The sequence below is a fragment of the Ipomoea nil genome, unplaced genomic scaffold (assembly GCF_001879475.1).
Source record: "Ipomoea nil cultivar Tokyo-kokei standard unplaced genomic scaffold, Asagao_1.1 scaffold3267, whole genome shotgun sequence".
NCBI lineage: Eukaryota > Viridiplantae > Streptophyta > Magnoliopsida > Solanales > Convolvulaceae > Ipomoea > Ipomoea nil.
In genome coordinates, this window is record NW_017619695.1 from 182,425 (window position 1) to 306,532 (window position 124,108).

General features: G+C 36.3%; 17 protein-coding genes and 3 long non-coding RNA genes across 26 annotated transcripts; 9 read left to right on the forward strand and 11 right to left on the reverse strand.

The window, feature by feature from the left end:
* The first annotated feature begins 10,834 nt into the window (after positions 1–10,834).
* On the forward strand, positions 10,835–11,647 carry LOC109169263 (RING-H2 finger protein ATL80-like). The gene has a single exon (XM_019318128.1). It carries the CDS (start codon positions 10,936–10,938, stop codon positions 11,506–11,508), a length of 573 nt encoding a protein of 190 aa, XP_019173673.1. The 5' UTR covers positions 10,835–10,935; the 3' UTR covers positions 11,509–11,647.
* A 2,123-nt stretch (positions 11,648–13,770) lies between these two features.
* Positions 13,771–18,080, forward strand: LOC109169264. Its single transcript, XR_002052209.1, has 3 exons — positions 13,771–14,133; positions 14,234–14,321; positions 17,844–18,080. It is a non-coding gene; the product is annotated as an uncharacterized LOC109169264 (long non-coding RNA).
* LOC109169260 (protein PLASTID MOVEMENT IMPAIRED 1) lies at positions 14,548–17,635 on the reverse strand. Its single transcript, XM_019318123.1, has one exon. It carries the CDS (start codon positions 17,392–17,394, stop codon positions 14,779–14,781), a length of 2,616 nt encoding a protein of 871 aa, XP_019173668.1. The 5' UTR covers positions 17,395–17,635; the 3' UTR covers positions 14,548–14,778.
* A 2,666-nt stretch (positions 18,081–20,746) lies between the features above and the next one.
* LOC109169287 (cysteine protease XCP1-like) lies at positions 20,747–22,389 on the forward strand. Its single transcript, XM_019318161.1, has 4 exons — positions 20,747–21,374; positions 21,448–21,683; positions 21,771–21,911; positions 22,014–22,389. The coding sequence occupies exons 1-4, from the start codon at positions 20,924–20,926 to the stop codon at positions 22,227–22,229; spliced, it is 1,044 nt and encodes a 347-aa protein (XP_019173706.1). The 5' UTR covers positions 20,747–20,923; the 3' UTR covers positions 22,230–22,389.
* Positions 22,390–22,403: 14 nt separating this feature from the next.
* Positions 22,404–23,651, reverse strand: LOC109169288 (60S acidic ribosomal protein P2A-like). Its single transcript, XM_019318162.1, has 3 exons — positions 23,525–23,651; positions 23,348–23,444; positions 22,404–22,814 (listed from the first exon to the last, which is right to left on the reverse strand). Exons 2-3 carry the CDS (start codon positions 23,433–23,435, stop codon positions 22,561–22,563), a joined length of 342 nt encoding a protein of 113 aa, XP_019173707.1. The 5' UTR covers positions 23,436–23,444; positions 23,525–23,651; the 3' UTR covers positions 22,404–22,560.
* Positions 23,652–24,310: 659 nt separating this feature from the next.
* LOC109169278 (fatty acyl-CoA reductase 3-like) lies at positions 24,311–27,736 on the reverse strand. Its single transcript, XM_019318149.1, has 10 exons — positions 27,565–27,736; positions 27,374–27,477; positions 26,559–26,767; positions 26,320–26,420; positions 26,015–26,207; positions 25,730–25,891; positions 25,486–25,567; positions 25,094–25,372; positions 24,832–24,959; positions 24,311–24,634 (listed from the first exon to the last, which is right to left on the reverse strand). The coding sequence occupies exons 1-10, from the start codon at positions 27,623–27,625 to the stop codon at positions 24,487–24,489; spliced, it is 1,467 nt and encodes a 488-aa protein (XP_019173694.1). The 5' UTR covers positions 27,626–27,736; the 3' UTR covers positions 24,311–24,486.
* Positions 27,737–35,948: 8,212 nt separating this feature from the next.
* Positions 35,949–43,567, reverse strand: LOC109169277 (pentatricopeptide repeat-containing protein At2g15690-like). Of its 2 annotated transcripts, XM_019318148.1 has the most exons (3): positions 43,034–43,567; positions 41,499–43,003; positions 35,949–36,185 (listed from the first exon to the last, which is right to left on the reverse strand). In XM_019318148.1, the coding sequence occupies exons 1-2, from the start codon at positions 43,467–43,469 to the stop codon at positions 41,565–41,567; spliced, it is 1,875 nt and encodes a 624-aa protein (XP_019173693.1). In that variant the 5' UTR covers positions 43,470–43,567; the 3' UTR covers positions 35,949–36,185; positions 41,499–41,564. The 2 variants fall into 2 exon arrangements, with proteins under 2 accessions (XP_019173693.1, XP_019173691.1); XM_019318146.1 differs by having other exon boundaries at positions 41,499–43,567.
* A 353-nt stretch (positions 43,568–43,920) lies between these two features.
* On the forward strand, positions 43,921–46,639 carry LOC109169239 (pentatricopeptide repeat-containing protein At2g27610). The gene has a single exon (XM_019318094.1). The coding sequence runs from the start codon at positions 44,028–44,030 to the stop codon at positions 46,629–46,631; it is 2,604 nt and encodes an 867-aa protein (XP_019173639.1). The 5' UTR covers positions 43,921–44,027; the 3' UTR covers positions 46,632–46,639.
* A 275-nt stretch (positions 46,640–46,914) lies between these two features.
* On the reverse strand, positions 46,915–47,358 carry LOC109169242. The gene has a single exon (XM_019318096.1). It carries the CDS (start codon positions 47,356–47,358, stop codon positions 46,915–46,917), a length of 444 nt encoding a protein of 147 aa, XP_019173641.1.
* A 9,322-nt stretch (positions 47,359–56,680) lies between these two features.
* On the reverse strand, positions 56,681–57,837 carry LOC109169248 (CEN-like protein 2). Its single transcript, XM_019318103.1, has 5 exons — positions 57,582–57,837; positions 57,432–57,493; positions 57,301–57,341; positions 56,855–57,179; positions 56,681–56,818 (listed from the first exon to the last, which is right to left on the reverse strand). Exons 1-4 carry the CDS (start codon positions 57,780–57,782, stop codon positions 56,956–56,958), a joined length of 528 nt encoding a protein of 175 aa, XP_019173648.1. The 5' UTR covers positions 57,783–57,837; the 3' UTR covers positions 56,681–56,818; positions 56,855–56,955.
* A 3,651-nt stretch (positions 57,838–61,488) lies between these two features.
* Positions 61,489–69,523, reverse strand: LOC109169290. Its single transcript, XR_002052210.1, has 3 exons — positions 69,426–69,523; positions 65,398–65,399; positions 61,489–61,500 (listed from the first exon to the last, which is right to left on the reverse strand). It is a non-coding gene; the product is annotated as an uncharacterized LOC109169290 (long non-coding RNA).
* LOC109169289 (probable lysophospholipase BODYGUARD 1) lies at positions 67,518–70,002 on the forward strand. 2 transcript variants are annotated; one of them, XM_019318163.1, is made up of 5 exons: positions 67,518–67,824; positions 67,923–68,175; positions 68,822–69,033; positions 69,116–69,377; positions 69,572–70,002. In XM_019318163.1, the coding sequence occupies exons 2-5, from the start codon at positions 67,924–67,926 to the stop codon at positions 69,896–69,898; spliced, it is 1,053 nt and encodes a 350-aa protein (XP_019173708.1). In that variant the 5' UTR covers positions 67,518–67,824; position 67,923; the 3' UTR covers positions 69,899–70,002. The 2 variants fall into 2 exon arrangements, with proteins under 2 accessions (XP_019173708.1, XP_019173709.1); XM_019318164.1 differs by lacking the exon at positions 67,518–67,824 and having other exon boundaries at positions 67,831–68,175.
* Positions 70,003–70,816: 814 nt separating this feature from the next.
* LOC109169255 lies at positions 70,817–81,012 on the forward strand. 3 transcript variants are annotated; one of them, XM_019318118.1, is made up of 15 exons: positions 70,817–72,138; positions 73,468–73,721; positions 75,621–75,658; positions 75,781–76,184; positions 76,270–76,361; positions 77,343–77,405; positions 77,489–77,577; positions 77,679–77,744; positions 77,883–78,074; positions 78,198–78,416; positions 78,506–78,577; positions 79,063–79,133; positions 79,224–79,281; positions 79,650–79,917; positions 80,273–81,012. In XM_019318118.1, the coding sequence occupies exons 2-15, from the start codon at positions 73,661–73,663 to the stop codon at positions 80,755–80,757; spliced, it is 2,178 nt and encodes a 725-aa protein (XP_019173663.1). In that variant the 5' UTR covers positions 70,817–72,138; positions 73,468–73,660; the 3' UTR covers positions 80,758–81,012. The 3 variants fall into 3 exon arrangements, with proteins under 3 accessions (XP_019173663.1, XP_019173662.1, XP_019173664.1); XM_019318117.1 differs by lacking the exon at positions 70,817–72,138 and having other exon boundaries at positions 73,665–73,721; positions 75,621–76,184; XM_019318119.1 differs by lacking the exons at positions 70,817–72,138; positions 73,468–73,721 and having other exon boundaries at positions 75,651–76,184; positions 77,883–78,075; positions 78,223–78,416; positions 80,273–81,010.
* A 1,751-nt stretch (positions 81,013–82,763) lies between these two features.
* Positions 82,764–89,124, reverse strand: LOC109169256 (transcription factor TGA2.2-like). 2 transcript variants are annotated; one of them, XM_019318121.1, is made up of 13 exons: positions 88,935–89,124; positions 88,586–88,720; positions 88,353–88,450; positions 87,934–88,013; positions 87,600–87,830; positions 86,761–86,805; positions 86,586–86,645; positions 86,408–86,485; positions 86,265–86,316; positions 85,383–85,654; positions 85,066–85,287; positions 83,236–83,378; positions 82,764–83,143 (listed from the first exon to the last, which is right to left on the reverse strand). In XM_019318121.1, exons 2-13 carry the CDS (start codon positions 88,654–88,656, stop codon positions 83,047–83,049), a joined length of 1,449 nt encoding a protein of 482 aa, XP_019173666.1. In that variant the 5' UTR covers positions 88,657–88,720; positions 88,935–89,124; the 3' UTR covers positions 82,764–83,046. The 2 variants fall into 2 exon arrangements, with proteins under 2 accessions (XP_019173666.1, XP_019173665.1); XM_019318120.1 differs by having other exon boundaries at positions 88,586–88,760.
* Positions 89,125–93,927: 4,803 nt separating this feature from the next.
* LOC109169259 lies at positions 93,928–95,562 on the reverse strand. The gene is made up of 2 exons (XR_002052208.1): positions 94,417–95,562; positions 93,928–94,223 (listed from the first exon to the last, which is right to left on the reverse strand). It is a non-coding gene; the product is annotated as an uncharacterized LOC109169259 (long non-coding RNA).
* Positions 95,563–98,606: 3,044 nt separating this feature from the next.
* Positions 98,607–99,625, forward strand: LOC109169243. The gene is made up of 2 exons (XM_019318098.1): positions 98,607–99,482; positions 99,578–99,625. Exons 1-2 carry the CDS (start codon positions 98,607–98,609, stop codon positions 99,623–99,625), a joined length of 924 nt encoding a protein of 307 aa, XP_019173643.1.
* Positions 99,613–102,003, forward strand: LOC109169258. The gene is made up of 2 exons (XM_019318122.1): positions 99,613–100,416; positions 101,249–102,003. Exons 1-2 carry the CDS (start codon positions 99,642–99,644, stop codon positions 101,905–101,907), a joined length of 1,434 nt encoding a protein of 477 aa, XP_019173667.1. The 5' UTR covers positions 99,613–99,641; the 3' UTR covers positions 101,908–102,003.
* A 1,810-nt stretch (positions 102,004–103,813) lies between these two features.
* LOC109169283 (ferredoxin, root R-B1-like) lies at positions 103,814–105,597 on the forward strand. Its single transcript, XM_019318156.1, has 2 exons — positions 103,814–104,000; positions 105,014–105,597. The coding sequence occupies exon 2, from the start codon at positions 105,020–105,022 to the stop codon at positions 105,479–105,481; it is 462 nt and encodes a 153-aa protein (XP_019173701.1). The 5' UTR covers positions 103,814–104,000; positions 105,014–105,019; the 3' UTR covers positions 105,482–105,597.
* Positions 105,598–105,718: 121 nt separating this feature from the next.
* LOC109169244 lies at positions 105,719–107,863 on the reverse strand. The gene is made up of 2 exons (XM_019318099.1): positions 106,234–107,863; positions 105,719–106,101 (listed from the first exon to the last, which is right to left on the reverse strand). Exons 1-2 carry the CDS (start codon positions 107,861–107,863, stop codon positions 105,719–105,721), a joined length of 2,013 nt encoding a protein of 670 aa, XP_019173644.1.
* Positions 107,864–108,643: 780 nt separating this feature from the next.
* LOC109169281 lies at positions 108,644–113,560 on the reverse strand. 2 transcript variants are annotated; one of them, XM_019318155.1, is made up of 3 exons: positions 113,524–113,560; positions 109,684–111,487; positions 108,644–109,563 (listed from the first exon to the last, which is right to left on the reverse strand). In XM_019318155.1, exons 2-3 carry the CDS (start codon positions 111,473–111,475, stop codon positions 108,914–108,916), a joined length of 2,442 nt encoding a protein of 813 aa, XP_019173700.1. In that variant the 5' UTR covers positions 111,476–111,487; positions 113,524–113,560; the 3' UTR covers positions 108,644–108,913. The 2 variants fall into 2 exon arrangements, with proteins under 2 accessions (XP_019173700.1, XP_019173699.1); XM_019318154.1 differs by having other exon boundaries at positions 109,684–111,492; positions 113,524–113,557.
* Between the last annotated feature and the right edge of the window lie 10,548 nt (positions 113,561–124,108).

Sequence of the window (124,108 nt, forward strand, 5' to 3'; positions counted from 1 at the left end):
TTTGATCTTTTTGCGTCTAGGTCAAACTTAATGTGTTTAAGTTTTAAGGTTAATGTGCGTCTTTGTAATACTTAAGTTGCGTCATTTTTACACTTTGCTTCTTCCATCCTGGACACACATTTTTTAAAAAAAAATTTCATTGATTTGAGCCATTAATCTAGATTTGATCAACGGCTCAAATCTCATCGCATGGATTGGAGGGTTGGATTTCAACGATTCATGTTTGGAACAAATATCAATAATCTTTTTTTAAAAAAAAATTTATAAAAATTATGCCCTAAATACCACCAGATTTTTAAATTCTTTAGAATTTTATAAAAGTGTGAATTCAATACAACCCTAAATTTTCTACCTACCAAAAAATTAAATAACATTTATTAATAAGCTAGAATTTATTCAACATTAAGAGTATATCCAAAACAACCAATTCAAGACCACCTTGCTTTTTATACAACTCTAATTCAAACGAGGATCAATGAATATGGCGTATTTTTTAAAAGTTCAATTAAATACTATGTTAAGATAAAAGTAGTGTGTGCACATGCACGTAAGTTAATACAAATACTGTAATTAGAGTCAACTTTTACGCTCAAATTAATTCATATTAATATTAGTCTAACAAATTTTAAGAATTATGATTAATACAATATATTGATTCACCCAACAACACAAAATTTTATTACATTTATTTGGAAAGAAAAGGTATATTTTTCCCAACGGTCATATATATCAAGCTTGGACTGCAAGCTAAGCTACCTAATTTGCTAAATCAATTTTATATTTTTTGATGAAAAAAATTCACAATAATTATCTTAGGTGCATGTATTATATACTAAATAATAAATTTCGATATGCGTGATTGTTCGTTGAATAATTAAATTTGTTGTGTGCGATGGAATATAGTCATTATTACTCCACAGTCCACACACAGATTTCGGCATAGCTATTATTATTTGTTCCAATCCAAAGATAGATGGTTCAATTCAAGACAAGTTTAATAACGTTGTTGTCCATGCCAGGCCCCGGGCCAATAGTTATGATGTGCAATCGTGTGCACCATGCAGTTCACCATGCATGGTGCACACGATTGCAAAGCAATGTCGTTTGTACTAAAAATGTGCGTCTCATTTAAAAAAAATAATAATAAGGTTCAAATTGATCACTGAACATAACTTGAAAATACAATTAGGCCACTGAACGAAAAAAAAAAAAAGTGTAATTAGGCCACTAAACACTACAAAAAGTGCAATTCAGTTTCGATTACCCTCAACAGTATTATGTTGTTCATTCATTGTGGATATTTAGTTCATATATTCATTCTGGATTTTGTTTTATTCATTCACTGTGGATATATAGTTATGAATTTGTGGATATACACTTGTGAATTTGTGGATATATAATTCAAATTATGCACAAAAAAAAAATGCTATCGCCGGAAATCGAACCTGAATTTTTTTTTTTTAAGTGGGATGCGCGTTTTTAGTCAAAACAACGTCGTTTTTGCAACCGTGTGCACCCGATTGCACAGCATAATTTGCGCCCAAGGCCGGCGACGGCTAAGGGCTCCAATTTTTGCGATCCAATTTTTTTAAAAAAAGTATTTTATGTATAATTCAGGGCAATTTATATCGTGCACCACGGCGTACATAGAAATGTGCGCTCAAGCACAAAACGCACGCGTTTCATGCTGACGTCATACTGACAACACTTTGTCCATCTGAACAGACCAAACCTCATTATGTGTATTCAGTTAAAATTTTATGTGTATTGTGTTATGAGTTTATGTGTATTATGTTAACCAAACCTATTATGTGTATTTAGTTAAAAGTTTATGTGTATTGTGTTATGACACTGCTGGAAATTATGAAATTTCCGACCTCCTGAAAGTAATCTTATATCAAGTCGAAAGCCTTGTTTCGACCACTTTTGATAATCGGAAAAATCATTATTGTGAATAGTACAAAAATTGTGTGAATAGAAACACAAGCATTTCATGAGTAAGCCAAACTAACATAAGTATTGCATGCATGCACTAGAAGTAAAAGGAATATAATGCCATTCTATAGAAACAAATTTTGGGTGAGCCAAATTAAATTTCCTATTTTGTAAAATTTAGGGGGTTTTCTTTATTGGAAAATAGAGTAAAATTTAAAACCAAATTCGTAATATAAAAGAGTTTTAGTAAAAGTAATGTGTATGTTTGATAATACATAAAAAAATTGAAATATGGATACAATCCATGTCCATAATCACCAAAAGGTATTGAAATGTGATTTAATTTGAAATTGGAAGTATAAAAAAGTATAAACAAACAAATATTTAAATAACTTTTAACGTACTCTGATTTTCTTTAGTGACGAAAGAAACTCACAGCCACTATCTGAAGGTATGTATGAGGTAAACCCTACTTGTGATCCTAACTAGTAAATAACCGCAATATAATAAGATAAACCAACCTAGATTGTCATAGCTGACCCGCTCAAATCAACAAGACTAATAGACAACTCTAACTATATATACTTTCATCTTTATCTTTCATAGGTCTTCTAGAATATGTTTCCCACATTTATAAATAGAAACCAACCTGTGTCATTGTAGTGAATAGTTTAAATATTAATATTTAAAAAAAAAAAAATCTCCGCTTTCTCCCTATATTCTTGCAACTTCATTTTTTTTTTTTCTAGTTTTACTTATATTGAAGAAGGATGAGGATCCAAATGCCCTAATTCTTACAGGCAGCCCTTAATAACTCCGTAAACATCGAAAATCATTAAAACATGTGAAATTTGGAAACCAAGAGGCCAACTGGCCGAGACCCTTCCCCACCACCAAGCGCCATTTTCTTGATAATAAACAAATTAAACATTAGAGGGTGCAGTGGCAACAATATTATATATTTAAGTAAACAAAAATGCACCATAATAATATTTCTCGTTAACCTAACTTATTACATGTCGGCATGAATTTAACTCACTAATTCAGTAACTTGTATTTGAAAGAAGAGATCAATGTTTAAAACTCGACAGGGCCTTGTCTATTGAGCCACCAACGTAACAGTTAACTGATTGAAGCTATCTAATTGTTCATATACCATACACCTTGAATTTAAATAGTTATTAAATGCAAATTTGTGTTTATATCTACATTTCAATTTAGTGTAAACACATAACTACATAAGGTGACAGCCGATTTAATCTATGCTATTATTATTATTATTATTATTATTATTATTATTATTATTATTATTATTATTATTATTATTATTGTTATGTTTCATTGGATCATATTTTGTAGAACAATAAAGTTGTATGCAATTGGAAGGGGAAAGTCAGATGTCACTACAAAGTGCATTTCAATTCTTTTAGTCTAATCAATAGGCCGGGAAGGTTAGGTTAGTGAGGAAAGGAGTCATCAGATAGATGATGGAAATTATTATTAGTATAGAATTAATTAGAAAAGTGTGCGCAATATATATATATATATATATATATATATATATATATATATATATATATATATATATATATATATATATATATATATATATATATATATATATATATATATATATATATATATATATATATATATATAAAATTTGGGATGAGATCGATGTATACTTAGCCTATGTTAGTTGTTGTTGGTGGGAAAGACCCAAATTCCTGTTCATATGTATGAAGGTCAATGTTTTATTATTATTCTTTAGTTTCACTTTTCCCCTTTTTTTGTTTTGTTTTACACGCACATGAAAGACAAATGGGAAGAAGTCGGAGTGGTTATGTGTAAACACATGTAGTATTTACAACATTATATTCCAGTTTCAGAATACACTTTCTGATCGAAGTGGATATAATGCTTAGTACGTTCATCTTATCGTTCTAGTCCGGCCTGGCCTGCTCATCAAATATACAAACGCAATGGAAGAGTTGGTCTGGAAACAATATAATTTAGTCATTATGATTGCCAATTATTATCCTATGCACCAGAGTTCATATTGTATTGTGAACTCTGATACAAAAATTATGTACCTTCCGTTAACACATTATGTACCTACAGTTAATCGTTTCTGTACATGTAAACAAATAATTAACTTGATAATTGCTGACACATAATATAATATGATAGCTATAGGTACAGAAACTATCAATTGTAGGTACAAAATATGTCAACTATAAATACAGAATTTGAAGGTTATTTTTGGACCAGGGTCTACAATGCAAGGTAGACTGTTATAATAATATTATTATTATAATTATTAAACCAAGCAAGTAATTAATAATTAGTTAATTTGTTGGAAATAATGAAAGTAATGGGTGTGGGTCATGCATTGTATGTGAAGAGTGGCCTAAATTATAGCATTAGTACATGGAGCATTAGCTTCCTGATTAGTAGCTTTCATTCAATATAAATATGTGGTTTGTATTCATTTGTTAATCATCCCTTCAAATAACATTATTCATTCCTCTCTCTTCTCTCTCAATATATAAATATAATATATTGATATATTATATTTAATATATATTATAGATATATTATATTATATTTAATATACATTATATTAAATATATTATATTTAATATATCTAACATTTGGTATCAGAGCCAGTCAACCTTTCAACCCCGAGGTATTTTTCATAGTGAATTATGGCCACAAATTTCAATATTGTATGGTCGGGTCCCAAATTGGACGGGAACCTCGATTACAATTATTGGCAAATTATGATGTCCACACATTTGCAAGCTCAAAATCTTTGGAGCTTTGTTGATCCCGGTCTACCCGAAGGAGCTGATGCAGCCGCTATACGGCGAGATAAATTGGCCTTGGGTCAGATTCACCAAGGTGTTCATTATTCCATTTTTGGGCAATTAGCTCGTGCTCAAACAGCAAAACAAGCTTGGGACATCTTAAAGGTGTCACACAAAGGAGTCGATCGGGCGCAGAAGTCTAAGTTGCAGTCGTTGAGAAGGTTGTACGATAATTGTGAGATGACCTCTACAGAAACAGTAGATGCGTATTTCACTCGTCTTATTGATATGGTGAATAAGATGAGGCTATATGGAGATACGATTGAAGATGGTGCAGTGGTTGAAAAAGTTCTTCGAACTATGCCGATGAAGTATGACCATGTGGTGGCTTCAATAACAGAGTCACACAAAACCGAGCTCTTATCAATTGCAGAGCTGAAAGGTATGGTAGAAAGTCATATTGACAGGATTGCGTCAAAATCGGAACCACTAGCAGAAGAAGCTTTGAAGAGTCAAGTCACCCTTAATGTGACTGGCACTAATCAAAGAGGTGGAGGATCTGGTAGAGGTCGTGGAAGAGGAAGAGGAGGTTCTAGTGGAAGAGGTCGTGGTAACTTCAACCAAGGAGGAGGACGTGGTAACTCCAACCAAGGAAGAGGTGGAGGTAATACCAAACAAGGTAAATTTCCATTTCATTGCTACAATTGTGGCAAGTATGGGCACAAGATTGCAGATTGTTGGTATAATGAGGACAACAATCGTGGAAATCAAGCAAACATTGCTGAAAAGTCTGGTGAGAGTTCTGAAACTTTACTTTTGGCCAGCGATAGTTTTTCTGCAGATAAGAACATATGGTTCTTGGATACTGGGTGTAGTAACCATATGTGTGGGAAGAAAGAATTGTTTTCCGAACTAGATGAATCAGTCCGGTCTGAAGTAACGTTTGGCAATAAGTCAAAGGTGCCAATTTTGGGAAAAGGTAAAATCTCTATTCAGTTGAAGGATGGTACTCAAAATTTTATATCCGATGTGTTCTATGTTCCTGAACTAGACCAAAATTTGTTGAGTATGGGTCAGTTGTCAGAAAAAGGATATAAGATACATATTGCTCAGGGGTGTTGTACCATTGAAGATGCTAAAGGATTTTTGATTGCAAAGGTAAATATGTCCCAAAATCGACTATTTCCTTTGAAAATTAAGCATACTCTCCTTGATTGCTTTAATTCTGAAGTTTGTGATGATAATTGGTTATGGCATATGCGGTTTGGGCATTTTCATTTTTTTGGGTTAAACTATCTTGCGAGAAAGGAACTTGTTTCTGATTTACCTGTTGTGAATGTCCCTAATCGTATCTGTGAGATTTGTGTGATTGGGAAGAAGCATAGAGATCCCTTTCCCGTGGGCAAGTCAAGGAGAGCCACAAAACAGTTGGAGATTGTTCACTCAGACCTGTGTTCGTTGGAGGTTCCCTCATATGGAGGTTGTAAGTACTTTATTACTTTCATTGATGATTTCAGTAGGAAAACATGGGTTTACTTTCTGAAGCAAAAGTCTGAAGCATGTGATGTTTTCAAACAATTTAAGGCTTTTGTTGAAAAGCAAAGTGGTTATGAAGTTAAAATCTTGAGAACTGATAGAGGTACAGAATATATTGCTTGTGATAATTTTCTGAAAGAAAAGGGTATTCAGCACCAAATGACAGCTAGATACACTCCACAACAAAACGGAGTGGCTGAGAGGAAGAATAGGTCAATCATGGATATGGTGAGGTGCATGTTGAAATCTAAGGATCTGCCTAAGCCTTTTTGGGCAGAAGCTGTTGCTTGTGCTGTCTATGTGTTGAATAGGTGTCCAACTAAGAGTGTCCGTGATAAGACGCCCGAAGAAGCTTGGAGTGGGAGAAAACCCTCTATCAAATATCTCAAGGTTTTTGGATGTTTGGCATATGCCCACGTGCCGAATCCATTGAGAAAGAAGTTGGATGATAAAGGTGAGAAGTACATATTCATTGGTTATAGTGACGCTTCAAAGGCTTATAAACTATACAATCCTGAAACTAAAAAGGTTGTTATAAGTCGTGATGTCACTTTTGATGAATATGGTGCCTGGGATTGGTTAGCTAAAGATGAAAGTTCAGTTGTTATTCCTGCTGTTGAAAATATTGTTGAAGAGCAACCGATTCCAGATAATGTCCAGTCTCCTTCACAGCCAGAGTCGTCAGTTCGACGATCTCAGCGCGAGCGCCACTTACCAGCTCGCTTGCAAGATTATGTTTTGGGTCATGATAATGACCTGTCTGATGAAGAAATTGTTCAATTTGCTCTCTTTGCAGATTGTGATCCTTTAACTTTTGAGGAGGCTGCTACAGAAACTCATTGGCTTAAGGCGATGGATGAGGAGATCCGTGCCATTGAAAAGAATGGTACCTGGGAGTTAACAGATTTACCTCCTGGAAAGAAGCCAATTGGAGTGAAGTGGGTTTACAGAACGAAGTACAAGTCAAATGGAGAAATTAACCGTTTTAAGGCACGGTTAGTAGCAAAGGGTTACAAGCAGAAACCAGGTATTGATTATTTTGAGGTTTTTGCTCCTGTAAGTAGACTTGATACAGTTCGAATGGTTATTTCTCTTGCTGCTCAAAATGATTGGAAATTGCATCAAATGGATGTCAAGTCTGCTTTTTTGAATGGTTTTCTTGAAGAAGAAATATATGTTGAGCAACCTGCAGGATTTCTGAAGAAAGGGGAGGAAAATAAAGTGTACAGGTTGAGAAAAGCCTTGTATGGCTTAAAGCAAGCGCCTAGGGCGTGGTATGGTTGCATTGACTCATATTTTGTTGAAAGTGATTTTGTGAGATGTCCTCATGAACACACTTTGTATGTCAAATGCACGGATTCTGGTGACAACAAATCAGCAATATCGTTGTCCAAAAATCCAGTCTTCCAAAAATCCAGTCTTTCATGGTCGCAGCAAACACATTGATATCAAGTATCACAAAATCAGAGAGTTGGTTGCTGAAAAGCAAATCAACATTGAGTATTGTTCAAGTGAATGTCAAGTTGCAGATATCTTTACGAAGCCGCTGAAGACAGAGACATTTCTCAAATTGAAGAAGGAAATTGGAATGACCAATATATCCAACTTGGTTTAAAGGAGGCAATGTTATAATAATATTATTATTATAATTATTAAACCAAGCAAGTAATTAATAATTAGTTAATTTGTTGGAAATAATGAAAGTAATGGGTGTGGGTCATGCATTGTATGTGAAGAGTGGCCTAAATTATAGCATTAGTACATGGAGCATTAGCTTCCTGATTAGTAGCTTTCATTCAGTATAAATATGTGGTTTGTATTCATTTGTTAATCATCCCTTCAAATAACATTATTCATTCCTCTCTCTTCTCTCTCAATATATAAATATAATATATTGATATATTATATTATATTTAATATACATTATATTAAATATATTATATTTAATATATCTAACATAGACCCTGGTCCATGGTATAATTTGCCGATGACTGCCGGAAAATTCGATATATATATATATATATATATATATATATATATATATATATATATATTAATTAAGTTCCAGTCCGGGTAAGTGTCTCCCCTGCGGTTGTGCGGGTGATTAATGTGCGTGAGTTTTGTACTTAAGGTGCGTGAGTCTTGTACTTAATGTGCGTGAGTGTGTACCTGAGTTTTGTGCTTAATGTGCGCGAGTTTTTGTACTTAAGGTGTGTGAGTCTTGTGCTTAAAGTGCGTGGGTTTTGTGCTTAATGTGTGTGAGTGTGTACTTAATGTGAGTTGTGTGTTGAAACTTAAGGTGCATGAGTTTTGTGCTTAATGTGCGTGAGTTTTGTGCTTAAGGTGCGTGAGTCTTGTGCTTAAGGTGCGTGAGTTTTGTGCTTAATGTGCGTGAGTGTGTACTTAATGTGAGTTGTTGTCACTGTTGTAAAAATCGGCCTAGGCGGCGCCCCTAGGCCGTTCCGCTTTCACTATTAGGTGCCCAAAAATCGGCAGGGCGCCTAGGCAGAGAAATCGGCCGAAATCGGTCAAAATCTGCCTAGTCGGCCAACTCGGCCGAGTCGGTCAATTTTGACAGATTTCGTCCGGTCCAGCCGTCCGTAGACTATACTAGTTTGATACTTTGAATCTTTGGATGATTGAAGTATTTGAGTATTTCATATTTGAGTATTTTTATTTTTTAATATTATTTTGATGTTATGACTTATGAATTATCATTATTTCATTTATTTGGATGTGTTATTTGATTGAATGTTGAAAACATCATCATTAAAATTGTCAAACTGCTAGTCTCCTACTATTTTTTTGGCGCCTACCTAGCGCCGCCTAGATTTCACCTAGGCGCTAGGCGCTGCCTGGCGCCCGACTAGCGCTTACTGCAACCATATATATATATATATATATATATATATATATATATATATATATATATATATATATATATATATATATTAACCTGTGTATTTTGTGCATTGCTATCGGCCCTTGTTTTGTGCACCAATGGGTTAAGTAAGGTGTGCACCAGAAAAATAGCATATATATATATATATATATATATATATATATATATATATGTGTGTGTGTGTGTGTGTGTGTGTGTGTGTGTGTGTTCCTATCTTTTGAATGTGTGCTCTTGGTGATGACTCAGTCATATATTCATCATATCTATTCAGCTTAAATCAAGAAGATAAACAAAACAATTTCACGAAAAGTCAAATTTATATTAGAACATTGAAATTAATTAATGAGTTAATTACTCCACCAACTTACTAGGACTATGTGGTCCAATGGTATCCGGGTTGGACTTCCACTTGAAAGGTTGTGAGTTCGAGCCTCAGTGGAGGTGTTATTAGCTCTTTGTGTTTCAATAGGTTGAGAAAGTATATGAACAGATACTACAATGTAATAGAGCTAGTAGCATTCAAAAAAAAAAAAAAAACTCCACCAACTTGATTATGAAGTCAATCTTATAAAGTAATTATAATTATAAGCATATATATGCAATTAAATTTAAGCATCTTCAATTCGATCTATGCGTGACGTTGTTGGTTGTGATCGAACGTAACTAACTAAACGTGATGTAATTTAAAGGACCCGCTAGGCTAAAGAAAAATATGTATAATGAAAAGTGTAATATTAATTAGGGAAAATTGTCAAACAGGTCATCGAACTTTAGTTAAAAAGTTAATTAATCTTTTCAACTTTTTAAATGTGCAATTACACTTATGAATAATGCATTTTGATGCAATGAAGCCCAAATATAGATAAATAACCTGCTAACATAGGTCATTGAAGATCCGGTCACTTTCTGACGATATTTTTAAGCAAAAAAGTGATCGGCCACCGACGAACATGGTCGGATTTTGAGTTGTGCAAGCTGGGTTACATCACAGGGCCCCAAATTTTAGAGACCCAATATTTAATTTTTACCTAATTACTTTAGAAATAAAAACTAAAAGTTTCCAATTAAAATTAAAAGGCTCCATAAAGAAATGGTAAGAATTTATATTCATTATATTTTAATTTTAACTTAGAAGTTAATGGTTCAAAACTTGGGTGTTGCTCCGCTTTGAACATCTCTCTATTTTTTAATATCATCTCTCATTTATTTACTGTTAATTCAAAATTAAAGTATTTCAGAGTCCAAATAGAGAAATCTTTGAAAATTCAAAACTTTAGTCGTAATGGTTGAATTAATATATATATATATATATATATATATATATATATATATATATATATATATTTATTTATTTATTTATTTATTTATTTATTTATTTGATATAGTATTAATTACATGGAAAAGTATTTGTCCTTTAAAAATATGCATTAAGAAATGAATAAATTATATTGTAGTATTGGTGTGCTTGAGGAAAGGTTATATGATCGAACTTGAATAGTAAAGTATTGACTCTTTAGACTGTATTATTTTGAAAAAGTTAAATATTATTTTGTATAGAATCAATAATGTTAAAAAAACATTGCAGTGTTGGTTACGTTTAAACAGTTGGTAACTGATTTTATTATAAAAGCAAGTCCTAACTCCGAACTGGACTATTAATTCTAGTATTCTACTGCTGCTACTTCTCTAAATACACGCACAAACTCTTTTCCGCTCCGCTCCCACAGCACAACCGACGCCGTCCTCTTCCACATGACTGATCATTCCAGCATTCACGGCGGTGTAAAATCGTCGAATCAACCTTCCTCTACTCCACCGCCTAACGATTCATCTCGAATCGGAGGCTTCGATTCCGACTTCGTTGTCATCCTCGCCGCGCTTCTCTGCGCCCTAATTTGCGTCCTCGGCCTGGCCGCAGTCGCTCGCTGCGCCTGGATCCGCCGGATCTCTGCCGGAGCCGCCGCTGCTCCTCCGCCTCCGGCCAACAAAGGCCTGAAGAAGAAGATCCTGAAGTCGTTCCCCAAGCTCAGCTTCGCCCCCGAACTCGCCTCCAAATTCTCCGAATGCGCCATTTGCCTCACGGAGTTCGCCTCCGGAGACGAAATCCGAGTCCTGCCTCACTGCGGCCACGGCTTCCACGTTGGATGTATTGACACTTGGCTCGGATCTCACTCCTCCTGTCCGTCTTGCCGCCAGATCCTGGTGTCCTCCAGGTGCCAGAAGTGCGGCGAATTGCCGGCTCCTACCTCTTCATCCACCGCCGCACCTGTGGCCGACACCAGATTTCCTCCCAGTGCCTATCACGTAAATCCTTTTTTACCTTAGTTTAGCTAGCCTAGCTTTACTCCTTCCACTTTTCTGTATGTATGTATAATGTATGTATATATACAAGTGTACTGTGTAAAACCCCTATTATCACCATTAAATTACAAATTAATAACCGAACTATTTGTTACGGTGTCCACTATTTGATAAAGTGTACATACCGCCTCAGCTCCCCTTTCATCACGTCCAAACGCTCTGCTCCTATTCCTATACAATGAATTGTCATTTTCTGCTTACCATTTTTTGCGGCACTGACTAATCACATCACATGTGACGACTATTTCTCAACTTTTTTTCCTAAAACAATCCCTCAAAGTTAAAGCCAATGAGGAAATGACTTTTTAGCATGTGCTTGTAGCTATTGTGGTTTTAGCTTTAGGAGGATATATACCAATCGGCAATCGCTCCAAAAGTTGTTACCTCTCCATATCAGTTTTTGCAAGTCCAAAATACTATTAAATCTTAGCTTTCCGTAATCACAATTCAAATTTCTGAAAAAGAATTAAATTTTTTGAATTATTAGTTAAAGTTAGATTGTGTGAATCTTTGAAAAGTGAAATTATGCCAACTTTTTCGTCATCTCAATCACAAATTATACGAGGTTCCACTATCAACAAGTTTTAAACCTGACTTTTTAATACCAAGTATTTCATAGTTAGAGTCGGTACTATCTGCATCACAATTTGCGTAATATTAATAGCCGCCGAAGAAATTTTAGATATAAATTAAGGAATGAGATGAGTGATGACAGACTGACAGTTCATAGCATTATTAGATACTATAAAATAATGCAACGGATAATTTAAATTATTTGGCATCGTGAGTGCTAGAAGTCGGTAAACTGAACCTGGCCACCAGATATGAACCCCCGTCCTTAAAATAGTCAACCATTATATAATGGGAATATAATTATGCAATTGGAGATTCATGCCAATTTAGGGGAAACCTAAATTCCACACCGTATCACAATAAAATACAGCAAATATAATTGTGGCAATTAAATTAGTATATGCAGTATCACTTTACCTATTAAACTATGACATAATATATATTAATTGCCATACTATTATAATTAAATTAGTATATGGAGTATCACATGATATTATAATTAAATTACTTAATATATTAATATAATTGCAGCTCTTATATATGTAGTTGATTTGATACATACTATAAAAAGTGATACTATTGATTTTATTTCCCTTATAAAATTACTCAATAATATTTTCTTTGATCTTATAAATATTGTCATGTATTAAAGGTTTTTTATGAGAAAATTAATATTTTTTTAATCGATTGAATTAACCTAGCTCATAGTGGTTCAGTCAAACAGGTGGTGGAATTTTATTATTGATTTTATGGAGGACTCACTATTTCAATACCAATGAACTGATGTTAATCTGTAGGTGGAGCATATAATATAAAATCATAGGGCGTTCTATTAATTTTATGGGATGTTCACTTAAACAGGTAGTGTTAATTTTTTTATTATTTTTTTAAAAGTTGAGTGAGTAAGTAAAGTATTTTACAGGTGATTTAATAATAACATTGAAAATAACAGAAAGTAAATACCAGGACTATGTGGTCTAATGGTACTCGGGTTGGACTTCCATTTGGAAGATTATGAGTTCGAGCCTCAGTGGAGGCGTTATTGGTTCTTTGTGAGAAAGTATATGAACAGATACTACAATGTAATAGGACCAGTAACTTTAAAAAAAAAAAAAACAGAAAGTAAATAAATGACCAAATTAAATTACGGTTGTATAGTCAATGATTCTATTATATAAAATTAATAATCATGCATGGACTAAATGAATGAAATTCACATAATTGATTGACCAGATTAAAAATTAATTCAAAGTGGTACAATAATTTGAGTGTTAACTGGACCAGCGGACCACATGGTGCTGTAGCCTCACATTATTCATTCTTTTGTCCTAACAAGATAATAAATTATGATTAACATAAGTTATTAGTCCACATTAATGGCACTTAATACCACCCTTTTATTGGGAGCCATTGAAATTAGAGGTGGATCGGAGGACCTACCAACACAGCACCCACTACAGCCCCAATTTCTGGGAAATACACATCTTAGAGCAAAAAGGGAAAATGACATTTTTTTACACTTTAATTATATGCTTATAGTGTTTTTATATTCTAAATTATTAATGTATATACATTAATTCTCTTTATTATTTTTCTTTCTTTTTATTAAATAGATATTTTTATCTTTAAAAATAATGACAACCAACTGCCACTTTCCCTGATCTTCCTCCGTCCCTGCGTTTTCCGTTGTTCAACTGTCATGTCTTCTATTTCTTACTGTAGATCTAGAGTAGAACCTGCAAATACTATGTAAAGGGAAACAAAAATGACTTTATTCTTCAATCTTTGGATTTAAAAGAAAAAAAAAATGGCTAGAAAATCCAGCTCATTCTTTGGGATTTTCTCCTACATCGCTTCTTGAACACCCATTCGGTTAGAGAAACTTAATTGGTTTCAGTGAGCAGGCAGGCACGGTGTTTGTTGTAATGCATAAGAGAGTCTGTATCGTGGATCTCGATAATGGCAGTGTATTTTTACAATGAGACATGGGATACCGCTGCAGTAGTTTTTTAAGAGGTTTGAGCTAAGACTTTCTACTTTACTGTTTTCTTTCCCTCGTGTCAGACTTGAGACCAATCCTTGGATCTGAGTGAATGATGTTGGACATGAAATGCAGGTCTTTTTGGAGTTGTCTGGAAGGTTGTTAGTGAGGATAGATGTCAAATCCAAATTTGGTTAGCTGGCATCTTATTTCAAATTGCAAGGTATGCACTTTGATGCATAACATGATAGCAAATCAAATTCTTGTATGCAAAATGCGAAGGAACATTTCACCATGGTTTTATGACAGCCATTCACAATCACTGCAATTGAAAGTCTTGTGTTTAATGTTCTTGTCAAGACTTCCTTTTTATCCCACTTAGTACATATTGCATAGCTTCCTTCATAGTGGTTCTGAGCTTTACATGAGAACTGACAAACATTTGTATATTTGAGAAACCTGGTGCTATGTGATAACATTCAAGATATTGAAGCAAGCTACAAACAATTTACTAATATACAAGTTTTCATTAGCATTAGTAATGATAATAATGGACCATACGCTTTGTTTTCCACCCCTTTTTTGTCTGTGAAGAAATGTTTAAACTACCATACAACAACAAATCAACTTACTAGACTGAAAAAACGTAAAAGGAAAAGAAACAGTATGGATTGTGTGGTTTACTTGGTGAACTTGACATCTGGGTTCCTTATTGGTTTGAGCCACATGTCAGCCATTATACGCGAGGATATGCTCCATATCAATTCCTGGCCCTTTGTAGCTTGATGTTTCCCTTTTTTCCCCATCTTCCCCAGTCCATATGCTATCAGCCACTGCATTGCAGTCAACCTCTGCTTCTCAGTGTCCCACACATTTTTCTTTCCTCCACTCTTCACTCTTAAACCTCCAACGTGCAAGGTTGCTACTTTGAACCTCTTCTCCTCATCGTAGTTATCAGGTCCCATGTCAACATGGGCTGCTTGAATTAGTGCTATCATGGGACCTCCAACTGCCTCATACTGCCTCAATGGATCTCGGAGTTGGACAACAACAAATATGGCTATGTTTTCTGTGCTACCATTATCATCATTGGAAGTAGCTACACTGTTATCTCTTACCCAGTCTTCAAGTGGAACTGCATGTGCCAGTGGATGACTTTTTTCTTTCTCTTTGTCTTCACTTGTTTTCACATTAATTGCAGAAACATCAAAAGGTGCCTGTTCTTCAGCAATGCCTGCTTGAATTTTTAGAGCTTCAACTGTCATTTCTTCTATCTTCTGCATTGAGAATGCTAGAATCTCCTCTGCTGTCAAAGGATCTTCACTCACATTCCAAATTCCTGTTGAAATCCTTACTTTCCGGCCGCTGTTCATTGCATTTGCCATGGATTTGACTACAGCAACGGTGCGAGCAGCACTTGAGTTGGCTCCTTCCTTGTTCCTTCCTTGAATAATTGATGAAGCAATGCCTTCAAAAGCTATCTGCTCTGCTGTCTTTCCTATGAGTTCATCCATAGGCATCAAAGCCAAAATCTGAGAGCTCATCTCTTCAACTCCTGCAGCTGCCATTCTCTGGAATAACTCAATTCCGTTCACTGATGTGTGCGAAGGAAGAACTAATGGTTTTGACATCTGCATTGCAAGTTTTGGGGAGTCTGTTCTTGCCAATGCAACATTTAGAGGATTCATGGATGCCAGGTAACCTCCATTCCTTGTTTGAACAACGCAGCCCAATCCCTTTCCAAGATCTGGTAAGAAAACTTCTGATTCTTTCTTTCCAGAGTTTTCATCTCCTTCTAACTGCAATGCTTGTCGATTAACTTTGAATTGGTTTGTGTTTGGATCTTCAAGCATTTGAAGAAATTCTCTCGTGACCGTTTCTTCATCTGCATCTAATCCTTGCGATTGAGTTTCATCTTCTGTTTTAACTGAGCTTTCATCTCCCAACATGGATTCCAGGGCTTTTATCTGCTGAGCAATGGCATCAAGCTCTGTCATTCTTGTCAGATGAAACTGATCCTGCACAATTTCCTTGACAACCTCGCTGGAGACTGACCTTTTATCAGAGTTTGAGTTTTCTTCAGATAGCTCATCTTCCACCCTATCTTTTTCCTGGATCTCAACTCCCTTATCCACTACATCAAAATCTGGGATATCTAGATCTTCCGCCTTTTCATCTGGTTCCTTTACAGACTCTTGAGCTGCTGGCGTTGCCACAGCAGGTTCATCAAGGTTCAGCTCATCTATTCCTTGTAAATCTGTAGCTACGAGTTTCTGTGAAGGAGTTCTGCCTTCAGCTCGACTAGAGATTCTTGGACTTTGGACACTGAAGGAGGTTTTTGATTGTCTACGAGCAAACGAAGATGATGAGTAGTCTCTATTCTTGCTTGTCTTTTGCCCTTCTGCTTGACTATAAATTCCAATGCCTCCATCTTTGTCCATTATCTGAAACCCCAGCTTCAGAACAAGCTCCCCTCCCTTGGCTTTTCCTGACAAATTAAAGCTCGTGTCCCATTGTCTAATACGCGTACCTTCAAAGCTTTTGTCTATGGATTCCTGAATTAGTTGAGTTAAATCCACAGAGCTTCTTCCAAAGTCAAGTTCATCAGCATCAACAGCAAACGCATATATCAAGAATGGCCTTGGCTCAAATTTCATGTGTGTTCCATTGCCTGGGGTGAAATAAACATTGCACCTGATGAACAGAGTCTCTTCAAAATCAGCAGCTCCTTGTGAAACTCTGGAAGGCATTGTCTGCACTGCCCCATCTCTGGTCTCTTTCTTCCTGACACAAACTGAGAGGCGCAGCCCGTTCATTGAAGCAGGGAGGCCTTGAACCGCCACCACTTCAACAGAGAACAGACAGCTTAGCTTCTGCTTACCAATGTGGGAGAGAGCTCGAATCGGCTTCCAGCTCAGAAGTCCTCGTTTCTCTGAAGTATCAGCAGCTTTGTCATCTAGCTTCTTAATCTCCCTCTGAGTTGCAGCCTTTGTGAGCTCCTTCTTCTTCTGCTCACTCGGATCATCATCATCAAGCTTGGGCCTAGAGCGCCATGGGGACAATGACATGCGCCTGGAGCGAGGCTTCGGGTTGATGATCTTCTGCTCATTCTTAACAGCAACATCGTCATCATCAGCAGCAGTAATTAAGGTAGGAGGAAGTGATGTCCTAGGAAGCACTAAGGATGCAGTCCTTCGAGTAGTTGAAGTGTGGGTCTGATAGAGTGATTCACTCAGGGCTTCCAGCTCTTGCAAGAGCTGTGTATTGGAATTTCTTCGGGTGGAGTAATCTGCCATAGTCTAACAGCAATTCAGGGAGGAATTGAATTGAATTGAATTTGGTAATTAAAAATGGGAATCAAATTAAAGATAGATAAACATAGAGGAGGAGCATTGGTGAAGAAGGGCGGGTTAGGTTGATGTGTGCATTTGAGGCCAGGAGGAAGGTTACGTTGTATAAATGATCCATATTCCATATTGTGGGCATTACTTGGTGCTTTGTGAACCAAGAATTCTGGACGACCTTAATATGTGAAGGATAAGGTAACAACGTTGGCATTTTTGTCTCTCTTTATCTCATTTCATTTTATCCTGCCCCCTGTCTCTCTCAAAATTTATTAGTTTTTGGCAGGAAAATTAAAGCAGACCTGTTGTTAGGTGTTAAAAGATTGTTTGAAGTTTAGCTACAAATTAAATATACGAAGATTGGTTACTTTCTGAACTCAAATTTTCGTCTTTTTGCACAGAAACGGAGCTGCGACGATGCCATCTCATCTGGTGAATGGAAGTAGCGTAGCACCATCTTTGGGTTTTTGGATTTTTTTTTTTTTTTTTAAAATTGGTTTTTGTGAAAACTAGCTTAGCGAGGGCGTCATATACTCATATGTCCTTGATTGCGTACTAGAATGTACCATAATCACGAGAAACATATGATGTTGTGAATTTTCAGAATTATATTAAATAAATATATAGGTGGAATTGGAAAAGGATAGGGCAATGCATTTAGACCATATATGTTTTAATTATGCTAGGTTCTCTATCTAGGTTTTATAATAATACATTTTATCAAAATTCATACTCTAGTGAAATAAGTTATCAACCTTGTTTTGAATCAGTCAACTAATTAAGTTATAACTCAAAAATAATAAATTCAGTTTAACCATTACACAAAAAGTTAGCAATAATTCACCATTTACTTTTAATATTAAAAATATTATAACACAAATTAAATTTAAATTAAAAAAATGAAATTTATAATATAATTTTAAATTTTTAACATTATATTGTTGCACGTATCAAGTTCTGATTAATTTAAAAAGAAAAAAAAAAATAACAGTTGCTAAATTTTTGATTGTTAAATTAAGGAGTAATGTAGAATGGAATTGAATAGAGAGCAGTGCACGTTTTTAAGATGAGAAGTCAAGCTATAGAATAGATAAAGAATGACCATGAAAAAATGAAGAAAAGTGACCATTAGTTCCAACCAAGTCGTTTCTTCAATTCAATGGACTCCTCCTTATTCGCATGCATTCTTAACCGTACGTACTACCTTAAATATATATATATATATATATAAATCATTCTACGACACTCGATGGAGATGAGTTAATTAAATATACGACGTTTGTTACGTTTGTGAAGATCGAAAGAAATATATATAGATATAGATAGATAGATAAATAAAGATGGCGAGCGAACAGTTAATAAGGAGAGAGGAAAGTGCAGAAAGGTGCAGTAGCAAGCAAAAGCAAGGTGCAAATGAAGTGAGCATATCAATAATGCCTATGGAAAGTAGTCCCTACCTTAAATACTGTTATCTTGAGGACTACTATAATAATGGGCGTCCTTACGACACCGCCGCCCACCGTCGTCAATCCCAGTCACCGCGTTCCTCCACCCACCCACCCACCAACGCTTGACGCTTCCAACCATCTTCCGCTGCAACTGCGGGCCGCGCCTCGCCGCCATCTCCATTGTCCATAACTACCGTTTGCCGGAATCGACAAAAATTATAACTCCAATCCTCTCATCGATTCCGCTAGCTAGCTAGCTAGCTTATCAACAAACCAACATCTCATCTCTCGCTCAAGCATGCATGCATGCAATTTTATTTTTATTTTTATTTTTATTTTTATGTGCCAAAGATTATTCTTTTAAAACTTTTAGTGACGATGTGGAACTGTGGGTATTTCAATTCATACCAACCCACCTTAAACTATAGATGTAATTCATAGCTACGTTGTATCTTTTTCATGCATCAAATTTTATTTTAGTCATATATTATTGTTCTTTAATTTGTAGAATTTGAAGTGTTTGTATATATGTATGTCATTATGATATGAATATGATTGTGGCCAACACATGTTTTATTATACAAAAAGCAACAAAGGGCAGGGTAATTCTAGTCAAGTTGGTCAAACTATTGACTTCCAACAGAATTTAAATGACCTAGCTATTGGCTGGGTTTCTTTGTTTGATCAGAATAGCTAGCTTTCTTTGTTTGAGCAGTCAATTATGGATAACTAAACCAATTTACCTAGGCCAATTTACCTCTGTCTAGTCGGCCAATTTACCTCTGTCTAGTCTTTTACCGGCTAGCTAGGGGATTTGCTCCCTGCACACCCTAAGTAGTGCTGCAGGTTTCCTTGTAATAATAATAATAGTAATAATAATAATAATAATAAGGGAAAATGGCGAGTTTGGTCCCTGAGTTATAATGGTAGTGACGACTCAGTCCCTGAGTTATGACTGTATCCATTTTTAGTCCCTCAGTTAAGAGCGAAGTGGCGCATTTGGTCCCTGACCGTTAAAATTGACGGAAAAATTAAAAAATATTTAAAATTTTAGGGGTAAAGTAGGAAATTCACATTCTATTCACTTTCTTATATTGAAATCACTTTTGCAACATTATTTTCAACTTCCTAGCATCATTTTATTTCAAGGTTCTTCAACTCTAAAAGCAATTCAATAATCTTCGTATGACTTGTTAATAACCTGAGTCTCGTATAAGGAACTTGTGATTGATCAGTACAAACAAGATAACACTTGATCATTGTCTTCAAGCATGTAAAACACATCATCCGAAAAGTGTATGATATCTCTTACTAAACATAATGGTAATTAAACCATAACTTTTGAAATACAAGAAGATATCAAATTTCTCATGTTATTTTTATGACAAATTCACCAAGGGAGTAACTTGAGATTTTTAGTACGTAAAATTCTTTCGTAAGCTCTGCAGTAACTTTATTAAGAATTGTATATCTTGAGAATATATGGATTGAACAATCATGAAATAAGAGGCTAAAAAGTGAAAATAATGTTGTGAAAATGGCTATGATATAAGAAGGAGAATAAAATGTGAATTTCTTATTTTACCCCTCAAATTTTAAATATTTTTTTAATTTTTTCGTCAGTTTTAACGCTCGGGGACCAAATACGCCACTTCGTTCATAACTGAGGGACTAAAAATGGATACGGTCATAACTCAGGGACTGAGTCGGAACTTGGGTATAACTCAGGGACCAAAGATGCAATTTTCCCTAATAATAATAATAATAATAATAATAATAATAATAATAATAATAAGCAACAGAACTGGAGGGTTGGCCAGGACATACTACACTTTTAATATAATCAACTCAGAAAGCAATCTTGAAGCCTCAGTATTGTGTCTTCTTAGCTTGAAAGCAAACCTTAATCTGCAAAGAGCCACACACAAGATTACATTGCATCTTATATAAATTCTCCCTTTCATCTCCATCAACCTAACCACAATATTCCACCATTCTCTCTGATCTGATCTGCCTTTCAACCAACAAAAACCATGTCTTTCTCCAATCTCTTGTGCCTGCTTTCATTACTTTCCCTGTCTCTCTTAGCTTCAGCAGCGCCTGCTCGTGACTTCTCCATTGTTGGGTACTCCCCTGATGACTTGACGAGCATCGACAAGCTCATCAATCTCTTCGAATCCTGGATTGAAAAGCACGGGAAATTATACGACAGTGTGGAAGAGAAGCTGCATAGGTTTCAGATTTTCAAAGAGAACTTGGAGCACATCCACGAGAGGAACCAGGAGGTGACTAACTACTGGCTTGGTTTGAACGAATTTGCAGATTTGAGCCACGAAGAGTTCAAGCACAAATACTTGGGGCTCAAGGCCTTGCCTCAGAAGAGAGAATCAGACTTCACTTACAGAGATTTTGTAGACTTGCCTAAATCTGTTGACTGGAGAAAGAAAGGAGCTGTCACCCCTGTCAAGAACCAAGGTTCATGTGGTAAGTACTGTATCAATGAGTAATTCTTTCTTAGATTCAACAAAAACGTAATGGAATCAAATGCGTTACACAGGGAGCTGCTGGGCATTCTCAACCGTAGCAGCAGTAGAGGGAATAAACCAGATAGTGACTGGAAACTTAACTTCACTGTCGGAACAAGAGCTCATAGACTGTGACACAGCCTACAACAATGGCTGCAATGGAGGTCTCATGGACTACGCGTTTCAGTTCATCGTTTCAAATGGTGGACTTCACAAGGAGGACGACTATCCTTACCTCATGGAAGAAGGCACTTGTGATGAGAAAAGGGTAACTTGACTTGAATGAATATATTATATATTATATATGCCCCTATGACAGGAGTACACTTATCATTTTTTTCATGATATTCTATAGGATGAGTCGGAGGTGGTGACCATTGATGGCTACCGTGATGTGCCCACTAAAGACGAGCAATCTCTCTTGAAAGCACTGGCAAACCAGCCTCTCAGCGTAGGCATTGAGGCTTCCACTCGTGATTTCCAGTTTTACAGCGGGGTAAACATTATATTTAGGTTTCTTTTAAAACTAAAAAACAAAGCAACATAGACATGAAGGAACATAGCAGTTTAATGGGTTGGTTATTGTTAACTACTGCAGGGTGTATTTGACGGGCATTGTGGAAGCGAGATAGATCACGGCGTGGCAGCCGTGGGGTATGGATCTGCTAAGGGGATGGACTACATCATTGTCAAGAACTCTTGGGGGCCAAAATGGGGAGAGAAAGGATACATCAGAATGAAGAGAAACACTGGAAAGGCAGAAGGGATCTGTGGCATCAATACAATGGCTTCTTACCCTATCAAGCACAAGTGACCATAACCAATTGCTTCAGATTACACTTTTCCTATCAGTTACTGAATTGTTTTTCCTAACAATTTCCAATATGTCAGACAGATATTCAAACATTATATTGAAATATAAGGTTGCCCTGTTTGTTTAATGAAATGATAAAAGTGAATGTGATATTCTATGACAAAAGCAGAAAGGGAAATCAAATGCAATAACTGAAACTAGAATTACTGTTTGTATCATCTTCCAATTGTTTTCTAAGAGTTGATTCAACAAAAGTAACACAAAACTGCCTACAGTGGACATGGGCAATGGAAGAACCCTTACACAGAAAGGCCAATGGGGGGGGAGTCTTCTAATCAAAGAGACTGAATCCCATATCGTCATCCGACTCCTCTTTCTCTTCTACCTTCTTTTCCTCCTTTTTCTCCTCAGCAGCTGGAGCAGCCGAGGCAGCACCACCAGCAGGTGCCGCAACAGCCACAGCAGCACCACCACTCGGCACTGAAGCCAACTTTTCCCTCCCGGCTGCAATCAACTCTGTAATGTCTTTCCCTTCAACTTGAGACAAGAGGAGTTCAATTCTATCATCATCAGCCTCAGCTCCAACTGCATGCAAAGATATGAATTTAAATGTTAAATCAAGAACATAAGTACTAAAAGCTTAAATGATAAACTGAATCTTCAACCAAACTACAATCTTACTCCTCATATATTTTATTAGAATAATGTAATCACAATAATTCATCATATTATAGCATTCAACATGATATAAAGGGGCAGTTCTTTTTTCTCCCAAACATCAATTCTGTACACAATCAGGAAGCAAAAGAGCCTATTTTCCTGCCAGAACCTATGTACCACACCCAGATTCAATTAAAACAATTTTTTTTTAAAGTACATTTGGATTTAGTCAAGAATTCATTTTTGCTTTGACATAGGTTTTAAGTCCAGCAGCAAGATTGGAGCTTTCTCACTACAAATTCCATAAAAACTCTACAGAACAACGAATATCACAAACTTACAAGCTCAACGAAAGCTCAATCAAACAAATGCTAACAGGTCTTACAACCAATATGCAATTAACAACATTAACAAATCAGAAAAAGCCGAGTATCGAAGAGCGAACAAAAGGCAGGTACCAGAAGATAGGATCTTCTTGATATCACCGGCGGAAGGACAGGCGTTGCCACCCAACACGGCCAACAAGTAAGCGGCGACGACCTTCATTTTTTTTCCCTGAACAAATCCCAATTTCAACACCGATATACATACAAAACAAATCCCAATTTCTACACGAGAGTGCACATAGAGATTACCTTCAGAAAGTGAGACCGTGAGACTGTGAGAGGCTGCTCCCTGCTAGTGTTTAGTTGGTAGAGGAGACGAGTGAGTGTGTATGTATAATATATGCGTAGCGGGTAGGGTTTTCTTCTTAGACATCCCAATTTGGCCCATATCGTATTACTTATTCTTTTCTTTTTTCCAATTTTATTGTTAATGTTTTAATCCTATTTTGAGTTAATTATCAAGATAGTCCTCTGACTATAGCAAAATTATCGATTGGTTCTAGACTATTTTTGTTACCCAATTAAGTCCTCTAACTATGAAGGAACCATTTTGGTAATTTCGCTATAGTCAAGGGACTATTTTGATAATTAACTCTCCTGTTTTTGTTTATTGATGTAAACAATTCGTTAATGAATAATGTCATTCTACTCGCATTGGCAACTCAACTGGTCATAGAGGTGAAACTTTAGAAAAATGATCAGAGATCGAGTATTGGTAAAATGACAATTTTTATCCACATTTAATTCCTTACCCAACCAAAGAATTGATATCACAATCGGAGAACTTCCCATTTATTTTGCATTCCCACTCCACCATAGTTTGATCAACATGTGTCAACTAATATTAGTACGTACAAAAATTAAATATAATTTTTGTACCAACAAAGTCCAATACATTGATCTCAAAAATGTGATGATGATTTATAAGAAAATAAAATTATGTCTTTATTATTAGTTATAGTATTTTAGCGTAATGGTAAGATCTTAACAAGTACTATTAAAACTAGGTCATAAATTTGAGTCTGATCTGCAGTCTATCTTCTTGTAAAATTTTAATTGTCAATTCAAGTGTAAAGATAATGTCAACAAAATAAAAACAATTACATCATCAAGCTGATACATATAAATCCATACTTTGATTTTATCATATCTTATATTATTCATTATAACAGGAAATATAATGCCAAATAATAAAATAAATATAAAAGTCCTTAGAATGAATATTTTACAACTCCAGGAATGTGCGTCTTCATGAAGTAGTCTTCCCATTTGATGCAATTTGGGTCGAAGAAAAGCGTTTCACTCAGATTCATCTTTGTAGTAGCCCTTCTCAACCTTTCAGTATTGGTGTCATCAAAACTGCAATTTAATATAAATAAATTGATTATATATAATTTTGAACAGATACTACAATGTAATAGAGTCGGTAGCATTCAAAAAAAAATTGATTATATATAATCACTTAATCACTAATACAAATTATAATTATTACACTTTTAATTTATTAGTTGACATTTATCATTACTAATTTAATAATAATAAAAACAAATAAATACCTTCCATAGAAGAACAAGTATGGCTTATAAAGCTCAGCAAGACGAATGACCAAGTTGATATTTTTCTCTACGCTCATGCACTTCTCTTCAAAATAATTGAAGAGTACCATGTTCAATAGCTTTAATACCTAATATTCACACAGAAAAAAAAAAAATTGCTCAAATATAAGACAACCTAATTTGCCCCATATATGTATATATATTTGAACAGATACTACAGTGTAGTAGTACTCAAAAAAATAATAATAAGAAGAAATAAAACCTTTAATATTGGGAGATAATGAATTGCAATATATGTTCGCAAGCCTTTCATGGTGGTAAGAAACACAGGTTTTTGCACTTTGACGATCTGTCCAGTCTTTGTGGACCATGGATTGTCGGTGAAGTAACGAAAGAACAATTTTTGAATATCATTAGCTTTGAGAGGATTGGTGAAAGAAGAGCCAACATGGTAGATGAATTCTTGAGGAGGAGGATGAGTTATAGCAGCATGATGCACAAGTGCTGCAAGTATGGAGTTCACCACCATATCACCTGGAATCTGCAACTCCCATCCCATTATATTCCATATTATATATATATTCCATCATATCATATATACAGGCCAGGCCAGGCCGCCCACTCAAATCAAATTAAATATTTATTGTTACATACCGCGTCAAGTATTGTGTTTGGATCGCCCATGACAATGTTTACTTTTCCCTTGCCATACATCAATACAAAAATATCTATGGTTCTGTTCTTGCCCACAACATGCGTGCGTTAGAAATATATATATGACAAAACATTATATTATTGGTATGTACACTATCTAGTTGTCGCTTGCGTGCATGCATGAAATTATATATATCAATATATGCTACTATACCTATAAAAAACATACGGAGTATATATTTACCTTGCACCTTCAATCCATCCCGGGAAAGGTTCTTTATAAGTGCTAGTTATAATTGTGGGGCGTAAAATAATGAGGTGCAAACTCTCCTTGGAGGCCAATAGCAGCATTTCTCCCATTGCCTTTGTGAATGAGTATGTGTTTGGCCATCCATGCACCTTTGCCCTATTTCATTTAATTTATATCAATTTCAACTTAGTCTTGAATTATAGTGGCCGGATGACTAAATTGGGTATTAACTCTTTATTTAATCTAATTGAATTCACATGTAAGAAAATCACAAATCACCTTTGGATGCCCAACTCTTTCATGGCTAATCTCACTTCTTTTTCAGTTGCTTTCTGGGCTTCAAGCTCCTTTAATTGCTCCTCTATCACCTTTTTCTCTACTTCAATGTCTAAGTAGGAGTTGCCATTAAGTGTTTCACCCAGATATAATGGCCTTTCTGGTAAAATTCCTGACCCATGTCCACAAACATAAGCTGCAAATCATGCATACAATATTATTAATTATTATTATTATTCAAAAACTTAGCTTGCTAGTTGGTATTATTTATATATTTAAAAAAAAAAATAAAATTGAAACTAACGTACCAGTGGATACATGGACAAGCATCTTCACTTTCGAACATTTCTTTGCAAATTTGAGGACATTAAATGCACCGAATGTGTTAATACTCATCGCAACGTCATACCTACACTCAAAACAAATAACCATATATATATTTGTTACCGTACAAAATAAATTTCTAGAGTTTACTACAACGTCGTACGTAAAAACAATGAATCACGTACAAATTAAACTGTTGAAGCTCTATATACCATATATATACCTCTCATCGAACGTTGTAGTTGCAGCTGAGTTAATGATGATGTCTACTTCTCTCAAGACTTGATCCTTTAGGTGGGAGTTTACAATCCCCAATTCGTCGGAGGAAATGTCCCCGGGAACCGGAAACACCTTCTCCTCCGCAAGGGCGCTCAGCCTGAGGCTGCCACCAACTTTCTCCTTCAAAACTCTGAACAATTCAGTCTCCAAAACCTGAAAATTAATATCCATTTAGGGGCAATAAATTATTAATTACTATATCCATGTATAGTACCACAAAATTTTAAACAAAATCAAATGTAAATTTTTCATTTTTAATTTTTTACAGACTAAATATGCTTGCTTGGTAATAACGTATGCAATTAATAATAAAATATATGTACAACGTTTTACTTGAACTGATATCATATTCAACTAAACAAAGTAAATTATTAACCCGGCCTATTTATAATATATGTGTGCGTATAGTACCTTCTGGTGCAATCGATATATATTTTTTATGAAGCACATGCAACTGCTCAACTACTTCACATTTAAGTTGGTTAAATAGTAAGAATGGGAAAATTAAAGGAGACAAGATATTTATGTCATGATATATATATTTATTTATTTATGAAAGAGTAATGTTATTCCACCGTTTGATTGATAGATTACTTAATTTTTTGGGTTAGTCAATCCATATCACCCAATGAACGATAGAGGAAATTTAGGAAGAGTAAGAAATTTTATTCATTGTGAATGAAAATTAAAATTTTAGGTAAATGCTTTAATTTATTTTTTTAAAAAGGCAAATATATAATTAGAGTAAAAAGGCTGTACCTCGTTATTAAATCTTTGTCTAGCAGAATCAGAATCCTTAGCTCTTATTAACAGGAAGATCTTCTTGATATTGGGTTGCGTTCGGAGTATCTTCTCTACCAGCACTGCATTAATATAATTGGAAAAACATTAGCCGCCAATTACGTTGAAATGATAACAACAAATTAGAGAATGAATTGAAGCTAAGGAACCTTTAGCGAGAAAGCCAGTTGCGCCAGTGATGAGAATTGTTTTTCCGAGGAAGAAGTCCATGATTGAGCTGAGCTGAGGAATTTGATGTTATTGAGGTAAGCTGAAAGCTGGATGGGTATAGTAGCCTGAGAAAATGGGTGATGTTGTGGGGGTATGTATATAGGCCAGGGGGGAGATGTGAATGTATGTGAGATTGCTGGCATGGATTCCCAGTGGAAAAGCTCACGGTGGTGGGTCCATATAATTATATTATTGCTTCTAAGAGACCATGTATACCATAACTTTTTGTATATATATTTTTTTTTCAGCCAGGATCTGTGAAACGTGAAACATTATTGAGTAAAAAAAATAATATTAATAATATTAATAATAGCGCTGCAATTCTTGCATGGCCATCCAAGAAATGTGCACGTATCACTCAAGCTATATGTGATCATGGGTCCTACACGTCGTGGACACCTAAGTTTACTAGTTTCGCTAAAAAATAAGAGTTGGATGACACCTTATTTTAGTATTTTGTACCATATTGCCAGACATACTATTTGCTATGGTCTATGGAATAAGAAGAAAGAAAGTAGTCAAGAAACCCACAAAAAAAAAAAAAAAAAAAAAAAAAAAAAAAAAAAAAAAAAAAAAAAAAAACGAATCTCAATCATTATACCACATCATAAACTTAATAAACTACGAGCAAAGGACATACGCACTTCAAAAAATATATACAATCTCAATTATGATGTTCGATCATAAGATGTTATTCAATTTGTGTACTTATTAACTTCTTAGTGGACGGTGGATACATCTTGAGGAGTAAAACCTGTCTCTTAAGTAGAGGATTGAAGGACAAATATCAGCATATTGTTATCAAAACATGGTGTTATTTGTTATACATGTTCTTAGCTTGGGCTGCTTGGCTATACTTAAAGACATCTTGTGTTGCTTCATAACTCATTATCTTTTGTTGCTAGCGTCCCTCTTGTCAGAGTCGACGACCTCCGTGTCAGAATCTCTAAGACTGCCTAATCTATAGAGATTCCAAATATTATATTTATATTCCATAACATTACAAATATATCACATGAGCCATAGGACTTCACAGAGTCATAACCTTCGAGATCAACACCCATGTCTCGAACCACTTGATCAATCTTCAAACCACGTTGCGCCAAATCAGTCCACCGTTCAATCTGTTGCACTAATGCTCCTGCCTCTCGCACCACAAACCATCATTAGCATTGCCCAACACAGTGTTTTCCTGTTTTCCTGGTGCACACAATTGGTTCATCCCGAACCAATTCTTCTTCAACCATCGGCCTCCCATAACTGCCGTGGCATATGCCAGGTCCGCATCCCTCCTAGCATCCGTGCTGCCCATCACTGCAGCACCCTGACAATTGGTTCATCCCGAACCAATTCTTCTTCAACCATCAGCCTCCCATAACTGCCGTGGCATATGCTAGGTCCGCATCCCTCCTAGCATCCGTGCTGCCCATCACTGCAGCACCCTGGACTGATTGACATTGAACAAGCTACAACGACTCAACTCATACCAAAATATGAGACTAATCCTATGGACCCACAATAATTAACGAAACAACACAATCCACAAGATATAATAAACCAAAAGCTCTGATACCATGTTAAAATTCAGAATTTGAGAGACCTGGCGGGTGGAGAATATCCACCACCCGCCAGTAAGGCGGAAGCAAGATATGTAAGAACCAAAGAACAAGAGAATAGATTATATTAAAAGAATACAATAGATTGTCTCCCTCTCTCTCTCTGTCTATTCTATACTTCTATGGACCTCTATATATACTAAACTAGATACTAAATTAGTCTAGGAAACTACTAATAAGAATAGGAAAGTAAGACAACTTTCCTAATATTCAACACTTATGATTTCTTTCCTTAACATGTGATTTCTTTCTTTAACATACTACTGTCCACAATAAGTTTTTTTATCTTTAATTTCAATTTATAATACTAATTAAGAAAAAATTATAATTTTAGTTATTAAGTTATGGGATATAAGGGATTTAGTCCTTATGTTAATAAGCAATTATATTTCTGGAAAGTAATAGTAAATTTTAATAATGTAATCACTTTACATGTAAATTTAAATTTCAAACTTTATATTTAAAATACTCAAATTTCATTCATTTAATTAAAACAATGTTTCATGGTATATAGCTCTAACCTATCTTTGCTAGCACTCCTCTTCTTCACACATTTATGTTCCTTTGACACGATAAACTAAACGTTTAAATTAAATCCAATTATGTATCTTAAAGCTAGTGGATCGGAGTTGGTGTCCCTTTGACCCTAGCTTTGAGGGGCAAAAAATCATTCAAATTTAAATACTTAGAAGTAATATATAAACATGGTTTCGCAGGTATCTTTAAAGCAAGCTTAATACTATTGGAGAAGTTCCACGTTTGCTATACGATTCTGTTTCTTGACTAGGAAGGTACGTATGTATTATACCCAGTTCAAAATTGCAAATGTATAGTGACATGCATGCATCATAAAAAAAAATAAAAAAAATAAAAAAAATTAATAAATTAAATTAAAGATTGAAATTGTTGATGAACATTTAATTTGAAGTTCCCGGCCGGCGGCAGGAGAAGATTACAGTCTTTTCTTCAAGCATCTAAAAGGTAGATAGTATTATATAGTTACCACCCATTTCTGGAAAACTCTCAAAATGCTTCCCTCTTTGACCTGAAAGATTGGGTTGTTGGCAAAACCAAAATTTTCAATAATCAAGCATATAATACATCAAATATAAATATTTTATATAACAAGAATTATATGTGTTATATCGGAGGATGACAAATGAGAAGGAAGATGAACTTGAATTCCATCTTTGCCCACTCGTTTGTCATCCTTCGATATGTTACACTCTTATATAAGTCATTTATTATTAATCACTCTTTTTCGCGTCATAGTTTTATTAGTTTAGGTAGGGTGATTATCAATTTATTAGTAATCTATGACAATAAAATGTCTTCTTCTTTGAATTAAAAATCTAATAGCAAATACTAATTATATGGATGAAAAACATTATTTTACTACAATTAATTAATTTTTTTAATTGAGATACATAAAATCTGATATCAAAATTAAGTTTTTAATTAAAATAAAATACGTATTTTAATTCTTCTGTCTCATAGAAGCCAACTGTTATTGATGTACCTCATACGTTACTTAGAAGGATTCGATGTTTCACCTCATAGTACGGTCTGCCTCCATTTTCTTTCCTTTAAAAAAAAAAAAAAAAAAAAAAACTCTCAACTTAATTAATATATTATACAGAGTAAATGAGTAATAACCGGGGTAGTTTAGATGGTAAATGAGCTCTCTTTGTGGGAAACTTTTGGAGTAATCTGGGTATGATCTCCACAAGTGATGATTCTCTGAGGGTCAGCTCACCTCTCGGAGCGAGCGAACGGAGATTAGTCGGGTGGACCTACACCGTTTTAAACATACAGAGAACCAAAAAAAGCTACATATTACATGAAAATTAGAGGAATCGAAGACAACGACATCAGCAAAGGCAACCATGTTTTGACTTTTGAGTGTTGGCGGAAAATGACTTACGCCAATGTTTTGACTTTTGAGTGTTGGCGGAAAATGACTTACGCCAATGTTTTGACTTTTGAGTGTTGGCGAAAATGACTTACGCCAATGTTTTGACTTTTGAGTGTTGGCGGAAAATGACTAACGCCAATGTTTTGACTTTTGAGTGTTGGCGAAAAATGACTTATGCCAATGTTTTGACTTTTGAGTGTTGGCGGAAAATGACTTACGCCAAAATTTGGCATAAGTCATTTTCCGAAAAGATACCTACATTTTTCTCAATCAACAAAAAATATTTTCTATTGACTGAATTTTTCTATTGCATCTAAACATTAAAAATTCGTAAAATATTTTTCAGAAGTTATTTTTTGAGTTTCTAAACCCACCGTTAATAAAATTTGGTGCAAATTAAAGGTAAGAGTCGGAAAAAGTTGTCACCTCATAGGACAGATGAAGGAGGGTGTTGGGCGCGGCATCATGGGTGGCTTTTAGGTTAATTATGTTGTTTCATGCATGCATGCTTTAATTTGTTTAATATGGTTGTTTGTCTTTTTCCTAAGATTGTGTCAAAAGTACACTGAAATACCTAGAAGCTAGTATAAGATATGTCAACATGCAAATTGCAAAATATATATTCCATGCAGTAGGTCAAATGATTTGAAGTCCAAGTTTCAGCAATCTTCAAATAATCTATTACTGGCTGGTAGTAACCTTATCTGCCCTCCTGTTGCTCAAACTTTTTACATTATAGTATCCGCCAAAAAGAATTGTTCTACATTTTATAAATTAAAAAAATGTAAACCTGTCAACTAATAATTATAATCATAATCATTATTTTAATTTACTGATCTTTTTGCCTAATATAATAAATAGAAGGGTATTAAAGAGTTTAAAATTCAATAAAATATGTGATGTTTTAGTATAAGTAGCTTCATATTGGTCAACATATCTGAGGACCGGGTCTACTATAAATCGGTAGTGCTAGGCCCGTACTATAAATCGGTAGTGCTAGGCCCGAAAGAAGCTATATATATAGCTCAAGTAGAGGACTAGTCGTGGAGAATTGAACCCTAGTGTATGGGTTAAAGGTTAGGATTAGAAACCACAAAGCTAGGAGTGCTATAATGATCTAATGAATGATCTTTAAGGGAAAGGAATGGTGCCATATATATCATATCGTTGAAGATCTTCTGGTTGGTTGACAAATGTACGGCATCGGCTTGCCTCCAATATTAGTCATATCCGTGTCCTCCCACTACCTGGATGTCAACGATCTCTACATGGATAAATAGGATATCATACATTCTTGTACTTGATATCTTGATCGAGTGACTTGAGTGATCAGTGCTTACGTTATTATATTGGAGTTTGCATGTTTGATACCCCTAGTAGTACTCCTGGGGTCTCATGGCCTCATCAGTAACGTAACATACCTCTAAGGTTTTTATACTATGGGTGTATTTTTTTGAAAGAAAATGCTTAATTCATTGAATCAGAACTATACTATGTGTTTTAATTTGTACATTATTAGTAATATGATATTGACATGCGAACTAATATATTATTATATTTTAGAGGTTTCCTTTGAACTATATTAATTTGGTGTTATGTTGTTTCTCATATATACATTAAAATTTATATGATGATAGATTGATAGTGTAGACGATTCAAGAAATATATATATATATATATATATATATATATATATATATATATATATATATATATATATATATATATGAACAAATTATTAGATTATGGTGGGTAACCAAGATGACAGACAAGACTCTGAATAATTGTATGCAGATCAAAGATCTTCCTTTGTTGTCAAGGTTTTAGCTAAGATTTTGTTAACGATGATGGCTGATTGTCTGACAAATAACATATAGATTAGTGATTGATATTACAACACCATTCCCTAAGCCCTGGGTAATTGGAAATGGAATGGCAAAAGTGTTCTGATTTCTTAATTAATTTCCTTTTCTTCACGCAACAAAAAGTTTGTGCATTATTTTAGATATGTTCTTTTAAATACAATTTTGTTTTAATTGTGACAACCTAGCCACATGATCGGTTTCATTTTACAAATTTCTTGTTGGGAAAGGCATCGCTTTTGACTTATTGTATCTCACACATTTCATGACGTACTGTAGGTATTATGAGAAATTAGAATATAAGTTAGAAGAATATAACTTATAATATCATAGATATTAATAGAGATTAACATTTTAGTTGCTTAAGTAACTAAATTTATTGTTAGAAAAAAAAATAGCAGACGTTGTAAGTGGCTATTTTGTGATAGAAATATATATGGGGTTCATTCTGATTAAGATAAGGTTAATGAGACCAATAGATCAATATATTGTACGCTCAAAACAAATAATGAGTGAATTAGAAATTGATTTTCAAAGTAGATCTATTTGAGTTGGAAAATGAAGGTGAAAAGACTTAGGCCCCGTTTGGTAAAAAATTGGCCTATAGGCCAATTTTGACTTATTTGACCACTATTAATTGTTTGATTTAGTTAAAATATTAATATAAATGTTTGGTTAATTAGGTTTTTGCAACTCCAAAAGACTAAAATTCAAAAAGTTACTCCGAGCAACTTTTTCAATTAACTTTTTGAGAAAAGAAATTATACCAAACAGCTATCAGCTAACAGCTAATTTACCAAACACTTTTCTAAAATCAGCTAATGTTATCAACTATTTATACCTTCTAATTAACACAATCAGCTAACATCTAACAGCTATCAGCTAACAGCCATTTTACCAAACAGGGTCTTAGAAGAAGAACTTGTCTCACATTGAAAAAAGAAGGAGATTTGCACCACTATATAAACAAAACCCTTTTAAAAGAAAATTGAATTGTATATATATAGAATAAAAACTCTATCTCGTGTGCAGGGGATGCAAATCAAATATAAAATTGAGCTTGAAAAGACTTGACGTTATGTCTCTTTTCAAAAATATTTTCTAACATTTTTGTCACTGTTCAATAAGTAACTTAACTTCTCGGAGGGTGTCCGAAGAGTAACTTCTCGGATGTGTGAATGTGTCTGAGAAGTGAGTTTTTACCTCTCGGTCAACTTAAGTTTAACCAAAGAGTAAAATGTGACTCTTTGGCCTAGACGAGAAGTTGACTTCTCGTACATATAGGTATTGCTTGGAGTAGTTACTTCTTGAACTACTCTTTGCGAGTACTATTCAGAGTATAGTTGTGGACTATTAATAATTCTAATACAATAGAATTAATTCTAATTTTAATTTTTAGAATTTATTTCTATATTATAGTTTGTCTATTATGAAGGTTACATAGACTAATTTTGAATATCAGTATAAATGTCAAGTTAAATGCTATTTAATACCTTCTCTAATATAAACCTGAGATTTTACAACAGTGAAAATCTTCAGCTTTCTCTCTTGAATCCCTGGCTCATCTTCCTCAAGTTTTTATGTTCTAAACATGTTCTAGTTCATCGGGCTTATTGTTTGAGTGCTTAAATCATAATTTATAATTCATTTTGTCTTGAAAAACCTATGCTACAACACTTTATTTGAGGGGAAGAGAGTGTTGGATGAGATGGAGGGGACGAAAGTGGTGATATGGACGACGTTGATTGCTGGTTATTCAATGGGTTTTGATACAGATGCATGCATCTACTGCATTTAAGATTTAGATTACTGACAAAATTCAGCTCTGCAAATAGCAGTTTGTTGCTGAAAACTTGAATAATAATTATAATATTGCAGCAGGTTGGATCCGATGCATCTTTAATTGCATAAGCAGTAGCAGCTTTAAAGCCATTTTCTGTAACTAGCTCAGCCACCAGTTCTGATTTTTTTTTAATAAAGATCCAATGATAAGATATTACAGATAAAGTTTGGAGAATTAGAAAACCACTCTGAGCAATCAATCATAAAAACGGACATCCTAGCCAAAGCATGAACTCTCCGATTCGCAGATCGCTTAGCAAACGATACAAAAACTTGAGTAAAATCAATGCATCACATTACAAAATATGAATAGCCTACTAGCTCCTGATTAGAGGCTGTTTCATACCCCATTTCCATCATTACTACTTAAAAACAAAACAACAGATGCAAGCTAGTATTATTCCTTGATTTTACTCAGTGGCAACAGAAGCAAATCTGGAATCTGGTGGGTGAATCATTGTCCAATGAAAGAATGAGGGCAAAAATAACAACTTCACTATGCACAGTACAGTACAACTTGGTACAATTCCTCAATTTTATGGAAGAGAAGATGATTGATTATAATCTTAAATTATGGATCGGAATCAATACTTAAGAAAGCTCCAAATGCTCTTGAAATCCAGTAAAATTAACATGTACTAGTACAGCATATGACTAATATGAGACAACACAGCTTTTGTCCAATAGTACTCACTACTCAGCTAAGAAAAGGAATAATTGTGTTATAGTGGCTATGATTATGAAGTTAGCATAACAGAGAACCAAAAGTTCTGCACTACAAAAATATCAAGAAAAGAATCCAATCCTTCTCAGATTGAGATGCCAGGAAGCAGCTACCTCAAGCCGCTTTGCAAGTAGCAATAGGATATGACATGCTGTAGGTACAAGGTTGGATTTAAGATAATGAAAAATTCTCATACCTCTTTAGTTCATACCAAACAGGTGACAAATGTGTAAACTTGTTGCAAAACTTCTTGGCCAGGTTATAACCTTTTGAATTCCTGCACAAAAACCATCTCTGACAACCTAAAGCCGACTACAAACACCTCAAAGACCAATGAGGCAATCAACAATAGAAGAGGAACCAATATCAAATAACTGAATTTTAGGAATAAAGTGGAAGTACTTCTAAATTATAAATCCCTTCCTAACAGCATTTTGAGTACTAGATGCAAGTTGTCATTACTGAAGGTGAATAGAAAAATATAGCATAGCATACTAGTATAAGACATGGAATGCCAGATCTAAGACCTGCCCCAACTTCTAAAATATAAATCCCTTCCTAACAACAAACAGTTTACATGATCGTGATGCTTTCAACAGTATGTTACAGGGCTGGATCGCGTCACAGGCCTACGGACTGGACTCGAGTGGCGAGCCGGAGGGACGGGGGAATCTGGTGATCTACCTATGGTTAAAGATAAGAGAGAACAAAGGATAATGATAGCTAGTGGACACAAGATTGTTAAAAGAACTGAAGCGTTTCTGGAGTGCTTCTCCTCCCAATCTTTCATATACTTGAAAGCCAAAAAATAAAATCCAAGATGATCTCCCCCCATGCATGGCGAGACTTAAATACAAGAAATAAAGAACCTATCCTAGAAAGCAGGAGAAGCAAAACTAATAATAACGTTAACAAACTAATAGTAACGTTAACAAACAAGAAGATAGGAAATATTTATTTTGAAAAAGTCCTAGGCTGCTGCCACCTTCTTCTTCCTTCGCTGATATGTTTTGCCAATGAACGTATCAATACCCCCTCCCTGCAAATCAAGCTTGTCCTCAAGCTTGTAATCGGGAAATAATTCCTGGAAATGAGAAACAGTTTCCCACGAGGAATCCTCAGGCGCGGCACCCTCCCACTGGACCAGAACCTCAGGCACTCCACGATTCAACCGGGAGCGAAGTACATCGGTAGGCCGAAGCAAAACTTTACCATCCTTGACTGGCGGAAGCACCGGAATGGTGTGAGGGGGCTCCCCGATGAATTCCTTAAGCAGGGACACGTGAAAAACATCATGGATGTGAGAATCCGGAGGGAGCTCGAGCTGATAAGCCACCTTACCGAACAATTTCTTAATACGGAACGGCCCGAAAAATTTAGGGGACAACTTAGTGAACAAATGGCGACGAACGGACAGTTGGCGATACGGATGGAGACGTAACCAGACCCACTGGCCTAACTGGAAGTGGACCTCACGATGATGATGATTATAAGAAGCGGACATACGGGCCTGTGCAAGCCGCAAACGGTCACGAACTTCGGCCAGAACCATATCCCGCCTTTGTAAGTGATCATCTATGGCCTCAAGTTTTGAAACGCCTGGTTCATATGACAGAAGTTTGGGAGGATCTCTCCCATAGACAACTCGAAAAGGAGTCGTGCCGATCGAAGTGTGGAACGAAGTGTTGTAGCAAAACTCCGCCCACGGCAACCACTCCACCCATTGGCGAGGGCGATCGCCCACGAAGCAACGCAAGTACATCTCTATCGTACGGTTGGTCACCTCCGTCTGGCCATCGGTTTGCGGGTGGTATGCGGTCGAAAAGGACAAGGTAACACCACTGAGTCTGAACAATTCTTTCCAAAATGCGCAAGTAAAAGTCTTGTCCCGGTCGCTAACCATGCTCTCCGGGACACCGTGCAACTTGACGATGTTCGCAAAGAAAACAGTGGCGACCGTAACCGCCGTGAAGGGATGCGAAATCGGAATGAAGTGAGCATATTTGGAGAACCTGTCAACGACGACCAATAAAGCAGTTTTCCCGTGTACCTTCGGTAATCCTTCCACAAAGTCTAGTGAGACATCACTCCAAACAAGTGACGGAATAGGCAACGGTTGAAGAAGACCGGCCGGTCGCAGGTTTTCCCACTTGTTGCGCTGGCACGTAGTACACGAGCGCACGTAGTCCCGAACAGAGGTCTTCATTCCTCGCCAATAGAATTCCCGGGACACCCGGAACAAGGTCTTCTGAGCGCCCTCATGCGTGGCATCATGAATACCTGCAAGGATTACAGGAATAAAGTTAGAAGTAGGAAGTAGATAAACACGATCTTTATACCTGAGGACTCCATCACGCAAAGACCAGCGGTCACCAGCCGAACCCGCATTCACACGATCGAGCAAGGATTTTCCTTCCGGGGAATCGTCCAACTCGCGGGAAATGGAGTCCAGCAACGAGGAACGAGGACTGGACAAGAAAAACAACATTGGGGAGTCCTCGTCACGGCGGGACAACGCGTCTGCGACCGCGTTTAAACGCCCGGCTCGAAACTCAACCTCAAAATCGTATCCTAATAACTTGCTAATCCAGTGGTGTTGAGGAGACGTCGTGAGACGTTGCTGCAAAAGGAATTTGAGGCTGTAATGGTCCGTGCGGATCAAGAACCTACGACCCCATAGGTAGTGTCGCCAATGACACACTGCCTGAGCGAGGCCAATCAATTCCCTCTCATAGGCCGCTAACTGATGATGTCGATTGGCAAGCTTGCGGCTAAAAAAAGCAATGGGGTGATTAAGTTGATGCAGAACCGCCCCAATACCCACCCCCGAAGCGTCACACTCCACAATAAATAATTCATCAAAGTCCGGGAGTTGCAGCACTGGTGCCGACGTGACAGCGGATTTAAGCTTAGCAAAAGCGACGTCCGCTGCAGGGGTCCAACTAAAAGCGTTAGATTTTAATAAAGAAGTTAGGGGGGCCGCAATTAAGCCGAAATCTTTAATAAATTTCCTGTAAAATCCAGCTAAACCCAAAAACCCACGCAACGCGCGAGTAGACTGCGGCACCGGCCATTCCAGGACATCTTTAATTTTATTAGAGTCCATTGAAACGCCGTCCGCAGCAATAACATGACCCAGATAGCAAACCTGAGACTCACCAAAAACGCACTTAGATTTTTTTAGGAGTAAATGATTATCATGCAATAAAGCAAAAACCGTCCGAACATGATGCAAATGCTCAGCCCATGTCCTACTATAGATAAGTATATCATAAAAAAAAACGAGGACAAATTTACGGAGTAAAGACCCGAAAACCTGATTCATCAACGCCTGGAAAGTGGACGGCGCATTGCACAACCCAAAAGGCATTACCAAGAACTCGAAATGGCCGTGGTGCGTTCGAAACGCCGTCTTTTCGACGTCATCGGGGTGCATGCGAATCTGATGGTATCCGGACCGCAGGTCCAATTTGGTGAAAAAACGTGAGCCGTGCAACTCGTCCAGAAGTTCGTCAATGACGGGGATGGGAAACTTATCTTTAACTGTTTTGGCGTTGAGTTCCCGGTAATCAATACAAAATCGCCAAGACTTGTCTTGTTTAAGGACAAGCAACACGGGCGACGAATAAGGTGAACGACTAGGCCGGATAAGGCCCAATTCAAGCATGGCCCCGCACTGTTTCTCTATTTCGTCTTTTTGTGCCTGCGGGTAACGGTAGGGACGAACAGCCACCGGGTCCACCCCAGTCGCAAGTGTAATACGATGATCACAAGAGCGAGCCGGAGGAAGTGACGTGGGCTCCTGAAATAACACAGAATAGTCAGTGAGAAGATGTTCTAAAGCGGTCCTGGCCGGCGTTGTGCTTATCGCGCGCAACGCGCGATGGGGCCGAAGAAGCTCGCCGTGCCAAGTGATGGGGTTGCCTTTAACGGTAAAGGACATTGTAAGGGCAGTGAAATCCCAAAGAATTGCTCCCAAGGTCCGCAACCATTTAACACCCAAAACTAATTCAAAACCCGCCAAAGGAATAACATACGGACTAATAAAAAATATTAAACCATCCTTAACAACGCGAACTTTATCGCACAGTCCAGAGCCGGAAATCTGTTCGCCATTCGCGACCGCAACCTGGAGACCGACGCACTCGGTGACCGGGAGGCCAAGCAACTTCGCCGTATGCTCACTGATGAAGTTATGTGTACTGCCCGAGTCAATCAAAGCAGTGACAGGCGTGTCTGCGAGAAATACTTGCACCTGCATAGTTTGACCGGGATTAGAACCTGTAATGGCGTGTAAGGAGATCTCTGGATTGTCAGTAGCCATCTCCGGAAGAGGGTCGCATTCCGCGTCTGAAATAGTGTCATCCAAGACGAGAAGGAATAAATGCTTGCATTGATGCGCAGGGGTCCACCGTTCGTCGCAATTGTAGCAAAGGCCACGCGAACGCCGGTGGGTATACTCTGCGCGTGAGAGGCGTCGTTCCGGTGGAGGAGTCGCGCCGACGGGCCGGTTCGAAACAGAGTGCGCGCTGGCCGACGAAGACGCGGAACGACTCCCTAGCGAGTGGGCAGTGACACTGGCCGGGAACGAAGCAGTCGCTGAGGGACGGCCAGAGGAGATGGACGCGGACTGCTTCGACTGTGTACCTGAAAAAGAAAGGTTGGCGGTGTTAGATTGTCGTCGAGGCAATCCCGAAGACTCGCGCGGAGCACATGACTGTCGTCGGCTATATGAACGCGCCAAGTTCATGGCGATATCCAGGTTCGCCGGCCGGTGGTTTTCGACATCAATTCTCAGCCACTCGTCGAGGCCGGCAGTGTACAAGTCGACCTCTTGGTCGCGACGAACAGTGGTGGAGCGCATGAGCATTGACTGGAACTCGTCGTTGTAATCCTCAACCGGCTTCCCGTCTTGATTGAGCTTGGCTAGCGATCCCAGAACGTTGCTGCGCAGCCCAGGGCCAAAACGCAAGAAACATCGCTGCTTGAACTGCTGCCATGTCATGTCTGGTTCCTCAAGCTCCAGCCGGAAATGCCACATCTGGGCGACACCCGTCAGGTGGAACGCGGCGGTGCTGACGAACTCTTGCGGCGGCGTGTTCTGGGCTTTGAAAAATTGTTCACAGTGATGCATCCAGCCAATGGGATCATCTCTGCCATCATAGCGGGGAAATTCGAGGCGCGTAAACTTAGGCAGGGCTGTGGTGGCCAGACCGGAAGACGCCGGAACTTGGGCAGCCTCAGGGCCTGTGTGGGGTGCAGCGTGGCTGCTGGAAGCGGTGGCCGGCTCTTTTCCGGTAAGAAACTGGCGGAACATTCGGCGCAGCTCATCTTGGTCAGCGCGCATGGCCTCCATCGCTGTGAGTTGGTCAGTGCGCATGGTCTCGAGCGCAGCCTGGAGGTGTTGGACATCCCCGCGAATCGCCGTGAGGGAGTCAGCCGGTGAGTTGTCGCCCATGACGATAGGCTCTGATACCAAATTTGTTACAGGGCTGGATCGCGTCACAGGCCTACGGACTGGACTCGAGTGGCGAGCCGGAGGGACGGGGGAATCTGGTGATCTACCTATGGTTAAAGATAAGAGAGAACAAAGGATAATGATAGCTAGTGGACACAAGATTGTTAAAAGAACTGAAGCGTTTCTGGAGTGCTTCTCCTCCCAATCTTTCATATACTTGAAAGCCAAAAAATAAAATCCAAGATGATCTCCCCCCATGCATGGCGAGACTTAAATACAAGAAATAAAGAACCTATCCTAGAAAGCAGGAGAAGCAAAACTAATAATAACGTTAACAAACTAATAGTAACGTTAACAAACAAGAAGATAGGAAATATTTATTTTGAAAAAGTCCTAGGCTGCTGCCACCTTCTTCTTCCTTCGCTGATATGTTTTGCCAATGAACGTATCACAGTAATGGTTCCTGTTAGGCCTTGAAGGTGTTTCTACCAGTCTACTAATCATGAGTTCCAGTTGTTGTAACTACCAATAGTCTCCACAAGAGCATTTTCCATCCTTGAAATGATGGAAACGCTTGTTATCCCTAACAATCAACTCTCTCCCAACAATTCTGGACATGATCTTGATGGCATTATGGCAATCACCACAGACACGTAAGTTCTTGATTATACGCAAAGGTGTTCTAGCTGGCGTACTAATGAGACCATATGCAATGGCTAAGCGCTCGCTATGATATAGCAAGGCCTGCTCCTTTGCCTCTTGATCAATATCATGAAGAACATATCTGGTATCAGGCACATAGGCCTGCTCTTTCATTGCAGCTCTCATCTTCTCTTCATCCTTGTATAGTGTGGGACTACGAAACTCGGCTAGCCTACTTTTTCCCTCTAGCATATTGACTGGCTGCTTCTTTGGAGGAGGTGGAGTAATCTTACTAGGCACATTATCCTCAAGAGGTATCTGACTAGCCCTCCACAATTGCTCAGCACGGTCTTCAAGGTCAATATCTCCATGAATGCGAGCAAAATTCATCAGTGCCTCCCAGACAGCAACTGTGGGCTCAAAAGGAAGTTTTTCAATGAATTCCTCAGCCTCTGTAAGATGCCCACATTTTGCAAGAACACCTAACAGCCCCAAATAATGTTCAATCTGAGGTGCAATTCCATAATCGGTCTTCATGGACTCAAAATGTATGAATGCCTCATCTATTGCATCAGCACTAGCACAAGCCTCAAAAACAGCCAGGAAAGTTTGACCATTGGGTTGTATCCCCAGCGTCCTCATTTGTTCAAACAATGACAACCCATCATCACCCAATCCATTCAATGCATATCCATTGATCATCAAATGCCAAGTATCCATATTCCTCTCAGGCATGTGATCAAAAACTCTCCGCGCATCCATCATGCTCCAACAGTTTGAATACATGTCAATGACCTTATTATTCAACTCAAGATCACTCCTACATTTTGATCTCAAAAAGTAATCATGCACCACTTTTGCATCCTCAAGTTTCCTCGACTTCCCACATGACCCAAAAAGCAAATGGAAACATTGCATGTCTGCAACAACCCCCTTTTCCATAAATTCAATAGCATCCTTCACCTTACCCTGTTGGCACAAGGGCAGTAAATCAGCAGTAGACAAGATATTATCACCAGAGGATTGATCATTCACTAAATTCCCTTGGTTCTGAGACAAACTATTTGTAGCATATGCCCCAACCGGCTGGACATTCTGAGGTTGGTGATGATTCCATTGTTCCTGAACTACAGGGGCTCCCTTCGGGGGCATGTTACTCTGGGTCTGATTATTCCACTGATTTTCACCTCTGTACTGAGGATGTATACTCTGATTTGCCTTTCCCTGATATTGATAGCTTCCTTGAGGAAAACTCTGATTAGAATATCCCATATTCTGATATTCTCCTCGGGGAGAACTCTGATGAGCATATCCCTGATCTTGATATCCTCCTTGGGTATAACCCTGATTCTGATAACCCCCTTGTGGAGAACTCACATATCCTCCTCGGTGAGAACCCGGATTAGGGTAGCCTTGGTTTTGATTAATCCATTGGTTCACATTCCCAGAATTCGGATGCTGATCAAAGCCTTGATTTTGAGGACTAGGGCCCTTTAACCTTTGATTATTATTATGTCCTTCGGCGTTGGAATACTTGTAATCTGGATGGCCCTGATTCTGAGGGCGGGGGAAAGGCTCGTTGGGAACAGCCGCAAACGTGGTGGAGAACGCTCTGAATGAAAGGTAGGGGCTGGGGTTTAGGGTTAGGGTTTTAGGGGAAATTTCGGGAAGGGGAATGACAGAGCGCCGAGAATAAGGGGGGAAATGAAGAGAAGTTAGCACCTTGAGAGAGGAGGTAAGACCGGATACTCGTACCCTGCGTATTGCTGCCATTATTGACGCCATTTTCAGCTCTGGCAATCGGAAAAAGCCACCGATAAACCCTAGCTCAGAAGGAGAGTGGTAGCCGGAGCTGAAGATTCAAGCGACCCGATCTTCACTTCTGTGACAAAGGAAATTTACAACTACTATTAAAGCACTAAATAAATTCTATATTTGTGTAATAATTAAAAAATTATACAGGAAAGATAAATGATAAAAGTATTAATCTTAATTAATACAAACTATATAAATATACTAGTTACCACTATATCCTATTGTTTTTTTTTATGTGTGAATATTACTGACTATATTACAATATAGTATATGTTCATAACTATTTTTTTAAGTTAATGAAACACAAAGAATCAATAACATCTCTATTAAAGCTTAAACTTACAACTTTCTTATATAATAATTTGGTGTCATTGGACAATTAATACACTTATATTGTTTAACTAAAAAAAAAAACTAAAAATAAGTAATTGTGGGTTTGCGGATATCAGACAACCTGAGTTTTCCACAAATTTCGGGTTCGGACTTTCAACGACTTATTGTAATCTTTTTGAAAGGAACATTGACGTCATGAATCTGAGATCATCTCTAAGAAGACTGAAACGTTTGCATAATGTTCAAAATCCGCTGCAAAGCCGCCATTTTTCTGAGTCCCATGCCATCGCATTGGACTATGGAATCTCCGATCTTCAAGATGCACGCCACCCGTTTGATAAAACTTCTGAGAGAGACCGATACGACAACAACCCCCTGCTTTTTCAGTACTCTAGGAGCAATATGAACGTGGAGGTTCTAAATCTGTTTTCGGGTATCCATCGTTCCGGGTTCTTGATAAACGAGTCCAGCCTTTCTTGCGTGTTGAAATCTTGTGGATGCTTGTTTAATCAAGACGTTGGAAAGCAAGTGCACTGCCATTGTGTGAAAGGTGGGTTTTTGGAGGATGTCAGTGTTGGGACATCACTTATGGACATGTACATGAAGACAGGTAGTGTCGTTGAGGGGAAGAGAGTGTTGAATGAGATGGAGGGAACGAACGTGGTGACATGGACGTCGTTGATTGCTGGTTATTCAAGCAATGGGTTGAGTGATGGAGCAATGCAAGCTTTTCATATGATGCAAGTGGAAGGAATTAAGCCTAACCCGTTTACCTTTGCCACAGTCCTCGGAGCTTTAGCAGATGACGATGGTGCCTTGGAGAAGGGATTTCAAGTGCATGCATTGGTTATCAAATGTGGTTTTGATTCAACATTGTTTGTTGGGAACTCCCTAATTAGTGTATATTCAAGGTCAGGGATGGTTAAAGAGGCCAAAGCCGTGTTCGATGACATGGAGGTTAGAAGTGAAGTCTCTTGGAATGCCATGATTACTGGTCTTGTGAGTAACAGGCATGATTTCGAAGCTCTCGAGTTGTTCTGCAGGATGAGGCTTGCACGCGTGAACCTGACTCGGGCAACTTATGCCGCAGTTATTAAACTATGCACCAATCTTAAAGAATTGGAGTTTGCAAGACAGGTTCACACTTGGGTTATAAAGAGTGAATTTGGATTAGATCATAATCTCAGAACCGCACTTATGGGGTCTTACACCAAGTGTGGTGAGATGGATGATGCTTTCAAATTGTTCTCTACTATGCATGGCTATAGGAATGTAGTCTCCTGGACAGCAATGATTGGAGGGTACCTGCAGAATTGTAGACCAGAAAAAGCAGCAAATCTTTTTTGCGAAATGAGAAAGGAAGGTATTAGCAGACCGAACCATTTCACCTATTCAACCATTCTTGCCGCTCATCCTATAATCTCTATCGTCCAGTTACATGCCGAGGTCATCAAGACAAATTATGAAAGCTCGCCCACAGTAGGAACTGCATTGCTCGATGGTTATGTTAAGATTGGAGGACATATTAACGACGCTGCAAAAGTTTTTGAAACAATTTATGAGAAAGACATAGTTGCTTGGTCTGCAATGCTAGCTGGTTATGCTCAGAACGGAGACAGTGAGGGGGCTGGAACAGTTTTCCGCCAATTAGCAAAGGATGGGGTGAACCCGAATGAGTTCACCTTCTCGAGTGTCATTAATGCCTGTGCTACTTCAACTTCTGGTGTGGAACAAGGAAAGCAATTCCACGCATCTTCAATTAAATTTGGATACAATAACGCTCTCTGTGTAAGCAGTGCCCTCGTAACCATGTATGCTAAGCGAGGGAACATAGAAAGTGCGTACGAGGTTTTCAAGAGACAGAAGGAACGAGACTTGGTTTCGTGGAACTCCATGATATCAGGATATGCACAGCACGGATATGCCCCGAAAGCATTGCAGATATTCGAGGAGATGCAGAAGAGGAACATGGAAATGGATGTCATAACATTTATCGGTGTCATCTCTGCTTGTACTCATACAGGGCTCGTTAACGAAGGCCAAAAGCATTTCGACACGATGGTGAACGATCTGCACATTCCTCCATCAATGGAAATCTACTCATGCATGGTGGATCTGTACAGCAGAGCTGGAAAGCTGGAAAAAGCGATGGATCTTATCAACGCGATGCCCTTTCCCGCTGGTGCAACTATATGGCGTACGGTGTTGGGAGCATGCAGAGTTCATCGAAACGTGGAGATAGGGAAACTTGCAGCCGAAAAACTAATATCACTTCAACCTCACGACTCTGCAGCATACGTCCTGCTCTCGAATCTATACGCTGCTGATGGGAGCTGGCAAGAAAGAGAGAAGGTAAGAAAGCTTATGGAAGAGAAAAAAGTTAAGAAAGAAACAGGATATAGTTGGATTGAGATCAAGAACCAGACCCACACATTCATAGCTGGCGATATCTCTCATCCCTTATCCAACAATATCTATATGAAACTGGAAGAACTGAGCTTCAGATTAAGGGAATCTGGATACCAACCAGACACAACCTATGTACTTCATGATGTAGAAGATGAACATAAAGAAGCCATTCTTTCTCAGCACAGTGAAAGATTGGCCATTGCTTTCGGATTAATCGCCACATCTCCAGGTGTTCCTATCCAGATTGTGAAGAATCTCAGAGTTTGTGGTGACTGTCATACTGTGATTAAGCTAATATCCAAGATAGAAGGGAGGGAAATTGTTGTCAGGGATTCAAATAGATTCCACCATTTTAAACAAGGTTTATGTTCTTGTGGGGATTACTGGTAGTACTGACTGCTCACTTATTACAGTAAAAATTTTAATTTCCTTCAAGTCTTAATTTCGATGCTTATATATATATAATATGTAACTAAGCATGCAAATGGAAAAGTGAAGATAATATTAAACCAAATATCATCAATGTACATGGATAATATGAGGGTTAAAACTTACAAGTTAAGAAAGTAATAATAACAAAAATGGGAATAAAAAGAAAAAGATGAGAGATATCCACTTTTTTGCTTTTGGAATTTGGATGGAACGCACTACTGTATACGCGGTACACATCCAGTTACTTCTGGGCGACGTTAGCTTCTGACAACGACGTCGTCTCGCTTTTCCGTTTCCGGAGCCGGAAAACGAGAAGGAACGCGGAGGCGACGACCAAAACGACGCCGGTTAGTCCACACACCATGCTGGCCACAAACAGCACCTCTCTTATCGCGTCATCCTTCTTCCCCTCACGTGAACTCCCTCCAATACTTCTGCCGCCACCGCCGCCGACGCCGTTCCACAAAGAGGCCGTAAAATTCCTCGCCTCCGGCAGCTCCGAAGACTCCGGCGAACCACCGAAGAAGGTGAGAATCTCCGACTTGTTGCCCGAGGATGAGTCCTGATTCCCCAAGCCGTGCTCCGACGGCCGGAGCTCTCTCCCGTCGGCTGCCGGGTTGAGGATATTCAGGGAAACCAGAATTACAAACAATACGACGGCGTAGTTTGAGCAGTGACGGTCCATCTAGAATTTGAGCTCTGTCGTCTTCCCCTGAAATTTTAGCTTAAAGATGACAGTTCTCTTCTTCCTCTCACACTCTATCTTTCCTTAAATAACATTACGATGATGACAACATGGGACGCTTAGGTCGCGTTTGGTATTACAGAAATTGCACAAATTATATCTTACTCGTAGAAATGTTCATTTGTTTAAACTTTAAACTAAATACATTACTATACTTTTTGGTACATAATTACTATACTTTTTGGTATATAATATACCCAATATTTATTTTATATTTGATTTGGTTGCATGCACCGATCATTTTTGTTGGTTTTTCATCTTATATAACTACTCCGAATTCAATTTACTATCAAATCTAACATGAAAAAGTGTTTTAAATATTTAAAACTTTGTTCACAAGATTCGAATATGAAATATTAATTAAAGGAAATTTAAATCTTTTCATTTAAGTTAAACTATTGTGCATTATTTATTATGCTTTTTTTTTTTGATGAATAAAATGGTACAAATGTATCATAAGTGCATAACCAAACTTGTTGAAAGGTTACCATCATTCGCTTTTGGTCCCAACTTGTTTAATGGGTCATTTACATTAATCCTCTCATACCAGCTATCTCCTTTTGAATTCAATGCATTTCTTCAATCCTATCTGCTGGCTCCCAAAAATGACATGCATTAATTATATAAAAGAATCATGCTAGGCTGCCTCGCTCCATTTTTTCAGTTTTCACCTCATGATCATGCGGAAGTACATCTTACCAATAAAAATGGTTTGACTATTCAATTTTATTTATTAATTTAGTGAACCTTTCACCAGCAGCAGTGTGGGAGCAACCTCTCAAAGTGAGGGGGTTTCTTGTGTGCAGTGAGCACGGTCTAGCCTTTGTGGTTTATGTTCAGTTGAGTTACCATGATTTATATCCTCCCAAATGCTCTGTCGGGTCGGGGTGTGAGGGCCCCTTAGGGTTGGGGTTCAGCCTTTTGGAAGAACTTAGTAATATCAAGGAGGGATGTTAGGAGGTGAAAATGAGAGGAAATATAATCATTTTCATATGTAAAAAGACCAATAACTAATTGAAAAAGGTATTTTGAATAGTCTTTTAAATTTTAACGTTTCAGAACAATAAGCTGCTATAAAAAAACTAATTAATCCAACATTTATATTGACTAATTAACCAAGTTAAACAATTAATTAATAGTGACCATTGGCCAATAGTTCATAATAAGTTTGTATTTTTCACCTTATTTTAATATTATTTATTACAAAACTAAAAATACCCGCGACCCAACATCCTTTTCGATATTTAATTTCATTTATTATCAATTTTACTTCTAAATATTTTGTTTCGTGGAAAATCTAGTTTAAAAAAATCATCACTTAATATTAAAAAACATTTCACTTTTAATCAAAACGTTTTAAAATAGTACTTTACGATGAAGTTTGGTATAAAGTGGTTACATTTTGTATTACTATGGTCATTAAATATTGAGTGTAGATTAGACAAGTATACAACCCATGCATCCTTTCTCAATTTTATATATAACAATCATTCAGCATCACATGGCTACCCATATATAAATAATTTGAGGGCAATTCAACTAACTAACCACACCATTCGTCACTGTTTTACTAACTATAAAACTTATTGCGTCCTTTAAAACATATATAATATATTTTTGTTAAAAAACATGAATCCATGCCAACAATATAGCTACATTGCAGATCGAGTATATATGAAAAAATAAAATAAAATAACAGAAATGAAGATTCAACGTAACAGAGCATATAGTAGCGTCGTGAAAAATCTTGATGAACGGACAGCAAAATTAAAGTAAGATAATAAGGAAAGAAGTCAAGTATTTGGTTAAAGTTAAAAGAAAATATAGGTGTCGCGTGACTTCTTGTCGGATCTAAAACTCGTAGAATCTGAGGATGTCTTGGCAGTACACGTTCATCACGCAGCTTCACATGTGGGTAAGGAATTTGCAAATTACTAGAATAACGTCCACACACACAACACACATCTGCAACATATAGGGATAACTAATACGACAACTTTCTTGATGACTGTTTTATTACTAGTGTTTAATAATGTTTTTATATAACAACTAAAATTTAGTTTGGATTGTTCATCAGTTTATTTAGGTGTCGAGGAAAATTTGCTGTCACTGTTTAATGGCGTGCACTTGGTAAATTTACAAAAATCGTACTCCATGCATTCAATTATCACTTTCGAAACTGAACTATCCATCTGGTATATAATATGTTAATTACATGTACATTATTTAAATTAATGTCCACAATATGTATATTAAATTCTGATCCACGATATAATTTTTGGGTCTTTTTAAAAAAGAAAATTATGTAAATCACAATATGGTAGATTGAATTTAGGCAAAGCATGCTGTTTCAAAAGAGGAATGTGACATTATATTGGTTTTCTTTGTTTGTGTTGAAAAATACAAAGTCCAACTCCGTATGGCCCAACAAACATTTATCAATTCGGCCCAATCTATTACTTATGTCGTATACAGTGAGCCTATGTTAGTGGGCTCATTGCGTATGTATTCAATGGGCTTGTAGATACCAACCCATCCCTGCGTGGACCACACTTCAAAACAACGTCATTGAATTTTATGAGTTAAAATAATCTACATTATGTATTAAAATAATATACATATATATTAGAATAATGTGCTTTATGTGTTAGAATAATGTACATTATGTGTTAAAAATAATAAAACTTCTGAGATAAGATAATGTAATTTATAAGTTAGAATAATAATGTACATTATGATTAAGGACCTTGTAGTCCAATGGTATCTTATTGCTCCCCTAAGTGGGTGATAGGTTCGAGTCTATATTCTGTAAAAAAAATTGAATAAGATGATAAATAAAGTAAAATTACGTATACACATAATTAAATTATATAAAATGTAATTACGAGATGGCATAAATTGACAACGTTTATGTCGTGCAAAAAAAAAAAAAAAAAAAGTAATTCCGCGGTATATATATAAGTATGTTAGTTGCATGGTTTGTGAAACAATATACACGTGGTCGCATGATGTCGGAATTGTACTTGTCTGTATAGATGCTGTATGTGGTGTCTAGTCGGGCATAAAATTATACATACAGGATACTATACGAGGGACAGGCTGAGGCAGTTCACCCCACTTGCCAGTTGCCAAGGTGGTAGTAGCTCAGATTGGATGGCCCGACATTACTATTTTCATTTCTACCCATTACTGCAACCAATTCAACCATTTCAAACCCTACTACACACCATAGACCAAGTACAAACTTTATATCATGCAACCATGTGATCGATCAAATTCTTCATAATTAACCCTACTCACTTATACAACTATAACTATTATAGATTTCCAAAATTTTAAGTGCCTTTTTTGAATATTTTGCTCATGTTATAAGGCGGGATTATTTACTGCACACCCTGAAGTAGTGGTTGTAAGTTTTTCTCGTCACCCAAAAAAAAAAAATGTATGGCAAGTCCTGAAATGTATGACCAAGTGGGTGGAACATGATTTTCGTACATACCTACATGTCATGAGTTCGATTATTTGCTAACACCTTTTTTGTCAAACTTTTCGCACACTGTCGGATAGTGGTGTTAATAAAAAAAAATGTATGGGAAAAGCAAAGCATTCATTATATTACCAATGATGTGATGAAGCATTTGAAAGCAGTATCGTCTAATTAAGTTGGCGGTGTGTGGATTAAGTTGAGGAATGGTATCAAACCATTGGCTGCTGCATTGTATATCTGGCCAACCTTTCCTCTTATAAAAGTAGCAACTAAATCCTGGAAAATACAACCTCCAAGCATGCATATATTATATGAGGAGACAATTCAATTCAAGGATTAGATTTGGTTTTGGATGTCTCAAATCAAAACCAAATCAAGTATCTTTTTTTTTTTTTTGAAAATAAATCAAGTATCTTAATTTAGTCTTTTATCAAATCAAATATATATTTCGATTTGATTTTAAAGTCAAAATATAAGAAGAATATGATTTTTTTTTTTCTTCTTCTAACAGTGCGCTAGCTAGAAGTTAGAACAAATTATAGAAACACATACTCCAAGAGTAATAAAAACTATAAAGTCTTTCACATGTAATTTTTTTACGACAAAAAAGAGTATATATTAGCAATATAATTCGTTGGGTTTTATACCTAGAGTGCTATAGTTTAGTACTTTATGAATAGGCTAGGTAATCATATCAAATAGGTAAGTTGAATATGAGTAACTACAAGTATTCATTTGTTAAGTGTGCTTATATATTTATAATTTATCCCGCAAAGGTCGAGAATCATTTACAAGTATATAATAAGTATAGAATTTGTTAATTTGAGTGTAAACTTACTTTAAAAAAAAAAAAAAAGGTTAATGCAATTTATCTTATCTGTCATTATATTATTGAATGAGTGTAAACGTATTTTTTTTTAAAGATTAATTATTTTTTACTTGTTAAAAACATTGAGATCCAATGATGGAACATTCGAAACCGGCCAGCATCTAATTTGGTGGTGTAGGGTGTTGTGTTTAAATTAAGGAATCTTAGAAAATAGAAACCATTGGCTGTTGTTGTTTCAATTCTGTCTCATCTCTGCTTGAAAGGACCAACTTAACCCTGACAAAGTCAGCTTTATTGCTTACAATATGCGAATGCACTCCAAAATCCAAATGCTCTCAAGGCCCATATAGGATCCTACCTTTAATTTGGTGTTGCATTCCCATTTCACAGCTATGGTTTGGAATTAAAGAGGAATAAATTAAATTAAAGTAGATGGGTTGCAAGTTTGGTCGGAATTAAATGGATTATTCGACTATTAAATTAATAAAGATGATTTTTTTTTTCATACATGAAAAAGAAAGAAAATTACATAAATCTGATATGGAACGCGACACATTTACAAAATTAGCTATTAAATTAAAGGGGACATAGATCATTAGGATATCTAAGATGTGAATGTCATGTTTCATTGTTTTCAATGCCACAACCTACACAAAAGTTTTTTCTTTGCATACATGCTTAATGTGATCGTTCCAATTTTAATTCTACGCAATAACTCTGGCTCGTATAACAATAACAATATACTAAGTGTAGGTCTGTATCATTCCTTTCTTGCCTAACCTTATGATCACCACTTGCCAATCACTTTGAAGAACCCATTGGAAACTTTAAGACCAACAAAACAGTAAACCATGCTAAATAACTCACTATTATATATGCATATAAATTAGTTGAGACACCAACATATATACCTTGTAATGGAACACACAAATTGGGGTCACCTTTGGTGTTAATATTTGAACTTTTGACAATTTTCTATATACTCATTACTCTCGACCTATTGGGAGAAAGGTATCAAAAAGGTATAATTAAAAAATAATTTAATATATATAATAATTACATTGCATAAAACTAGTAATATTGGAGTTTTTACCATCCCTCAACACTATTTATTTCAAGTGATCTACACTATCACTTGCTTGAAACTAGTTAATTTTTGAGATTTAACTCTTAAGTCAGGATTAGAATTTCTGTGCATATTGTATAGTTGCGCACCATGACCATACTGGCATTGGTCTTTAAATTTTTTAGAAATCAGGCTTGATCTATTCGCTGGTGTGGTGGGAATTGTTATGCCCAAATACTTATAATTTTCTTTTGATCTCTTTTAATTATACCTCGTATGTAAAAAGATATATATATATATATATATATATATATATATATATATATATATATATATATATATATATATATATATATATATATATAGTGAAAGGATCATGTGCATTTGTTGCTTCCCGCGCGGATGTGCGGTGGATTAATGTGCGTGAGATTTGTACACAATGTGCGTGAGTGTTGTGCTTAATGTGCCTGAGATTTGTACTTAATATGCGTGAATGTGTAAAATGCAGCAGAAAATATGGATATCAGCTTCTTCCCCATCCCCACTAGCCATTGCCCCCATCCCACGCATATTAACATGACGTGAAAATTATATGTGTGTGAAGTTTTGTTCAGAATCTATTCATGCACGTCTTTGAAGCATTCTGAACAAAACTTCACGCACGACTTTAAAGTAAAAAACTTCACGCACGTCTTGATATGCATGAACAGTTAATATGCGTGATATTCTGCTATGGTGAAGGCGTGAAAATTCTCTTATTATTCACGGATACTAAACACAAATCGTACGCATATTAAGCACAATACTCAGGCACATTAAGTACAAAACTCACGCATATTAACATCACGCACATTAAGTACAAATCTCAGGCACATTGAGTACAAATCTTACGCACATTAAATATAAACCTCACGCACATTAATCCACCGCACATCTGCACGAGAAGTAACAAATGCACCTGATCCCTTCCCTATATATATATATATATATATATATATATATATATATATATATATATATATATATATATATATATATATATATATATATATATATTCATGATATCTTAGTGATTAGATCTAGCAGTTTAGGATGTTTTATAACTAATATAGCTAGTTCACGTGATTGAATTGATATTTTAACTCCTATTATATGAATTAAGATTTTAATAATCGGTATATATCTTTAATTATACGAACTAGTTATATAGGCGTCATAAAACTTTATACCAAACTATTAAGATATCTTGGATAGTTGGATCTATGATATATTCCTACAACAATGCCTTTTTTTGAGCACTATCAACTCTATTACAAAGCAATCATGGGCGGATCGGAGCCAATAGAGAAATGATATGTTTATTTTTATATATATATATATATTTTTTAAATCAGTTTTAATTTTTTTTTCCCTCCCCTTCCACATTATTCTCTTTCTTACTCACTCTTACATTCTCTCCCTAATATCCCCAACTGATAAGGATGTTTTTACATTCTCCCCTAAATCTCCCTAACTGATGCTGATGCTCTTATGGATGTTGCTTTAACCAAAAAGAGCATCGAAAGTGTATGTTGAGCCACCCTTAGCTTGGTCCTTGGCCGACAACACGAGACGTGTCGGAGTGTTGAATGAGAGGGTGGGATGCCCATCCATGGATCTGTGTTTTTAAGGTGCACAGCTGACGTACTACTGCACGCAGTCGAAACGCTATATATATATATATGATTGTGTACGACTGACGAAGCTTATAGGCTTTTGTCGATTTTGTGCTATACAACGTACGCCAAATAATATGCTACCAAGGATAGGATGTCCACTTGCAAAGCCTAGCTATATACCAATATAATATGCTGTCAAAGATAGCCTGCATGCTTTCGATTTGCTTATTTACTTCCTTCTACTTTGGGAATTTCGAATGGGAAGAGGACATATGCTCTAGGAATGGTCATCAATGTCAATGCCCTACAACTCCAGGCCAACTATGTGGATAGATGCCTAGCTAGCTACACTATACATACATATACTTGCCCTACATGAAGTTCATCATTATTAGAAATTAATTGCTTTGATGAATGAATTGAGGATTATTGGACAATCAATCTCAAGGGTTTTTTATTTGGATGGTCTTAGGCATTGTTTTATTATCCTATGATATATATTATTCTTTCACTTTTAAAAGTAAATCATGTTGTTATATCATCATATTTGTAATTAGAAAAACCTGGTATGGACAACCATGCTAGATTGCAATACAGTGCATTTTAGGGTTGAAGGAAGCCTTACATGCGTACAATTGAGAATAATCGATCTATCAAGGGTACGGTTACTATCTCGTTGGAATTGATATATAGAAGTTTTGAAGAATAAAATTTGAAAGTGGGTACTACTCCAAAGATAAGACATATTGGAAATATTACTAACTCTCACTTCCACATTTTGGAAGCCGTACTAGCACTCAAGAATTGATTCTTGTTCTATTAGACTCATCTAACCCACTGGGAAGTGATTCTTGTGTTGATAGATGAAAACTCGATCATCATAACGCATCTTATATACCCTAGCATGTGTGCCCTTGAAAATCTGTAGAAGGACCTAAGCCATTGATATTTATTGATAATGTTACTAAACTCAAGATTTATGATCACCAGAAATCAAGAGTTTGCTGTAAAAAATTGCGGTTCCAATTCAACCAAATATCTAAGTATCTAACCATCTAAAAATTAAAAAGAAAAATCTTTTTTTGAACGTATCATCCTCTTCTTCCTCCTCCTTTCCTTTTATACTCCGATCCTTTTCTTCTTTCTCCTCTCCCTTTCTTCTTTCTTCTCTTGCATTACTATTTACTTACCAGGCTATCACTATAGTTATATCACTTATTATTCGTATAAATATTTTCATTAAAAAAAGTAATTCTTTATATATTAAAAATAACTAGATTTAAACATGATTTGTAAGGTTCCTAATCAAATATAAAGTTTATAAAAAAAAATAGAAAACTTGAGAAAAACATCTAACAGGGCGTTTGGTTGGAGGGATTTTAAATTCCCTTCCCACTTAATTCCCACCTAATTCCAAAGGCCATTAAATTCCGTAGTTTGGTTGGAGGGAATTGCAATTCCCCCATTTTCATGGAATTAAAATCCCATGTCCCCCCCCCCCCCCCCCCCCCCCCCCCCGGTATTTTAATTCCTGGGAAAAGTCAAAATTACCCATTCCTTTTTTAACCTAAAATTAATGTCTAACAACAATAATGGACATTTTTGACTTTATACTACTTATTCCCTTTCAATTCCCATGTATACCAAACATTGGAATTGAAATTCCCAGTAATTATATTCCTGTCAACCAAACACTGGAATTTAAATTCCCACTTTATTCCCAGTAATTCAACTCCCATGGAATTACAATTCATTTCCCACATAATTCCCCCCTCCAACCAAACGGCCTGTAAAAGTCTTCTCATGGACACAAGTATGTATATACAATTTATTCCTTTATAGTTTGACTAAATTAAACATATACCGTATTTAACAAAGGGTGTGTGTTTGTCAAAATAAAAAATAAATAAAAAATGAGCGTGTGCGTTTCTTAATCTTTAGAGATGCATGCGCGAGTAATTTGATTCTTTGTGCTACAATAAGATACATACACTACTGGAAATTCTGAAATTTTCGACCATCTGAAAGTGATCATAAATCAAGTTGAAAGTCTTGTTCTGACCACTTTTGGTATCCGGAAAAATCTTTGTTGCTATTTCCGACCACTTTTTGGACTTTTTGGTATCAACTTAATTTAAGATCATTTTCAGGTGGTCGGAAATTTCAGAATTTCCAGTAGTGATACATGCACGTGCATATATACACACAAACAAGTATAAAAATTTTACAAATTATTTTCAATTCTAATCAAGATAAATCACATAATTAAAACAGATGGTACATAATACAACATGCTTGATGAATAATACACCAAGTATACAATGCTCAAGCTGATTATTGTACTTCATACACGGTGGGGTACTCTTAAATCTTAATACATTGGGTAGGGGTGGGGGTACCCTTATTTCTAGTAATATTTAAGACAAGTCCAACAATCCACACGTACAGTTGAGCTAATTAATTAGTAGTTTAAGACATAATTATTATATTGTTCAACTTAACGCCTTCTCGCCGCCGTTTCTCGCTGGCAGTTGAAGAACACGGCGGCCACTGGAGAGCCTAAGTCGTTGTCGTCGGCGAATTTGCGGGTGTTGAACCGGTCCCTGGACGGCGACGAGCTCACCGTCACCGACTGCCGTCTCTTCTGCTTGTAAAGCAGAAACACAAACCTGTGGATTCCTATGTTTGGCTTTGGTGTCTCATAGCTCACTATTTCTCTTCCTGACATATATGTTCCACATGCAAGTTAATTATATATATATATATATATATATATGATCTCATGTCATCTAATTTAATATTAAGGATTAAGCTAGCATAGGATTCTAAGAAAATATAGTACCAAATGAGGAATCTGTTGTTCCTGGTATGTCTGTCACTATCCTGCACCAAATTAAACAAAGGCTAGGGTTACGTTAGTTGTTTCAATACCAGCTCTAACTAACTAACTACTAATTAATTTGCATCACAAACCAGTGCAAGTGTTCCCTCAGATATGGATCACTTGGACCAGGAACATCAGGGTCTGTCATGATCTGCCAAAACATACATACACCAAAAACTCCAAAATTAATTATATTTGCGAAACAAATGACGGATAAAATGAGACAAAAAGATAGTTACCAGGGTAAAGAAGGATCTCAAATCTCCGTCATGAACCTCAACCTTAGGTTTAGAGGTGAGTAAAGAAGGAAAAAACTCATGGCCATTGTAGACATGCTTGTTGGAGTTGTAAACCACAGACATCTTAACACTTTGGGAGAAGTGGTCAACCACATCCCCAACCACTCGACCAATCACAAGTGGGTCTGACATTTTTGCCATTATATTCTCAACAAAAACAACAACAAAACTTAGGAGCTGAGGTTGTCTGATCTGATCTGTATATATTACTATTAGCTTATTGTGTGGAGCAGAGAAGTGAAAACCACCCATATTTATAGTGCAGTCTGAAGCTATGAATTGCTTGTTTAGATAGATGTTTGAGGGGTATAGTATTCAGGTGCTGTGAGGGATTAAAATATAGGCCAGGGTGTTCAACAAGTGGGATACTACACCAAGAACAAATTAAATATAAATTAATTAAGGGGTATATATGCATTTAGCCCTAATTTTTTGGCTTTAATAGTGTATGTGTATACTACCAAAGAGAAGAGAATATATCTCTTTGTGCTTAGAAAATAATTTTAAATGGATGACGACAAAGATGATTTGACGTGTTTATGCTGTTGAGCTACATATATACATATATATATGATGTGTCGCTTTTCTCCCCCAATTGTACATACTCAGGCTTGTTCGGTATGTAGGTCGGAATTGATCAAAGCAATAATTAAGCTTAATGGAAGACAACTTTATCTATGCATGTATTCTTAATCATTAATCCCATTATTTTCCTATATTATCATAAGAGTTTTATTAAACTAATTTTATTTCTTGATAGTACATGTTGATTGCTACTTGGTTATCCCCTGTGATAGAGATAGGGGGAATGATCATTGTTAGTGTACTCTGGTAATCTCCTTCTTTTGATCAAAAATAAATAAATAAATAAATAAATAAAGCTCAAGCATCAAATCACAAGCTATATACAAAAATTCAAAGTTGAGATAACTGGATGGGAAAAAGACCGCAAATTATGCCGTTCAACCGTGGGCACCGTGCATGGTGCACACGGTTGTAAAAACGACGTCGTTTTGATTAAAAACGACGCGTCCGACTTAAAAAAAAAAAAACAAAAAAAACAAATCAGTTTCGATGGCGTTATTTTGTGCATAATTTGAACTATATATCCAGAATAAATGAACTATATATCTAGAATGAATGAACTATATGGTTCAAATTATGCACAACATAACACCGTTAATGACAATGAAATTGATTTTCTTTTTTTTTTTAAATTGGACGTCAAAATGACGTCGTTTTTGTAACCGTGTCCCAAAAAAACTATTATATATATCTTCTAATAGATTAGACCCATAATACACGTTTCATTTTAGGGAACACATCTTAAAACTTTTGAAATTATGAAAGCGCCTCCAAATTAAAAGGATTGGGGAAAGTTTTTAATAAATTTATAATAAAAAACATGTCTAATATACAAAAATAATCATATATATTTAAAAATTTTTGTACATCATAATGAAATGTCATTATTAAATATATATAATTAATGATTAATTAACATGTTTTTTATATAACCGACGTAATATGTTTATTTTATAATGTCTCTTTGAACAACGTCTTTTTTTAACTGACGTCGCATGGTCCACATAACCGGGTTAAAAGTGTATTATGTATTAGTGAAATTTTAAATACAAATTAAATAATAGAACTTTAATTTCTATTATCTAAAAACATAATAAATCTCAATCAAAGTTATATCCTTGATTTATGTCCCTCTTTTTGTATGCTAATAAATGTATACATTTTACTTTAAATGTTGTACACCTCAATAATGTTGTTAGACAAAGTTGTCCCTACTACATTCCTGTTAAACAAAACTGCCCTTACACCGTTATAACACTGTTAGTTACTGTTTAATTATAACATTGATAACTCCATCATTATTATCACACACACACATATCATTTGCTTATTCTTTAATTATCATTTTATTAAAATTATTATATTATCAATTTAATAGTTTATTATATTTTAATTAAGTTTCTATAGATGGTAAATCATATATATGTGTGTGTAAAATACATATATTATTTGTGTATATATAATTCGAATTATAATTTTTAATTATTTATATTTATCAATATTTTAATATTGAACATAAATTTTTACATATCACATGTACAAAATGCTAGTTTTATTTGATAAATAAGAATTTCTAGAAAGTAATTAGTTCCTGCCTAATACGGTAATACCTATTAATGTTGTGGGCCATCTATATTTCAAAGTACATGCATAGTTTCATTAGTGGATTTGTAAAGAATGCTTATTCCAATGTCTGCATATCTCATTTTATATTTTAACTTAATTAAATCAAGACTTATTAGCTAAGCACTTTGTCCACATATGACATCCGGGTTGGACTCTCATATGAGAGGTTGTTATTGACTACATTGTAATAGAGTCAGTAACATTCAAAAAAAAAATCAAGACTTATTAAAATTGTTTATAATTTAATTTTTTTTTGTGTTAACACATAAATTTTAATTTATATATTTAAAAAGTATACCAAAATGTCTCCGATCCTATACTTAGCTTGTTCTGTTTAATTATATATCTTTTAACACTTCTATCAATATTATTATGAAATTAAAAAAGAAAAGAAAAGAAAAGGAAGAATCTAACTATGATACTGTATGCACATTCTCAATCTACATATATACATACTAATTAAAAGCTGCGCTCCAACCACTTTACAATATTAAATGTAGTCCAATTAACCTAATCTATAGCTAAGCTAGAAGATGTATAAAGGGATTCTCCACAAACAATGGTGGAGGACTGGAGGGCTCATATATGGTGGAACAGTTTTGTCAAAAATTTCTATAAATAGAAACCTCAATCCCTCCATTTTCTTCATATTCCCATTCTGACTTTGCAACCTTAGCTTCCTTAGCCTCATTATATTTGCCCAACGCATCTAAACCTTTTCTTCTTCTGTTCCTTTCCCTTTCCGTTTTTGGAATGCATTAAGGTGTTAGTGCTCCGGGAGAATGTCGGCTCCCTTCTTCTTTTAGCGCAGCCATACATACATGGTATTGCTCGGAACCCCATTTTCACTCCAAATTTCTATGCCCCTCTCATTTATATATTACATAAATTTTCACCAATGAAAGATGTAACTGAGTATGTGAAACATAATTTTTGATGTTACGAGCTGAGGTACCATTTCTCAACACTATTGAGTTTATTCAGTATATACATACTCTCGAATAGTGACCTGCATATGGACAATTGTTTTAATGCTCTCATTCTAAAAACATTACAATATATTTTTTTATCGGCCTGCCATTGAATTACTTTTTTTTGTGTGTGTGTTACATAAACCATAGTGCACTAATGCACATTTTTATGCGTTGTTGGCCGATTCTTCACTCACACGTGTTCACGCCAAAATAAATAAATAAAATCATTATTAGTGAACAATTTATCTCGTTTTAATTGACTATTTCTGCTTCTTCTTTTCTGTTTACCAAAAAAAAAAAGGAATAATAATTATGCTTTACGTGACTGGCTTGAATTCCTGACCGGCCATGTGCGTAATTACTTTTTTTTTTTTTTTCATTATAATTATTCTTCTAGATGGACAGGAGAGGAAAAGATTCAGAAACATCGACGGCATATAAAAGACTGATAATTTTGACAATTTTTTCCTGCTTTTAAATGTCTCGTTTGTAATGACATTTTATTATGCATGTTAGAGATTGGAGGTTGTGTCTAAAAGATCAAAATGTATATAATTTTTTTTTTTATTAAAAAAAAAAAGCAATTATTTTATATTCAAACTAGAGTTTTTTTTTTTTTGAATGTCATTGGCTCTATTGCAATGTAATATCTGTTTATATACTTTCTCAACCTACTGAAACACAAAGAACAAATAACGCCTTCACTAAAGCTCAAACTTATAACCTTTCAAATGAAAGTCCAACCCAGATACCATTAGATCTTTAATTTTTTGGTTATCCCAAATAAGATATATATTGACCTTGCTTGGTAATAATAATTAATTGTTAGCGGATTGTAACGAATTTGACTAGTAATTTGTAAAAAGATGTTTGATAAAATTAGTTCTTTAGGTTAGCGGTTAACATGTAAAATGACATATAAGGGTATACATATAATGTGCGGCTCCTCTTTATTTTTCCACTTTTTTCCACATCAGTGAAAAAAAGTGGGATTTGAGCCTTGAGGAGGCTCCGTATATTTGCTTGCCCATCCATTGATGTGCGGATGGTTAGGCATTGAGCTTGACTTCTGTCATCTAGTTTAAGTTTTTTTTTTTTTTTTTTTTTTTTTAAATAAAATAAAATTATAAGGGTATTTTGAAAAAAAAAATTAATCTTTTTTTAAAATGCCAAATTGAAACGTTGCATATTGTAGTGCTTTAGATTTCCAATAGTTTAAAACAAATCACTATTCCAAATCGTTGAATAACTAAACACGTTATTTCATATTTTGACCTAAAATGACGAATCAATCAAAATTTTAATTGATTTGTCATTTACCAAACAAGCTCATTATGTGGTGCAATGCAAGCTACTCCTCTTAAACTAAATCTCCTCCTAAGTCAAGCCCCAAGTCCATTATTTTGCAATTACTACATCTTTAGCTCATCTCTCACATTTTCGGCTAGCCCAAGGTCCAAGGGCGGGATCCAAATTGTGGACCATGATCCTCGTTACAAAGTGAATCATTGATAGATATTAATTTTTAATGTATTAACAATAAAAATGTAATACACTAGAAATAAACTTTAAAAAAAAAAAAATCAGTAGTACATAGAAAGTAAAAATGAACATATATGTCAGTTTTCTATTTTGTAATATGAATCATGATCCATGATATAATGAATGCAATATCCATATTTAATCAATTATATAAATAATTACTTGATGATGAGTATTGATGAAATAATAATAATAATAGCAAAGTGCCAGGAACAAATGCATATCACTATACTAAAAGTTATAGCTAATAGCTTATACTTGCGGAAGAAAATATGTCGCACCCAATAATCTTGCTCTGATACTAATTATTAAATCAAACATTTACCATTACATCAAAAGTTATAACTAGTAATAAAAAAATGCAACTGTATTTTTTATACTTGTATATATAGCGGTGAGCACCATATTTTCATCTTTGCCACCCAACACAAAGAATTTGTAAATATATAAATAATGATTATAACTTATTGTTTAAATAAAAAATGGATTATCACTAACGAATTGAATTACTAGCTAGGTAGGAAGGTTCTCCAATAATGAACAAATGCTGTAGGACTATATATAAAATACTACAAGAATTTCTTTTTTTTTTTAATTTCATGCACTATCCCATTACAATTATATATAATTATTAACTACTTTCTATAGAGCTAGCCACTAGAGATTATGAAACAATAATTATTGGGATTAGCTAGATTTGCCCATTTAACGCAACAAAAAATAATGATTTAGTGTAGAATTATACAAGCTTAAAAATTATTAATTATACACAACATGCATGTGCAGTGGGTAGTGTACTGAGTGTTTTCAATTATTTTTTTGTTTACTTTGACTTTGTACAAAAAGCATGATGTCGACGAACACGGTAGGTTTTTTACAAGCTATTGAGTTAGTAACCATAGGGTAATAAATTTGACTACTCTTCGCTATGAGCGGCCTATTAACTTTCTTGATTTGAGTTAATTTGGACAATTTAAAATGGTGAGTTTACAATTCAGGGTTTAGGCCGTGTATACTTTTAGATAGTAATTGCAAGATAGGCTTCCTCTCACCCAAAAAAAGAAAAGGCATGCATGCTTTTTCTGTGTACAATGATGGTACGTTGGCCGTGCTAGATCCTAGCTAGATTCGTTCTCCTTGTTGCATGCTACGGAGTATTTTTGAAGATTTATAGTGATGCATTTGTATTTGTAGTACAATGATAGACTAAGTACTAGCCATATTTATAGGATCGGAACATCTACGTACTGCTTTACCTGGCCGGCCGGGTTCCAGTTTATCCATCACGGACATATATCAGACATGCAACAGTATATGTGATCAGACATCAGTGTGTTGCAATATAATGATGCTGCAACCACCTGCACAAAAACGAATAAATAAGGGCATCAACTTCAGGATTTTTCCCACCTCTGATCTAAACCGTATGTAAATCCACAAGTACTGTAATCCCCGTGCAAAGGAAGAAATTAAAGAGATGCACGAATGATCTGATGGTCACAGCATTCATCCACAATATAATATCATCTTTCTCTTGTATATATGCAGAATTAATTGTCTGTCTGCATGCAATGCAGCTTATCCTCATGCTTATTAATTCAGATGGAGCTGCAAAAAATCTGGGACGAGATGCGCTTGTTAATTATATATGTTGTTTGCATTTTGTGCAGATGCTAGCTAGCTAGCTAGAAACCCTATAATATATGGCACTGAGCTGGCAATTATACTGTTGTCTATCATGGATAAACTGATGGATCAGAGCTTGGGAGAAGCAGTAGATTAATGTCCCAAAATATGACTAGTAAATATGTAGCATTCAAGAGCAAATTAAAAAGCTCTAGTATAGGTCAGGTCTTTCCGTAAGCATTAATCGTTGCTTATGAAACTGTAAAGTGATTGTTTATTCAACTGTAAAGCTAGTGTTTTAAGTCAAGTCATCTTCTAACAAAAATTAAGAATTTTAGGTTAAGGTTTTTTTTTTTTTTTTTTAGTGACAGTCATACTCTACGGCTCGAATCAGGTCCGAATTAACTTGGAGAAATATATAGGCCATATTTGATAAATGGTTGTTAGCTGATTGAGTTAGATGGTATGACTAAGTTGATAACATTAGCTGATTATAAGAATGTGTTTGGTAAATTATTTGTTAGGTGATAGCTGCTTGATATAATTTCTTTTTTCAAAAAGCTAATTGAAAAAAAGACGAAATGTTGCTTTACAATTTTTTGAATTTTAGCATTTTAAAGTTACAAAAAGTTAATTAATTAAACACTTATATTGATTTCTTAATTAAATCAAACATTTAAAAATAGTTAAATAAATCAAAATTAACTAATAGACTAAGTATTTTATCATGGCCATAAGCAATTCAAGGCCCAGCTGCTGGTCTGAATTGGATTATTTGGATAAATATACCCAACAAAGAAACATGGGTCCGCTGATTTCGCATCTTCATCGTACTCTGTCGTGGGCCGACCAAATTTCAGAATCTGATCATACTATAATCCACCGTTCCTATCTAGCTTGTTGGGCCTTATTAGTGTCTTCCTTAACCTTAAGCTAGCTAACCAAATTGCCAGACAGGAAGCAAATTATAGTCCACATTGCAATGTGAATCCGAGTTTAAACATACACAATTTATATATTAAATATTTATAATTTACCTATTAATAATTCACAATTTGTGATGATCATGTATTGTATTCACAAATTTTCAAAATTAAAAAACACAATTCATATTCTAGAAGTTCACAATTTCAATATTAAAAATATACAATTTTAAATCAGGATTCACCTTACAAGGTGGAATCATGGTTCGTGGTATAACAACTGCCAAACAGGACCCGCTGGCCGCTGCACGTTTTGATGGGTGGTAAGACAAGGGCACAAGGCAATCCAGATCATATAAAAGGGACATAAATCATGCACCAAATGGATATTCTTTAATCTTTTAGGTATAAACCCAACTACATCATTATTTTTGTTTATGTATTTCCATTAGTGTTTCTATGTTGTTGCTTACAAGTAACTACTAACAGCCTTTTTTTTTTTTTTTTTTTGGATGGCTTGAAAATTGTAGCCATTACATGAGGGTCTATATATATTGAATATTTGAAGTCTACGATATAATTTGCCGCAATTGACATGCTAGTGCATTGGTATCCTTGTCTGCATTTGAATAGCTTTTTAAAAGGCATTATTGTAAAAGCATGAGTTTGAACTTCTAACATTACTTTTAAAGATTTTCAACTTCTCACACTTAAAAAACATGCATCTTTTAATACCCCGTATTATTTTTCTTAAATAATTTTTAACAACTTTTTATTCATTTCATGAAACTAATGAATATATGGGTCCGTCATAATGCAAGTGAATTAAATTTAAAATACATATCAAAAGAAAATAGTCAATATCATGTGATCTATATTTATTAAATTTGTACTATATATATGTATTTAAGTTACATTTTACATTTACGTACAACAACATAAAAATGACTACGTCTGATTCAATTCTTATGTAAAATATTTGGCTTTCGTACGTCTATGAGTTCTGTTACTTCTGTATCTAGAAATGCAAATTGATGAATAATTAATTAAATGCCAACAAGAACACAAAATATATAAGAAAATATTTAATTTGTCCCAACAAAATGTAAAAAATTAAAATTAAAATAAATAATGGACAATAGTGTAAATATGAACATTATATATACGATCCTAGCTAATATCAAACCATAGACCTAATTTAAGCTTGTAATGGATAAAAGTAATGAAACAATCATCAATGAAGAAGATCAGAACTCAGAAGACAACTTTGAGTATATGGAGCTCCAAAGCCAAATATGAAATATATTCAAATTTGTCCCCCTTGTTTCATTACAAAAATTATATTTATACTAATCATTTTAAAGTTACATTGTACAAAATGGTTATTAATAGGGTGGTTAGACACTTACACAGGTTCTTTGTGTATGTATTAGTCACGATCAATTCTAAGACATATCACACACTACATAATCCACTCAGTACAATTAACTTTGACATCATTCTAACCTTTCGGTCATATATATTAGAGTATTAGGCGCATGTGGGCCGAACTATCAAGTCAACCAATATAGTTTGATGATAAGTTATATCTCTTTTCAAATAGTATATTTTGAATGTATGAATGTAATCATCCTCCTTATTCATGAGACGTAGCAATTAAATAATTGAAGAAACGAAAATGTAAAGCAAATAAAAGAATTGGTACAAAATCCAACTGTTAGTTGTCCCACAAGCTTAGCTTGCTCTCGCAACTACAAAAAATGGGGTGGTTGATGGGCCATGATTAGGAACATAGTCTAGTTAAGAACATTATTTTTGGCAAAATTTTCTGCCACTGTAATATAGATTACTTGTCCACCCCTATTAATGAAAAGTGGGGCTTATAACCAAGGAGCCCCTGTTGAACATTGTTATGGCATGGAAGATGGAGATGGAAAAACTTTAGATCATTAATATGAGACATCTTTTGAGAACAAAATAAAATTGTTAATGTCTTTACAAAAGTGGATGTGCAACATGAGCAAGGAACATGTGTATGTGAGAGACGATCACCGATAAAGATTCTTTAGGTGCTAAGAGATAATAATATAATTGTTTCGTAGCCGAGAAGTATATAGGTGTGAATAATATGATTGTTTTCAAAATTAGATTTAATGTTAAGTTGGCTACAAATCTAAAGGTTGCAATGAGTTGAACAACTATTGCAAGATCTTTAACGTTAGGGCTATCAAAACGAGCTAAGCTTGACAAGTTGTGCTCAATTAAACAATATGTTAATTGAGTTGGATATCTTACTCGTGCATAACTTATTTGGACATATGATTCAAAATTACCATCCTCATAAAATGAGAAATTTCAAGTTTGTGTGATTTGTAACCAAATGAAAAGCGCCATCAGATTTTGAGTTTTGGGCAGGCTGATTATCTGTCAAAGTGTGGGTGCAATTCATAAATGATGGCTATCTTTTCATCATCTTATAAAGAATATGCTTCTCTAATTAAGCTCATAAATTAGTCTAATTCTAATTCAATTAGAACATAAATACATAATTGGGTTGTGTAACAGTATTGGAGTCTTGGCGATTTATATACAAGCCACCATCAATTTTGGAGTGGGCTGCCAAGCAATTCCCATTTGTACAAAGACAAAACTTCACCTAATCAATTGCCATTGCTGAACACCATGTGCTTTCTTGGTGATTGAGTATGGATAGCCACACCCAGCAACAGTAGATTAGATTTCAGGCTAAGTAATCATCTTAAATCTGAGAAGTCAAAAAGGGAAGCTTCATCCTCTTCATATTTTGAAAGGAAAAAAAATAAAAAGAAAAAGAAAAAGAAAAAAAAGGTTCTACAGAGGCATCTCAAGATTCCAAGAAATCAGTAAAAATCACTTTTTTACTTATTGGTATGGCTCAATTCCCATTCTGACTTTTATCTTTTAATCTTTTATATTGGAATTTGTAAGTTTATGCTTTGATTCTTTGATGCTTGGTGCTTCCGTAGCATGATTTTCAGGGGGCTTCTTGGTTTCATGATGGGTTGCTTTGGATGTGCTGGTCAGCCTACTGAGCCAAAAATTGAATCCAAAGCAGTTGGGGATGATCAACCTGTTATCACATCACCTAGGGTTAGGCTTAGTGATGGCAGATTCTTGGCTTACAGGGAGAGAGGAGTCCCCAAGATTAAGTCCAGTTACAGAATAATTATTGTTCATGGCTTTGGGAGCTCCAAAGATATGAGCTTTATGGCTTCTGATGTAAACCCAATAATCTCTTTTCCCTTCTCTCTCTTTCTCTCAATCTCATCATACTGATTTGCCTCCTTTTACCTCTAATTTCTGCTTTCTTGATTTTTGAATTTAATTCCTGGGGTTTGAATATTTCAAAAGTAGGAGTGAATTGAAGATGTATCATGTATATCTGGGCCTTACTTTGGGATTTCTTGAATGTGTGAAATTCAAGTTGCTTTAGAATTAAGAATTGGTTCTCCAAATCTCAGATTTCAGGCTTTCACCAACAATTTCATGGGAATTTTATCTGAAAATGGTCTATTTTGTCATTAATCACCTGAAACACAAACTAAAATTGCTTTTTGTTGATCATGGTATAGAGCTTCATGACAAGAAAACTTGTTTCCAATGTTGTTGCTGTTGTTATTTGTGAGAGAGACCCTTGTTTAATGATCAAAGTTCCACTTTACTTGCATTGTGTTTTGGCCAATCACATGTTACATAGTTTAGCACCACTCCCTCCTAAGTTAGAAGAATAGATTTAAACAAAAAAAAAACGAAAATTGTTGGAGCTACAGAGTATGTTATTGCTTATTTGAGTTGTAGCAGGAATGCATTGATTGATATTGCAGAACTTCTTGTAGAATGGTCTGATAGTGCTTTAGTTCCCCAGGAACTTCTTGATGAGTTGGGGGTATACCTCTTGATATATGATCGAGCTGGATATGGAGAGAGTGATCACAACCCCAAGCGCACATTAAAGAGCGAAGCATCTGATATTGAAGAGCTAGCTGATCTGATGCAATTAGGACCCAAGTACTACGTAATAGGCGTCTCACTAGGATGTTACCCCGCCTGGAGTTGCCTCAAACGCATACCCAACAGGCATGCTCAACTTTCACATTGTTTTTTGCGTTTCTGATTTTAGAACCAAGTTTGTTTGACCTCGAAAAACATACACTTGCAGGCTTGCTGGTGTAGCACTAGTCGTCCCCTTCGTGAATTACAAATGGAGATCACTTCCGGATAATCTGACGAGAGATGACTACAGGAAACAATTATGCCAATGGGTAATATGGGTAACACGCCATGCTCGGGGACTGTTACACTGGTGGCTGACACAGACTATATTCCCTTCAGCCAGCGTTCTTGATCAAAACCCTCAATTCTTTTGCGAGAAAGACTTGGAGGTGTTGAAGAATACTCCAGGATACCAATTGTTCACTCAGGTAACTTCTGTTTCTGAAAATACATTGCCAGTTTGGCTATAAGAAAACTATAATCCATGATGATAAACTTTACGAACGAATTGGACCATTAAAAAAGTTGTGAAGTTAAAGAACCTATCTGAGCTTCTGCCCTTGTTGCCTGAAAACGAAAGGTGGATAATCTCAAAAAGAAAGTGCTTCGCTTGCTCTAACAGGATGGATTGAGAAGTCGAAAAGTTTTTGACTCGCTCTGCCGGGACTGCACTGTAGCTTTTGGCAAGTGGGATTTCGACCCCTTGGAGCTAAGCAATCCATACCCCAAGAATGAAAGCTCGGTTCACATATGGCAAGGGTACAAGGACAAGGTTGTGCCCGTGGAATTGCAGAGGCATGTCTGGGAAAGGCTACCGTGGATTCGCTATCATGAAGTTCCAGATGGTGGGCATTTGCTTGTGTATGACACTGCAGTTTGTGAGGCCATATTGAGGTCTCTTTTACTTGGTGAAGATCCTTTACTGTATAGGCCAAAACTAGACAGCTAAGTTTCCAGTGTTCAACATTCTTGTAAAATTGTATTCAAATGTGATTCTGTTTATTTGATTTTAGAAATGAAATACAAGTGTGGCAGTGGTTGCTGTTTCTTCACATTTCCAGATTGAATGATTAGGCAGAAACTGGGCAGTGAGATACTTCATGCAAAGAAATTTTAATGATTATTTTTATTTATGAGAAATTCAACGGAATATGAAGTCCGCCTTGTGACTCGTAACTCTCATAGAGAAAAATTTTGTGGTTACCGAATCAATTGTTTGACCAAATTGTGACCTATGAAAGGTTTCATCTATTTCTCATGATAGTGTTGTACAGATTACAATAATTTATATAGGGAAAAATTATAACCTAATGAGCCCACTCTAACGGGTCTAGGGTTTCAACATGACCAACTCCAGGTAACGGGCCTAGGATTTCAACATGACCAACTTGAGGTAGCGGGCCTAGGGTTTCAACATGACCAACGCCAGTATACCAGCTTGGCGCCAAATGGAACGGTATACCAGCTTGGCGCCAAATGGAATGAGTGAAGTAGTAGCCTTCCTAGGTATCCCCTCCGGTTGATCCAACTTTAAAAAAGTGCAATTAAATACATAAATTTAAGATTTTAGCTCATTCTACTCCTTTAGCCGGTTACCCTTCCAATTACTTCGGGTAAAAGCTTACATGACATATTACTTGACAAAAATATTAATATTTGAGTTGCCATTATATTATAAAATAAACCTTAATTTACTCCACCCAATTTTTTTCTTTCTCTAGGGTGTTCTTCACCTGCTTCTTTTATAATATGAGAGATGAGAGATGAGAGATAATCAACTTAAAGGGGTGAGATGAATTAAAATCGTAAGTTTATATATTTAATTACATTTTTTGAAAGTTGAGGTAGGGCCTATTGAACCCTTTCCCTAATCTTATTAATGGAATGAGATTCATGAGATTAGATGGAGATAATATTATCACCTTTGCGCGTTGATCTCGTGCTAAGACAACAAACAGTGAATGCTAGCTTGGCAGCCATAATCGCCCATCCGCTCTCGTCTTCTTCCTGTCTTCAATTTCTCCGTTCAAATCTCTTTCACGCGATCTCCCTCTATATCCTCGCAACACGCACTACACACTTAATCATGGAGTCGGAGCTTGGAATTTTGGTGTAGCAGCTGTTAGAAGATGAGATTATAATGCTTACAGAAGTAGGCAATTTAGGGGTTTTCGAGCGTTTGGTTTGCTAGGAGAGTAAGGTGATGTTCTGATGGATTTCGTTTTGGTTCTTTTCGCTGTGGACTTTGGTGATAATCAGCTCCTGTCACGTCTGCTCATGTGGTGGCGGAGTTGGAGGAGGAAGTGGCCATGGATTCCGGTGGCCGTGGAAGCAGTAGAGACCTCTTGGCCTCTTGGGTGCCCCTGCTCATGTGGTGGACATGCAGCATTAAGAATTGGAGCAAATTGGTTTCCATACTAACTTGAATTTGCTCTTAGCTTTGTTTGCCTTTCGGTGTTCACATTTTTTCCCCAAATTCCTTGAATGCTAAGGGAGTAATTGCCTGCTTAACTACCTAGTGTGAATTTTGTGATATCTTCTGTTACTTATTGCTAGAGGTGGTGGAATTTGAAGGCAATAAGGAGGCATGAGCTGGAGATTTAGTTCTTTATCTGAAATCTTATGCTCTGTTTGATGACTACATTCAAAAGAGGGATATACTTTGACAATGCAGTGAATTTTCTTTCTTGTAGTGGATATTTCAGATAACTGCATTTATTAGGTTACTTAAAATAATTGGCGAAACGGTTGCTTTGAAACTTGTTACTTCATTCAGTCTTATTTCTTAAAAGGTGTCTCGGATCTTTTGCTGTGTATATCATCTGAGATGATCATGTGTGTTCTGTGACTTGATCCGACCCTGAAACGATTGTGAAGGATTTAGGTGTGTTACATCCAGTTCTGAGAATGATGCTACCAGATGGAGTTCTATATTGTTGTCAGACTACCTCTATCTCCATACTGTTGTCAGACTGCTTCTCTCTGCTGGCACAATTTCTTTTTTGGATGCTATCAGATGGGTAATGGGAGAAGCTTGTGCTCTTCTGAGCTGTGGAAAGGATTAGAGGTTCATCTTGATATCACTTCCAATGATTATAATATTGGATATGCACATCTAAAATTGGCCTATCCTTGATTACTGGAGAGCTGAAAATTTTCAAACAGAGTTTCCAATATTTCATAAGAAAGGTCTGGTAATATTTTAAATCCCTTCAATGATCCCTTTGCTTGATTACCTGGCTATATTTGAAGAGTTCAAATGGTATAATTATTTTTCAGTCAAATTCTTTGTGGACCAAAATTGTGAACTTTGCTCATATAAGGAGAAGCCAAAAAGTTATTTCCTTTCTAATTATTTACTTTTAATTTCCCTTGGATCAATCAGTTATCCTTGGTTTTCTGAACAGAGTGAGAAATTATTATTCTTGGCATCTTAGGAAGTGAATTGATCTGCTTTTACTTGTGTAGAACTGATAATTTGGTACATCATCTTAGGACTCGGGAATAGGGCAAAAATGGTGGGACAATTTATTTGTGCATTAGATAAGTATGACTATGTTCAAAGATTTAAGAAGCAAAATGGATCAATATCCCATCTTTGTGGGGATGGGGTAGAGGTATTGAGACACTACATTTGTAACTAGACAAGTATGACTAAGCTTGAAGATGAGAGTAGTAAAAATATACTATATATCAATCTCCTATCTTATTTTGGATCCTCCATAGGAAAATTACTGAAGATAGGAAAGTATATATTGTAATGTCCATCAAACACATAAGACAGGGTGAAATGTAGGGAATTGCTTTGAAAACACAGCTGTTTATACCTTCAGGTTGATGCATGCATAGATAATTCCAGGGTTTCAGCACAGTTCTTGTTTTAAAAGATCTAACAATTAACAGAGTTCTATTTTCTTTTATTTTTATTATTTTGTAAGTAATTCACATAGCTCTGTTTTAAAATAACATTTCTCATGTATATGTATTTTAGTTTAATTTTTACTAATAATATGTGCGTGTACTCGTTAAATATATGTTTGTATTTGAATATGTAGTTTCTTGACTAAATTGTTCTCAATTTAGCCAATCCCAGCTCCAAAGTCATGATACAGGATGGTAGTTGAGGTAGTTAAGCACGTCATAAAACTTAGTAACATCTCTATGTAATGGATATACTTGGATAAAAGGCAACCCCTACTAGATAGGATTAAGCTTGGTGGAGTTCAATTATATAGTATGTTATTCTGGGATAAGTTCATAGCCTTGTAATTTCTAATATTTCAGTGTAAAGTAAAACAATTTTGACATCCGGCCAAGTATGATGTCTGTGTTACAAGCAGATTATTTATCTTGTGTGTTTGTATGCATCTGAACTACATTTAAATGTGTTCACATTATACCTTTGTGACATATAAATGGGAAAATGCCTGTTTCATGTTATTTTTCCTGATTCTCATATCATTGCCAAACACTAATATCATATTGTTGTAATCCATTTTTATGAAATTTTTCTGGCAGGTGCTGTCTTCTGTTAAGCATTTAACCATTAAAATGTGGATTAAAATACTTAACGATGGTAATAAGGGTTCTATCCAAAGAGAAGAAAAGATTGTGGTACTAGTGTACTACCTTATGGTGGTTAAGGGTGGAATAGAAAAAAAGAGGGGAACTGATAACAGAGCCATAAATCTGTCAACATGTGAAACAAGCTATGCAGCTGAAGCCTAGCACTCTCTCAAAGTTGCTAGATGATCATGGTTTCAGCCTTTCAGGTACTTTTCCTTTGTATTTAGACTATTTCTTAGTTTGAGAGAGACTTTTCATCTTTACCGAAGTAACATGTCTTTCATATAAATATACTTATCTGAGTCAGGGTAATTTAAATGAATAATCACTATCAAGTTTTCTATGAAGTTTCTCTTTGCATCTTAGTTCTGATGCATAAAATGCAGACCTTCACTCTCTTATAAAAAGACAATGTTTCACAAAAAAATACAGTTGTTCCCCTACAAAGTGTGCCTCCCAGCAATATTACTGAAACCATAAGTTTACTTACTATAGGTGATTGCCAATGATCATATATACAAGATCAAGATTGCTGCTCCAAAAGTTTCATTTTCACTGCTATATTGCCTTATGTTCTACACTGAAATGCATACAGGGTAGTAGTTAATTAATTTATATACCTAATGGATGGTCATGACTTGTCCTCCCTTCACTCTGGTGGCCTATACTTGTATTTTGAATATAAGTGCATGTTAGTTTTATTAGTGGTTAGAGAGATTAGATACTGTGATAAGTACACATATACATGATGTGAAAATTAAGTTTCTTGCTTTTCTGGAGTTCAAAACGAATCTTTAATTTGACAATGAGTGTTTTTCAATTTTATTTCAATAGAAAATGTTGATGTCATAAATTTCAAATAAGTAAGAGAAGATTAAGTGCAGAAATTTTAAAATGTCCTAGAAATTTATTTAGTCCATTTATTTTTAATTTTTAGCTGATTAAGTTTAATTGAAAAAATTAATCTTTAGTTGAATACAATATATTTCTGTATCAAAAGGTTTTTCTTTCATTTCTGGTTGGATAAGTATGAATGAAATGATTTTATTTTAGTAAGGGTTCGTTCATAATTAAAATTTCCTAAAATGGAATTACAAAGTTGATTTTATTGGCGCTCCACAAAAATCTGCAGAGTTGATTCTCCCATTATTATTTATCTTTTTCGAGAATTAGAAAAATTCTTTTGAGCGCCAATTACACCCTATAAATTCATAGTCTTTTCGCCGTTTTCGGTACACATTTTAGGGTTTCTTCTCCTGCCGTTAATTGAAAAGCCAGTAGATGCACAACCTGCTTTGGATATAGAGTCTGTGGAGTAGCTAGGGGTTTGACAGGATCAAGATTTTTTGTTCTCCAAAAGAAGTGAGTGTTTCTCTTCAATTCATTATTCTTAATTCCTAGATCCCTCCCTCTAATCATCCATGTGCAGTCTAGTTATGGGAATCATTTCAAGTCTTAATTTTCATTTTCATTCTTATTGTTGTACTTCAATGCCCTATAATTTTCTTTTTTCTTAAATCTTAATAGAGGCACATATTAAAGGCTTCATACTATCTAGGTATATGGAGACCGTTTTCAATTAAAGAGGCCTTTTCTGGAAAGGAATTTTGATCCTTATTGAGGAAGGTCATGAATTTGAAGCATCATGTAGGATCTATTGGTTAATTCCTTGTTTAATATGTAAATGGTTTATAAGAAAATCATACACCATCGTCTGGCCAATTTGAAATGTGTTATTAAATTGACAACCACCAGCTTTAAAGCTTTAGCTTGTGATGAAATTTTAAGAATTTCTGTCTAATTGTTATACAAGAAGCTAATTTTGATGAACCATTTTCATCCGATGCCCCTGTAAAACTTGATTGATTTTATTTGCTTAGGCACAACTTTCATATCTATGGTTCCTTAATATCTGCCCTCTATTCCCTCTTTCTTTGGTTTCTTACATATTCTGCTTCAGCCTAATTGGCAGGTGGTGGCTATTTGCCACCCGCTGGACCTTTTAATCCCTCAATTTCAACAAATGAAAATACCTAATTTCTATTATATGTAGGTGTGATATTGATTTTGTTGTTTCTCATGAATTTTTTGTGAATCTTCACCAGGTGCAAAGCTGAAGAGGATCCAAAGAGCAAGTTCTGTAATTCTGTAAAGTGGTATGAGATGGTGAATCCACCTGCAGTTATTCAATCTTTATCTCAGGTTCTTGCAGAAACAAATGGAAGCCAAAATTTGATTTTGGAATCTGAAAAAGATAAAAAATTTCCAGAATCTATGAAGTTGTTTGCTGATAACATGGACCACAGGCTCATCTCCTCTACAACATCAAGCACAGGGGGAATACTTACAAATTCCCGTGTCTTGGAAAAGAATGTGACTTCATTGTCATCTCAAGGTTGTCTAACATCTGAGGACAGTCCAAGAACAAATATTTGTGGGGCTCATGATCCATCTATAGTTGTTCCATCAAATGTTAATGGTGCTGTAAATGCTGGCTACAAAGTTAAAACATCGGTATGGCCTTCACAGAAGATATTACATTCTAAGGTAGAAGCTGAATATGATGTTCAAGGACAAGAAATGTTTTCCTCCTCAACTATGACAGCTGAAACTATATTGAATGAGAAAACAGAGCACTTAACCACAAAGAGGCAATATCATAGCACAAGGTCAGAGTGAAAATTCAGATTCTTATAAGTTCTTTATGTAATCTTTCTATTTACACTTTTGCTAAATATCTCAATGTAATTTCAGGAAGTGTGATAATACACCTCCAAAGCTGAGGCGTCATAGCGTTACTATTCAAGCTGGGCAGAGTCCAGTTGACAGTTCTCTAAATTTGAAAGGTATAGCTAGTTATAAGAGTGTTGCTATGATAAAGGTATAGCTAGTCATGCATACTCAAATGCAAAAGTATATGGAGTGTTGTTAAAGATCTGTGCCAGTTGTAGCAAAATTATATGATGAACAACACAAACTTGAAAATGGCTTAAAGACTCATTGGGCAATGACTTTCTAGATAGAGTACTTACTGTTACTTTTACTTAATAAAAAACAAAGAAAATAAAAGCAGTAAACTATCTACATTTGAGAATATGCTCAAGAACATGGTAAACTAAGCTATAATGCACTTGGATAATTCCTTATTTTCTTTTTGCTGGGGGTGAGTGAGCTGGGTGTAAAAGCTAAGATGGACAGCTATTGTGACTGAATCTTGAATACTTGTGGATCCAGAATTTATTGCTCTTGAAATAGATTTATAGTGGAACTGCCTTCATTAGCAGGACCAAAATTAGTTTTAGTGAGTTTGATGACGAAGTTACAATTAGCTAATGATGTATCATGGCTTGTAATTGAGTGAATTTGTGTGAAGTACCATAACTGCCTTGTGGATATAGAATTTAGTGCTCTTGAAACAGCTCTGTGGTGGAACTGCCTTCATTAGCAGAACCAATAATTGTTTTAGTGAGTTTGATGACATGTAGTTTGTGCAAATTAAAGTTTAATTTAGCTAATGATGCCTCATGGCTTGTAATTGAGTGGATTTATGCGAAGTAGCAGAACTGACAAACCTATTTTAACTCTACCTTCTCAATGAATCTTGTCACATTAATGCACATTTAATTTTTGTCTTTTGGATTCAGTCCCCACATTTATTCTTCTTTGCATTTGCTGCAGCTCTTAGAGAGCATGAGATAGTCTGCCATATTTTGTTATTATCGTGCAGTTCATTTTATAGACCTTCCTATTTATCGTTTCACTATTAAGAAATGAGTTTGTACATGGTTTTTAGCGGTCATGATGACATACATAAGTTAACTATTCAGGTGCATCAGGCATTGATCATAAACAGCTGGTAGCAGTTGCAAACTCGGTTCATGTTGCCAAAAGTATGCACCAGAACTTCTATTTCCATACATTCTCTTATAACTATTTTGATGACTGTTATAATAGTGTTACTTTCTATCTGCAGGAGTTGCCTCTGCTAGCCCATATTGGAGTAAAATGGAAAATATCTTTGCTTCTGTCAGTCCAGAGGACTTAGATTTTCTGAATAAACAAGTATATACTTTATATTATTATATTTCATAGATATGTTGCTTATACAATTTCCAGGATGATTTTTTTAGTTCCACCTTTTGCAATTTTTTACTTTTCGACAGATGAATGTTTCATTCAAATTCGGGGAGTGGCCGTCCGAAATGTTGGTAGATGAAAATGCAACACTGGTGTGTTTGTATTTCTTTTTGTTTCATTTTGATGCAAATCTCTGGTTTTGTTAATAACCAATGCTGAGAAAAAATAAGATGAAATCTAGTCAATCATTTTCCTGGCTTCTAATCATGATCTGACTTTTGCTGTTACAGGGTCTCAAGGAAAAAGAAGCAGATAGTAAAAAACACGAAAATGACAAAGGACAAGTTTCAGTTGACTCTGATCCTTTATTTCAAGGAGCCCAAAGTATGAGTAGATTGGACAGAGTTCCCTCATTAACCCAGAGAGTTCTTTCAGCTCTGATTGATGAAGATGAAGTTGAAGACTTGTACAATCAGAATGAAGTAAGTATTTCCTTTCAGTGCACAAATGATACCCCTGACCATGGTTCACTTGATGTTATGGCGAATGATCCAAATAATTGCAACGGAGTATTAACTGAAGTTGAGTTGGGAGTGGATTTGCAGGCTCCAGATAATTGCAATGAAAGCTCATCAAATGGTTGCTTGCCGTTTCCAGCTAGAGGAGATTTTCCTGAGATTTCCAAAGAGGATTCTGGTTCAAAATTTTCTTCAAAGCTGGGCACATCTGATATATCATCCTGCAGTTCCCAGTATCAAATGCTTCCACTTGATGATAAAATACGAATGGAGCTACAGAGCATTGGCATACCTCTGGATTCCATGGTACTTAATGATGTTTAATTTTTTTTTTTATTCCATCACATATGGCTTTTATGCTATCTTTTCTTATATATATGGCATAATTTTAACAGCCTTGCCCACCCTTGGAGGAAAAATCTGTTGATCAAGAAACTATGGAACTTAAAGTTGAGCTGGATAAACAGGTCAATTCCTTTCACATTTCACATATCTCCAAAGCAAAACTCTTATGATTAGTGGGGTTTTTATCTCCTTTCTTGACCTTCTAGGACTTGTAAATTCTGATACTTCAGGATTTGGGATCTTAGCTTTGCCCATACAAGACCAACTGAAAAACAAAACTGTCTGTGTATTCCAAAATGGAAGTTGGATAAAGTTTGATGATTGATTTAGGTCAATGAAGATGAATAATTTATGTTGATGCTGTTATAATCAGTACATTGGTGGTGATTTTACCTAACTCTAGAGTGGTGGTTACGGTGATTAAAAAATTGTCTGAATCTTTATTTAGTCCATTTTTCTATTTGCTGGATTTAAAGTTTTAATGAATTGCATTACTTTTCATCTCTCTGGGAATTGTGTTCCTTGTCATCTCTCATGGAATAACTATTTATTTTATTTTTTGATTAGTAGAATTTCTATTGATTTTAAACCTGAAAATATCCATTAGGGTATAAAGAAGGCAAAACTCTTGAGCCAAATTGATGAAGCCATTCAGCGTGAAAGTCAAGAGGAGAAAAAGTACAGTCTACTTTTGTGAATGGATCGTATTTGATAACAGTGCCTGGATATTATGGTGTTCATATTGTAATGAGCAAGTCTGTTTTGCAGGAACGTTGAGCAGGTAGCAATGAATCTACTTCTCATCACGGCATACAAAAAGCTGATGGTAATTGATATTGATTTCTTCTCTGTAATAATGTAATTGAAGATATATGGAGTAACTAGCTATGGGGCATTTAGGGTTCTCTTTTTCCATGCTTTTAAATTGATGGTCTTCCATAATTTTCAATTTATGGTGGCGTTTACTCTGCTCCTATTCTGTTTCCTCAGTCGGTATGCAAAATGGGCAATACTTAACCTTTAGCAACCTGTGGGGGGAGGGAGCTGGCGTAAATGGGAAAATACCTTATGTTGATGCAAATCTGCAGTTCTATTTAGCTCCCCTCTAACAGAGAGGCTGTAGTTCTAGATGCATCATTTTCTTTATATCAAAGAGTTCATTTCAATAATAATAATAATAAAAGATATATGCAGGCTAGCAGAGGTGGTAATTCCTCAAGAAAAGCTGCTAGTAAAGTAGTAGAAGGAAAGACAAAAGCTTTTGTCAATCGTACTCTTGTTAGATACAAGGAATATGAAAGTACAGGAAAGAGTTGCTTCAGTGAGCCCGAGTTGAAAGAAGTCCTTTTCTCCCCTCCACGCGAAAAAGATATGAAGTCTGCATTGAGTAGATTTCGAAGGAATTTCAGTGTTGGCTGCCACAAAAAGGCAACCCGGCGTAAATCTTGCCACAGATATAAAGGTTTATTCTACTGCTTCCCCTTCTTTCATGCATATTGTTCTGCTTCCCTTTCATCTATTGACTATTGTAGTATTGGAGTTCATGATTAAAGCTTCTAAACAATGTCTTTCTGGGTTATACAAGAGTATTAAAATGAAAAATGAAAATTTGCTTGGATTTTTTTGAGTCCAAATCTGATGAAGAATTTGGATGATGAGCTTTACTGATTTGATCTTTGTGTTTTATCATTCCTTTTTTTGAGTTGAATTTTATGCTTGTTATTTTTAGATCGCCAAAATTAAATTAATTTTCCAGAGACACCTTTTTATTCATTTGTTGATGTCTTCTTAGTGCTCTTGTTTTGATTTACATACAGCAAAAAGTGGTGCTTCGAATGCTGGTAAAGCTGCAGCTTCTTCCTCAGGCAGTGGGGTTCAGACAGGAGATTCATCTGGTTCAAGGGTGCACTTAAAGCGTTCATCCTCAGTAGCATCATTGAAAGATGATTCATCCTCGGGCTCGGGTAGGGTGAAGAGAAAGAAATCGGTGAGTGAGGTAGAGGTCCTCCATGCCCCCAAAGCAATAGGAAATTCGAAGAGAAGTAGTAGTTTAAGTTCAAGTTCAAGGAGGAGGGGTGAAAACGGAAGCACTCCTACTACTACTACCAGTGGCATCATGATTGTTCCATCATCAGCAGAATGTTGTGGGAGGTTGAAAAACAAAGCAGCAGAGGAGGAAGAAGTGGATGATGTTTTAGCAAGGGAAAGTGAGCTTCATGAAGTGCCGATCTCTGAGGACCCTGCTATTAAGGAACTGAGCAATACTGTGAGCGTTGTTGCCACTGAGAAAGCTCCGCTGTGATCCATCTGAACTAATTCTGGCTTCAATTCGCTATTTTACATGCATGCATGCATTTATCCCATAAACATCAAGTATCGGGTTGAGCCCATATAAATAATTTCCATTTTAAAAAATGGACACCTCAACGTAACTATGTTAAAGAAAAACTTTTTGTGACATCCAGGTAAATGACTAATCAGTCAGTTTATTTTTCTCTATGGAATTGAAGTTTGGAATTCTATTTGGATTTAAATGAGAAGACATTTTCTTGAAATATATATACATATATCTCTGCTATTTTCGCATACTTTTCCATTATCCAGTTATAAAACCTGTATTTTCCTTACCTGTCACTCGCGGTGACTTGGATTATTTATTGATAGCCAATGAACACTCATCTCATGTCACAACTCAGATCACACGCAACATTTGATAAAAAAAAATTAGTTTAGTATTTTTCTTTACTTAATGATTTAAAACTGAATATGGATTACAATATATAATTTTCATCCCACTTTACGGCATGGGATGTTGTAGTGCATGTATGATCAATCAAATTATATTTACGTTCAAGTGCTAACACAACATCACCTAAATATTTTGTCATGAAATTAAACTTGTGGGTGTCGTTGCTGCAGTCCAGGATTTATTTTCGATCCCGTCCCTTGTATAGAAAAAATCTATAGCTCTATATAGTTCAAGAAAATATATTTTTTCTTCTAATTTTTTATAAAAGGTTTTACAAAATTTCAGTTTTCATTAAAATGTTAGAGAACATGCATGTTTAATTGTAATTAGTTTTCAATTTATGAAATATAAAACTATTTAAAATTGTAACCTTAGTGGTCAGTGTCAGATCAATGGTATTAAACATTGGTGGGCATCGAGTCGGCGGGCTAGCTTGATGCCAGTAAAAGATTAGTATCAAAATACAATTAAAGCATGTTGATATATAAATGATAATGATGTTTAATGCTATCTAATAACACCCAATAAGTTTGCTAGCTTATAATGGCATTTAAAGCATTTTGTCGTAAAGTATATAATAATTTTTGTGTATTTTTTTTCCCGACAAATCTAACGTTAAGAATGTGGATAATCATGAACAGAAGCTTCTTAGTTAATTGGTTGTACAAAATCTTAACTGAAACACATAGGAAAAGCTCACCATTTGTTTAACTTAAATAAAGCAACAATAATGTTTTCAACTCGTTGCTTTATGAGTATGATTCACAAGACGACCGACCAGCTTTAATTTATCCTTTTAAAATAATTAAGTCTAACCCAATTGACCAAATTCAATGAACATAAAGTGACCCAAGAATAGGAACTCCAACAAAGCCCATTCATACCATCCGATAGGTGTGAGTCGCAATTTTTGCATTAATACAAGAGTTCTTAGTTCCATTAATGTTAATGTTATGATTATATATACAGAGTAATAATCAAATGTGATCACATCTTCCTGCGAGTTTCATAAGACCTTTCGAAAATGCACAGAACCTGTTATAAGAATACACAAATACTAAATTATGTACAATTCATCCAACTGAAAATTCACACAATTTATCTCGTGTGCATTCGTGTGGTAACTTTTATACATTTCCGGAGAATCTCACAGGAACAGGAACAGGTGGATGCATTTGAACAATATTATATATATATATTGAAAGTCTACCTTCTACTCAAGAATATAATGCATGAATTAGGTTTTGAGTAAACAACAAATTAAATTAATTAATGAGATGGCCGTCTCTTCATGCACATCAAGAGCTAGCAGTTTTTCTTTTGTTTTTTTGTCCGAATATATATATTGTGCATACATTCCAACTTGAAAGAAGACAACTGCATACTGTGGACATATATATATTTTCTACTCATTTCCGATCCCGACCTGTGTCCTTTGTGCCTTAAAATAATTTTCACAACCACTTCATCATCATATTATAACTGTCACAACTCAGGTTAACATCACGCCCAGAGTCAACACTCAAAGTTAAAACCAAAATTAGACGGTATATATGTAATAATATATTAATAATATCTTGCATTTTACATTGCTTCGGTCTCAGCTTTTTAGTTTTACATAGCTTCCTCGTGCACATAAAATTGGTTCATATGTACAAGATGGTGAAATGACTAGCTACTAAGAGGTCGAGAATCAAAAGAAATTCCTATATTAATTTCACCTAATAAAGTACGCGACCAATGCACAGCGGGAAGCCATGGGATTTGATTTGATAATTTGATGATTTTAAGGTTTACCTATCAGATCAGATCAGCTGGTTTTACAATGATCATCATATCAGATCAGAAGTTTGCGAATTGGTTCTGATGAGAGTTTTGCACCATTTGTAGCTCCATAGTTGCTTGGCAAGCGCCATTATTGTCAACCACCAACGTTGTCCTAAACAAAACATTGAACGTACTAAAATCAGTCATCAAGAAAACCCTAAACCCAAGAACCAGTAAAAAAATCCGTGTTGGGGTTGCTCTTACTCTCGTGGACGAGATATCCAAAGGGAGCTGAGAGCCCGAAGCCGGCCATAATACTCTCCAATCACCAAGAAACACCTCACCGCTTGTCTAACCGTCAGTATCCGGCACAACTGATGAAGGGTTTGTTGTCTTAAGTTATCAGCCTGCAAGAACACACTATTTCATCAGATGATGATGAAGTCAAATTTTAGCAGAACGAGGGCCCCCTGGTGGCCATACTAGGTAGTCCCTGTCAAAAAACATCCAAAGGAGCTAAAACACACAACATTATATTGTCATATATGAAAACATTGGACTCTTCCAATCATTTAATATTAAGGCTGCGTCCAATCTTTAACTAGTCTGTTCACATGATCCCTATAGCGATATTATTTCTTTTTGGCTTGATATGTCTAGCAAGGGCTCATATTTTCACAGACATCGCTTTCAATACAACCAAAATTCACTTCTACTAAAAACAACAGTAGTGGACATGAAAACTGTACCGTGATAATAATGTCTGCTATATTAAACTATGCAGCTAGCTGCAGGTTTTGTACTCTAGCATAGAATTGAATATATTACGCCAAAACAAAACTAAATTAGTACTAAATTGTCTCAAAAGTAACCTATGAGCACACAAAGAATTGCCTAATAACCAATCCATAATCTGCTAATTACTTGAGAGTGACCCTAGCCAGCAAAGGTCTACAAGGAGGTAAACTTTATTGGGTTCCCCATATTTGACGAATTCAAATCAAGAAAGCTAATAGGTCGCTCCTAGGCCAGTGGTTGTTGAATTTGGGACCTAACCAATTTGGCTGGGGTTTGCCCTATGTTTTGCCACCTTTGGTTGAGGGATCTATGTTGGGATTCCATAGCTTTCATTGAAAATAACACATAGAAAGATAAAGGTATCTCCATGATTGGGGTCATTTTTGTAAAGTTCGTTATAGCATCAAGGGATTGCTTCAGGCAGAAGTATTCTTCTTTAGTCTCAGAGTGACAAGTATGTTGTCCCTACCTTAAAGTTTGTTTTGATTAGAGGATGTTTGCAGGTATAGTAATACATAATAAGAAGTGATACGGCAGGGTACCATAATGTCTGGTTGACATGCATGCATCCCTATCTAGCTTCATTAATACTTTTGGAGCTTTTGGTAATGTCATGATCGAGGCCGGAAGGAAAGGAGAAAGGTGATGGGAAAAAATGAATTGAAAGGGATAAAAAAGAGAGGGATTCTGATCTGCTTGGCCCTCTCATATATAGCCTTCAATTCATTCTAACTTTTTCTCCTTTAAAGTTTAAAGGTATGTTGTAGACAGAGACTTGCAGCCACAGAGATTGAAGAGATTTGTGAGGATATCCTGCCAGGGTCCCTTCCTCTAAAGGTAGGCCATCCTAGTGGGGAACCAAGTTGATAAAAAGCTAAGCCTAAAGAAGCCTTTCCTCTTAGGGCGGTTATACATATAGTTATATATCTTTTCACAATTAAAAGATTGTACCCTAATTCCAAAAGTCCCCATCTAAAGACTAGGTAGAAGAAGTAAATCTAGAACAAGTCTAACGGCTAGTTTAATTTATAAATTCCCTAATGGGTATAGTAAGAATTGTACCACGCACCATGCTGTTAATTACCAGCAAAGTAAAGCTATTAACTCTCTTTGAATTGGTCAACCAGTTGAGAATATGAGATGCTCGGAGTGTACTTGTCTGATCTTTTCACAATTGAATTGACAATGTGTTGTGAAAGATCGTATATATAGTATGGTCTAAGTTAATGTTACCCGAGTAGAAGTTGGAGGATTAATAATTGTACAATTATAAAAATAGATTGTAGATGATTTTACCTGGCGAATGAAGCCTTCAAGATTTGAGAGCTTGCCCAAAGCAATGGCCATATGATGCATGCCATGATTGAGTGAGGCAGTAGCAATGGTCTCAACTAAAGAGTGTTGCAGTTGATCCAAACCCTGGGTAAGAGCCTCCTCTGCTTGCTGGGTAGAATGTTGAAGGCTGTATATCCCCATAACTTGCTGTTCTGTCAACGGATCTAACTGCCCACACAGCATCTGATCATCAACTCATCAAAAAACATCATGTTATTACAAACATTCAACATAAAACTTCTCAACTTCAATTCCTTAAAAAATGAAAACTTTAATACCTTGATTAGGTCGGATGGCCTAAAACCACCCATCCAAAGAAAACAACGCTCCGCCTGAGTCATCCACATTCCGGTGATAAGATGGAAAACATCAGTCCTTGCGGCCACCCCTTTGAGCCGGAAAATCTTGTCGTAGTGGGCAATGTACCCATCAATAATCACCCTCAGATCATCATCTGATAAATGGGCCTGCAGTGCTGTTCTAAGTTCAGACATGTGCCTATCATCATCCTCTAACCATCTTGCATATTCCATGTCAAAAATTGCAGCCCCTGAAAATTCACTTTTTTTTTTTTAAATTAAAAACTCCCTCTTTGTTTTTGACCAAAATATCCATTAATAATATTAATTTCAATTCTCAAAACATTAAACAAGAAATAATTAATGCTAAAGTACAAAACGTAATTGTCTGCCCCAAACCTAATGTTTTGGACGCATTCATCAGAATACTCTAAAAAGATAAGCCAATGGGGTGGTAAAAAAAATGGTGCATGGCATGTAGTGGCCATGGATGAAGATTCTGGTCAAACCAATATCTTGAAATTTACTATGGTTTGGTGCTGACTATTCATCAGAATCAGAGAAAGGCAGCAGAAGATAGACTAAAGACTAAAGTTACAGTCAAATGCAGGAGTTTTTTTGTCTTGAGATGCCCTCCCTGCATGTAGTCCAACATCTCATAACTGATTATAATTACTATGTTTGACCCATGAAAAATCACTCATAGGAAATTCAATTTCAGGTTGCTACTTAAGGTCAGAGGTATGACTTTTAGTTCCTCCTAAACACAATAATCATTAACCGGTTGGTATAATTTTTTCTACACCATCTATAAGTATTAGATACCAAGAACATGTAACAAATGTTGACAGTACTCGATACCTGCAGAGCTGATGCCGGCACTAGCCCCCGCACCACCTCCCACGAGAATTCCCTGTTCATGACAACAAAAGACGACCAAAGTAAAAACCATGGAATGGAATCCATTGTTTTCAAAGATTACAACCACGAGGTTGGGAATCAACCTGGGACCGTGCTCTTTGAAGCTCCTGTTCTAGCTGAGCAAGCCGTATCCTACTGGTTTCTAGTTGCTGTACATAGGCCTGGACAGTCAAATTTACCCAATTTACCTTAGCTTTACAGATAAAAAATTTATAAAATTTCAGTTCAAACAATGCAACTTTAATATCTGATCTTATACACCTTTTTCCTTAGCCTGCTTTTTCTTGCAGCTTCTCTATTCTGAGCTAAACGCCTCAGTGTCTGAAACCAAAAAGGATCAAGAAAAAAAAAAACCATCAATAATAATAATAATAAATAAAAGAATTTAAAATTATAGGAAATATGGAGATAAGCATAGATATATCAATGTCAGCACCTTAGCATCAAGATTTCTATCAGAGGATGAAGCAGCACCCTTTCTCTGCAAAAGTCAGCCCCATCAAATAAAATAAAATAATATGTAAATAGTCTAGACTGATTAAACAAAATAATTAACCAATATCTGTGTTTAATGTTATTTACCATTTTACCCTCTTAGTCATTATATTAAGTAATTTCATTTCATATATTTTAAGTAAATGATAATGAGATTAGAGTTGATAAAAATGAGATTACATGTGCAAATCAGAGTGGATTTCCCAATTCCAAGAAAGAAGACAAGGAGTTGAACAAGAGTTGTGGGAATTTGAGAAAGGACAGTTTCATTAACACAGGACAATACACCAAAGACTTGTCCTTTAATTTTTTTTTTCTCAACAGTTATAAGGTAAAAAGGGGAAATAGTATAATTGCTGTGAAGATTCTCTATCATTTTCTCCTAATACCATGTCAGAATGAACAGAAGAGAATCACCCAGAAAGCAGGAAGATAATTCTCACCCTTTGATTTGGTTTGAGCAATTGGTGGGATTTGTGAATTGTGAGTGTGACCTCTCAAAGATAGAATCAACAAGTTTTTGTTTTTGTTTTATTTTTTAAAAAAGAGGAACTTTATGGTACTACTGAGCAATGAGGGTGCAACAACAATAACAAAGATGCCAACTTTTTTCCCTAAAGCTTTTGGGGTATGCCTAGGAATGGCAATAGAGGCCCATTGGTAGAGAAAAGAATTCTTTCCCGTCCCCATTTTCGAGAAAAAAAATGATGGGAATCCTGTTCTGTTGAGTTCGGATAAAATTGTCATTCCTAAAATTCGAGAGAAAAAACATAAACTAACCTTATCTTGAGTGGGGTGTTTAGGAGGTGGTTGATCAGCTTGTGAGGCATTTCCAGCAGGGACAGGGGAGTCACTTGTTGCCATCTCTGTTTGTAGAAACTGAGGTTGTCTTTGGTCAAAGGAGTGTTGGTCTGAAGCCTTTGTGCTAATGGAGGATTCTGGTCCCTCTGCTCTGTTTGCAAACCCTGAATCACCACTGTCTTCTCCTCCTGATCTTGTTGAACTCCCTCCCTGTATGCAAAAAAACATGAAGTTATAATAATGTTTTGATTATTCCCAGAATTTAAGAAAACATCATTGTCAAGATCACATTGGATGTGCAGCAAGGAAATACCCTAGGAGGGGTGGGATGGAATCTAGTAGGCCAAGATGGGAACATTTCCAGAGTAGGTGCAGGTCTATCTGCATATAAAGCTGCACAGAATCACAAAAGCAAAATCTCTTAGGATCATCAAATCAAATATTGATATAAACCTGAAAAAAGGGCCAAGAACCAGAGTAAATTTTCACTTTTTTGGTTTAATTTTTCTGCAGTTATGGAGTTAGTAAATCATGCAAGCAGGCCAGGTTTCCTTGTTTGAAACCCCACGCCATCCAAGTCTTGAGCCAAGAATGATTACTATACTGTATTGGAAATGGTAAGCCTTTGTGGACATATTCAAACAACTCCCCCCCCCCCCCCCCCCCCTACCCATCTCTGTTCCTCTGTACTTTACTTTGCAAACGTCAGAAAAAGGAGAAGTAAAAGCATACAATCTTTAACTTCATCATTTTTGTTGATCTTTACTCCTTGCAGAACAATAGCTTCTTCCAGCTCCCCAAAATCAAAAGCTGATGATCCTTCTTGACCACTAACCAAAAGCAAACTAAAACCATGTCAGAACTCAATGAATATTTGTATATAAACTAAACTTTTGGAATTTAAATTATTCTCAGCCATTTTCAAGAACTGCTGGCTGAAGAAGATGAGATGTAGGAGATATTACTTGGGTGTGGAGTGGAACATGAAGCTTGTAGTGGCCGGATTTGGGCCGCCGTGAAAAAGAGCATAAGGCATGTTATGGTGGTGGTGGTGGTGGAGGCGGCGGTGTGAATGGCCAGTCTTTCCAGCTTTCTGATCACTGGCAGCCATGCAAACCAGTCCAGATTTAGATCACCTCTCTGTTGTTAATAATATTCAAGAAAAGCAGGAATAGACCGAATAGTAATACACACAAACACACATACTATACACAACAGAAGCTAAGGGAATGAAACAAAATGATGATTTTGTAGAAAGTATTAACAGAAAAGTATTATATTATTTTGCATGAATTTTTTTTCCAGAAAGTTTACCTCACAGTACAGTTTTCAATGAAAGTGAGAGGTGAGGAAGATGAGCTAGCCAGCAAATGAGAACTTGGTGATAAGAAGAAAGAAAGCTCTAAAGCTTTGTTGTCAAGTGTTTATATATATATATAAATGAAACAGGAGCTAGCGCGCCAAACAATAGGGTCTTCTGTGCACTTTCTACTCTCTCTCTCTCTGAAGAAAGCTTGTATGATCATTCAGATGAGTTTTTCTTTTTATGTCCTTTCTCTGGAGTAACAATTATTATTTTCAGATTTTATTGCGACCAATCCAATGGTAGAGAAGATCTTGTGGTACTTGCAAAACCTGTTTCAGACCATCTGTCATTGCAGGGGGGCTTCAACTTTCAAAACCCAAAAAGATTAAAAAATAAATAAAACAAAAGCAAAACCAACAAATTAAAAAACATATAAACAAGAAAAAAAAAAAAAAAACCTAAAACATAGTGAAAGGATAATAATCTACTTGCCCACATGGACAGGTCAGTTGGTTATAGGAGTAAAGTATGAGAACACCGATCCGGATTAAGTCTCACCAATAACAGTGTGAGAGTAACTTCTCAAAGTGAGGGAGCTCCATGTGCATGCACAATAAGCAAAGGTCTAGCCTCTGTGTTCAGTTGAGTTATCATAATTTACATTGTTTTGTCGAGGCGTGGGGACTTTTGGAATTGAGGATTCAACTTTTGGAACAAGGGTAATACTCTACTTCAATAGTAGTCACAAACTCGCAATATGTCTGCTCGAATTTTTATGAAGAATATAGTATGAATTTATTCTAATATTGGTACCCAATTATTCTTGTACAAGCACTTTGGAGAACGTAAAATTACAATAACACATCTATTCAAGGATAAGGGTAAGTGTAAACCTTAGATATGAGGTGTAAACATTTTTTTTTTTAATAACAGTTTCTCCCTCATAAACAAATGTCTACTTGTCAATTATATTGTTTGTTCACCATTATTCCCAAGTTTGGCAACCCCATCTTACTATATCTTATAATATATGTGTGTGGATAATCGTATAATACAACATCATATTACAGTATATTTTGAATTAAAAAAATAAAAAAATATGTCACTAATTGAAATTTACTTAAAAAAGAATTACTTTTATGTTAGTTTATCATGTTATTTGGTCATATAATATTATGCTTAAAAAAAAAATAAAAATAAAAAAAAAAAAAAAAAAAAAAACTAGAGAGGGTTTATAACTCTCTCTCTCTCTAACCGTCAGTGCTTTCTGATTGGGTGTTTGTTGGTGTCTTACACAATTGCCACGTACTACCTACCCCTATTTCTCCATTATTCAATCCCGACTCTCGTAAATGTAAAACACCACATTAATCACTCATAATTTTCTTAATCATTTTCCGTGTTTTTAACGTTCAAAATAATTACTCACTAAAACCACAAAAAATGTTTGATTACTATGTTGTCTTTTCACATTTTAATTTTGAATTAAAGCAGGCAATGATGTATTTTTTTTTTTAAGAAAAAAAAATTGATTTGATTTTTTTTGGTCCAAACCTTTAATGAACGAAAACATGATATTTAAGTAGTAATTAAGCATATAATTAGGAAAGGTGATTGTGGTGATAATTATTGAGTATTATAATCCGGTCCATATAAATATAAATATAAATATAAATATGGTTTGAAATGGATTTGTTTGGTATTATTATTTGATTTATTGATGGCTCAACATCCAATCCCTGTCATCAACTAAAACCAAAACCACCATGCCACCCCAAGATTCTTTTTCTCTTATTAGAAATATTAAAATTTTATTCACTGGTGCAGATTGGACTTCCTAACATCTTCATTTATTAATGTCTTGCATTGTTTGGAGCTTTGGATCACATTAGGTATGCTAAATAATTAATCATAATAATCTTAATTTTGAAATTATCGTACACCATAATCACACTATTTACCTCTAAACCAATTCATCCTTCATTTTAATTTTTATTAACTAATATTAAATATTTAATTTGCTTATGTTTTTTTAATACATCAGCCAATAACTAATATAAGTTTGTTTCGTGTTATTACAAAATTCTAAGACTCTGTATCAAAAGGTGTTGACTCAAGTGAAAGAGGTTTGAATCGCTTAAACATATAATCAAATGTTAGTTTAAACACTATTCATTCAATGTTTTTAATTATTTTTTTAAGAAGATAAAGATTGTGATTATAAGCCGCCATCATTATCATATATAATTTCTTCATGTATACCAATGGTAAGAAACAAAATGAAAAATAAAAACAAAGAGCTATGTTTGGACGTTTGGAGAAGCAATGGACCATATATATTGTTATATACTTACATAATTAGTACTTCTGTGACTAAATGAACTAATTAGAGGAGGGTGGTGGATAAAGACCTTAGGGAATGGACCCATAATTTATTTATTTATTTATTTATTTATTTATTATAGAGGATAATGTGGATTACAAATACTCAATGCATTGTTTGTCATTTATATATATGATCAATAAATTAAAGTTTTGCAAATAATTATATGCCCCCGTATACCAATAATTCCTTCCTAAAACCAATCATTGGACATTGAAAGAGGTTTGGTCCAATGGATTAGGTGCATGTATACTTTGGAGTTCTTCAACTAACTAGCTTGTTATGTTTTCTCATATTGAAACACATGACATGTTCATCAGGTGAAAATTTGTGGAAACATAAATTAATTAAGGTTTCCATTTCATCTATGAATTCATAGCTCCTAAACTAGCTAGATGTTCTGTCTTTGGTCTTCTTGGTTTGAGACGATTAGCTATAAACAATCTAGATTAGTTGTGCACCTTCAAGTAGCGACTGCAGACTTTTCCGTAAATTAAAGAGTTAGTGATCCACTCATGTGAGTATGTGAGATGTGGAAATTTATGTATGAGAATATATAAAGGTTTCCATTTGATCTAACATTCCTTTGAATTCATATCCCTCTTTATAGTTGCTTGCTTCTCTGTACTACAAAGCTAAGGTGATTGGTTTAGACCAAATCATGTTCAAATGTATCATTGTATATATGTGTGTGGGTGGCTTCAAAAATCACAAATCTTATCAGGTTATATGGGAATAAGACATTGCTTGTCACTTAAGCATGGAACTTAATTATTAATTAGTATAATGTATAGTTGAAATACACCAACTTGCTTTTTCCTAGATTCTTTTAATTTTTAATCATCATAGTCCAAAGAGAGGTAGACATTAATGGTGGGGGTGTTTGGGGGGGGGGGGGGGGGGTGTTAGGGCTGATAAAAATCATCTCTTCTTGTGATGGAGTCTACCTTATTATCAATTATCATATTAACAAGTCAATAGATCATTTTGCATTCATGATGACATTTAGGATGTCCATAATGTTTTGTTGAGAGGATTATAGTCAATAAAGAATCTCATAATGTTTTCAAGTTCATGAATCATTAAAATTAATTATTTGATCCAATCAATCTCCTATGAAGGCACATTTTGTCTTGTGCATGCATTCAAGTTTTTAGCTTATATGATACAAATTTTGACTAGTATAATAAGTTTCAAGTGTCATTAATTCTTAAATGACAAATATAATCGTTATCGCAAACAAATTAAATTTTATTACGGAACGAATTAGGTAAACTTGTCTTTAGGTGAATTTGCGTACGGCATATTCATTAAGATTTGACTCGGGTTACACTCATAGAGTTTGATTCTTACTCAACAAAAAATCAACATGCTCAGCTCCAAAACTTTTTAACATTCTTATTATTATTATTATTATTATTTTTTTTTTTTTGTAAATCTAAAGTTACCCAATATCGTAAGTCACAAAATATATCCACAAATTTATCCTACATTTGGTCTACGGACTATAACATCTTTATTTTTAATTTCGAATTTAAAAATATTTTCCTGTTAAATAAAAAATGCTCTCAAATGCAATATGACAGAGTTTTATAAAAACTTTACAAATTAAAGAAATTTCAATTTCCTCCATACATTGTGATAACTTTTTTTTTTTTTTTTCAGATGAGGAAAATCCATAGTTACTTTTTGGATAATAGTATGCAAATCACACAAGAAAGGAGAAGTAAATCGCACTAGAAAAATCTTATGCAATGATTTCTATCAAGAGAGTATTGGTAAAAATCAAACTTGTGACTATCGATATACAAAAATCACGTTTCAGTCACTTGGTAACCTTTTTCTAGAGCTTTGTGATAACTTTATTTGACTCTTGAATTTATTTTATTAATGATGGTGGGTTAAGGTTATTGAATGGTCAAAATATTCCAAAGAAATTCGTATACACAACAGCAAAATGGTTCTTTGGGAAAGTAGTTTGAGTGAATCCATGCCCTACCTTTTATGTCTTAAAATTAATCAATTACTAACAATCAAGCCTTACACTTCAAAATCTCAGAAAGAACTTGATAATAATAAATAATAAAGGATTATTACAATCCAATCTGTGGTTCCCACATTTTGGTTTGACTTAACTTCCTGCAACAACAATATCATCTTTCTGAACTGGTCAAACCCATGTAACATGTTCTTCAAGTGTTGTTTAGTTCATTATGAAATGAACATCAAATTTAACTAATACAAAAACATCTATAGTATTGTATTATAGTCTAAAATGAAAAAAGACTGTTAGAAGAGCCTGTAAAACATTATACTGTTTATTTTTCGATAGAACCAAATTCCCAACCACTACTATATATGACTGTCAGATTCTTTCAATGATAAAAGAGTATCAAATGTTGGTAGCATTTGGCAGAGCAGTAGACATTACTATAAGAAAAAACACAATGTGGAAGGTTGCATGTATATACATAATACATCTACCCCACAACCTTCTCAAGACAAAAACCTCCAACAGGGAAACATATATAGTTAGCAAGTCAAACAAAAATAATTTTAAAAAACATGAAACAATGAAAATGGATAATGAAAACTATTGCTGATCTTGAGTACTGATCTTGACCAAAATCTCTATGATACTTGCTGAGTGATTAATTTGAGTTCAAACATTTCAAAGAGGAGAGAAAGAGAGCCGTTATTTTGAGGTCGAAAAATGAGGGTATGGTGATTATATGAGTTCGAATATTACAGAACATCTGCAGAATGCAGTCTCAGAGCCATTATGACCCAATAAAATAGGTTTTATTCAAAATCAATTGAAAAAAAAAATGCCTCCATTCTGATTATGAGCAGTGTTCCTGCCAATTTATTCGGATGGCCTTTGTCCCAAAACTGGAATATCCTCGTAACGCTTCTGCATTTTGATAGTTTGAGCATTTCAGTTGAAAATTTAAGCAAGTGAGATAATCCCAATAAAGTTCATCAGAAAAAAAAAAAAAAAAAAAAAAAAAAAAACTAATAAATGAAATTTAGAAGAGGATGAGTGATATTCTAACAGCAATGATAGAATAAGCAGAAAATAATAGAAAAGGGACAAGTTTCTCCACCACAAATTCCACGAGGCACAAGGTATTAGGTGAGAGTTGGTCCAGAGGGAATTGGAAGGTAGTGGATGGAAATACTAGACAGCCATCATTCTCTAATTTTCTGTCAGGAAGAAAAAAAAAAAAAAAAAAAAAAAAAAAAAGATAAGGGTTGCTCATAGTGATAGGTTGAAGCTTACAGAAGCCATGAAGCAGGGGAAGAAATCTAGGAATCAAGACCTAGGTACATATTTATCCTTCCTCACTATTATTGGACATAAATCACATAATAATTAATGATTATATAGAAGAATCCGCAAGAATGTTATGAAAAAAGTCACAGCATGGGTTCTCCAAAATGGGCTAAAATATTATAAAATTCAAACGGCACCATTCAATAATAATAACTGATGGGATGCTTAAAGTGGGTATAACTGACAATTATGATAGTGAATTATTTGAAATGAGGAAGAGGACAGCAATGCTAACTTGTGAGTGGATACAACTACAAAACTAAAAAGCTAGGGATAGTGGATTATGTTTTTGTGGTATGGATTGTCAGCAAACGAATTCAAGTCATGTCAGTGTTAACAGGCAACAGTTTTGTCAGGAAACTTAGAGCACGGAATTAGGAGAAAGTGATGATGATGAGATGGACTGGCTGACATAGAGGGTTGATTGAATGTTGGGTTTGGCAGAAATGCAGGTTCTATCAGAGTTCGCTAGGCTTTTTGCTATGCTAAAGCATATATGAACAATGATCCCAAGAATGGGAAGCCAGCTACTAAGTAGGAGACGATGACACCAGAGTTGATTAAGAAAAATGGGTTGACTACCAAGGAAATCCATAGAAATGTGCGGTAAAGTGAAACCCATACATTTTTAAAGTGTGAAGCTAAAAAACGCAATAGTGTCCCTAACACTTGGTGCAGAAAGAGCGAAGTGAAGCACATGTTTTACCACAGAAAGCGAGCAGCGAACCAAAGGTGCAGAAAGCTATTTTAACTTTAAATCATGCAGAAAGACAAGAGAAGAAAGAAAAGAACACATAAAATGTTTGCACATTCTGCAGAAGCCAGACACAGAATACATAGTTATTAAAAGCGATGTTGTTCACATGAGCCATAAACTAACATTTACAATAATGGTATTTTAAGTTTTGCGTCTCAAATTAGCCATAGAAAGAAAAAAATTTATTTGCAGGTTAAGTCTTTTGAATTGCTTCTTTAGTTTAACACAAACAAATTGTATACGCATCATTTTAAATAAAGCAGTTTAACCGAGAGTTCTAAATAAAATCAAAGCAAACAGTAAACAAAATATATAAACACTACTTTAAGAAACATATATAATCATTTTGTAAATAATTTGGTTTTAATGACATCATCAAATAACTAACTGCTTTAACGAGTTTATTGTAATCTCCGGGCTTGCAATGCTGCATTAGGGGAGAAAATAGACAACTATTTTTTGAAGAACAAAGATTCAGAGAATAAGAGAAGAAAAAAGAGATTCAGCTCTTTTTACATCCCAGCACTTTGCACATTAATTTTGAGCCTAACTCCATTATTCACTGATTAGAACCCAGTATTTGTTCATTTATAGACACGTGAACAATCATATAGTACAATGAAATTTAAAATTAAAAAAAAAAAAATCAAAAAGAACACATTTTTAGGAGCATAAGAATAAAAAGTTCCAATTTTGCATATAAGCATTTGAACATGATTGAAAGAATTGGATCATACACATAAGTAGACAAGTTAATTAAGGGATCTACAAACTAGCAAAACAGTAGGTGGAAAGCGATGAACAATACCCCAACATTGTTCTGCTCCCAGAGCCTCTTAACTCCATAGTCCACCGCCTGTAGTTACAATTCATAGGAAATTAAACAAAAAAAAAATCAAAATAAGTTCAACAAAATTCAATTTCTACTTGTTACATATGCTTCAAATTATTCAGATCCAACAAAATCCATTCACGTGAAATCTATACATGATACGTATGCATGTATTTGTACTGACCCTTTCGCCGATGAAAGCTCCGGCGATTACGAAGGTAACGTAGACAGAGTTGCGGCGCATGATGACTCTGTAAAGGCCTTCGAGAAGGCCGCCGCCACTCCTCCGAGCTGCCGCCGATGATTCCATTGCTCTGCCGTGTGGAGAATCTCAAAATATGAGTTTGATGATACTCTGCGAGTGCGTTGGAGGTCTACCCATAACTTTGTTCGGGTCTGGGCATGGGTCGGTACATCCCCTCGGATTCGGGCCCATTCCACATTTTCCTCCCCTTTAATTTTCATAAAAATTACTCACCCAATAGGCCCAATTCAAATATATTGACAGATTTAGCCTTAGCGCAATGGCCCAAACTTAGAACTTACAAGTTACAACCGTTGTATCGTGTACCAGGACACACAATGCACTAGGTGTCCTGGTTTAAAATAATGTCGTTTTTATAAGTTGGTGGGGGAGTTGACGCGATGGACACCGTTCAGTCTGTTACAATTTTTTTTATTTTTTAAATATTTGTATTTATGTGTATTATGTTAAGAGTTTATGTGTATTATGTATTATATTAGACTATGTGTATTATGTTAGGAGTTTATGTGCATTTTTTTGTACATACGAAATAGAGATTTTTTTTTTTTAAAAGTTAATGGCAGAAACGGAAAACGAAACTTCCAAAAAAAAAAAAAACAAATACAAGACGTTAAGTTATCATCTGAACGCAAGCATATATATCTATATATTTATATGAGAAGATGAATAGAATAAGAAATTTGTGCATGGCAGTACTCGTGAAACTCGTGGTAGCACACAAGAGTATAACTAATGTTGTGGAAATGGGGAGAAACCATTGTTGAAGGAAAGGCAGGAATAGGAATATTCACATTCTATTTTTGGCGTTTGAATTGAGAAACATACAGTTGAGTGACTTGACTGTTTTGCATGCCTATATTCTTTTCTATATATACACATATATACTTTGCAATAATTCATAACAAAAGTACACAAGGGTAACAACACATCATCAATAATAACACAGGAACCAGGTAGGATTACTCCATTTTATTATATGTGTATATATACGTCTCTGTGTATATAATGTGTGTTGCAGCCATAAGCTAAACAATGCATATATATGCTTAATTAATGATTTAATACTCTAATCCTCCAAATGGTTTAAGTCTGTAGTTATTCATTGCTAATACTGTATATGGGCATTGTTTTGTCAAGATTTATGTATTCTTTTTTTTTTTTTTTTGTTATTGGCTTATTTCTTGCTAATGTATTAAAATAAAGTATAGAAATGTCAATAAAACTTAAAAAATTTAGAAATCAAACTAATAATAAAGTGAAGAGGCCTGAATACATACTGCGCGCAATCAATCAGAAATACATGAGTAAATCTTGCTTTCGTTTGAGTGTAAGGAGAGAATTATGTGAAAATTAAAGAAATTGCACGTAATTTCGTGGAAATAAAATTGTTAGAATCAAATGATTATCATTACATTTTCGAGACGTTAAGTGTTAGACTTGGCCTTTACTTTGACATCCGCACAACAATCTCTCCCTAGTCATAGGGTGCTAGACTTAGCTTTTACAAAATCAACAAATTTTAAATGTTATTACAGGGATTCAAATTAAAGTCCTAATAACTTGGCTTTGATACATTTGTTAGATCACGCGCTTACCATTTACCTCAAATGCTATGTCGGTCTATAAAAAAATAAAGTTGCGCTTTCACTACTATATATATATATATATATATATATATATATATATATATAGATATATATATATATATATATAGCTTTTGACGTAAGTGATAAGAACTTGATCTTAACAAAAATATAAATTCAAATTAAGACATTGTTTGGTAAAAATGAATAAAATTACTAATTAAGAATCAAAAGAGCTAGAATTAGTATAAGGACTAAAATGTCTAAAATAACTTAATATTATTATCAAAGACAATTTGATTCTCAAACTCTAGACAATTGATGTATTATGAAATTCAATTTCCATTCCTCCCATCAAACTCTGAAATTATATTTTTGGTTAATTTGTGGAGGCCGGGTGTTATAAGCTAGTACAGTATAGGTTGGTGCAATTGATAGTTGATGTTAATTTTATGTGGATCTATATCTTTAAATTAATTTTCATGCACTATGATATAGTATAGGATCGGAGATCAATAATATAATGACGGCGGCAGCGATGATGATTCCGCTTAGACATATTCAAAAGCTACTGCAGCGGATATGGGGGAACTGGAACATCCATGCCATTGTTGTGGCTAGTCTTGGGTTTCAGTGCTTGCTGGAATTCCTTGCGCCGTTGAGAAAAAGGAGAAAGAAAGCGTCCACCCACCTCAAAATCTGGTGTGCCTATTTACTTTCCGACTACTTTGCCACCTTCGGCATAGGCCTCATCAATAGCAACTCCGACAACAAAGACGCCGCCGGCCCCCTATCGTCCCTCCTGGAGGCTTTCTGGGCGCCCTTCCTCTTGCTCCATTTGGGCGGCCCCCACGCCATCACCTCCTTCAACATAGAAGACAACAACTTATGGCACCGCCAACTCCTCACCCTCATTGTTCAGACTTTCTCCGTTCTCCTTGTTTTCTACCGCTACAAAATCTACACCCACCGCTGCTTAGCCATCTCCGCCGGGATCGTCTTCTTCGCCGGAATTGTCAAGTACGCTGAACGGATCCACTCCCTTTACCTGGCATCTGTGTCCCATATGAGGAGGTCAATGCTTGAAAATAATTCTTCTTCTTCTTCAAGTAAGGGATCCGAGGAGGCGTTGCCGGCGAATCTGGACGACGAACTGGAGATCGTCCACAGGGGGTACATGTACTACCAACTCTTCAAAGGATTTATCTTGGATCATACGTTTATCCACATTGAGGATAAACTAGAGGCGGTTAAGAAGGTGTTTCTAACGCTAGATCATGAGACCGCGTATAAAATCCTGGAAGTGGAACTCAACTTCATGTATGAATCCATGTTCACCAAGATGGCTGCCGTCCAGTGGATAAGTTCATTCGGATATGCATACCGATTCGTGGTTCATGTTTTACTTTTAGCGGTGACCATCACGTTTTACTTCTGTGACAAGTCCGGCGCTAGTTTTATTCACATCTTTATTACCTATCTCTTGTTGGGCAGTGCAGTTGTGTTAGACTTGGTGGCTCTATGGAAGCTGGTTTGCTCTGAGTGGACTGTAGCTCTAATGATGGAGGAGAAGAAGAAGCCCATAGAAGACAGAAATTATAATAATCTTCTGAGAAGATGGATTTCGGGGCTGATGAGAAACCGGAGGCTAATGGAACGCATCAACACTATACATACAAGGATTTCCTCCAGAAAACGTTGGTCCAACGAAATCCGACAATACAGCTTGATCAACCACTCCTCCTATAAGCAACGGTGGCAACCGTTGGACAAAATAATCAACAGCTCCGGCCTCATCAGAGAGAAACTTGATGCGTGGCAGTACACTACAATTCAGCCGGTTGGGTGCCTCCTGCTCCGGCGGCTTTTCGATCACATCAAGAACAAGGCGAAGCAGCCGCCAGCCGGCGGTGCTTCCACTTCTACCGACCAGCTGCCGGTTCATCATGTATACGACAACTGTGTGTTAATTTGGCATGTTGCTACGGAGATATGCTATTTCAGCGGAGGACAAGAAACAACAAAAATGAAAGATAATAAAAAACTGTGCAGAAATATTTCGGAATATTTGGTGTACTTTCTGGTAATGGAGGGGAAACTCACGTCTACGGTCCCAGGAAACATAGGTTTGAGATTCAAAGACATATGTTGGGAAGAAGTTAAAGACACCATTAATGAAATTGTGGCGGGCTTGCCCAAAACAACATTTCGGATACACCGTTGGGTGGACAACGTCAACTCCATCATCTCTGCAAAACTCAATGACTTCAAGGATGCCGCCATTAACCTTGCCAACCGGAACAACACAAACAACAACAATAATGCTGCAGCAGGTAGACCTACCTACCCCCGGCCTTCTACAAAATTCTACAATTTTGGTATAAATATATATGAAATAGGCCCTATAAACCAAGATGCAATTCAACCATTATTATTATATATATATATATATATATATATATATATAAAACAATTAGACACTAATCTCATTTTTTTAATGCCATTAACTTTTTAAATTTGCGTAATTAGATCATAATTCTAGACAAGGCCAATGTAATAGCAGGTAAAAAAATTTCAAAAATAATATTTAAAAAAAAATCAAAGATCAAAGGAGAAGCTGGCAATTTTCTTTGTCTAGTTGGATAGAGGAGCCGACCAACTAGAAGAAGAAACCATGACCAACTTCTCAATTCAGTTGGACCGAGAAACCACGGCTTGCAATGGAAGTATAATTTTATTTAAATTACTTTCTTTTATTTTTAATTAAAAAATACTTGTTTTTATTGTATCTAATGGTAATATGTTAATCAATTTTTTTTTTTGATGTAAATATGTTAATCAATTTAATTACATAAGAATATAAGAACGGATAAGGCTAGACGAATGAGGGAGGTAATTTTTAATTAATATTTTGAATTAGAAGAAACACTTTTTTCCTGTACCTAAAGGTAATGTGTTAATCAACTTAATAGCATAAAAATAGGAGCTAAATGTATCTAATAAGACCTTTTCTTTAAAAGTTTAATTTTACTTTAGTATATAATTGAATAGTCTATTTAACCCTATCCAAGAATTTTTTTTATGATGTGAATTGTACTAAAATACATGCATCATGTCATGTCACCATATATCCACTTCTGATCTCGGCCATGGCATTATATACAGATACATGTAATAGGATGCCCACAAGGTGGGAAAAACTCAAAATGAAATGGGAAGATAAGAAGCGGGGAGAAGTTTGTGGACACCTGCTACACATGAAGTTGAGAGACAAAATCGAAAATGGAAGTGCAAAAAGTAGTAGTGATGATCATTATGCTAATTCCAAATTGTCCGAAGCTATTAAACTTGCAAATCATTTGAAAAGCTGCTGCATACCAGATCCAAAGGGACCAATTAATCCTGCACCCAACAATAATCAGAATCAGAACGAACAGGATGTTGAAAATCCGGATTCAGCACAGGAACTGATGACTGGCCACCCAAACAGACCGGAAAATAATAATGCTGATGAAGTAGATCGTTGCTCGGAGGAGGAATTGTGGGAAATTCTGAGTCATGTGTGGATAGGGTTTCTGTTGTATGGAGCCAGCCATTGCAGAGACGACGTTCAATATCTCAACAAAGGGGGAGAGCTTCTTACGTTTGTCCGCCTTTTGATGGTTCATTTTGGGCTCAGAGAAGCCTTCAGGGATGAAGCTGGTGCTGCTGCTGCTGTTGCTGATGGTGGAGGATTCAAACTTGCAGCAGAATTGCAGAAAGTAATTAAAGATGAAAAATTACTACCTTTTCTCCCTAAAATCACCTTTAATTTTTTACCTTAGCTTGATTTGTTGAAGTTTGTTTGTTTGTTTTTTTAATATTGTAAAAAGTGTGTAAAATAAACGATTGAATTAATTGGATTTGTGCAATTGATGAGACATTGAACTAAAAACATATATGTGCTATTTTAACTTTAAATCATGCAGAAAGACAAGAGAAGAAAGAAAAGAACACATAAAATGTTTGCACATGCTGCAGAAGCCAGACACAGAATACATAGTTATTAAAAGCGATGTTGTTCACATGAGCCATAAACTAACATTTACAATAATGGTATTTTAAGTTTTGCGTCTCAAATTAGCCATAGAAAGATAAAAATTTATTTGCAGGTTAAGTCTTTTGAATTGCTTCTTTAGATTAACACAAACAAATTGTATACGCATCATTCTAAATAAAGCAGTCTAACCGAGACTTCTAAATAAAATTAAAGCAAACAGTACGTAAACAAAATATATAAACACCGAAACATATATAATCATTTTGCCTATAAGCATTTGAACATGATTGAAAGAATTGGATCATACACATAAGTAGACAAGTTAATTAAAGGATCTACAAACTAGCAAAACAGTAGGTGGAAAGAGGGAATTGACTGAAATGTGTAGAAGGATCCATGTATTTCACAAAATGTGGGTGAACTTTTTTTTTTTTTTTTTTTGACAAAAATATGTAAATCGATGTTGGGACTTGGTTTTAGGTGTGTCCCATGCAAACAACCATGTCACTATATATATATATATATATATATATATATATATATATATATATATATATATATTTATTTATTTATTTATATTGGGTTTCTTAAAACGCAAGTTCAGGTATTACTTAAATGTGTTTTAGGTATACGTATGACATACTGCAAAATGCATCTGGCAGATGGGTTCAACGTATTATATGTTAAATGCAACTGCCAAATACGTTTAAGCTACGGGTACTCCGCCGACGGCCGTCTACGTGACTAATACAGTAAAACGCAAGATGAGAGGGTTTTCTCTTCTAGTCTTCACAACCACCGGCCTACATACAACTGCCCTGGGTTTTCTTCACATGAAAATTACTGAGGAAAGTGAAAGGAAATGGGAGTATGATCTGCACTGTTCTCAATTTGGGTTTCTTCTAACCCGTCTTTTCCACACCTCGAAGACCAAGTTTTCTCTACTCGTCAAACTAAACCGTCAGAGATGGCGGTGGGTGAAGTTTTCTGGCCAAATCTTAGTTCCCTTTTTTCTCTCCTATCTTTCTTTACCTTGTTTTTCTTCGTTGCCAGATCCGACGAGCTCCAATCGCTTCTAACTTTAAAGGCCTCCTTCCAGAACGCCGGAACCAGCGTGTTCGATAACTGGAATTCTAGTACCTCACCTTGTACTTTCGTCGGAATTACCTGCAACTCCGATAGTTCAGTCAGAGAAATCGAGCATTCCGGGCAAGGCCTGTTCGAGTCTATTCCATTTGATTTCCACCGCATAAAACGCATTTAGGAAATGCGTTTTAGGTATACATCACAAGTCCAACTTGCGTTTTAAGAAACCCAAAAAAAAATGGTACACACCTAAAACACAGGTACCAACATCGATACTGAATGCTGTTGAGAGGAATCAAAACTGAATTTGTTTTTAAGTGGGATGCGCGTTTTTAATAAAACGACGTCGTTTAACGATCCTTGATGATACTCTGAGTTACCTGCGTTGGAAGTTGGAGGTCTACCTATAACTTTGTTCGGATTCGGGCCCATTCCACCTTCTGGGCATGGGTCGGTACATCCCCTTCGGATTCGGGCCCATTCCACCTTCCCCCCAATTACTCACCCAATAGGCCCAATTCAAATATATTGACAGATTTAGCCTTAGTGCAAAGAGAGTAAAATACACGTGCAAGTATAAAAACCCGTGGGCGGAAAAAGGGTGCGTCACTGTACAAATGCAGGCGCGAGGCGATTCGTCGGCTCTGGACGGAGTTTAGATCATCGAACCATCTGTCTTTCTATAAATCCGCATTTTGGAGCCACTTTTCTAAGCGCCGATTCCTCTACTGCGCCGCTTCTTCACTCTCTCATTAGCTCATTCTTGACTCCACAATCACAAATCCCGTCTTGGTAATCTTCTCATTTCCTCGTTCTTCCCGCCGTTGTTTATTTTTCTGTGTTTATCTTTTTCAACTCTAACTACCATGTTTGATGTTCTTTTGAGTTCTCAATCTGAAAATGTTGCTTCTATAGAATTTTACTGTTTTAGACTTTCATATATCTGTATGATCTAGGAGTAATTATTGTATTTTCTGGTGTTTTGATTTCTTAGCATTGCTGCATTGGAGTTTACGTTTAGGTAACAGAGTATTCTTGATATCATATTGTTTACTTGATTTATAAATGGATTAGAGTAGCATGCAGAACATTTGGGGATTTTTCTTTTCATTTTGAATTTGGAGATTGGGTTATGTAATCTTGGGGAATTTATTGCAAAGTTTAATTTGTTCTTCTTTGGTTGTTCTGATCAAGTGTATAGATTTAATGGCTTTTCTAATCAAATTCTTTGATGTCTTAATTCAATGTTGATGTTATTGCATAATGGGTTTGTTAAATTTAAAGTCACTTTCTAAGTGATCTTTTGAGCAAGTAGTATGAATGTGGCATTTCAGAGGAGTGGCCTTTATGAGAATTACACTATAATAAGCTAATTGGCCAGTTGCATGAATGAGTGTTTTGAAATGTTGCTTTTATCCAACCATGGTTTTGAGTTCAATCTTTCTTTTTGAGTAAAGGAATGGTTATGTGTTGGAGCCACAGATATATTATATAATTTCATTCTTATTTTTGCGTTTTTTAATAATTTCTGTAATGTATTGGCATCATTCATTCTTGTTAGAATCTGTGCAACTGTGGAAGAGTATCTTAGACTATGATTTCCAGTGATTTCTTCTAGGAAGTACACTGGATAGAACATGGATGAATTATTTGGTGAAAAAAATATGGATTATTAATTGAGAATAGATAAACATCATATGGATATGCTTGAAGCAAGTACTGTTTTTCCTTGTTTTAATTCTGTATTTGTATCCCTTGAATAATTGTTTATAGTTTTCCTAGCTATTTAAGTGTCATGTTTTCAGGTAAACATGTCGACTGTCGGTCTCCCATCTAGTTGTGTGTCCATTCCTGCAACTCATGCCAGAACTAAGAGTGCCTCTGTCAAGTTCCCATCGTCTCCAGTGTCTATTAAAAGCACCACTAAATCTTTCGGTTTGAACTTGAAAGCTGACTCTCGCTTCAGAGCATCTGCAAATGCAGTATACAAGGTCAAGTTGATAGACCCTGATGGCAATGAGCACGAGTTTGATGCACCTGCCGATGCTTACATCCTGGACTCTGCAGAGGCGGCAGGGATGGACCTGCCCTATTCTTGCAGGGCTGGTGCATGCTGCACTTGTGCTGGGAAGATCGCGTCCGGTTCTGTTGATCAATCTGATGGATCGTTTCTTGATGATAGCCAAATGGAAGAGGGATATTTGCTGACTTGTGTCGCTTACCCGACCTCAGATTGTGTGATTCACACTCACAAGGAGACTGAGCTTTTCTAGGTATTACTTCACAGCTTATTCCCTTGTAGCAGTTACATGACTGACAACAGTATGTTAGCTTGTTTTCTTGAATTGTCAGGATTATGATTCAATTGGCATTGCCTTCCCCCATTTCAGCATTTTTGTTTTGATTGGAATTCACGCCCTTCATATATACATAAACATAAAGACTGTCTCACACCAGACACTGAACATTTTAGCCATCACGTGAGATGGTCTCACCTAACATAGTATGCCTTAATTAATCTCTTGGTTAGGTTCGAATCCACGTTCTCCTCTGAGACTATCTCTTAGCCCAAAATGGGCCATCAAAAGGCGAACAAATGTATGAAACTCTCCACCTTTGGCCAGGTAGTAAACATCTCCTCTGCAATGGCTGGATGCATACACCAGCAGCCCTACCCACACTCGACTCAGACTTGCCCACAACACCCTAGGATTGACTCTTACTTCTGATGTCTGGTTTTCAACATCTCTTGTATAAATGCTGCGACACTTGATCAAATCCCTTGCCAGTCCAACGCCCTTGGGCAATACTGATAAATTAATGTTCTCATTTTTATGCATCCCCTCGCTGTACTCATTCACCAAGTATTCACAAGCTTCCCGTCTTTCTATGTCTACAGAAATGTATTTATAATGTCATGGATCAGACTAGCTAATTAATGTCTACAAAATGGATTTATAATGTCATGGGTTAGACTAGTTAATTGGTTTTGCATTCATTTATAAAACAAAAATCATTTATTTACCTGCATCCTTGAAGGTGTTGTCGAGGTCCTTAAGTGTGTGCTCGAATTCTTCCCAACATATATCCTTAAATCTTATTCCTATATGTCCCGGTATAGCAGACGTGATATTCCCTTCCATCACAAGAAGGAACGCCAAATACTCCGAGATTTGTTTGCATAACCCTGCATTCGGATCTTCTTCTTCCCCGTTGTCATCCATGGTGAAGAAGTAGCATATCTCTGTAGCAAGATGCAGAGTTAACACGAACTTGGCATAATAATTCTGCTCGTTCTTGTGGTGCTCAACAAAGGGAAGTATTATTCTATTGAGAATTATGGTGAGGTTTTGGGCGTCTTCATCATGCCCTTCTGCTGTGTGTTTTCCTTCCTTCTTCTTGATGTCATATAGAACCAGCTTCTTCAACCTTTGTTCAACCTTAGCAGTTGTCGTGTGCAGACATAGATCGATGCTGTCCTTGAGCGAAACATAGTCTAGTATCGGTTCCACATGTTTCCACCGTCTGTTTAAGGAGTGGTTGATCAGACTGTACTGTCGGATCTTCCCTGACCAACGCTTCTTCGCCGTAATCAATTCCTTTACGGCGTAGATCATTCCCAGAATTGTCTTCTTCACTTGCAGTGACGGTGCCTTTGATGTCATTATTTTAACCATGGTCCACTCAGAGAATATGAGATGGGCAAAAGCTATGGCGTCCAACGAAAGAGCACAACCCAGCAAGTAATAGGTGACTTTAATGTCATGGAGACGAAGGTTTTGTTTGGAATGACAGAAAAACATGACCGCCGCGGTTATAAGCAAAGCATGAGACACGAACCGGAATATGTATCCGAGGTAATTGTCCCAGTAGAATTGGACGGCAATCATCTTGGTGAACATGGCCTCGTACATGAAGTTGAGCTCCACCTCCATCACCTTAAAAGCATCCTCTTCATCTATCCTGGAGAAAAACTCCTTGTCTTTCCCACACTCGTCGTGGACAAACGTGTGATCAATGATGAATCCTTTGAACGTTTGGTAGCCCTCGTACCACTTCCGGACAACCTCGTACTCCTTCTCCACCAACGTTATTTGTCGTCCCTTTTTTTTCCCCTGTTTTCTTGTTTTTTGCCGGATGGACCTCCTCAAAAACGTGAGAGATGCTAGGTGGAGGGAGTGGGTTCGCTCAACACACTTGATGATTCCGTCGGCAAAGACGATCGCCGTCGGGACCCGCCATTCGCTTCGGTAGATTTTGAAGGTGTAGAAAACAGAGAGAACCGAGAAGACCTGAACAATGTGGGTGAGCATTTGGCGGCGCCATAAATTGTTGTCCTCCATGGCCAATGCAGTGATGGTGTGAGGTCCGCCCAGGTGGACAAGCAGAAACGGCGCCCAGAACGCCAAGATATCATCCGATCTGTCGCCGCTGCTGTTGATGAGCGTTAAGGCAAAGGTAGCAATGAAGGTTGCGAGTAGATATACGGACCAGATGACCAGAAACATGAAGTTGTTCTTGGACCATCTTCTCATGGGCGCCAGCACAACCAGCACCATTTGAAAGGCAAGGCTAGCTATAACGTAAGCTTGGATTTCCCATTTGTTCATTAAGTCCCTCAGTATTCGTTGAAACTCAAACCCCATCGTCTCCATTGCTGCATATATGTGTTCTTGATGAGGTCTTATCCTTGTGATAGGACGCAACACAACCCCAACCAAGGGGTTTTAAGTTTAACTTTTGATGGAAACAACCTATTAGCTTTTTTGGTTTGAGCCAATTGAGCAATCTAAGCTAGTTTACCACAATGCAAAAGAAAAGAAAAACAAAAAAAAAAAAAAAAAAGAAAGAATATGTATAGGCAAAACAGTCAAGTCACTCAATTGTTTCTTCATTCAAACACCAAAAATAGCATAGCATGATATGCAAATATTCTTATTAAATTCCTAGCTTTGCTTAAACAATGGATGGTTTTTTGGTTGCTCTCTCCATTATATTTCCTCTACGTAACGTTATTCTCTTGTGTGATACCACCACGTACTAGTTTAATAAATTTCTAAATATTCTGCTCATTCCTATAAAATCAATACATAAGTTGAGGGACAAATTAAATTGTCATACTGCTTCCCTTAGGAGCCACTTAATCGGATGGTCGACTTGGCACAGAAGAGTTATTATTTTTTTTAATTAACTAATTTTATATATATAGTCCCATTTACGTGAGAGCACCGCACCTCTTAACGTGAAAACATGCAGGCTCCTTCAGCAATATACAACAAGTTCTTTATGAATGCACAATAAATACTTCAGTTATGTGACTACTAAATGAAAGCACCAAAACTACTACCTAAATACAAATGCTCAACTGGCACGGGCTTAGCTCAATGGTTTAGTGGGCAGTATTTGGGAGAAGAGACCAAAGTTTAAACCTCGGTAGTGGCAATGTGGGAATAATTGTATATTTTTACTTAGTTTATGTTGTTTTCACATATGTTTTTAGTTCAATGTCTCATCAATGGATACATCCAAGATTAATAACTGATCTTCATAGTATTAAAGGCACAAGCAGTCCCAGTTCGTCCTCACACAGGTACCTCTGTATGCTCCCGGTTGTCACTTCGAAGAAACGAAAATCTACATCTTGACACACTTTTTACAATATTAAAAACAACAAACAAACAAACAAACTTCAACACATGAAGCGGCTAAGGTAAAAAATTAGAGGTGATTTTAGGGAGAAAAGGTAGTAATTTTTCATCTTTAATTACTTTCTGCAATTCTGCTGCAAGTTTGAATCCTCCACCACCACCAGCAGCACCAGCTTCATCCCTGAAGGTTTCTCTGAGCCCAAAATGAACCATCAAAAGGCGGACAAACGTAAGAAGCTCTCCACCTTTGTTGAGATATTGAACGTCTTCTCTGCAATGGCTGGCTCCATACAACAGAAACCCTATCCACACATGACTCAGAATTTCCCACAATTCCTCCTCCGAACAACAATCTTCTTCATCAACATTATTATTGTCCGGTCTGTTTGGTTGGCCGATCAATTCCTCTGTTGAACCCGGATATTCAACATCCTGTTCATTCTGATTAATATTGTTTGGTCCCTCTGGATCTGGATCTTGTCTGCAGCAGCTTTTCAAATGCTTTGCAAGTTTAATAGCTTTGGACAATATGGACTTAGCATAATCATCATCACTACTACTTTTTGCACTTGGATTTTCTCTTGGATTTTCGCTGTCCTCTGTAAACTTTTGTAGCAGCAGCAGGTGTTCACAAACTTCTCTCCGCTTCTTATCTTCCCATTTCATTTTAAGTTTTTCCCACCTTGTGCGCTTCCTATTACATTGATCTGTATATAATGCCATGGCCGGAGATTAGAAATTGGATATATATATGGTGACATGATATGATGCATGTATGTATTTCAGTACAATTCACATCATAAAAATTCTAGAATTATTAGCTCTACCTGCTGTAGCATTATTATTATTGTTGTTTCTGTTGTTCCGGTTGGCGAGGTTAATGGCGGCATCCTTGAAGTCATTGAGTTTTGCAGAGGTGATGGAGTTGATGTGGTCCACCAAACGGTGTCTCCGGAATGTTGTTTTGGACAAGCCCGCCACAATTTCATTAATGGTGTCTTTAACTTCTTCCCAGCATATGTCTTTGAATCTCAATCCTATGTTTCCGGGAACTGTGGACGTGAGTTTCCCCTCCATTACCAGAAAGTACACCAAATATTCCGAAATATTTCTGCACAGTTTTTTATTATCTTTCATTTTTGTTGTTTCTTGTCCTCCGCTGAAATAGCATATCTCCGTAGCAACATGCCAAATTAACACACTATTGTCGTATTCATGATGAACCTCAGGTCGCCGTTGTTCATCACCGCCGCCTTTAGTCTCTGTTGCCTCCGCCTTGTTCTTGATGGCATGGAAAACCCGGTGGAGCAAGAGGCACTCAACCGGCTGAATTGTAGTGTACTGCCACGCATCAAGTCTCTCTCTGATGAGGCCGGAGCTGTTGATTATTCTGTCCAACGGTTGCCACCGTTTCTTAAAGGAGGAGTGGTTAATCAAGCTGTATTGTCGGATTTCTTTGGACCAACGTTTTCTGGACGAAATCCATGTATGTATAGTGTTGATGCGTTTCATTATCCTCGGGTCTCTCATGTGCCTCGAAATCCAGTTTCTCAGATTATTTCTCTCTTCTCTGGGCTTCTCCATCATTAGAGCTACAGTCCACTCAGAGCAAACCAGCTTCCATAGAGCCACCAAATCTAACACAACTGCACCGCCCAGCAAGAGATAGGTAATAGAGATGTGAAGAGAACTAGCGCCGGACTTGTTACAGAAGTAAAACGTGATGGTCACCGCTAAAAGTAAAACATGAACCACAAATCGGTATGCATATCCGAATGAACTTATCCACTGGACGGCAGCCATCTTGGTGAACATGGACTCATACATGAAGTTGAGTTCCACTTCCAGGATTTTATACGCGGTCTCATGATCTAGCGTTAGAAACACCTTCCTAACCGCCTCTAGTTTATCCTCAATGTGGATAAACGCATGATCCAAGATGAATCCTTTGAAGAGTTGGTAGTATATGTACCCCCTGTGGATGATCTCCAGTTTGTCCGGATTCGCCGGCAACGACAGCTCCTCGGATCCCTTACTTGAAGAAGAATTATTTTCGAGCATTGACCTCCTCATATGGGACACAGATGCCAGGTAAAGGGAGTGGGTCCGTTCAGCGTACTTGACAATTCCGACGAAGAAGACGATCCCGGCGGAGATGGTTAAGCAGCGGTGGCGGTAGATTTGGTAGCGGTAGAAAACAAGGAGAACGGAGAAAGTCTGAACAATGAGGGTGAGGAGTTGGCGATGCCATAAGTTGTTGTCTTCTATGTTGAAGGAGGTGATGGCGTGGGGGCCGCCCAAGTGGAGCAAGAGGAAGGGTGCCCAGAAAGCCTCCAGGAGGGAGGATTTGTTGCCGGCGGCGTCTTGGTCGTCGGAGTTGCTATTGATGAGGGCTATGCCGAAGGTAGCAAAGTAGTCGGCAAGTAAATAGGCAGACCAGATTGTGAGGTGGGTGGACCCTTTCTTTCTCCTTTTTCTCAACGGCGCAACGAATTCCAGCACGCACTGGAACCCAAGGCTAGCTACAACAATGGCATGGATGTTCCAGTTCCCCCATAACCGCTGCAGTAGCTTTTGAATTTGTTTAAGCGGAAACATCATCGTTGGCGCCGTCGTCATTGATCTCCGATCCTATACTAGGTAGAGATCCACATCAAATTTGACATCAATTATCAGCTACATGCACCAACCTAGCTAATAAAGTTGATAATTTTACCGTTAATATGTTGTTACTAGTAAATTAGACTTTTGATTCATTTGGACAGTTAAAGTGTTTAATTACACTTTTTAAAAGTTGATTAATTGTACTTTTAAATAAAGTTGAATGGTCTATTTGATCATTTTCTCAAATTTCATAATACATAAAAACAAAATCTGGAGTGTAAGAATCAAATTGCATGTTTGTCTGGACATTTTAGTCCTTATCAAGTTTTTTTTTTTTTTTTTTTTTTTTTTTTTTTTTTTTTTATTATTTAGAAAATAATTTTACAAATTATTCAAAATCCCGCCTACCTACTCGGAGCTTAGGCGGTCGACCGCCTAGAATGGTGATTCCGTCGAATTATTCTAGGCAGACGGTCACCGCCTAGCGCCTAGGCGCGATTTTTGCAACATTGGTCCTTATACTAATTCTTTTTTTATTCTTAGTAATTCTATTTATTCTTACCAAATAATGTCGTACTTTGGATTTCTATTTTTGTTGAGGTCAAGCGCGTACCACTTACGCAAAAAACTATAGCTAGTAGTGAATGCGCAACTTTATTTTCTTATAGACCGCCATAATTTTTGGCATAAATGGTAAGCGCTTGAGCTAACAAGTGGTATCAGATTCGGATTATTACGAGTTTGAGTCCAGTAATAACATTTTAAATTGGTTGGTCTCGTAAAGACCAAGTCATGTGACTAGGCAGATTGTTGTGCGTAGATTGGTAAAAGATCAAGTTTAACACCCAACCCTTTGAAAATGTGATGTTGGTTTATAAATAAAATTACACCTTCGCTACTAACTACTCTTCAAAAGTTGCGCTTTTGCTACTCGATACTAACAATTTTATTTCCACATTATTCATTTTCCACAAAAAAACATACAATTTATTTTCTCATAATTCCTTCCTTACAATCAAACGGAGGCAACACAAGATTTACTCATATCATGTATTCTTCTGATTGATTGCGCGCAGTATGTACGCATTATGGCGTCTTCAATTCATAATTAGTTTGATTTCTAATTTTTTAAAGTTTTATTGACATTTCTATACTTTTTAATACATTATCAAGAAATAAGCCAATAACAAACAAAAAAAAAAAAAAAGAAAAGTAAATTACATAAATCTAGACAAAACAATGCCCACAGCTCAATAAGGCTGTAACACGCATTAGCATGCATGCATGCATACATACATACACACACACATGCGCACACACATACACACACACACACACACACACATATATATATATATATATATATATATATATATATATATATATATATATATATATAAAATTGTGTTCGTGTGTGGTAGGCTTTCTCAAGTGCAGTTGTGCGGTTGCTTTAGGTGCTTGGTTTTCCTTCTTAAGGTGCGTAGTTTGTGTGCTTAAAGTGCGTCAGTGTTGAAACTTAATGTGCGTCGACCTAAAGTTTTAACTAGGTACGTGGTTTTCCTTCTTAAGGTGTGTGATTTATATGCTTAAGGTGCGTCATTTTAAAATTTTAGGTGCGTAATTTGTGTTCTTAAGATGCTTTGTTTGTGTGCTTAAGGTGCGTGATTTGTGTACTTAAGGTGCGTCAGCCTAAAACTTTAGGTGCGCGTGGTTTGTGTTCTTAAGGTTCTTTATTATTTGTGAGCTTAAGGTGCGTGGTTTGTGTACTTAAGGTGCGTCGGGCTAAGCTTTAGGTGCATGGTTTTTTCTTCCTAAGGTGCGTTTTTCTTTCTTAAGGTGCGTGATTTGTATGCTTAATGTGCGTCATTTTAAACCTTTATGTGCGTGATTTGTATTTTTAAAGTGCGTCTTTTTTAGTTAACCGCACAGGAAGTTATACCCGCACCTGAACCCTTTCCATATATATATATATATATATATATATATATATATATATATATATATATATATAACACAGAGACATTTATAATTTTATATACACATATAAAATGGAGTAAGCTTACCTGGTTCCTGTGTTATTGATGATGTGGTGTTACCTTTGTGTACTTTTGTTATGAATTATTACAAAGTATATATGTCTATATATATATAGAAAGGAATATAGGCAAAACAATCAAGTCACTCAACTGTGGGTTTAATTTCTTAATTCAAACGCCAAAAATAGAATGTGAATATTCCTATTCTTGCCTTTCCTTGAACAATGGTTTCTCGATCTCTCCATTTTCACAACGTTAGTTATACTCTTCTGTGCTACCACGAGTGTCACGAGTACTTCGGCGCACAGTTTATTATTCTATTTTCTTCTCATATATATATATATATATATATATATAGAAGAGCGCTCATATGCGGCGGGGTCTTACCGTGCGGCGGTGCGGTCAAATTTCAGAATACACCAACAGTGTTAATAATATGCCCCAACTGTGTAATAAAAACACACCACAATGAAATGTAATAAAACATCACAAAATACACAACAGACTCAAAAAAATACACCATATAACTCACCACCCCCAATGGTGTATTTCCGAACAGTGTATGGTGTTTTTACTCACACCTAATGGTGTGTGTTTGGTGATGCAGGGCTCTGTTTACTTTGTTTTGTGTGGTGTATTTTCCTAACGTTGATGGTGCATATTTGTTGAACTATTGGTGTTGCCGCACCGTAAGAAATAGCCGCATCGTAAGACACTGCCGCACCTGAACCCGCCTATATATATATATATATATATATATATATATATATATATATATATATATATATATATATATATATATATATATATAGGGGCGATCAAGTGCAGCCATGTTGTTAGGTGTGGTCATATGGTCAATTATAGGCCATTAGATTAGATAGATCAATGAATCACATTAATCAAAATTTTTTCAGTATTTTCGCGCACGTTCTCCTACCCAGCGAACTGCAAGGGTAAACTCGTCATAGGGTACTGAAATAGAAAAAATCACATTATTGTGTGTTTTATTTGTGTAATTGGTGCATTATTAGCCTTACTCTGGTATATTTTTAGATTCCTATTGGTGCCAAGTTCAGGTGCGCCAACGCCTTCCCGTGTGGTCAGTGCGGGCGCACCAATTGTTATACAAATATACATCATCCATGTTAATGCGTTGCTCAGCAAAAAATATAAACAAATTAGGTACGTGATGTAAGGGAAAGAGGTGGTGAGTATACGGGTGTAAATTGTCGTTCCGCAAGGGATTGGGACTATGGCACGTACTTGAGTGACAACTAAAGTTCTAGGCACCAAAGTATTGGAACCCACAAGAATCCAAGCAAATTCAAATTCATGGTTGGGTAATGTCAACAATTAAGGGCTAAAAATCTAGTTAAGACAATGCAATTTAAACACAAGCAATCACAATGATAAAAGATGGGCTCAAATTAGGGGATGTTGCCTTCTAGATGCTTTAACAACTTAGGGATTAGGGGAGAACATTAACCAAGAGAACATAAGGGCAAAGCACATAAAAATCCTAGCTTAAAGCCATTTTCATAAGCTAAAGAACAAGGATTAGAGCAAGGATTGCCCCACTTTCATGGTGTATCAATTCCTAGCTCTTGAAGCACATAAGCATTTAGGCTCCCAATTCTTCCCTATTTTCATAGAAAGAAAATGGGTTTAGAGAAAGGAGAGGCTTAAATTCTTCCCCCAACTTTCATTGTGGAGAAAAACTATCCAAAAGCAAGCTAATAAGAGTTACGTACCAAATATTAGCAAGATTAAACATAAAACCAACTCAAACAAATGAACCCTAGGTTAGGGTTCTTCCCCCTTATGCAATAATCACCTATTTAGCATCTAGGTTAGCAATATCACCCTAATCCAAGCCCAAAAACGAACTACTCACACTTCATAAGCATAAATAACAACAAAGCACAAGAAAATATCATAAACATTGCACAAAAGCTTAAGAAGAAGAGTAAGAAGCTTCTCTATTGAAGATGAAGATTTTGTGGTTGAATCTCACTCCAATCCATGATTACAAGCTTTGTAGAAGAGTTAGAGATGAAATACTAGACTAATCTAAGCTAAGGAAATGAAAGGAAAACGAGTTCTTGCTATCTAGGGTTCCCCCCTCTCTTTTTTCTCCAAAAAATGAGTTATAACGCAGTCAAAAGAAAATAGAGATGGGCTGCTCGACATTCTGCCAGGATTCGACGCGTCGAGAGTAATTCTCGACGCGTCGAGAGTAATTCTCGACGCGTCGAGTGCTGATCTGCAACAGAACTTCGACTTGCAGGCTAATTTTGACCCTTTTTTCTTCAGAATTAGGTTTCGGTGTCTTCATGAAAGTTGTAGATCTTCGAGTCTTCTTTCAAATGGCGCAAGAATCACTTAATTTGGACAATCCTAGGCCGAGATATGATCAAATTACCAAACAGTGGTCAGTTTCGGGTGAAATCTGTAAGTTCGGAACTTCAACGTCAAGGATGATTTTGACCATTGTGGCTTCCTTTTTAGGCTTTGATGTCTGAATATGAGTTGTAGCCCTTTGAGTCTTCTTTGCAATAGGACAAGAATCATGTAATTTGGATGTTTTTAGCTTGAGATATGGTCCAAGAACCATGACGTCGATGTGCAGGTCGGAAATTGCAATTGCATGGTGCTTGCTTCTCTTTTGCTTTGGTTTGCCCACATGACCAAGACCATTGAAAGAACCACCCTAGACTCCTTTGGAAGTGTTGCATCCATCTCCATAGCTTCATATTTGGCTCTCATTGACTCCAAATTCATCCAAAATACCTCAAAAATACACAATTGCCTGCACTCTACAATTTATGCATCAAAAGATATAAACAAAGGAATTAAGGCACTTCTTTGCATAAAATCAAAGTGTTTGTCACTCAAAATATGTCTATACAAGGGGTAAAAATATGGACATAAATGCACTTATCAACTCCCCCACACTTAAACATTTGCTTGTCCTCAAGCAAAGACAAGACAAATTACCATCCAAGCAATGAAATTGATCACACTCCCAACTTGCACAACTTATCAATCCACAAACCGACTTGCTACAACGCAACTTCTTTCAAGAATCATTTTAGCATCCCACACAAGTTCCATTCTCAAGCCAATAACCAAGCACCAAAATTATTAAAGTGTGTGAGGATCAAGTGTGCACAATACTAAGTTGAGATTATGCAAAACTTGGCTTTGAATGAGATTCCATAGGCTTGCCCTTCATACTCCCACTAGTTCAACTCCAAGATTGCATGCTAAGATCAAATAGGTCTTTATTAGGCTTGTAATGGGGCTAAGGGTGAATGACTAACAAAGAAGGGGTAAGGAAAATAAACAAAGGAGAGAACTTTACATTTATTCACAATTGAGGCTAGAAGAGATATGACATTTATAAGCTAAGGAGCAATTTACAATGAAACATAAAGCAACACTCTAAAGTAGTGGGGGTTGAGTACAACTTTCAACACAAACTAGAATCAAGCTTCAAACTTTTATTCTTCTTCATTTTCTCTTCATTTTTCTCATTTCATCTCTTTTTTTTTTCATGACTTTTTTTTTTTTTCTCAATTTTCTCATCATTATTTTTTTATTTTCTTTTCTTTCATTGCAAAACAATAAACGAACTTATTCCATGAACCAATACCCCCACACTTAGACAAAATTATCAAGAGGATTGCTAACAAAACAAGCTCCAATAAAGATCTCTTCAAAGAAAAAGAATAAATGCTCTATTCTCTCAAGGGTGGAGGGAAATATTTTTGCTAGGGGTTAAGGGTTAAATGATGAGGGTTAACACAAGGAAAAACAATCACAATGAAGGGACAAGTGCTTAGCACTTATTAAACAAACACAAAAGGCTCAACGGGGACAACTAGTGGTAAACACATGTGTAAATGGTAGGCTTGAAAGGCTCGGGCTAAACAAAAATGGCCTAAATCATTTCTAAACATGTAAATCTTAGACTTCACTTGGAGAGTAATGAGGCAAGTTCTAGCAAAACAACCATGACCGGAATCTCACATAAGCCTTCACTAGCAAAGCATAACACACAAGATCAAGAATTTATTCATTTATTAAGAGGTTAACAAGGAAATTGGCAAGAGAATAGATCAATCATGTGTTATACCTCAAATCATCAATCACAAATTGCATTGCAACAAGCACCACCAAATCAAACCACAAACCAACAAAGAGGGAGTGATCACAACTTCAAGCAAAGATGAGAAATTTACCCAACATTATGCACAATGACTCATCCAAGCAAGGTTTCAAAAAGTTTCAAAATTTCAAAATTTTCCAATATTTTGTCCACCCCCCCACACTTAGAAATTACATCGTCCTCGATGTAAAAGAAAATAAAGCACAAGGGAGAAATGGTAGCACAATAAGCACAAGTGAGAGCATGATATATCAAAAATAAAAGTGTAAAGAAAAATAGAGAAGAAAGTAAAGTGCTATAAAATGAAAGATAACATGGGGTGCCTCCCATGAAGCGCTACGTTTAACGTCGCTAGCTCGACTTGACCTTTGGTGTTCAAGTATATGAGGGATAGAAGAGATCCCAAACCACATTAGCCTCCTTTTCTTTGAATTCCGGCTCATTGAAGAGCTTCAACCTTTGCCCATTCACCATAAAAGGATCTCCCGACTTAGCCACAATTGAAACGGCGCCCGATGGGTAATGTTCCACTACTCGGAAAGGGCCCGACCACCTCGACTTGAGTTTACCGGGAAAAAACTTGAGTCTTGAATTATATAGTAACACTTGGTCACCCGGTTCAAAGTTCCTCCTCAAAATTCTCTTATCATGAAAGTACTTGGTCCTTTCCTTGTAGATCCTGGCATTCTCATAGGCATCCATCCGGAACTCCTCAAGCTCATTCAAATGTAACAACCTCTTCTCTCTTGCCGAGTCCTCATCCAAATTCAACCTTGAAACTGCCCAATATGCCTTGTGTTCATACTCAACCGGCAAATGACATGACTTCCCGAACACAAGTTTAAACGGGGAAACACCAATAGGAGTCTTGAATGCGGTCCTTAGGGCCCATAATGCATCATCTAGCTTCAAAGACCAATCCTTTCTTGTTGGACTCACCACCTTTTCAAGAATAGACTTGATTTCCCTATTGGCCAACTCTACTTGCCCACAAGTTTGTGAATGGTAGGGTGTAGAGAGCCGGTGATGAATACCATACTTGAGAAAAAGTTTCTCCAAAAGCTTGTTGCAAAAATGTGTGCCATTGTCGGTTATGAAAGCTCTTGGCATGCCAAACCGGGAGAATATATTCTTCTTGACAAACTTTATCACGGTCTTTGAGTCATTCCTCGGAGTCGCAATTGCTTCTACCCACTTTAACACATAATCCACCGCTACAAGGATATACTCATTCCCAAAAGAAGGAGGAAATGGGCCCATGAAGTCCATCCCCCACACATCAAACAACTCCACTTCAAGTATACCCTTTTGAGGCATCTCATGTCTTCTTCCAATGTTGCCGGGTCCTTTGGCAATTGTCACACTTACGCACAAATTCTCTAGCGGTAGCAAACAAAGTAGGCCAAAATAAACCGGATTGTAGCACTTTAAGAGCCGTGCGGTCGGCACTCATGTGTCCTCCATATGGTGAAGAGTGGCAATGGCTCAAAACACTTAAAAATTCCTCCTCCGGTATGCACCTTCTCACAATTCCATCGGCACATCTCTTAAACAATAGGGGCTCATCCCAAAAGTAATCTCTCACATCATGCAAAAATCTATTTTTCTTGTTGAAATTGAAGTCCTTTGGGATGTACCCGCTCACAAGGTAATTCACAATGTCCGCGAACCAAGGCACATAATTTCTTCCCAATTCACTCAAAATGAAAAGTGTTTCTCCCATGAATGAGTCATCAATGGGCAACTCATTTTCCTTGTGGCCTTCAAGTCTTGAAAGGTGGTCCGCCACAACATTCTCGGAGCCTTTTTTGTCTCTTATTTCCAAATCAAATTCTTGAAGAAGAAGAACCCAACGGATCAACCTTGGCTTGGCATCTTTCTTTTGGAACAAGCACTTCAAAGCCGCATGATCGGTGTGAACTATCACCTTGCTTCCCATGAGATAAGACCGGAATTTGTCCATGGCAAACACCACCGCTAGAAGCTCTTTCTCGGTTGTTGCATAATTCACTTGGGCTTCATCAAGCGTATGACTTGCATAGTGGATCACATGGTAGCTTCGGTTCCTCTTTTGGCACAACACCGCCCCAATCGCATAGTCGCTTGCATCACACATTAACTCAAACGGAAGACTCCAATCGGGGGGTTGAATGATGGGAGCATGGCATAGGGCCTCCTTCAACTTGTCAAATGCTACAAGGCAAGACTCATCAAAATGAAAATCAACCTCTTTGGCAAGCAAATGAGTAAGGGGCTTTGCAAGCTTGGAAAAGTCTTTTATGAATCTTCTATAGAACCCGGCATGCCCAAGAAAACTTCTCACTCCCTTAACGGTGGTAGGCGGTGGCAATTTTGATATGACTTCTATCTTTGCCGGGTCCACCTCAATTCCTCTTGCCGAGACCTTGTGCCCAAGAACTATTCCTTCGGTTGCCATGAAATGGCACTTCTCCCAATTTAGCACGAGATTCACCTCTTGGCACCTACACAAAACTTTGTCAAGATTGATTAAACATTCATCAAATGACTTCCCATAAACGGAGAAGTCATCCATGAACACCTCCATGATCTCCTCCACCAACTCGGAGAAAATAGCCATCATGCATCTTTGGAAAGTGGCCGGCGCGTTACACAAACCAAATGACATCCTTTTAAAGGCAAAGGTGCCGTATTGGCATGTGAACGTGGTCATCTCTTGATCCTCGGGGTGGATAGAAATCTGAAAATATCCTGAAAATCCATCTAAGAAGCAAAAATATTCGTTTTTGGACATTCTTTCAAGCAATTGGTCAATAAATGGGAGGGGGTAGTGATCCTTCCTAGTAGACTTGTTCAATTTTCTATAATCAATGCACATTCGGTGCCCGGTAACAAGTCTAGTAGGAATCAACTCATTATTCTCATTTTCAATGACCGTTATACCGCCCTTTTTCGGAACAACATGTATGGGGCTAACCCACTTGCTATCCGAAATAGGGTATATAATGTCGGCCTCAAGCAACTTTAAAATCTCTTTCTTTACCACATCTTTCAAGTTAGGATTCAACCTCCTAAGGGGCTCCACAATGGGCTTGGCATTGTCCTCTAAATAGATCCTATGCATGCAATACTTAGGATCAATGCCAATCAAATCCCCAATTGTGTACCCAATTACCCTCCTATGTTTTCTAAGCACATTAAGCAATTTATCAATTTCATCATTGTGCAAAGAAGAGTTAATAATCACCGGGTAAGTAGAGTTAGAGCCAAGAAAAGCATACCGGAGATTTGGAGGTAAAGGTTTTAATTCTACCTTTGGGGCATGCTCCTCTCCAAGGGGGTCAAGAATGGCAAGAGCTCCCGTCATGTTATCAAAGTTGCTTCTCCACTCTTGCATGCCAAGGTCCACCTTGATTTGGGTGCACTCTCCCAACTTTTCAAAGAAATTTCCCACAAGAGAGCTTCCTTGGTTATCTCCTCCAATTCCAAGCACCTCTCCAACGCATTCATCTATGGCTTCCACCATGTTGCACTCATCAATGTAAGAAGGTTGGTGCTTGGCCATCTTGAAGATGTCAAACTCAATTTTATGGCCGGCTACCTCCATCACAAGCTTCCCTCTTTTGACATCTATGATTGCCCCGGCGGTGGCTAGAAATGGCCTACCAAGGATTATTGGAACCTTGGTATCCTCCTCTATGTCAAGAATCACGAAATCTCCCGGAATGTAATATTGATCAATCATGACCGGGATATCTTCAAGTACACCCACCGGGCGCTTGATGGAACGGTCCGCCATTTGGAGTGTCATGGTAGTGGGCTTGGGCTCTCCAAGGTTGAGCCTCTTGCATAGAGAATAGGGCATAAGGCTTACACTAGCCCCAAGATCACATAAAGCACGGCTCACAACAAATCCTCCAACAATGCAAGGGATAGAAAAACTTCCCGGATCCTTCAACTTAGGAGGCAAATTCTTTTGGGAGAACGGCACATGTCAAAGCTCCCTCACTAAGGTCCACCACCGCACTCTTCTCCAATCTCTTCTTGTTACTCAAAATATCCTTCAAGAATTTTTTGTATGAAGGTATTTGAGTAATGGCCTCCACAAAGGGCATAGAAATCTCCAACTTATCAAGCATTGTTTTAAACTTGTTTTCTCTCTCGGTTTCTTTTGTTTTCCACAACCTTTGTGGAAATGGCAACAAGTTGCAAGGAATCACCGAGTCATATATTTGCTTGCCCTTGTTCACATTCTTCTTACTTGAGTTGCTTCCTTCTTGAATTGGCTCCTTCCCTTTTGACTTGTTTCCTTGAATTAGAGGTTCATCATCATTTTTACTTTCAAGATTTTTTTCAATTTCCTCTTCATTTGGCATTTCCTCATCTTCATCTTTCTCAACATCTTCTTCAATTGTAAGATCATTAGAAGGAAAGGGTGGATCTTTCAAAGATTTTCCACTTCTAGTGGTGATGGCGTTGACATGATTTCTAAGATTTTCGGTGTTAGCCGGAAGTCTACCACTAGAAGATGAGGCTTGTGTAGACCCTTGAGTGCCTCCTCCTTGATTTTGGGCTTGTAGATTCTCCACTTGAGATTGCAACTTGCTGATTTGTGACATTTGAGACATCATCATGTTCATTAATGTCTTCATGTCCACATCTTGAGAAGGTTGAGAGGATCCTTGTTGATTTTGATTGTTTCCATGTCCTTGATTTCCTCTCCATTGTTTGATTCAATTGATTTCCACCTCTACTTGCTTGATTTCCTTGAAAACCGAAGGTGGATTTCTTCCTTGCACACCTTGATTGTTCCAAGAAGACCCAAATTGATTTCTTCCTTGTTGACCATAAGTTCCATATCCTTGCCCTTGATTTTGAGGTCTAGAGTACCCAATCATATCCACTTGCTCCATGTTTGGTAAAGAGCTTTGGCCACTAGGGTCCAACAATAGACAAGCTTGAGAAGCATGAGCTCCACCACATATAGCACAACAAGCTACCATTGCCATGCTTTGAGAACCAGGAGGATTGCAAGTAGCTTGTGGCAAGGAATACAGAGTAGACATGTAAGATACTTGTGGAGTTTGAGTCACCGGTTGCACATTTTTTCGGAGCTTGCATCATATTCTTGAGCATGTGTTGAATTGAATCCAATTGAGCTTGCATGGCCATCTTTTCTTCAACCTCAAACATCCCGGCGGTCTTTTCTTTCTTGGGTGGGTCACTTCTTTCATTATACCAATATGCCGTGTTAGAAGTAATCCTCTCAATCAATTGTTCACCATACTCCGGACCCATATCAATAAAAATGCCTCCAAATGAAGATGTGTCAAGAATGGTTTTTTGAGCTATCCAACAATCCCTCATAAAAGGATGAGATGAAATCCCCCGGAGTAAGCAAATTCTTTGGACATTGTCTTCTCAACTCCTTAAATCTTTTCCAAGCTTCATACAAATTCTCATTTCCAAATTGTTGGAAATTTTGAATTTGTTTCTTCAATTTGGCGGCCTTGGAAGGAGGGCAATACTCTTGCATGAAGGCCTTGTAAAGTTGTTCCCAAGTTGTAAAGTGGTTGGACGGAAAGGAATTGAGCCAACTCAATGCTTGGTCTCTCAATGAAAAAGGGAATAGCCTCAACTTGATTGCATCACTAGGAATCCCATTCATCTTGATTGTTTGGCAAATCCGATCAAAGTGAACAACATGAGCTTTGGATCCTCAACCCTTGAACCTCCAAATTGATTGGCTTGAACCATTTGGATAAGAGAAGTCTTGAGTTCAAAATTATTGGCATCCACCCCGGGGTAAACAATGCAATCCTCTTCTTCAAACTCGGAGCTAGATGGGCGCCATGGGTTGCCTTTGTGGAAACACCTTGATAGAAAATAGGAGGAACTCCTTGTGGAAAGTTTTGAGGCATGTTGAACATAGGATTGGCAAAGTTGGGTTCATTTGGTGAAGAAGATTTTGCATACCAACCCTTGGCCTTGTTGTTGTTGAGGTTGCCCATACCCTTGAGGAATGCCCCATTGATTCATGTTAGGATAAAATGGGTATTGAGCTTGTGGAAACCCCATTCCTCCTCCAACATAAGGATTGACATTAGGATTTGCCATGAAGTTTTTGTGCCGGTATTTGAACGGAGCAATTGGCACTTGAGAGACATTAGCATGAGCTTCATTGAATTCCCCTTGTCTCGGGCTATGTTGGGTGCTTGTATCATTGGGTGAGATTTGACCGGGATTGCTAGTGTCACCCGTCTCCATGTTTATTCTCCAATGATTCAAACTCCTTCAACCAACCGAGCAAGTCTCTTCTTTGTCTCCTTAGCTCGGAGTCTTGGTTGAGAGGGTGAAGGTCTTGGCTCCCCTTAGACCTAGTTTGCATGCACCAAGAGGAGTACCTACAACCAAACTCAAGCAAAGACAACTTTGGAAGCACTTAGTCACAATTCAAAACAA

Bases quoted from the DNA above. Each gene is read 5' to 3' on its own strand.
- LOC109169277 (XM_019318146.1), bottom strand. From the start codon at position 43,469: ATGGCGTCAATAATGGCAGCAATACGCAGGGTACGAGTATCCGGTCTT.
- LOC109169258 (XM_019318122.1), top strand. From the start codon at position 99,642: ATGATGGAGGAGAAGAAGAAGCCCATAGAAGACAGAAATTATAATAAT. The intron at 100,417-101,248 runs GTAGACCTACCT...CATTATATACAG, and splicing joins CAACAATAATGCTGCAGCAG to ATACATGTAATAGGATGCCC.
- LOC109169239 (XM_019318094.1), top strand. From the start codon at position 44,028: ATGAATCTGAGATCATCTCTAAGAAGACTGAAACGTTTGCATAATGTT.
- LOC109169248 (XM_019318103.1), bottom strand. From the start codon at position 57,782: ATGGCAAAAATGTCAGACCCACTTGTGATTGGTCGAGTGGTTGGGGAT. The intron at 57,342-57,431 runs GTTTGTGATGCA...AATTTGGTGCAG, and splicing joins CTGAGGGAACACTTGCACTG to GATAGTGACAGACATACCAG. The intron at 57,180-57,300 runs GTACTATATTTT...CATATATGTCAG, and splicing joins AACAACAGATTCCTCATTTG to GAAGAGAAATAGTGAGCTAT.
- LOC109169244 (XM_019318099.1), bottom strand. From the start codon at position 107,863: ATGGAGACGATGGGGTTTGAGTTTCAACGAATACTGAGGGACTTAATG. The intron at 106,102-106,233 runs GTAAATAAATGA...ACATTTCTGTAG, and splicing joins CAACACCTTCAAGGATGCAG to ACATAGAAAGACGGGAAGCT.
- LOC109169260 (XM_019318123.1), bottom strand. From the start codon at position 17,394: ATGGCAGATTACTCCACCCGAAGAAATTCCAATACACAGCTCTTGCAA.
- LOC109169283 (XM_019318156.1), top strand. From the start codon at position 105,020: ATGTCGACTGTCGGTCTCCCATCTAGTTGTGTGTCCATTCCTGCAACT.
- LOC109169281 (XM_019318155.1), bottom strand. From the start codon at position 111,475: ATGACGACGGCGCCAACGATGATGTTTCCGCTTAAACAAATTCAAAAG. The intron at 109,564-109,683 runs GTAGAGCTAATA...CATTATATACAG, and splicing joins TAATAATAATGCTACAGCAG to ATCAATGTAATAGGAAGCGC.
- LOC109169263 (XM_019318128.1), top strand. From the start codon at position 10,936: ATGACTGATCATTCCAGCATTCACGGCGGTGTAAAATCGTCGAATCAA.
- LOC109169243 (XM_019318098.1), top strand. From the start codon at position 98,607: ATGACGGCGGCAGCGATGATGATTCCGCTTAGACATATTCAAAAGCTA. The intron at 99,483-99,577 runs GTTTTACTTTTA...CTTGTTGGGCAG, and splicing joins CATACCGATTCGTGGTTCAT to TGCAGTTGTGTTAGACTTGG.
- LOC109169289 (XM_019318163.1), top strand. From the start codon at position 67,924: ATGATTTTCAGGGGGCTTCTTGGTTTCATGATGGGTTGCTTTGGATGT. The intron at 68,176-68,821 runs GTAAACCCAATA...TTAGTTCCCCAG, and splicing joins TGAGCTTTATGGCTTCTGAT to GAACTTCTTGATGAGTTGGG. The intron at 69,378-69,571 runs GTAACTTCTGTT...TTGCTCTAACAG, and splicing joins GATACCAATTGTTCACTCAG to GATGGATTGAGAAGTCGAAA.
- LOC109169278 (XM_019318149.1), bottom strand. From the start codon at position 27,625: ATGGACTTCTTCCTCGGAAAAACAATTCTCATCACTGGCGCAACTGGC. The intron at 26,768-27,373 runs GTACAGCCTTTT...ATTAATTTTCAG, and splicing joins GACAAAGATTTAATAACGAG to GTTTTGGAGACTGAATTGTT. The intron at 24,635-24,831 runs GTATTTATTTGT...ATTAAATTGCAG, and splicing joins TACTTGTTCTTCTATGGAAG to TTTTGATGACACCAATACTG.
- LOC109169288 (XM_019318162.1), bottom strand. From the start codon at position 23,435: ATGAAGGTCGTCGCCGCTTACTTGTTGGCCGTGTTGGGTGGCAACGCC. The intron at 22,815-23,347 runs GTACCTGCCTTT...CTTTGCATGCAG, and splicing joins CAAGAAGATCCTATCTTCTG to TTGGAGCTGAGGCTGATGAT.
- LOC109169242 (XM_019318096.1), bottom strand. From the start codon at position 47,358: ATGGACCGTCACTGCTCAAACTACGCCGTCGTATTGTTTGTAATTCTG.
- LOC109169255 (XM_019318117.1), top strand. From the start codon at position 75,679: ATGGTGAATCCACCTGCAGTTATTCAATCTTTATCTCAGGTTCTTGCA. The intron at 77,406-77,488 runs GTATGCACCAGA...TTCTATCTGCAG, and splicing joins CTCGGTTCATGTTGCCAAAA to GAGTTGCCTCTGCTAGCCCA. The intron at 77,745-77,882 runs GTGTGTTTGTAT...TTGCTGTTACAG, and splicing joins TAGATGAAAATGCAACACTG to GGTCTCAAGGAAAAAGAAGC.
- LOC109169256 (XM_019318120.1), bottom strand. From the start codon at position 88,731: ATGGCTGCCAGTGATCAGAAAGCTGGAAAGACTGGCCATTCACACCGC. The intron at 86,486-86,585 runs GTGTATAAGATC...TTGACTGTCCAG, and splicing joins AAAGCAGGCTAAGGAAAAAG to GCCTATGTACAGCAACTAGA. The intron at 85,288-85,382 runs GTATTAAAGTTT...GTTGATGATCAG, and splicing joins GGCCATCCGACCTAATCAAG to ATGCTGTGTGGGCAGTTAGA.
- LOC109169287 (XM_019318161.1), top strand. From the start codon at position 20,924: ATGTCTTTCTCCAATCTCTTGTGCCTGCTTTCATTACTTTCCCTGTCT. The intron at 21,375-21,447 runs GTAAGTACTGTA...TGCGTTACACAG, and splicing joins CAAGAACCAAGGTTCATGTG to GGAGCTGCTGGGCATTCTCA. The intron at 21,684-21,770 runs GTAACTTGACTT...GATATTCTATAG, and splicing joins GCACTTGTGATGAGAAAAGG to GATGAGTCGGAGGTGGTGAC.